This window comes from Microtus pennsylvanicus, chromosome 13 (assembly GCF_037038515.1).
Source record: "Microtus pennsylvanicus isolate mMicPen1 chromosome 13, mMicPen1.hap1, whole genome shotgun sequence".
Classification (NCBI taxonomy): domain Eukaryota; kingdom Metazoa; phylum Chordata; class Mammalia; order Rodentia; family Cricetidae; genus Microtus; species Microtus pennsylvanicus.
The window spans coordinates 70,869,310-71,006,569 of NC_134591.1; the positions used below are offsets into that span (position 1 = coordinate 70,869,310).

Sequence of the window (137,260 nt, forward strand, 5' to 3'; positions counted from 1 at the left end):
GGCCTTATGGGAGACAGATGCTGGAAGCTGTGATATGCTTACTTTTGGAAGATTTCTCTGGGAATCCTAGGCTTTTTGGTTTCATCTCTCTTCCTGTGATAAGATGCCCGATGAAGGCAGCTTAGGGGCGAAGGGGTTTGTTTCAGCTCCCAACCCCAGGCTTCAGTCCATCATTGCAGGAAGATCAAGGCAGCGAGAACCTGAAGATGCTGGTCACATCACAGCCACAGTCAGGAACAGAGGGAGAATGAATGCATGCAAGTGTGTGTTCCATTCACCTTCTCTCTCTTTTTTATACAGTCCAGGACCCACGCCTAGGGAATTGGTGTCACCCACTTTTAGATGCGGTCTTTCAACACCAACCGACATAATTAATGTAATATCCCATAGACATGGCCACAAATCAGCTTTGATAAGAGCAGGCAGGGGCTGTGGAATTCCAGGTAGGCTCCAGCTAAGGGCCAGGGGCTGGGCCTATTGTGTCTATTGAAAAGGGACCAAAAGGTGTTGAGCACAGATAGAGGGGAACTCTCCTTGTCAAATACAGGGGAAGTACACAGGGGTACGAATAAGGCCTCATTTGGGAATCAGAGCTATTGAATGCTGTACCCACAAGTCTAAGATCGTCCGTCCCTGAAGCCCCAGTGTGTATGTGACGCCGGCAGAGCCTGTGGTGACAGCAGAAGCAGCTTTGGTATCCGGAGCTCTAAACAAGATGGCTGAGCGTGTCTGAGCAGCCTCAGGGTGCCTGTTGGCCTCTGCTGAGCTCATCTTGATGGCTTGGTGACAATTCACAGCCGGTGCAGACCACTGCTGTCATTCCTACGGTCCTGCTCGGGGCTGGTTGTACTAACAGCCCTCTGGGGTCAACAGTGGGCAAGGGCTTGCTGTGTGCGAATGAGGACCTGAGTTCAGATGCCTAGAACCTACCTAAAGCCAGATGTGGGAGGACAGGCACATCTGTAATCGCAGCTCATTCCTACGACGAGACGGGAGGTGAAGACGGGAATCCGTGGAAGTGCATGGGCAGCTAGCCTGGCGTATGCAGCAGGGAAGAAGAGATCCTGTCTCAAACAAGGTGAAAGGTAAGGACTGACCTCTGACCTGCACACCTGCACTCATGCACATGTATGCATACACATACACAAAGATTTCTCTCTTTTTTTTCCAAGACAGGGTTTCTCTGTATAATAGCCCTGGCTGTCCTGGAACTCACAGAAATATATATATTCTAAAAAACATCATCATAATGATGGACAGAGCTACTGAGACCATAATGCCCTGAGGCTTCAGACGTCCTTTAACATCGACAAACTAATAATTAAGATCGCAGAGAGAGTGAGTCAAGGGCCTGGAAGGTTCCACAGGCCTGGTGGAGAAGGCTGACTCTGTGTGTCCCCAGCTGCCTCTTCCAGGTGACTTCATGAGGCTCATGACACCCAGACAGAAGAGTCAGATTGTTGGGAATTTTGGGTCCCGAGTGAGAGGATGCTCGCTGATGTTTGCAGAACCTATTCTGCCACATCCGAAAATGGGGACAACGACGCTTCATACACAGAAATATGACTGAGTCAGAAGATTCTCTTCTCTGATTCCAGTACCTCCCCTCTTACCAGTGGGTGTCTCAGATCTTGACCCCGACGGTGACAGTGACAGGTTATTCTCTACAACAAGAAAATTCCTGATGAAGGGATTATAGTTTGGCTGCAGGAGGCTACATCTGGTCCTTACACACATTTAACAAAAACTATTCTATGTGCTTTAGTGTTTTGCCTGTATGTATACATGTATGTATGTATGTATGTATGTATGTATGTATGTATGTATGTACACCACATGCTAGCCAGGTACCTGCTGAGGCCAGAGGAAGGTACTGGCTGCCCTGGAACTGGACTGGACGCTTGTGGGCCACCACGTGGGTGCTGGGAACTGAACCCGAGTTCTTTGTAAGCGTGGTAAGCTCTTTTAACTTCTGAACCATCTCTCCAGCTCCATTACATGTATTTTATTGAAAGCTACAGTAAAAAAAAAATTACAAAAAAGCTTGTGGAATTTTTGCGGGTAGGACTTTATCTTATTCCCACCCTGGTGTGGGAGATCTCTGTCTGTGTGTTGTTTTTTCTTGGTTAATGAATAAAGAAACCGCCTTGGCCTGTGGATAGGGCAGAACTTAGGTAGGTAGGGAGACAGAACTGAATTCTGGGAGGAAGAAAGCAGAGTCAGAGAAACTCCATGAAGCCACCAGAGACAGATGCTGGGAATTTTTCCCGGTAAGCCACTGCCACGTGGCAATATACAGATTAATAAAAATGGGTTAAATTAATATGAGTTAGCCAATAAGAAGCTAGAGCTAATGGTCCAAGCAGTGATTTAATTAATACAGTTTCTGTGTGATTATATCGGGGCTAAGTTAGCCGGGCAGCCGGGATGAACAAGCGATCTCCCCACTGCAACACCAGCCCTGAAAGCTGGGGCTTTGTCTGGCTTGAGCTTGCACGGTTCCTGAGCATGCTGCCGCAATCCCCATGAGTTGTTCCTGTGTGCAGCTGCCCTGCTGGCTTCAGAAAGCACTGTTTCCTGACAGTCGCTCACACCTTTTGGCTTGTCCAACCTCCCCCACCTCTCTCTTCAGAGAAGGTCCTCGAGTCTTGGAGCAAAGGGTGTGACACAGATGTCCCATTTGGGACTGAGCATCCCATGATTTCATATTCTTTACCCCTTGACCCATTGTGGGTCTCTGTGTTAATCACCATCCCCTGCATGAGGAGCTTCTCAGATGAGGGTTGACACATGCAGTGACCTACGGGCATAAATATAAACCACCAGCAGCTGGCTTCTTCCGGGACTTTGCTCCTTGCCACCGTGTCGACAGGTCGTCCTTCCAGACGTCCCGAGTCCTGCATTGTAGGGATGAACCGAGGCTTCCATTGTTACCTGCGGCTGGGCACTTGGTGGTTCGTCCCGTCTGTGTTGAGTCTGGCTGGTGGGTGGGAGCAGGTGTGGGCTGAGTTAGCCTCTGAAGTGTCTGCACTTACGAAACTGCCATCGGGAGGTTACTGGGCTGACTCAGTGACTTCTGGATGTGGACTGATTTCCAAGTTTGTGCTGAGGAGAGCAGGAGACCTACTGTCATTGAGGCCCCGGGTAAACTCAGGGCATTACTCTTCCTCATGGCTCTGGCAGGGTTGGCGCAGGAATAGGGCTTCTGATTCACCTTTCTTTTCTGGTCACCTCCCACCCAGAGGTCCTGTGGCTAAGACCATTGCCGCAGCAGTATTTGTACCACAAAGCTACTAGGACCTGCCTTGCGTTCCTCTGAGGGCTTTCCCTGAGGCATGACACCACTGGGGAGGCTAAATGTGCATGTATCCAGCTGCCTTCTACTGGGAGGAAAGGCAGCCTGTAGAGACGGCAGGAGGGGCCCAGCACACCGAGGACACCTTACTCTCCCATCCCTGTCGTTCCAGGACCCTTGGAGTTACAGCACTGTATTCATGCAGGACGTGCCTCCACATTTGGACCTTGGCTGTCTGGGTCCCCAAGTGCAGGAACTTCTGGCTGCCTAGCTTCTCCTCTCCCATCATCAGTTTCTCCATCTTTAAAAAGGGCACGAGGGTCCTGTGCTTAAATTCGTTAGTTGAGAATGGGGCCCTGCAGGCGCTGAGTGCTGCTCAACCCACTGCTGTTGAAGCTGATGTGAGCAGGGTGTGATGAGGAGGGATAAAGACGCTGCCCACGTGGCAGACAGAGGCGCTCGGTGCCTACCTTCTCCTTGGGCTGGGGTCCATCTCTGTGGACTGTGCTGTGTTCAAATGACAGTAATACCGGGGTAGGAAATGTTGCCTCTCCTGGCTTTCACGTGGGTGATGGAATTCTCATGCTGTGTGACAGGTCCTTTACCAATGGTATCACCCGCTTTTAATTGGTGGGCCCAGTATTCCTGCCTTTCCCCCACCAAGGGAAGAACCACCTCATTAAACACTGGGCTTCAGATGAGTTAGTATACAGCAAAGAGAGGGCCCTGTGTCATCCTCCAGACAGGACTTTAAGGGTGCTTGGAAGAATCTGGAAAAGGGAAGGCCAAGGCTGGGGTGACGGCCTGGCTTCATCTTCCCCAGGGAGCTGTGGGTCAGACGGAGGTGTGAGAAGCGAGGGGGCAGTATACTAATGGACGCATGTCACAGAGGTTTGGCTATGCCACAGAGCAGAGAGAGCAGCGGGGGCAGCTATGATGGCTCAGGACTTCTGTCTACACTCCCACTTCCTGCAGATTTGGTGAATTGAATGGTGGGCTTAGAAAGCTGTCTGCCCGTGTCTGTTAGCACTGAACTTGCTTGAGCTCATTGCTGCCATGATCCATCTCTGGGGCTGTACCCCAGATGGATAAGTACCTAAATTTTCCAAAGGCATCTTTGAGAGGGTCTGCAGCAGCGCCAGCACCTCCAAGCTAAGGGACCACCCAGGTGTCCACCTGCAGCAGGATGGAATGAATCTACCCTGATGTGTCTACACCATGTGACACCACACAGCAGAGGAGCTAACTGTTGCTGTGTGCACAATGTGGGGGCGAATCTCACATCCAGGCTGAGGGAAATAAGCCGAGCACATCCTACACCAGAACATGCAGTTCCAGAATGCACCAAAGAGGAATCGAGGGTGTGAGAAAAGCGCTCGCAACTTTGGGAGCGGGAGACTAAAGGGGAACAAGAGGGAGCTCCCCCATGTGTGGGATGTGCTCTGGTGAATAAACGCACATTTATAAGTTTATTGAGCTGTACACTTAGTACCTGTGCATTTACCAGACGTAAGTTATACCTCTGGGTAGAGTCAAAAGAAGAAGCAAGAAGGAGTCCCAATCTGGAGAGAGGGCCACATGGCAAAGGCCCAGCAGCAGGACCACACAATGGCTTTGCAGAATTCTGAGCTCTGGGTTCATTGATGTCACCACTATCCCTTGCTTTTATTGTTTATTTGCTTTTGTTTTTTGAGACAGGGTTTCTCTGTATAGCCCTGTCTTTCCTGGAACTCGCTCTGTAGACCAGGCTTGCCTCAAATTCAGAGATCCACCTGCTTCTGCCTCCGAGTGCTGGGATTAAAGGCATGTGCCACCACCTGGCTCACCCCCTGCTTCTATAGATCTCTTCCTGCTCATTTTATTGTTTCTGAAAACACAACTTTGTTCCTCACTCCCCTTTAAGATGCCAGGGGAGGCGCTATTGAAACAGCTTCAGCAGTAAAGGTGTCTGCCACCAAGGACCCAAGTTCCATCACTGGGACCTACACCAACTCCCACAGGTTGTCCTCTGACCTACACATACCCGCAGTGGCACGTGTGCCCACAATCCCTGCCCCTACACACACGAGATACAGATGGGTGAAAGGAAACAAAGGTGTTATGGGAGGAGATATAGGCAGAGCGGGAGGGCTCGGCAGAGAGGTTGGAACTGGATTCTTAGTTGCGCTGTGTTGTGCCCTGCGTCCTTGGCTGAGTCCTTTCCTCCCATGAGCTTCTACTTCTCCATCTGCAGGAGAAGTATTTGATAGATGGTGTCACGAGAGTAGGGGGTGGTGGGGAAAGGACACCTTCAAGAGATACCTGTCCTGTTTGGGGAGTGAGTGTACCACTGGATGAGTGAGCATTTGCAACAAGGGCATGGCCACGTTCAGGACACCAAGGCTCAAGACCCATAGCAACAGCAAGGCCTTCCTCTGGCTCACAGTTGAAAGTAAGACAGTGTCCACTACTTCCTCCTCAGGATGACTGCCATCCTGAGACTGCACTCAACAGAGAACCCCACTGACATCAGCTAACACCCCCCACCATCTATGTATATAATAAACACACACTGAATTTCCCAACTGATGCTGTCTCTCCATCGGAGCCCACGGCCTAGCCAATCTCAGCTTTCCTGCATATGTGTTTGTCATTTTTTCATTCCCTATGAGCTGAGTGAGGTCAGTCTGTGGGAGACAGGGATGGAGGTCGATGGCAAGGCTCTCTGGAGAGTGGTCCAGGCTGGCCTCCTGAGGGCCTGGCCCAGAGTCCATTGCCATCTAGGATGGGGTGGGAAGAATGCTGCTCATGACAGTTAGCATGTCACAGCAGCCTTATAAACCATCGCCACCCCATTTCCCAGAGAGAAAGCAGAGGCCTAGGGAGGTGGAATCACACAGGTGATCGCCTGGGGTGCCTGAGTCCGGGTCCCTTGTTCCCAACAACACTACAGAGACAGTGGCACCTAGGCTGGCATCCTCCATTGGGAAGGTGCCCGAAGCCACCAGGGGCTCCTTCAAGACTGCTGACCAAGACCAGCCCTTTCTGGGCAGCCAGCAGGACACTCTGGCGCCCTGAATTTAGTGAGATCCACACCCTTTTCAAGGAAGGTGAACACACCCAGAATAATCGTGGAGCCAACAGACAGCCAAAGCCGTGTGTAGCCTGGAGGTCCCACTAAAGATGAGCTTCTGCAACGTGCGGCTGAGCCCAAGTGAGCGCTAGTCACCATTTCTGCCAAGAATTTTTTTTTGTCGCTGTTGCCATTATGCCATTATTGTTTCTTTGGGGGAGGAACCATGGGACACCTCCAGAATGAAGCCTGTTTCAGGGATGCGTCTTCATCTGGCACTGTGAGGACTCATAGCCACTCCCTCCCCTGGGTGCCACGATGGCTCACTGCACGCTCTCATGTCACTGGAGAAGGAGCCTGATTGGAATGTTCTGAAACCCGAAGCTTGGAGGATGGCAGCAGGCTGAACTTAGGCACGGGAGCGGGTGCTGGGCAGAGTGGTAGATGCTGTTCTGCTCACGATGGGCACAGAGATCTTTCTGTTTGCTTGAGCAAAGCAACCCCAAACAAGTGCAGAATGATGATAATACCAGCTGACAGAGATGGCTAGGAACCATGGCTTCAGAAGCATCCAGCTCTATCTGGGCTGGAGGGCGGGGCAACTGATCTTAGGTTTGGGCACTGAATGTCTGCATCAAGGGAAACCCTCAACTACTGGGCAAGCCGGAAGGTGCTGGTGCCCCAGCTGGTGGGCTAGTTGGTATTTCTCCCTCTCACCTTAAGCACAAAGAGCAGGACACACGACTCACCGCTGGTACCACTCTGCAGCGAATGAGTGGCATCCCAGCTCTCTTGTTTGTAGGTAGCACAATGGTACAGCTCTGTTGGGGCCCTTCAATCCCAAGGATCTGCGGTCCTCTTCAGATCCGGCCTCTGTTCAGCACGTCCTCCTTCATGCCCTGCCGTTGATTCAGGAGGGTCTAGTGTCTCCAGGAGCTCTTTCCTCAGCTTCCACTGCAGGACATGGTTCAAGCAAGAGTCCATCCAGAGTCATGGGATGTCTGAGCCCCTCGGTGCTCAGGACAGGACTGTCCCTCCCCAAGAGGGCTTTATACCCAGCTAGGGCAACTTGGCATCAGGGAGCGCTCCTGGAAAAGCTTGTATGGCGCTTTTTCAGAAAGATGGCCCTTTAACCCTTTCCGTGCCATGGGCTTCTCAGACATCTGATGACGTCTTCAGCCCCTGCTCAGAATGCTTTATCAGAATGCACTATGAGGGCGCATATGGTGGTCTTTAATCCCAGCATCTATATGCAGAGCAGATGGATCTCTGGGAGTACAAGGCCAGCCTGGGCTACACAGAGATTCCTTACTATCTCAACAAACAAATAAAACAATGCATTATGATGTTGCTGTTGGAAGTGCAGCTTTTCCTAGACTGCACAAGGCCTTGGTGTATAACCATGCATGATGTCCTGTGCCTGTAATCTCAGCACTTGGGAGGTGGACATAGGACCATCAGAAATTCAAGGCCAGCCTGGGCTACGTGATACCCTGTCTTGAAAAAGAACAAACAAAAACCATATCATTTTTTTTTGCATTCTGACAATTCATGCAATGAAAAGAGTTCAAACTGCAAGTCACCAAAGTATTCAAAATGCAAACTTGCATGATGATCTATTTATTTCTTTTCTTTTTAAAATTTATTTTTATGTGCATTGGTGTTTTGCCTGCATGTATGTCTGTGTGAGGGAGTTACAGACCTTTGTGAGCTGCCCTGTGGGTGCTGGGAATTGAACCTGGGTCCTCTGGAAGGGCAGCCAGGGCCCTTAACTGCTGAGCCATATCTCCAGTCCCAACGTATTTATCTCTTTATTAGCACATTAAATAATGGGGTTTGAGAGATAGCTCAGTGGGTGAAGCCCTGCTGCACAAGTGTGAGGTCCTGAGTTCAGATCCCTGGGACTCATATAAGACTGGATGCAGTGGCAAGCATTTGTAATTCCAGTGCTCCTACAAGACAGGAGGAAACAGGAGAATCACCAGAACCTCCAGGGCCAGCAAGCCTGGCATACAGAGCATCTGACAGGAGATCTTATCTCAAGTAAGGTGGAAGGCAAGGACCAATATTTGAAGCTGTGGTATGTGTGTGCTTGCACACAACACAGAGAGACACACATAAGTGATTTTTTTTTTTTTTTGGTTTTTCGAGACAGGGTTTCTCTGTGGCTTTGGAGCCTGTCCTGGAACTAGCTCTGTAGACCAGGCTGGTCTCGAACTCACAGAGATCCGCCTACCTCTGCCTCCCGAGTGCTGGGATTAAAGGCGTGCGCCACCATCGCCCGGTGCATAAGTGATTTTTTAAAATGAAATTTAGGGCAAGAATGTGACTTGCCTAGCAACTGGAATGCTCCCATATACTAAAAAAACAAGCAAACAGATATAGCGGTAAGCCCAACTCTCAGAATGCTGGTAGCTTAGGATATTTAGAGCACCTATCATACAGGCACATCTGATTTCTATGGGTGAAAAATGACAAGGACGTCATTCAGAATCAAAGGAAACACTGACTAGCATTCAAAAGACCAGTGACTATAAAAGTGGTTCTCGGGACCATCCCAGTGTCACAGCCCCCTCAAGAGTTCTATGCTCAGTCCACGTGGGATCCCAAGAGCTCCCCACTTCCAGGCAAAGGGGGTAGATAAGGAAAGCACTAAAGGCCATGAGTTGAGAAGAGTGACCAGATAGGGCTGGGTTCAGAGGAGAAAGACTGCCGCATGGGAATTGTCAGAGCTTGGAGCTGAGGCCATTTGTCAGGGGGCAAGGAGCTGGGCAGTGAGGGGAGGAAACATGACCAAACCTTAAACACGGCAGTCACAGAGGCACAGGGCAAGCTGCTGTCTTCTCTGTCACTAAGGCATTGTCCCCATAAGACAGGGTACTTGCCCACTAGCTTACACAGACAACAAACACACAAGTTGGTAACAAGACACAATAGCAGTGAAAAGAAAAAAAATGTGGGCTGGAAGAATCTAGAACATACCACACATCTGGTTAAGAGCTGACGGTGTAAGCCACAGGCATTCAAGGGTGGTGTCCGTCCTCTGTGAAGTCTGTGGTGAGGATCAAAGGCCAGGAGCTTGGAAGGCTGGTTAGAGCATGCTTTGAGATGGCGGTGATGGCTCAGGTCTCACTGACCTCTGTAAAGTGTGGTTAATACTTAAGTAGGCACCTGCTGTATGCTGATGCTTGCAGTGGGGGGCAGAAGATGCTTGGAGATTGCAGGAGACACTGACTTTAGGGTGGTAGGTGTGAAGTAATCTGGATGAATTAATGAATGAAGAGTGAATGAATGAACAGATGGATGGATAGGTGCGTTCTCTAAATAGACGCTTCTCCACACTGCAGCAAGGCAACTGGGAGAAATGATGGATAGACACCCCCTCGCCCCCCGTTCTAGGCTCAGCGACATCATGGCAGCCTGTGAGAATGTGGTGCTGGGAGGTGGCTAGTCAGGACTGAGGACAGGCATGCTGGGAGGGTCATTGCTTGCTCTTCCCCCAGCCTAGCTCTCGTCCCTGAATCTCAGTTTGCCAGTGGCCCAGCGGGCTCAAAGACTGCCGGCAGAGGCGGGTGAGAAGCCCTGGATCTGCCTAAAGGGGAACGGGACGACGTCCTATGTTGCCGGAGACTGGAGTAAGGGTGTTGGCATGCATGTATCTTTGCACGCAATGACTGCCAGACCTTTGCAGGTCACAGTCATTCGCATGCGTGAGAATCTGGGACAGGGAAATTTGGGGCACCGAGGGAAGGCAGGCGGGAAGTCAAGCTTGCCTGGCAGACTTGGTGGGAGAGGGCTCCCCAGGAGGGGAAGTGAGCGGATCCAGACCGCCAGCCTCTTTAAGAGGCTGTAGCTCCCGGCTCTGCTGCGGTCCCCGCTGTAGTTTCGTGTGCAGACTGCGTTAATTAGATTACCTGAACCCCGCTAGGCCTGCAGCGCCGCACGCAGGCGAGGGCTTTCCGAGCCGTTGCTGGGCGGAGCCTGAACTGCAGCAAGCCGAATAGCGCCTCGCAGACAAGTGGCGCAGCTTGTGGGTGGGCGGAGTTCAAGGGACTGTGGGCGTGGCCCAGGCTGCAGGGCCTGGGAGTCGAGTCTCAGCGGGTGAAATCGCTGCATTGGGCGGAGGGGGCGTGGCCTATGCCCGCAGAGGGCGGTCCAGGCAAGGGGGCTTGGCCTTCGCCTATAGAAGGAGGGCCAGGAAGGGGCGTGGACTTTGTCTGCAGAGGAAGACCAGGCAGGGGGTGTGGTCTGTGTCTGCAGAGGACGGGCCCAGGGGGCGTGGTCTGTGCCTGCAGAGGGCGGGGCCCGTCGCAGAGGGGGCAGCCGGCCGAGAGTCCTCTACGCGCCGCTGCTGCGGCCGGTCCACAGCAGCTCTGACAGTCGCGGCACAGGCACCAAGCCCCTTGCCAACTCCACGCAGCCACAGCGACCTCCGGCTTGTCCCGCTCTCTCTTCCGGCGCTGCGGAGCTGCATCTGGCGCGCATCTGGCACCACCCCGGCCACGCTGGAGCCCGCGCCCGCCCTGGCCCGGCCACGCCGGGAGCCCGGCCCCGAGCTGGAACCCCATCTGGAACCGCGGGCCCGGGGCCCTGAGCCGCGCAGCCGGCGCATGGTTAACTCGCTGCTGTTCGGGGAGATGGCCTTGGCTTTTGGTTGCCCGCCGGGGGGCGGCGGCTGCGCAGGCGGTGGCGGTGGTGGGGGGGCCGGGCCGGGGCCCTCGCCCGTAACAGCGGCACTGCGGGACGATCTGGGCTCCAACATCCACCTCCTTAAGGGGCTCAACGTGCGCTTCCGCTGCTTCTTGGCCAAGGTGCACGAACTGGAGCGGCGTAACCGGCTCCTGGAAAAGCAGCTGGAGCAGCAGCAGAGTGAGCGCGAGCGGCGGCTCCGCTACAAGACCTTCTCCCGCGAGCAGGCCGTGCAGACCGGGCCCGAACTGCTGCGGCCGTCGGCTGCGGGAGGCGGACAGCCCCTCGGTGCGGCCACCGGCGTCAACGCCAACACGGTGGCCCTGGGCGGCCTGCCCCCCGGCGGCGGCTCTCACCCGCAGCACTACGGCCGCCTGCCCGGGACCATCTGGAGCTACACGCAGGTGCGGCGAACGGGCGGCGGCGGCGTGGAGACAGTGCAGGGCCCCGGCGTGTCGTGGGTGCACCCGGACGGCGTGGGCGTGCAGATTGACACCATCACGCCAGAAATCCGCGCACTCTACAACGTGCTGGCCAAGGTGAAGCGCGAGCGTGACGAGTACAAACGGAGGTGAGTGGATGCGCCCCTCCTCCGCCGCTCTCGGGACCGGGCAGCAGGGCCTGGCAGGTGGGCTGCAGGCTGCCGGGAGGACTCTGTCATCAGAACCCGCTAGAGTAGGGAGCGCGCAGGATACCTGGGCGCCGACCCCCGGGGCCAGGCACATTGTTTCCCAGGGACGTAATAACCAGCGGACTTGTGGTGATCTCATTCTGTCCACATGACAATGCGGTGTGAGGCAGTCTCGTCCCCATATTGCAGATGAGGAAACTGAGGCGAAGAGGTGCTAAGTGACTTGCCCAAGGCGGCTTGGCTAATCCATGGTGAAAGTCAAGTCCAGATTTGATCTATTGATGGGAGTCCTGGCTGGTGTGTCTCCCAGGCTAGGTATTTACCTAGAGATGTTGGTGGTAGATTCCCTTCCCATAGCAGGTGTAAAGAAAAACTCTCGACTAGTACATTGTCATTTTTTTTTGTCCTTGAATTTAATGAGCACATGTGAGAAGATGGTGGATCTGTCCCTAGGGCCCCAAGGTTGGCTGTCTTGTTCCAGGCCTGTAAAGAACCAGAACCTCAGCTTCTAGCCTTAAAAAAAAAGTCATCCTTTTCTTCACATTCTCCCAAGTCTCAAGGTTTATTGAGGTCCCCCAGGGGATAGATACTCATGGATTAGCATATTGGGTGCACTCAGATCATGGGTCCAGCTGGAGGTCAGGGGCAGACTGCCTGCAAGATGGCCAGTGTACTCCTTGAAGTCCAGATTCCCAGGCTGCAATACTGGCACTGCTCTCTGCCTGCAGCCTGGCTAACAATACTGTCTGCTCAGCTTTCTGATACAGGGAGGGAGGGAGAGAGAGAGAGAGAGAGAGAGAGAGAGAGAGAGAGAGAGAGAGAGAGAGACAGAGACACTATGTGTAGGTCTCAGGTCTGCATGGGGGAGGGGCCCTCTGGTCCTAGGCTCCTATCTCAGCCGTGCCTAACTTTGTTTTATTGTCCTGACTCTTAAAGGGAGTGGGGCCATTCCTTCCATTCCTCCAGTCTCCCTGGAAGCTGGGGCTGGGTTTGCTTTCTCACCCTCTGCTGAGGTCTTCTGACTGGGAAGAAGTCCGGGGCTAGCTCCCCATCCCCTGCAGGAGGGATTGTCAGCTACTTGGAGGCTTGTTTACTCATTAGGGAAATGGGAACAGAAAACTCCAGGGTAGAGTGGGGTGAGGCGCCTGTTGGATGGTGTAAAATAATCAAGTCGATGTTCTTACTTGCGATGAGGAAGGTATAGAGACGCCTGGAGTCTCTGCTGCACGTGCAGGGCCTGGCTCGCTGGAGATTGCTTTTCTCTCTGGCCTTGGGAATGCCCTGTGCCATTCACAGGGGGCCACCCTCTGCCCTTGGTGGTCATCCCCATCAGGGCAGGCTAGGGAAGGAGGCAGTTGCCTTGGATGGTAAAACTGGAGGAGGAAGCTTGGGCTGGCCCTCCTGTCTGCCACCCTTGGCAGTGTAGTCATGACACAGGCTTGCGCTACATTTGTTTAATTGTGTGTGTGCTTTTTGGCCCTGGCTACAAAGGTGATGGAAAGACTGTGCCCAGGCTTAGAGATGGGTTGGCATGCAGCAATGAGCTGTTCAGGTTGCACCCAGGGTGTGGGGCGTGATGTCAGCTTCTGGCACTGTCCTGGAATGAGCCGGCCCTGCTGAGACAGGTGGGGTGCGGGCATCTCTCTTCCCGCCTTTCTGGGAGGTTCATGTATACCTTCTTTCTTTTCTTCATTGTCTTATGAACTGGAAAGACATTTCTTCTCTGAAGTTGATTCAAAGCTTTGGATTTTTCCAAAGTGAGTGTTCTGCCTTGCCCAGGCCTCAGTTTCCCTACCTGTAAAAGCAAGGTGGTTGGACAATAGCTGTGCTCTTTTGACATCCTGGGCTTCCTCGATAATACTTTGGGGAAAACTCCTTGGGTAGTTAATAAAATTACAGCAAGAGCCTGTGAGATGGCTCAGCGGGTAAAGGCACTTGCTGTCAAGCCTGACGGCCATAGTTGTACCCCAAAGACCCACATGGTGGACAGAGAGAACCTACTCCAGCAAGTTGTTCTCTGACCTCTACACATTTGCAATGGCACGTATACACACACACACACACACACACACACACACACACACACACACACACATAAATAAATGTAACAAAAAACCAAATGCATCGAGCCGGGCAGTAGCGGCTCACACATTTATGCCCAGCACTCGGGAGGCAGAGGCAGGTGGATCTCTGTGAGTTCAAGACCAGCCTGGTCTACAGAGTGAGTTACAGGACAGCCAGGACTGTTACACAGAGAAACCCTATCTCAAAAAACCTAAGTGGGGGAAAAAGCCCAAGCCAAATACATGAAAATGTTAGTGCAATCAAGAAAGTGTTCTTGCTTTCACATAGATGTCAGTGTGTCTGATTCCATCAGCATGCAATTTTTTGACGATTGATTGATTGATTATGTGTATGAGTGTCTTTCTTGCATGTATATACAGGCAGCCTGTGCATGCCTGGTGCTGGCGAAAGGAGGAATAACTCCCTGGAAGTGGAGTTACGGGCAGTTGTGGGCTGCCATGTGGGTGCTGGGAACTGAATCCATGGTCCTCTACAAGAGCAGTAAGTCCTCTTAGCTGCTGAGCCACCTCTGCAGCCCAGCACACTCACTGTTTAATGTTTAATACTTTAAATTAAAGCCCCTTTCTTTGGAGACTGTCGCCTGCTGGCCAAGCAGGATGCTTACACAGTTTCTGGTGGTACCAGCTTACCTGTGAGTGACAAGATGCTTTTGGTTTTCTGCCGATTGCCCCATCAGGTGCATCCATTGAGCCTAGAACAGGTAATTTATTATATATTCATGTCTACAATATGAATACTTACAATTCTGTTCTCATCTACTGCTGTATTGCAGTTTCTCTTTCTGGAGGAAGGCAGGAAGACAGTTAACTTCAAAAAAGAAAAAAAGGTCTCAGGAGGGAGAGGCAGATGGGTCTCTGTGAGTTCGAGGCCAGTCTGGTCTACAGAGAGGACTCCAGGAGAGCCAGAGGTAGACAGAGAAACTGTTTTGAAAAACCAAAAGTCAAACGCAAAAACAATTGCCCCCCCCAAAAAAAACCCTCTGTACTACGTGACCTGAGAGGAGCTGCCTAGGCTTATCAGTATGAGACTGCCTTTGTGCTGGGGTTAAAACTCCATGACACATCACTTGCCCAGAGTGCAGGGGAATTTGGGTGGCAATAAGTGAATATATCAGAGCTGCTAGTCTTCCTCTAGTACTTTGACTATTAAGAGGTCACAGTCCAGGAGACGAGACCATGGTGCTGGCCTGTTTGGTTTGTAGACTGCCAAAGGCATCAAAGCTTCGTGAGACGTCTGGTGTGGAACCCCAGTGCTGAACACTGGAGAGGTCCTGGCTGGAGAGGGAAGGGCTCCAGGTTCTCTGTCATTGGTCAGGATGGACCTTCCGCTCCAGCCGCTGAATGATAAGCCAGAAGTATTTCCAGCTTTTTAAGCTGCAGGCCTTTGTGGTCCTGTCTCATGATTGGTTTCTCTCCACATGCACCTGTGGTTTTGCTGAGGTGGAACTGGTTCATCTTAAAGCCACCAGTTTAAGTACAGCAGTGATTTTTTTTTTAAAGGAAAATTTAGAGCAGTGTACCCATCTCCAGGGTGTAGTTTTAGAACCCTCGGATCCCCCACTCCCAATTTCTTCCTGTCTGTTTGCAAACAGCTATCGTCTGGAGCAGTCACCAACCTGCCCCGTGTCTACCTGTATGCTTTCTGTGGATGACTCAAAAATGAGATCCCACGATAGGTCGTCTTCTGAATCTGGCTTCTTCACATAGATGGTGTTTTGGGAGTTCTTCCTATTGTACTTGCATATATCTGAACATCCCTCATCATTGCTAAGTCACGTGTACGGATGGGTAGACCCGGTTTGTCTGTCCCTTCATCTTACTTACCAAGCGTTAAGTCACCCTAGTGCTGTGGCGGACATGGTCTACCATCAGCAATACCAGGCTGGTTCTTTGCAAACACCAACCCAAAGCAGAGCTTCTGGCCCCGGCTCCCCACCCCCTCACCCCTTCTCTGGTTTCCCTTCAGCCCAACTTGCTCTTCACCGGGTAGGAAGTGTGGTCACCGAGACTGTATAGATGGCAAAGTTGTAAAGCGTTGATCTGGAAACGAAAACAAACACTTCTTTCTGTCACCACCCAGTGCCACCAAGATCTCTTGTTCTGAGTTTGCAAGTTGGGGGCTTTCCCTGGGAGAATCCTGTCAAATTATCTGAACTTTAAATACATGGGTTTTCTGAATTGGCCTCCAAGACACCTGCACGCCCGTGGGTGACCCCTGGGTCTGCATCATGGCTGATCTTTTTGCTTTCTCAGATGACTTTGTGTTTCTTGTGCCTCCTGTGTTCTGGGCAGATTGTTTCCTGTCTCTGCTGTGGATGACCAGGGTCCATACCATGATTTTTCCCTCTTATTTACTGGAGGAGGAGGCTGGGTTACTTTGTGGCTGTCAAGCAGAAGTTTCGGTAGGTTCCACTGTCTGCATCAGGGAAGTTGTCACGGTTGTTCCAGGAAGTAGCAATGACTGGAAGAGGCGATCCAGCTGCCTGCAGGGCAGGGTGACTTTCTAGTGTCCCCCTTTGTCCTGTAGGCCCAGTGTGACCAAGGACTGACTGGTTTTCTCCCCTCACTGTGGGTAGACAGACAGGGTTTATGTGCTCCTGGCTGGCTTTGTCCTTGGTACCTGGGAGGAGTGGAGGCTGTTGGAGGGTCTGAGGGACCTGTGTTGTCTTTTGTCTTGGATTTCAAGTGGGTGCTTCAGATCCCTGGAGCCCATAGTAAGGTGCCTCATGGGCTCTGGGGACACTGGGAGGTTGAGCCCCTGGAATTTGACACATGCCAACCACAGGCTACTTTTCCATGATTCTAAAAGATAGTCTGTATGGAAACGGGCTTGCTATTGGCAAAAGCAAAAGAAACCACAAATTTAGCTGTGTATTTTTATTTCAGAGGTGGGGAAACTGAGGCCTGGGGAGGCTTGCCATCCACAGGTGGCTCTGGACAACTCTTCTGTCACTTAGTCTCTCATCCTAACTCTGAGGTGATGCCCACATCTGCCTCCAGCCTTCTCAACGGCTTCCTTGCCACCTTCTCATGTGGCCGCTTTCAAAATCTTTTTAAAAAGCGCCTTCCTAGGATAGGAGGGACTTTTGTCACAGCTGTTTCTGACTGTGACCGGAGCGGCTGGGCTGTTAGAATGGAGGGTTCCAAAAAGGGCTGTGCAGTGCAGCTGAGTGTCCCTCCCTTTCCCAGCATGCCCCAGGGAGGTCCTCCAGCAGGTGGGAGCTGGCCCCTGAATGCCCAAGGCCCCAAAGACTGCCTCAGAAGATTGTCCCCAAGCCACTGATACTTTTTTTAATTTTGGAAAATCACAACAATAGGGGTTTTTGATTCTGATTTCTGAGTGAGGTGGCCTGGGATGGTGGGGAAGGGTTCGAATTCTGACTTTGCCATTCGGTATGACCCTGGGCATGTCTCTTGGCCTCTCTGAACTTGCCCCTCTGTACAGAGGGATGCTGGGAAGGAGTAACTTAGTTCTGTGAAGGCCTCCACGCCTTGGGAAGCTCTGAGGATGTCCTGCACTGGAGCCCACACAGTCTGCTCCCTTAATTTATGGGGCTTCTGGGCACAGCCCTGGGCCGCTCAGCAAATCCATTTCAGGACACATTGCCTCTCTCTGTGTCCCGTGGAAGGCGCCAGAGATGGTGCTGGGTTGGAGGGAAGCCGGACTGCTTCTTTGTCCTGCCGAAGGGCAGTCTGGCCATTCGCAGTAGTGATTTGTGCCTCCGGAACTCTCAATGCCCCCACCAGCCCTTTGTCTTAAAGGAATCCACACCCACACCCCCTCCTTCTAGGACCTCAGTTCACTGGAGAACCGGGTTACTGAGTCTCTTGGCCAGTGAGGCACACTCCCTGGGGACAGATTTGGGAGCCCTGAGCTAGAAAGAGGGCGGGGGAGGAAGGTCCCAGAAAAGAAGGGAAACCAGGGGACAGCTGACTCTGAAGATTCCTTCCTTCCCAGAGGAATGCAGGCCAGGCTTTTGCTGCCTGCCCCACCGGATGCACGCCTACCCACCCCCACCCTCGGCCGCTATGCACAGTCCCATGCAGGCGTACACAAACGCGCTCACACATGCATGCAAGCACCTGGTTTCTTCTCTGGCTTTGGGTCTGCAGCTTGACCATGTCCTGTCATGTCGCTGTTGAAGGACACGGAAGGGTAGAGCAGAATCTAGCAGAATCGAGCACGTGTCCTTTGCTGCAACCAGACTCCGTGGCTCTCAGCAGAACTAATCTGAATCCCGCTGGATATCAGATCCTGGAGGGTGGGACTTGGCATTGGGGAGATGAAGCCAGGCTTGCATCCTGTGTAGTTCTGTGTCACAGATGGCTGGAGGCCTGAGATAGGACAACCCTCTCTCCCCCTGTGCTCAGGAGTGAAGGTGTGAAGAGCCCACAGTGTTCCTGAGACTTAAGTTCCTCCCTCCTACCTGATAGCCCCCACACTCTGAACCCAGATTGCCCAGTGTGTGTCTGCTCCCCAATGCACCCGAGCTCTGCTGCTCCCAGCTGCTTTCTTCTGGTGTTCACAGAGTTAGCTCAGCCAGACCGGCCAGAGTCCACACTGAGTAAATATTTGTGCAGCCTGGGAAGATTGCGAGTCTCGCTGCTGTGCGCTTCTAGGCATCCAGGAGACAGGGAGGTCAGATAGCGCAGACTTGGCATCTAGGGGTCTGGTATCCTGGGACGAAGGGTCAACATCTGGAATCAGAAGATCCGGCTTCAGTCTCAAAGCAGCAACTCCATGAGATGGCATGATGCCAGGGCCTCGAACAATAGTGAAAAGCTGTGTGAACCTGGGCTAGCTGCTGAGCCTCTTCCCTTCTCAGTTTTCCCGTCATTAGAATGGGAAGGATGCCCATTGTGGTGCCACACATCTGTCATTCAGGGGGGCTGAGGCAGGGGGATCTCTGAGTTTGAAGCCATTCTGGGCTACATAGTGGGTTCCAGAACAGCCAGGGCTACAATGTAAGCTTGTTTTAAAAAACCAGAATCAATCAGTTGGATTAATAGGAGAAGCTAAGCTCTGTGCCCAGGATATGGGAGGCGCCAGTGGGCTCACATGGCTCCAGGAGGTTATATACCTGAGACAGAGCTCCATGGGAAGAGCTTGTAGGGTGTTGCAGGAGCTGGATTGGACCCTGTGCAGGCAGGAACTCAGCACTGAGTGTCTACTTGGGGACTGGGTAGGAGTTTAGGGGTTGTGCACACTTCTGGGTACACGATCCTAGGAGGTTCAGGGAAGGTCTGGGGCCAGAGGGCTGGTGAGCAATGGCCAGCCATGTCAGGGAAGCACCCTCCCATCCATGTCAGGGGACCGGTGCTTGTTACCTGGATAGGATATGGTTGCTCACAGCCCCTGGTAAGAGAGGAGCTGTCACCCAGCATTAAACCAGCAAAAGCACCTGGTCCTCTAGAGAGCTGTAACCTGGCTGAGTCCTCTAGATGGTGGCGTGGGCTGCCTGAGCCCCGCTGAGTCCAGTCCTTGCACAGGGGTGGTGGGGGCATCACCTTGCCTACCTGGGAATGGGAGAGGTGGGCTTGCCCATACCCGTGAATGCTGGGCTCTCCTTGTGACCTTTCTGGAGCGTCTGGATTAGATGAGGCCCATTTTCTCTCTTACACCTCAGTCTGTCTCTCTATTAGCACTTGGGAGGCTGAGACAGGAGCCTTGCTGAGAGTTTGAGGGCAGTTTGGGCTACAGAGTTCATTAGTGAGTCCATGCCTATCCTGGGATTCATGGTGAGACTGTTTCAAAAGGAAGAGGGATGAGCCAGATGACTTCTCTAGGTGCAGGAACCTCCTCAGGTGTCCTAGGAGCTCTGCTAGTCCCTTGCTTCAGCCCTGCTGTGAACTCAGTCCACCAGGAAGCTGTCAAAGGTTGGCCCAGGTGAGGAGGCAGGAGCTAGCCTGGCCCGGAGCAAGATCTTCTCCAGTGCCTGTCACAATATTGCCATGGCGGGTGGCAGAACAGAAGGCGCAGACTGGGCTGTGGTGACTTCCCACTGTCGCTTTACAGCAGTGATTTCTCAGGTAGCAAATTAGTCACCATGGCTGCAGGCAGCTGAGACTCTGAGCCACCCTACAGGCCATCTAGCCCCCTACTCTTCAGAGAGGACCCTAGTGGGGGGACTCCTGACTGAGTTAGCAGGGCTTATGGTGGGGGCATCACGGCTGGGTGAGCAGGGTTGTCTTGGGTTGCCCTTGAGATGCTTGTTCAGTGTTCTTACCACATGGGCATACAGAAGTACACACCTGCTCATGGCTCCCCGAAAGATCTCAGCCTGCCCATTGCAGCCATTAGCGGGATAGGCACGGGGCCCCTCATTGCACACTGAAGTCAGGCTGACTGTGCAGCCAAAGCTCTCAGGGACGGTTCCTGTTGTCCCTAGAACAATGACTTGAAGGTCATGTTAACAATACAAGCAAGAAGAAGCAGGGAATGTTTTGGTGAGCAGCATGCGAGCTGGGGACCCCCTAACATGTTGCTTCTGGTCAGCACTGTGAACTTTGCCTGGGCATCAAGAACTGGTCACCGTCTTCTCTTGTCTCGTGCTGGGGATTGTGAGCCTGGTGAATGTGATTGAGAAGTCAGCCTCATGGCTGCCACTGAGTGTGCGCAACGTGCTTCACCTGAGAACCAGGGAGCAGACAGCCTCTGCTTCTGGAGCTCGGAGTCAGGTAGACAGACGTGTCATGGCGTGTGGTGGTGTCCTAGGACACCACCATGTACCAAGTGCCTGTCAAACAATGCCCATGCATAGGAACCCGATAAATACGTCGTAGTTAATCTCATAAACAAATATTTATACAGCGTTGCCAGGCTCCATTCAGAGAGGGTCCTACACATCTAATTCACAGACCCTCACTTTAACCCTGCAAGGTGGGTACCATCCTCAGCCATTTTTGAGATGCCGAAACTGAGTCATTGAGGGAACTGGACTAGGTGAGCTATAACCCTCCAGATCCAACTTGTATCCCTCGCTGTGCTCAGAGAAGGGAGCCCACAGCAAGGTGCTCTCCTGATCTAAGCCTCAGCTGTCCCTTCTGTGAATAGGTGAGCATCCGCTCTCAGGAGGCTGTGTGTGAAGAGCTGCGGATGCACCTTGTGAAAATGGTGGGTCCCACACAGGGCCTCTGATGTCTTATCTCCAAGCTCCGAGACACACTGCTTGCCCCTGCTCGCCATCATGCCTCCCCTGGACCCTGAGACCAGCTGGCACAGACTGTTGGGTAAAAAGCTGCTGAAGGAGGCTGAACCCCTCTGGAGAGTGAGAGCTTGCCCGTGCTCGCACTGCCTGCTGGCCGTGAGACCTCGGGAGAGTCTTTGCCTCTCAGAATCTCCTTTTCTTTACCTGGGAAATGTGGCTGGTCACAAACACAGGGTGAACTTCACGAGGAGCCATGAGATGATGGCGCCAAGCCTTCAGGCCCTCACAGCTGCTCTGGATCCTCAGTGGACACTGGGGCTGGAGAGAAGGCCAGGTGGGCCCAGCGTGGCAGTACGCATTGTTCCTCTGAGTGGCTCTGATTGGCAGGACTGAACCACCCGAGAAACATGTCTCTGTGTTTACTGTGTGTGCTCTGACTTTGAATGCGCAGGTTTGCCGAGGCTCCTGAGTGGACACATGGCCTTCCATCCTCTTCACTGCTCATTTTTTTTATTTTTTTTTATTTTTTTTATTGAGAAAAGGAGAAAAAAAAAACAAGTTTCCACCTCCTCCCAGCCTCCCATTTCCCTCCCCCTCCTCCCACCCTTATCCCCCTCCCCCCACTCCTTTCCCCCTCCCTCTCCAGTCCAAAGAGCAGTCAGGGTTTTCTGCCCTGTGGTAAGTCCTAGGTCCTCCCCCCTCCGTCCATATCTAGGAAGGTGAACATCCAAACTGGCTAGGCTCCCACAAAGCCAGCACATTAAGTAGGATCAAAACCCCGTGCCATTGTCCTTTGCGTCTCATCAGCCCTCATTGTTCGCCATGTTCAGAGAGTCCAGTTTTATCCCATGCTTTTTCAGTCACAGTCCAGCTGGCCTTGGTGAGCTCCCAGTAGATCAGCTCCACTGTCTCAGTGGGTGGGTGCACCCCTCGTGGTCCCGACTTCTTTGCTCATGTTCTCCCTCCTTCTGCTCCTCATTGAGACCTTGGGAGCTCAGTCCAGTGCTCCAGTGTGGGTCTCTGTCTCTTCACTGGTCATTTTTATTATTCAGTTTATTCAAGGCAGTTCTATTGGCTGCCCTAAGGAAGATAAAAAGCTGCTGGTCTAAGCGGACCTTGTGAAATCCCCTGTCGTTCAGGCTCCCCTCTAAGCAGGGACAGCACAGCTTCCCAGGGCCTACTGGGAATCCCCTGTCTGCCCTGGCCCACTGTGACACTGGGCCAAAGGCCATCCTGTCAGAGTCAGGGCCAAAGTGGAAGTTTTTCAAAGTCAAGAGCAAAAGGTCCTGGAACTCTGCCTTGGGCACTGGTGAGGCCCTGGGGTGCCTCCGGATCCAGGATCTCAGGAGTCACCCCAGCACAGTGTGGGGCCAGACAAGGAAGGTTCCCTGGAGGGGGCAGCACTTGAGTTACATTTCGAAGGGGCAGGGTGAGAAACCGCAGAGGAAGGGGGCTCTCACGGAGGAGAGTAGCACAGGCTGAGGCCTGGGAGGGAGGCTGCTGCCAGGGCCACACACTGGGGCTGCTCTTGGCCCAGTCTTCAGCGCTCTTCTCGGTTTCAGTCCCTCTCGTGGTCTGCTGTGCTCTTGGTTTCCAGGTCCCCATTCTCATCTTCTTGACGGCTCTTTCCAGTTCCAGTTCTGGTTATCCATTCTTCATGGGTTGTGTTCCTGCCCCTGTCTGAGGTGTTGCTGGGTGAGGATGGATTTTGTTCTGTACTCCTTAACTGGATGGCAGGCCTGAGAGGCAGCTCTTGCTGCTGAGGCTTGGGGAAGGAGTGTGTGTGTGTGTGTGTGTGTGAGTTTGTGAGAATGTCTGTGCGTGTGCATGCATGTGTGCCGCTCATGTGTCCAGAGCCTCTGTGTGTACCCTGAGCCCTTAAGGTTAACCTACTCCTCCTGGACTCCTTTGCAGTGGGCTGCGGTGTTTATATAGTGGTAGGTAGAGGACTTTGGCTGTCATCCTAGAGGTCATTGCTGACCTCGGGGGCCTAAGCTCGTATGCCGTGGAAGTAGGGACCACTTTACCTCTTATGATGCTTGTGTCTATTCCCATAGTCCACCCGGCTCCCAGCACTCTTCATGGACTTGTTACTTACCTCTTCCTTCCAGCAAAATCCTTTCCCTGACATCCCCAGATGGATACCTGCTGTCTCTCTATTCTATTTATTTTTGGGGGGGGTTCTCATGTAGCCCATGGTGGTGTCCAACTCTATGTAGCTGATCTCCTGCTGTCACCTCTCAGGAGTTCAAGGTCGGTCATCGTCAGCTACATAGAGTTGGACACCACCATGGGCTACATGAGACCCCAACTTAACATATACCATCACACCTGGTTTATATGGTGCTGGGGATCGAACCCAGGGCCTCATGCATGTTGGGCAAGTCCTCTACCAACTGAGCTATATCGCTAGTGGGCTGGGGCGCCTGCTGTCTTTTAAGAAAGAGCAGAGAGTTGTCTCTCAGTGTTTGATCTTTGCCCCACTCTGTCCCTATGGAGCAGCTACCTTGAGGCCACACAGGGAGGGGCTGGACCCAGGATCCCAGTGAAGCTCTTTGAGTTAAGGTCCCTGGGGAAGCTAATGTAAGGCTTGAAGGTGGAGTTTGGAAAATACATTGATGAGGATGAGTGGAGGATCAAGGATGCGGAGGGGAGAAGCGGCCTCCCTGGGCCCTTGAGCAGATTCTAGGTTGATGGTACTGCAGGTGGGGTTTTCCCTCTCAACCTGCAGAACATATGGGCGGTCACCCACAGGGCTCATTGGCTTATTCCCTGTCCTGATCTGTCTGTCACACGCATATAGTGGCGTTGTTTTTCTGTGCCTCCGGTTCCTCTTGAGTGAAGTGAGGTGGAGAGATTGACAGGGCCCTGGGCCTGAGTGCTGGACCTCTCCCCTTTCCTCTAAGATACACACCAGAATTGTAGCTTGCGATGTTGATGGAACTTCCTGATCCTACAAAACCGTGTCTTCAGAGACCGTCCCCCTTTCTCTGCCTGGAGGTGCATGTCTGGTGGGAGGTGCTTTTGTGTTTGTAGACTCTTCCTGTGAGCATCTTGCTGTTCTTGGCAGTGGGGCTACACCCGTCTTTAAAGACAACATACCAGGACTTAAATCTGACCGGGGGCAGCGGGGATCTGAGATCTGCAGGTTGTGACCGGCAGAGGCCACATTCACCTAGCGCCAAGTTCAAGGCCTTCCAAGCTGCAGGTGTTTCCTTCCTGAGCCTTCATGCATGATTAAACTGTGGGGACTTAGAGATACTGCTCTGGTCCATCTTCTTTGGGGTCACCTTTGGCCTATGAGTTAGCCTTTCATGAAGGGTGAGAACTCCGACTTAGGTTCACGTCACTGGGTTCACATCACCGCTCCTCACCCTGGCAGCCTCTGTCTTTCTGCCTGCTGAAGTGGGAACGACCCCCTTAGACATAGGTTGTCACAGGGTTCTGTGGCAGAGTATATGCCACATGCCAAGCAGTGCTGGCCCTTAGCAACACTCTGTCCTTGGCCTCTCCAGCCCCCACCCCCACACAGTGGGAACTGGCCCATTTCCTCATGCTGCCAAGGCAGACTAGCCTTTTGTGTTCTGATATTTTCTCTCCTCAGCACCCCAGCAGGGAGAAGAGGAGTCATGTCCTCTCTTCTCTCTAGCACTCTGTTCGTAGGGTGATCAGGAGAGGGCATGGCGTGGGCATTCAGGGCACAGACCATGGCTGCCAGGTGGCAGGAATGGGGGAGTATCGCTGTCCCTGCCTCCCTGGGGATCTTGGAATGTCATGTCCCCTTCATTCTGTGGTTGTAGAAGCAGCCCTGTTGGCTTGAGGGCTGGCTTTGAGGGGAGGTGAGCTGTTTACTCAGAGGGCTCTCCATTTTCAGCTCACTCTACCAGGCTGAAAAATGGGCTCACGTTCCTTCCCCTCTCTCCTGGGTTTGAGAAGCAGAAATCTGATTACACGGTTCCATCTGGGCTCCTGGGGGACAGGCAGGCGGCCTCCTGGAACCTCAAGGAAGGCCTTTCCCAGGCCTGGGCAAAAGGGTGACATTGAAGATCAGCTCGGTGTTGTTTTCCAGCGCTGACGTCAGGGCTATGGTTTAGAGTTTCTCCCCAGACAAAGGCTGCTTTGTATCTCTGGGTGAACTGAATCCAGGAATCTCACTCCAGGTAGGAGGCCAGGTAGAGGAGAGGCAGGGCTGGTCAGCGAAGCCCTCAGAGGCCTGCCTGTTCTCAGATCCATCACTCCATTTCCTCATCTTCCCAGGAGCGGCCATGTGCCCCTTCAGATGCCCGCTCTTTATCATCACCATGCTCCTAGGAGGTAGCTGGGCTCTCGCCTATTGCACAGATGCAAAAACTGAGTCTTGGAAACGAAACAACTGAGTACTTGTCTCAGCCAGAGAATAGCAGAGCTGGCAGTGGGCGCGTGGACTTGAGTATCTTTAGCTTCAAGGATTACCTCAGGCTCAACTCCCATCAAACCGCGTCTCACCTCCAGCTTTGGCAGAGTGTCTAAAAAGTCGGGGAGCCCGGGAGAAGAGTAGTGCAGGCAGCATTCAGCAAGCACAGATCTGACTTTCCTTTCCGAGGTTCTCAATTGGAGTGCGTGTGTGTGTACTCACGTGTGTACATGTCAGAGAAGGGGATTGGTCACCAGTGGGTCTGCAGTCACTAGAAATGATTCCAGGGAGGCCTTGTGGACAGGTGTAAGTAGTCGTCCCAGGGGACATGTAGGATCTTCTGCTCCTCTTTTTCAGGATCCATCCATCCACTCATCTTTCCACCTTTCTGTCTGTTCATCCATCTATCCATGCAATCACCCACTATCCATCCATCATCCACCCACCCATCCATCATCCACCCACCCATCCATCATCCACCCGTCCATCCATCCATCCATCCATCCATCCATCCATCATCCATCCACCCATCCATCATCCACCCACCCATCCATCATCCATCCATCCATCAATTCACCCACCCATCCATCATCCATCCACCCATCCATCCATCATCCATCATCTGTCTGTCCATCCATCCATCATCCATCATCTGTCTGTCCATCCATCCATCCGTCCCTCCATCATCCATTCATCAATCCATGCACTCACCCATCCATCATCTACCTACCACCCTCTGTCTGTCCATCCATTTATCCATCCATCCATCCATCTTCCACTCACCCGTCCTCCTTCCCTCCCTCCCACTCTCCTGACCCCCTCCTTCCCTCCCTTCTTCTGGATTCCTGTGCTTGTTCTTTGACTTGAGCTTTGAGGACAACTCTGTGTAGACTGGGGGCCTTTCCAATGTCTGTCAAGTCAGAGCAAGAAGAAACCTTGCAGGTTGTTGGGATCCCCATCTCTCCTTTTCCCAGGGAGGGGTCAGTGACTATACAGCTTGCCCAGTAAGTTCATGGCAGAGTCAGCATTCAAGCCAGTCTCCCTTTCTGCTGGGGTGACGGGCATCTTAATTGGCAGCTGCCTTAACTTGCCCCATTCCTTTGATGTTTGGCCTCTGTTTTGAGACACATCTAGAGACACCAGAATACAGCCCCTGGGCTGGAGCCCCCCCCCCCATTAGTTTATCAGCTCCAAGATGTCTTCCTAAACCTGAACTTCCAGTTAGTGGCGCTCCTGAGGGCCATCTTTTCCTTGCTGGATCAGTTTGGGGAATCAAGGGGTCATTTGATCCTTTTACCCAGAGGCTAGAGACACTGACAAGCCTGCTCACAGTTCACACTCAAACATGGATGGACCTACTGATGCTTTCCAACAGCCTCTCCTGCTGGGAAGTGCTTCCTGCCTATCTCTAGACGTGGTCCCGAATGCTTCTATCCTTTCCCTTGGTCATTTGAGCATCACTGCCTGTGTGGTACATGAAATGGGCAGCTCCTGCTCCTCTCACCCCCCCCCCCCACTCTTCCCTGCTGTTCCGAAGGCCTGCATTGACTCAGACACAAGTTAGGACGTGCTGTGTCGGATGATCTGCCTGGGCTTCAGGGTCCTGCTGGGTCCTGGGAGGGAGGCACACTTCTTCTCCTGGATGCAGGGATGGCTCTGAGATAGAACTGGCATATCGGCCTGGTCCAGGCCCACGCTTGTTGGCGTGGAAACTGAGGTCCAGAGAGGTTGAGCCACGTGGCTATGGCTGCTCAGCCAAACCCAGCAGAGTTCGATGCACGCATTCACTGGTGGCCGTGTTTCTGTTTAGACAGAACCTGGTGTTCCCTGCTTGGGGGTGGTGGCTGGGGGATGGAGTGGTCTGTTCTGAACTGGTATCCCAGAAAGGAAGACGCCAGTGTCTTAGCTCCACAGGTGCCTCCACAGATCCCTGATACTCCAGGACTACCCTCACCTCCTTTGTGTGTCGAGAGGGCCAAGGTTCCACCCTAGACCCTTAGTGGGTCAGGGGATGTGTCCTTGTGTCTGGGCAGGAAAGGGTTAAGCAGTTTTGCTTCCTAGGCCTAGGTTTCCAGCTGGTGTCCTGGCCCCTCAGGCCAGCCAGGCCATCTGGCAGACAGATGCCGTACTGTGTCCCATCTGTCCCAAGGCAAAGTCACCAGGAGAAGACCTGACTGCTGCCTTTGTGAACCTGTGGGCGAGTTGACTCCCCACTGTCTGTCCCTGTGAGTCTAGGCCTCTTGGGAAGGACTCATAGCCAGCAGGCTGGCCTCTGGCCACTCTCCCTGATGCCCGGGTTAGCTGCTGTGTGGTGTCCCCAAGGTGAGAGTCTGAGTTTCCTGTAAAGATGGGTCCAGAGAGGTACAGGGACAGGCCAGGGTCACACAGTGAGTCATGTAGACAAGGTGGGACATGCACCCCTGCTAGGCTCCTACTCAAAAGCTTATTCATCTATTGAGCAACCCTTGAGGGCTTACTATATACCTGATAACTGGAACTCAGGGTACCGGACAGTGCCCTGGTCCCAGAGTCGGGGAGCAGGAACTATGAGGAAGGACTCCTTGCACCCTGGCACACACCCAGGGCCTGGACTCAGTGACAGTTCTCCCAGAAGCCATCAGCTGTCCCTGACCACATCCTCACAAGCCAGTGTTATTACCCCCTTATTACAGATAGGGAAACAGGCTCAGAGAAATGAATTCCCTGTTGCTCGCTCACTGGCTGGGGGTTGACGAGTTGGGTCAGTCTTGCTGGTTTGTCTAATGTCAAAGCTTTTGGCGTAGAGATAGGGAACAAATACACACGGTCTCATCCCTGCCACAACACGGAATCCTTGTTTTTCTGTATCAGAACTTTCCCCTTTAGACACTTGGCTGACTCCAAAAGAGGGGCTGGGGGGAGGGGTCACGAAGCTGGAGGAGCCTCAGAGCAACTCTCAAGTGGAGCTAGCTCAATCAATGAAATACTTGCCTTTTGAGTATAGGGAGGTGAGTTCAAGCCCTGAACCCATATACAAATGCTGAACAGGGTGCCATGTGCTTGTAATTCCAGAGCTAGGGAAGAGGAGAGACAAGGGGATTCTTGGGCCTTGCTAGCCAGCCAGCCTACCCTAAATGGTCCACTCTGGATTCAGTGAGAGAGGCTGTCGCCCAAGATAAAGACAAAATAAAAGAAAAAGAGGCGAACAGTATCTAGAGAATGACATCTGGCTTCCACATGTGTGCACACATGTGCATGTATTCCTACATGTGGACATATACATACTCTTATAAACATATACATATATGTATGCACACACATACACACATGTGCACAGTGGGGTTGGTATCCTTGCTGGCCAGCCCTGGACAGCACTTGGGGGACTCTGTGTGCTGTGATGGGAGTCGCACAGGGCCACACAGGCCTGGCAGTCCAAAGTGGAGCCCTTCGCCCTCTAGATTTGAAATTATAGTTAGTGAGTAACCTGATGGTGGTTGCTGATCTTGGGGAAGCTGAGGCACACACTCTCTCTTCTGGTAAATCACCTGGCCCAAGAAAACCAGTCTGGGCTTTGATCCAGCCTTAGTTCTGTCACAGGGCAGACAGAAGCAGGGAAGTCTGCTGGCCACGGGCATGTGCCTCGGAGGAATCAGGAGTCCAGCCCTGCCTCTGCTCTGGGACGTGACCTCTGGCCGTCATCTTCTCAGCTTCAGAGTGAACACAGTGGTAATTCTGCCTCATAAGTGCCCATGAGGCCTCAGTGAGCCGCTAGTACCTCTGCGTGCTCTCACAAGTCACAGTGTGAACCAGTGTGATTGTGTGATCCTGTGAGCCTCAGTTTCCCCACCAGCCAGATGATGCTGTCCCAGGGATGTGGCAGAACATTCTCTGGGATTCTGCTTCAATTCATCCCCTCCGTCCTCAGGGGACTGACTGTGGCAAGGAGACCCGAGTCTCATAGAAAAATGGCAGTGACCCTGTGTGATTGGGGTGGGGTGCCCTTTACCTACTTCTCTCTTCTCCCTGGTTCACACTGAAGTGAGTGCCAGGGTTGCCATGGCAACCTAAGTTTGCTGCTAAGAAACAAAGTCTCCTCCATTGAGCCATGTTGAGTCACTCAACCCCACTCCTGGTTTGGGCTAACCCCATCTAATTACCCGTCCCAACACAGCCTGGAGCCTGCCTCTTCCAAGCCAATTAGGGTGATGATGGGAAAGGCACACGCAGACACTCCCTGCTGCAATCCCTCTGTGGTTGCATCAACCCCATGGGTAATTGGCGGGTCTCTCTCACTCTCCCGCCTTCCTCCTGGAGAAGGCTCAGAAATGTCTTCCTCTTGTCGGTGACACGGCCCAAAGCACACCTAGCCTGGCATAGCCTCCCTACCTCTGAGCTTCCCCTCGACACCGTGTCCCCTCTGACACTATGGCATCCTGTATTCCAGGCTTTTTTCCTGACCCTCCCAGAAAGCCACTTTGTGCTTGGTCATTCTCATTTAATCCAGGCGGGGTCTCTCCCACTTGATAGATCAGGAGACTGAGGCCTGGGCAGGTGGCCTGACTCATGGCTGCCGAGCCTGGAGCAAGCCTCGGATGATGCTAAACTCAGGACCTGAGGTAGTGACATAGCTCACTCGAGCCTCTGCCCCACACTGGCGCACACTCACCTGTGGCTACTCAGTCACTGGCAATAAACAGCGGAGAGACCCAGGGTGCTCATTAGCTTCCAGAATAGCCTGGGGAGCTGCTTTTCTCCAGGCTGTAAACAGATCCCTGGGTGGTGTCCTCACCCTGCTGGACACATCCTTGGAATCTCCTGCTTCTGGGCCTGGGTATCTAGAGACTTGGTGCCCAGACCCTCTGCTGGCTTCTGACACTGGGGGGAGGGAGGGGAAAAGTCACCAAGGGCTTAGCCAGGCCCAGGCACCAGAGGCAGCATCCTGCAGAGAGACAGCTATGGCCCCAGCCTTTCCAGAGCTGAGTAGGCTTGGGCTTCAAGGCGGACAGGAGAGAACCACAGAGCTGTCCTGGACTGTGGAGATTGGAACAACTGATGGGAGGTCACGCCCTTAGCCACAGGCAATCAGAACCTTGGGCTGGACCTCTCAGGAATAGGCCTAGAAGCCATAGCTCATAGGCCTTTTGTAGCAGGTGATCACTCATGGGATTGCTGTGTGTCAGGCCCTAGACTGGACACCGAATTGCAGCTATGACCATCAGATAGGCCTGATAGTGTAAATGCTGAATTATCTGAGACATGCAGGGGACAGAAGTCCTCTGGCCCCAGTGACTCAAAACCATGTCAAAAGGGGGTTTGACCCTGATCTAGGAGGCAGATGAAGTTCTCTAGAGGAGGTGGTATAGAAACTGAGTCCTGAGTTGGTATCAGATAAAAAGAAAGAGAAATAACAGGGTATATATATATGTGGAACCTTCTAGACAGAAGCCAATTCATATGTAAAGGCCAAAGGTGAGTGGGGTCAGGGATGATGGGATAGCAGAAACTGGGGACAGATCTGAGATCTCAATTTTTCTCAGCTCCCTGGGCAACTGGGAGCCTGAGGTGTGGAGTTGGCCTGCCAAGTGACCTCACTCAGCTACTTTGACCCACAAGCAAGAAGCCTTGTCACACGCAGCATTTTGGAGGATTACAAAGGCCTTTTCCGAGGTTTCCCTTGGCCATAGTAACTACTGCGGAGCTAACGGGGCCAGTGTGTGAATGTGAGTGTCCAGACATGTTCTGTACAGTGCGACCTTGATCTACCAGGACACGGGAATGGCATTGGGGGACCCTTAGTGCATGGTGCCGCACCCACTATCCCATCTGGTAAGACGAGCTGGTGGAGACGCGGGGCCTGGTAGCAGACACTTTAAGGTAGGAGGACCCCAGTGGGCTGTTATTGTTTTGTTTGATGCCCCCCCCCCATTATTTTTCTTCTCTCCGCTCTAAGTCATTGTAAAATACTCCTGCTGTTTCAAACAGTGGGGGAAACGAGCAGGTGGTTTTGTTGCCTTAAACCTGAAGTGGTTCTAACTAAATATGTGACATCATTCAAAAGTAAAAGTTTCAGAGGAGGAGTGTATTAGTCTGTTTTCTGTTGCTAAAACAAAACACCCGAGACCAGGTAACTTAAAGGAGTTTGGTTTAGCCTGCAGTTTTGGAGACTGGAAGATGGAGCAGTGTGGTCCTGGCTGTGTTACATCCTGGTGGATGGCATGGTGGCGGGGGTTGTGTTGATCGGGAATGATTGCCTGGAGAGAGAGGAGGACAGGAAGCAGGGAGGAGTCGGGTTTGTCCTTCTATAACAACCTCTTGAGAGAATCAACCCAGGCCCCATGAAAACCTTAATCCCTTTCCGGGGAGACCTGGGAATAGGAAGCCCAGCAACCAGGTGACCTGGATTGTTGAGGTTTAAATCTGTTCTGTCCACCTTGAAAGCTTGTGTTTGTTCCCTCACTGTCCCCTGCTGGTCGCTGTAGACGCTGGAACTAGCTGGTTGATTTAGGAAGGATCTGGGCCCCTGAGAAGTGAGTTCATAAGCAGGGAATATTCCCTGGCTATAGATCCCTTGTCCAAGTCAGCGACCTCAATTCTGTGTGCATGCCTGTATCCACCCCTAGCGCTGTGATTCTGGAGACTTTCCAAGCAGAGTGCTAGAACACTCAGGTATGAGTTTGTAGACCCTGGAGCAGCAGTCTTATCACAGAGGCTGAGGAGTTGCGTGGCCCGAGCTCAACTTCCAGCCAGTGCTTTGGTCTGAGCCTTATCTATAACCAGGGGGTTGTGATGCCTGGCTTAGAGGTGTGGGGAGGGCATGAGGTGGTGAAAGACTCACTAATGCATATTAAGCATTGTGTGGTCAACACAAGGCTTTCCCCACCTCCTGGGAGTGTGGTATCAGCCCACAGAGACGGGCAAGTAGAAATGTATGAGGCTTTGGTTGCCATAGTGAAATTAGGGCTCAGGACTGAAAACTCCAGTATGGGGAAGGCAAAAAGAGCTCCTCCCTGGAGGAGGTGATGGAAGTATCCTAGCCCTGGAAAGGGTTGGAAGTGATAGCCCAGAAGCATCACAGTGGCCTGCAACTTGGGACCCAGATTCCTTGCTAGAGGACATTCCTAGAGTCCTTTTTCTTTATGGAGTGGGGCAGCATGTACTTGGGCGTGGGTTCTGGTCAGAGGTGCTTGGAAGAAGGTTTCCCTAGCATTGGTCACCCAGCATTGGCTGACTAGCATTGACTGTCCAGCAGTAGCCACCCAGCATGCCACTCAGGGTTGTGGAATTGTGAGTATCCTGTAGCTGCCACCTCAAAGTGCTGTTGTTGTTATTGTTGTTTTTACAGACGGGTCCCAGGTGTCTCTGACAGACAGGGACACTGGGCAGTGGCTTGAAAAACAGTCAGAACCTCAGCTTGTCATGGAGACAGGCAGCCATTGCCCCTCTGGGGCCCACTTTGCCTGCTGGTCCAAGAGGACACTTTTTTATTTTATTTTTTATTTTTGGGGGACTGGGTCTGTTTATGTAGCCTTGACTGACCTGGAGCTTGCTATGTAGGCCAGGCTGGCCTCGAACTCATATAGATCTGCCTGCCTCTGCCTCGAGGGTGCTGAGACTAAAGGCGAGTGCCACCATGCCCAGCCATGAAGACACTCTTAAACACCTTGTGCCTGACGCCAGCAGCTTCTCCTCCTTCCATCTTACTTGCTGCCTTGTTGGCCTTGGTTGGAGCAGACCTCAAAGGACTGAGTAGAGCCCACTTATTCTTGGGGTGCACTGTGAGCGTGGTAGGTAGATGCAGATGTTCCTCGATAGAACATTGGGTGGCCTTAGTGTCTGGCTTCTTTTCCTTTGCTTCACATCTCTGTGTACTGCTGGTCCCCCACCCATGTGAGTGACACCTACTTCATTGTCATGGCTATCACCAATGGTTATGCAGCTAGGAACTTGGGGGCCACATAGCCTGGATGCCATCTGGCTGAAGTTTGCACCCAGTCCGAGTGACTGTCACAAGGGGGTCCTGAGGCAAAGGCTGAGGATTGGTCTGCATGCCCATGACATGCCAGGCCCTTTTCTGGACTCCTTTTGTACAATATGCCATGACATAGTTGCAAATAGCACCCATGTCCAGAGAGGGTAGGTAACTTGCTCAAGGCCGCACAGAAGCAATTAGATAGATGCAGGATGCTCAGACTCTAGGGTCCTCTTCCTCTTCTCTCCATAGATTTGTTGGTTTGACCTTCAGGGCTGAAGTCCCAGCTGACTCTGAGACTTTGGGGGTTCATTACATAACCATGTGGTTGTTGTAGGTGTTTGTCTGGGGACCACAGAAATTGTTTCTGCTTGCTCTGGTGGTCGATGAGAATTAGCCCAATTTGACCTCAAGTTGTCCCTGAGAGGTAAGAGATTTGGTCACCGAACTGAGCTGGCCGGTGGTGGCACGTAAATTTAATCCCAGCATTCAGGAGGTGGAGACAGGCAGATCTCTTGAGTTTGAGGGCCACCTGGTCTACAGAGTGAGTTCCAGGACAGTCAAGGCTAAACAGAGAAACCCTGTCTCAAAAAAACAAAACAAAACAAAAAAAGAAAGAAAAAAAATCACACAACTAGAGCATAGGTCAGCCAGACCCTGGACTTCCTATACATTGCTGACCACTCAGGGTTCAAAGGAATGGGGGGTCAGCTAGGGTTGTTGTACTTTGCCTCTGTCCCCCAAGACCCAATGGCTCTGCATAGACAGCCCAAATGCCACCAGCTGCCCTTCAGAAAGCTGTTATTGGTCACTGGCAGTCAGGTGATGGCCACAACATTTGGTTCTGTAAGACCTGAACATCGCTGGTCAATGGTGGTGCATGCCTTTAATCCCAACACTCAGCAGGCAAAGGCAGGCAGATCTCTTTGAGGCCAGCTTCATCTACAAAGTGAGTTCCCGGACAGCCAGAGCTGTTACACAGAGAAACCCTGTGTCAGAAACCAACCAACCAACCAACCAACCAACCAAACAAACAAACAAACAAACAAACAAAAAGCCCTGAGCAGCTTGTAGCAAGTGGCATGGGAACTGTTTCTGGGAAAATGAGGCATAGGAATGAGCCCATACATGCTGCCACCCCGTCCCTTGCTGGCAGCTAGGCAGAGGAGGCTCGGGGGCACCCTTTGAGGGCAGGCATCTGAACCAGGCACTATCCAGGCCAGAACTGCCTGTCACCTAGCGCCATGGCCAGAGTATGCAAAGAGCACTATCCAGAGATTCCCCCTCCTCTGCGACAGGGTCTTATGTGGCCTAGATCAGCTTTGCATTCCTTAGGTGGTCGAGGCTGATTTTGAGCTTCTGCTCTTCCCGCCTCCACCCTGGAGTGCACTGCCATGCCTGGTTTATGTGGCACTAGAGGAAAAAAACCCTGTTTCTCATGAGTGCTAGGTAAGCATTCTGCCAACTGAGCTACATCCCTGGATTCTTGATGATGCTGTTACAGATAAGTGGGACAAGGCCTGGCTGAGACGAGACTTGCCCAGATTATGCAGTGAATTGGCCACAGCCAGTACTCAGGGACCTCCTGACTCCTAGCTGGGTACCCTCGCCTGCAGAGAGAGCTTCCCAATGACTTGTGATACTGTCTACCCTCTCCTTGGCAGCCTTGTGGGATGGTTCAGGCTGTGAATGGGCCAGCTGTGTGCTGGTGGAAGGCTGTGCTGGGTGTGGAGGGTTCCTTAAAATCCAGCCCATTACCAGCCTGTTGTCTGGGCTCCAGCCCGCTCCAGCTATTACCGCCCGCCTGTAATGGGATCGGCTGCTGGGGTTAAGTGTTCACATTAAATTAATACCTCCTCCGCGGAGACAATCAGCTGGCATTTAATTTGTGTTTCCTTCTGGGCGGCGGAGTACAGCTGGGCAGCCCTAGTGGGCATGTCCGCGTGGCAGCGTCCTTTCTCAGGATCATCATTCCTTAGAGGTGGGGAGGTGGGGTGGTACCCAGAAGGCCAAGGCAGGCACGGGTGGATGGGAGCATGGGGGTGCAGGGCTCCCTGCTGGAGGGTAGCTTGAGGTCCCTGGCTGTCATCTTCAAGGAAGAATATGTGTTTATAGTCCAGGGAGGAAGAAGCCAGGAGAGGAAGGGGGAAGTGGCTCATGGGTTTGTGGCTCAGCCTTAACTTCCTGGGGCACGGGCTGGTGGTTGGTGGTACTGGGTTCTGTCATTGTGCCCCATTATTTCTGTATTCTGCTGCAAACACAGAAGGGCTGCGGTACAGAAGAGGGGTGGTCCCAGGAGTGAGGACCCAGACTCAGTCAAGTTTAGCGAGCTCCTTTAGAGGGCGCAGGGAAGCCGTTGAAGCTCTGGGTCTTTCCAGGAGAGCCTACCCTGGGTTGTGCAGCCCAAGGCTCCCCGGTTGGGCTCTACTGAAGCCCCTGTCTAGCCCAGAAGGCCATTTGGCTGGGCCTCCACTCTGCTGAGAGCCCCTTGTCTGTCTGTACCTGGCCCTGCCGTGAGGCAGTGGGGTGAACTCATCTACATGAGTAGGGTGGAGCAGAGATGGCAGAGGCAGACCATGGGGAAGGAAGCTGCTGTCCGCCCCCACCCCGGGGCCAGGCCCAGGCCCAGGCCCACGCTTGGCCCAGAATGAAGTTTTCCACTGATGGTCCCAGCCCAGCCTCACCTGCGCCTGTTTCCTATCACCTGAGTGAGTCGGCCTGGGTGTGCCTGCTTCCAGGCGGGACCATTCTTGCGGCTCCCTGTGGCACCCTGAGGCTCCCGCCTGCTGCCCTGCCTGCCTGATCTGCTCTTGGAGCCAGACTGAGCTGAGCTTGCTGCCCTTACTCAGGGTGGGACTTGGGGTCTTCGCCCTCTTCCTCTTCACGCAGACTGGTTTCCATAACTGTCCTCAGAGAGATGTTTTCTATCACACTGGAGGGAAACCAACACCCAGAGAGGGTGATGGCCTTGCCCAGGATCTCACAGCTGGGGAATGTAAGGACGGGAGTTGAAATGTTACCAAACTTGGAGCCACAGTCTGTACCTCAGGAAGCCAAGTTCAGTCACCCGTCCTCGAGAAGCTAATTAAAACAATCAAGTTAATAGCATGAAGAAGGGAGAGGTATTCATTGTGGCCACACTGGGAAGAGGGACAAAGAGATCCACTGACCCCCTCGGTCACCCTTGGGGTCCTGAAGTATGGCTAAATCTTTAAATAGGGGGCCATGGGTTTGAGTGTACACGCGCGCACGCACACACACACACACACACACACACACACACACACACACACACACGCAGAGTCCTGGACAGAGTGTGGTCCTGCCCACTCCGGCCCAGCATTGTTTGACTTCACCGTCACCCTGTAAGGTGCTCAGACAGTTGTTAGAACTGTGCGCAGATCTTTCCCAAGAGACAAGGCCCCCACTCTGGCAGTGGCCTTTTCCTTGTTCCAGTTTGAGATTCCTGGGGAAACTGCCGTTTCTCGGGGTCCATTGTTTCTGTATCCTGAAAGTCAGACTGAGGAACACAAATGTCTCATTTTCAGAGTATCTTAATTTTTGTCTTTACAGCCTGGGGGCTGCAAGACTGACCCCCCCCACGGGCCCCAGGTGCTCTAATTGTCTGCAGTGGCTGCGCCCACTTTCTTCCCCGGTGCTGCCGAGCCTTTCTCTAACTGCTCAGAATATGAAAGCCCCATGAGTCAGCCCCTCTGCCAGTGGCTTCAGCTTCGGTTTCCGCCTCTTCCTCTCCCTAGCCCAGCTTCATGGGCTCCTTCCTGCGTCTGTGTGTCATTTTGAGCCGATGGAGGAGGGGGAGCCACTGGCCCTGGTTCAGGCAGCCTGGACTGAGCCGGCTTTAAAGCTGCCTCTCCCTTCCCCCTCTGCCGCCCCCAGTGGCCAGCTGAGATTTCTCATCTGTCACGTGGTCCTAGCGCTGGCTCTTCAGGAATGCTGAGGGACCACATCTGGCAGTGACGGGGCTGCCACCTCCCCCTTCAGCTGCCGGTCTCCCACGTGTGCCTCTTCCGCTTAGGTGGTGGCGGGGCCTGCTCTCTCAGAGGCTGGCTGGGCCACTCTATGGAGTCATTTCCTCTCCTTGCATTGATTGTCCTGGCGTCCCAGCCTCCCCTCCCGGCCTTGAAGGGTTGTAAGCAGTGGGAGGAGGTTTCTCTTTCTCCTTCAGGCTTCCTGTCTGGGATGTGCTGCCCCTCCCCCAGGAGGGCTACGGGAGCCTAGAGGACACAGAGAGAGCCTGGCTGTATGGGAATTTGACTGTGGATTCCCCAGGCTGGGAAACAAAGATAAGATTGGGGGCAGGGCTTAGGCTGAAGGAAGGGGCGTGAGTGTGGATCAGTTCATTCATCCGCCCTCCCATTCATCTGCCCGCTCATTCATTCATCCTCCCATTCATCTTCCCACCCATCCATCCATCCACCTATTAATCTTCTCATCCACCCACCTAATCCATGCGTCCATCCCATTCCATCCAATAAGGGTCAGCAAGATGGTTCAGCAGGAAAAGGCGGCTGCCACCAAACCGAGTTCAATCCCCGGACCCTCATGGTGGAAGAAGAGGACTGGCTTCCTTTCCATTCAATGAATATCCCCCTCCTTACTGAGAAGCCTGCCCCCCAGCTTTAGACCCAGCTCTCCCTTTGCACTCCCACCCCCAGTCCGGACAACCCATTATTTTGATCCCTCCTTGCTTCATTTAGCCAGGGCCCAGGGTGCTCAGAGCAAGTGAGGTGGCCCTCAGCCCTTGGCATGGTGAAGAGGGCAGAGGTGGCCTCACTTCCCATCATTCTCCATAGCCTCACGGGCCTGGGCCTGTCAGGGAAGAGCTATGAGCCGTGCACATGATGTCCAGGCTACCTGGGAAAACCTCTCCTGGTCCCTGGGTCTGGCTGCCTAGAGTCTGTGGAGTCTTTTGAAGAGGATGCCTTGAAAAGAAGATGACACTTGGGACAGCGTGGGAGAAAGGAGAAAGTTCTAGGAGGCAGAGGAGGAGGGAAGGAACAGGCTAACACCCAGAGGCCAAGCCTGCTTCTTCATCTTCAACTTGGGGAGGGGGGCTAGTCCTTAGGGGATTAATAACCCTCCTCTCAAGTTCTTGCTTCCATCAGCCCGCACTTAAGAGATGTTGGAAGGACTGAGTGTTGGGATGGCGGGACAGTGTGGACACACACCCATCCTTCTGCCCCACAGGTGGTCTCTTGAAGGTGATCCCAGCCACTTTGTCCAGCTCTGAGCCACACCCTAACAGGAGGTCAGGGAACAAAGGCTTTCAGGAGAGCGTGTCCACCAAGCCTCTGACTTTTAAGTGTGTGTCCTCTCCTGGTGGCAAGGGGTCCTATGTTGTCCTGCTGCTCTGTTCCTGGCGTTTGTAGGTCCCTTCTCCGGCTAAGCCTCCCTCTGTAGGAAGCCCTGGACAGGGAAACAGGTGCTGAAACCTCAGCCAGCTACTCAGCTGACAAGATTCTGGTGAAGCCGGGTCCAGGGGAGACACAGCACCTGTCTGTCCAGGCAGCTAACGGCTGAAGGGCAGAGATTTTCTTTATTGTCAGCATGCTAGCCAGCTGTGCCAGATTTTCCCACTGTCACCCCTGGGAGGGGCGTCTCTTTGGGGCAGGGGCTCAGTCTGTGCAACCAGTTGCTGTCCACAGTCAGGGTCTGTTTTTCCTCCCTTGGGGGCAGAGAGGCAGCTGCATGCCTACCCCAGCTTTGGAAGTAAAAGGCCTATGAACTCATTTGCGCAAACCCATCCTTGGGGTGCAGCCTGGGAAACATGACGGAAGTGGGTGCAGGGAGGTCGAGGCACTGACAGCGCGGATACACAGAGTGCCGTCTGCAGGCTGGCATCACCGGGAGCTGTCTGCCTTGTGTAGACTTGCTGAGTTAGGGTTTTGTGTGGGAACAAGATGGCTGGGTGATCACCTGCAGGACCTAGGCTGAGTGAGGTTTGTGTCCCAGCTCCCTAGTGCTAACTGTGTGACTTTAGAAAAGTGACTTCATCTCTCTGAACCCCAGCTCCTTCATCTGCAAAGTAGTTTTGGATAAAACCCCGGGAAGATTAGTAATTCGTGTGAAAGCCAATGTGTGTATGAGGGAATAAGTCCCGTATGTGAGACCCAGACAACCTCTGTCAATAAGTAGCTGCCGTTCCTGTCTGGAGATCCAAAGGCATTACTTGGTTGATGACGGGTAGATCTGAGGTTAAGGGTATTCTTCTGCATTCCAGGGGTGTGGGGAGGACCAGTGCTGTGCCCGTCTCTCTCCTTCAAGTGCCTGGTTGCTCCAGTTGTTGGCATGAGAGGGCCTAACCCTAAAAGCTGGACTGCAGCCAGTACCACACACTCTCCCTTGTACCTTCTCTGCCCTCCCCATCAGAGCAGTGTGGCCAGGAGCGATGATTCAGCCCAGACTGGACCGTGTCCTGGGCCTTCACCTCCCCTGAGGGAAGCTCCAAATGCCCTGGACTGCTAGGAGTGGTGAGGAGAGCCTGGCACCCCTGCTCTTCTCGATAGCCCTACCCTCCTCAATGAGAGGTGGCCTGGTTCTGGATTTGGCCGCATCTGTGACATCCTGTGTAACCTTGAACAAATGCAGCCTAGCTCTCAGTTTCTCTCTGGGTTCAGGGGTTGGGGTGTGGGGGTGGGGGCATCTAGGGAGAGAGTTCCATTCACGTGAGGCCCTGAGATCCCTTCTATGTCCTCTGTCCTCTGGAGTTCTAGGGCTCAGGGCAAATATAGACCCTGCCATGCCACTGGTTAAGGCGGAAGTAGACCCATGTCTCCCGGGAGCCTGGCAGGGCCAGCTTGTGTGGAGAGAGGAGACATTTTCCTCAGTGTGTGCAAACAGTATCCATTTTCTCTTGTTTCCAAAAGCTGGTGATGTAACCAGCCCTTCATCCAGTCCTCCCCTCTGGCCTATTTTTAGCCTGGCCCCACAGCTTCTTAAGAGGCTCAGACCTCCTTGCTCAGCGACCATGTAGGGAGGGTAGTATGGAGTGAAGAAAGACAGAAGCCTGTCTGTTTGTCCCAAGGCGGAGGAGGACAGGTGCAGGCTGCCAGCTCCTCCGGGCAGGGAGGGGATCTTAATGAGGTGTTCATCCTTGGAGGCTGAGTCTTGGCTCCCCCTGTCCCAACCACACATTGGGAAGGGTCTCTCAGCCATGCTTTGTTTGTCGGCTGTGACGTGGGGATGATGGTGGCATCCATCCCACACACTGCTGGAGGCCTGAGTCGCATCATGTAAACCTCTCTCAAGATTAGTTGGTGCTGTTACTTTTGCTAGTGCCCAACACCCCCCCCCCATTGTCAGAGCCCCCTGGAGCTGCCTCTCCCCATTGCCTGGTTAGCCTGAGTGCTTGCCCGTCTTTGCTGCTTCAGCTTCTACCAATGCTGTGTACACGAAACATTATGCACAAAGTCCTCAGGGTCTGGCATGCAAGAAACACTGGAGCGGGGAGGGCTGGACCTACCCATGGATTAGGTGTGGGCCTTTGGGAAAGCTATTTAACCACTGAGCTTAGTCTCCACATCGGCAAGACTCTGAAACCTGCACGGGCAATTTCTGTGGCCTGTGAGGCGTGCAGCAGAGCACATAGCCCTGATTATAGTGTTTAGCATGGTAAGCTTGCTTCTTAGAGAGGAGTCCTAAAGCCTGGCTTTGGTTCTCTACCTTACAGCAGCAGCTGGACCAGCAGCATCTGTGTAGCCCTTTACAGTTTGCATGGGATAGGCAAACTTTCCCATCTCTGTCCCCATAGTACCATGCTTGTGCCTCAGAGGTGGTATTTGCCACCACTGGACCCTGTGATTAGCACCACTCCAAGGTCTTGTTGCTCCCCCTACCTCTGGGTAGGCTGGGAGCTTCCTGGAGGGCAGGCAGCTTTTCCTAGGCATCTTCCTTGCCCTGCGTGGACGATGAGGTGGGAACTGGGGGCTGGCAGGAGGAAGTCCTTTGACCATTTGTTCTTCTTGCTGTTCCAGATGGGAGGAAGAGCTATCCAAGCGTATGGACCTTCAGACCATGGTAGACACACTGCAGGAGGTAAGAGTCCCCAGAGTCCCCAGCCGGAGGGGTTGGCAAGTTAGCTATGAGGCCATGCTGGGGAAAGCTGGGTAGAGTCCGAGCTAGCATAGCCCCTGTCCTGATCACTCTCTGCCAACCCAGCCATTTACAGGGCAGAGCAGGACTTGGGAAGTCTAGGTCTTACTGGATGACTGGGGCCAGCTGCTTTTCTCTCCTGCCTCTCAACCTCCAGGTGCCACTTGGGATAGGTGGTCTTCAAGTCTCTTTCACTTTCCAATGGCAAGTTCTTCAGATTAGGACTGATGCCCTGGAGAGACCTGGGAACAGACATATCCTCTGGTAGCTTCCAGCCTCGAAGCAGGCTCGGGGCAGACTGATGACATTCACCTTGTTTCTGCCTCTGGCTGCTCTGCATTCGGGGCTGCGCCACTCATACTTACTGGGAACTCTGAGCAGCGCGTTTTATCCTCAGCCCGTTTTCCTTTCTTCTCTGTCACAACCAGACCGGCAACACCATGAGAAGGCAATGCAGAGTTAGTGGTCAGTTTTTTTTTTTTTTTGACAGCCCGGTGTGGTGGCTCGCACCTATAATTACTTGGGAGGCGGAGGCAGGAGGATGAGGAATTTAAGTTCAGCCTGGGTTGTATAGTGAGTTCCAGGTAGCTTGGGTTTCATGAGACCCTGATTCAACAAAGGAAAACAATGTGTTTTTAAAGATGGACCGGCGGTGTGTCTCAGCTCTTTGCCTATCTTATGCGTAGCTCCAAGTTTGATCTCTAGCACCAAGAAAAATATTAAAACTGAGAACTAGTTGTTTCTAGGATGAGTTAAAAATTCAGATCACTTTCTGACGTTTAAAGAATTTATTTTCTAAGAAAGTGAGAGACACAGCTCAGTTGGTAGAATGTTTGCTTAGTGTGCACGAAGCCCCCGGTTCCCAATGCAAACAGTGCGTGGTGCACAGCCGCAGCCCCAGCATTTGAGACGTGCATCCGGGTCGGTCGGTTCAAGGCTGAGCCGGGCATGTCATCAGGCGCCTTTGGTCCCAGCACTTGGGAGGCAGAAAAAGGTGGATCTCTGAGGTTAAGGCTAGCCTGGTCTACAGAGCAAGTTTCGAGAGAGCCAGAGACACCAGAAAAACCCATTTTTGAAAAACAAATGAACCACAACAAAAGAAGTTTAAGGTCATCCTCAGCTACAGAGGGAGTTTGGTCTAAAAAAACCCAGAAGTATAGGAAAGAAACAAATGTCTTTTTACTATTAAAAAAAATAGGCACCCGGTGGACTGGCAATTCGTTGACCTTGTATTTCTAAGTGCTGGGGAGCCTGCTGGCCCTAACCTACCCTTTGCTCCTGATGTTTTCCTTCGCCGTACCTGACCCGCAGGAAGCGCTGGGAGCAGACGGCACAGCTGGGCAGCCAGGCTGGGCTGAGGGACGCAGATGTTTAGCTTATGTAGACACTGAGTGGCCAGGCCTTGGACCCAGGTGTCCATCCTCTCCTGCTCTTAAAGCCTGCCTATCTCCGTCCGTCCGCAGGCAGCACAAGAAGCTGAGGCTATCCAGGAGGAGATGAACGAGAAGATTGAACGGCTCAAGGCTGAGCTGGTGGTGTTCAAAGGGCTCATGAGTGACGTAAGTGGTATGGCCGTCACCCTAGGCATCATGATCTCCCTTTACCCATCATGCCAAACGCTTCATTCACTCCGAGGCTCGAGCTCGGCTTATAGTTACAGTCGTGGCTGGCTGGTTTGTTCCGATGAGGGATGCACTGGGGACCAGGTGTCTCCCCGCCCGCCCCACATTGCTTCCCTGTCTGAATAGAGGTGCTTTAACCGCTGCTTAACCCATCGCCCTCCTCCTCGGGCCCCTGACATCTGTATGTGTTGCTCGATTCTCCCAACTTGCCACGTGGCGACCTCGGTGTCTGCAGAGCACAGGCGACCGAATGGACGTGGCTGTGCCAACCCAAGAGACTTCAGGCTCAGGGAGCCCGCTCCCCTGAAGGGTGTCCTTGTTAAGTTGGGAATGGTTGGTGTGTGCGTCTTCTTGGCCATCTGGGGCCCTTCTGAGTGACTGACCATGGGTAGAAACAGCTGTTAGCCACATAGGCCTCCCTGGCTCTTGGACCTGGGTTTCTTGCCGCTTTTAGGCAGTGGGCAGTCTGCCAGGAGAGTCCACCTGAAGGAGAAGGAGCCTGAATTTGATGACTCAGCCTGGCTCAGCTCCTGGCTTTCAGGGACATGCAGTTGAGTGTGGTTAGATGAAGCTGTGGGACCCAGGTGGAGGCCACATGTCTTCTTTCACTTGGGCGCAGAGGGAACCCTTCCTCTTTCGATGTGACCCCTGCTGTTGTCTGCGGCAGGAATCTCGAGAAAGAGCTGCTGAGACAGGCATGAGGATGGGAGCAGAAGGGGAGTCTGTGAATTTCTTGTGTGTGTGCTGGAGAATTAAACCAAAGGCCTTGACCAAGTGACACCCCGCCTTGGAAGGCTTCCTCTCAACAGTCTCAGTGTCCTTGTCCCATGCTGCAACCAAACCAACATTGCCGTGCCCTGCAGCCCTGAGGGGGACCAGCACACACCGCCTCATATCTTCCCTCCTGAAGTCCCCATGCCCCTTCCTACCCTGAATAGTGCTGACCAATCCTCCACTGTTAGGAAAGGCTCGACACCCGCTCCCCACACCACAACCGTCAACACCCGCTCCCCCCCCCCTGCAACGGACTCCAGGGGCTTCCCCACCCCTAGGGGTCTCCCTCCTCCTCTGATGGCCCCCTCATGCTTGCTCCATCCCTGGCTCACATAACCCCTGCTGTCCTCCCTGCAGCCCATGACAGACCTGGATACAAAGATCCAAGAAAAGGCTATGAAGGTGGACATGGACATCTGCCGCCGAATCGATATCACGGCTAAGCTGTGCGATGTCGCACAGCAGCGGAACTCGGAAGACGTGTCCAAGATCTTCCAGGTGACCAGGGCCTGCCCCGCTCACCAGTCCCCACCCCGACCTCATAGAGCAAGCCCTGACCTCTACCACACCCAGTCGATGCCTCTTTCCCTCCACATTTTGCTCATTACCCTCCCCCCCCCCCCCCCCCCCCGCCATCCTGAGGTAGTCAGTCACCTGACCCTCTGACCTCCCATAGGGAGACACAAACTTGGGGATCTGTAGTTCACAGCTGAGGAGACTGAGGCCCTGGAGCCCATAGGACTTACCAAGAAAGGGCATGGTAGAGCCAGCTGGAACTTCCTGTGCCCACCGTTCCTCACTAAGCCTCTTTCTCCGAGACTCTGATTTGTTCCCATGGTGGGGGAGCCCTGGCCAGGTGGTGGGGAGCCCTGAAAACTGGCCCTCAGGATTCCTGAAGAGAAGCTATTGGCACTTGCCTAGTTCCCATTCCCCTCCCCTGGTTTCCCACGCACTAGAGAAGGCAATCGGTTGGCACCAGTGCACGGTTTGGGAGAGGGCCTGGGTGTGGTCCTCCTGACAGTGGGCACGCGTCACTCTGAGAAGTTTCGGGTCATAGTCTGGCTTGTGCTTTAGCCCAGGGCAGTGCCGTGGTGTGTTGTTGCTTTCTGTGTGTGACTCTGGACATAGTGGTGGGAGGTCGGAGCCTCCCCCAGTCCTTTCTCCATCTCATGCCTCCTCGCTGCTCCCTGAGGGGAGCTATGCAGCCCTCGTTTGCTTGGGTCTTGTCGCTTGGAGCAGAAGTTTGGTGAACCACCCCCATGCCTCTGCATGCGAGAGGAAGATTCTGAAAGCATGCAGCTCTTTTGACCTTTGACGGGGTTTCTTTACTTCTCTGACTGGCTTTGAGACATCCCAGGTGATGATACCTTGGTCTGGCCTGCCATTGTTCCCAGTCACGAGACTGCTTTTCTGGTGATGGGTGAGCTGAGCTGGCCTGGTCACTAGCCCTTCCCCGGGCAGGACTTGGTCCCTGTGTCTGTGTCCTCCACCCTGCATGCCTCATACCTCACGCTTTCTGCTAATGCTGTGCGCTTGTTAGAGGACCTATGCAGCTCCCTGCGGTGGTGGCTGGCCCCAGCCATACTCCATCTACTCCTTGGGACAATGGTTCCTGTCCAGGCTCAACCCCGCTCTTCACCCCAGGCAAGCACCCCAGTTACCTTGGCTTCTTCCTTCCCTGTCCAGGTGGTCCCCAAGAAGAAAGATCGTAAGGTGGCTTCAGATGATGACATCGCAGAGCAGGATGGGGAGGTGAATCGGTTCTCAGATGAGGAGGTCGGCTCCATGAACATCACGGACGAGATGAAGCGCGTGTTCAACCAGCTGTGAGTACCCAGGTTGCCCAGCCAGGGGACATATCAGTGGCTGGCTGAGAAGATCCCCAGATGTGATGTGTCCCAGAAGAGTTTGGATTCTGTGTGTGTGTGTGTGTGTGTGTGTGTGTGTGAGAGAGAGAGAGAGAGAGAGAGAGAGAGAGAGAGAGAGAGAGAGAGAGAATGTGTGTGTGTGTGAGAGAGAGAGTGTGTGTGTGCACGAGTGTGTGTATGTGTGTGTGCCCGTATGCGAGTGTGGGTGCACAAAAGCCAGAGATCAGTCTTGAGTGTCATTTCTCAGGTGCTTGTTTCTGGGAGTCAGGGTCTGTCATTGGCGTGGGACTTAGGTTAGACTAAGCTAACTGGCCAGCGAGCCCCAGGGATCCACTTGGCTCCTTCTCTCTAGTACTGGGGTGGCAAGTGCACACAGTCAGACCAGGCTGGTCTCGAACTCAGACATCCGCCTACCTCTGCCTCCTGAGTGCTGGGATTAAAGGTGTGCACCAGCACCGCCTGGCTCCATCCTGGCGTTTTTACTTGCATTCTGGGGACTGAACTCAGGTCCTCAAGCACTTTACCTACTAAGCCATCTTTCTAGCCCCTGGATTCATTTTTTTAAAAATGTCTTTTTAAAAAATTTAAAATGTATTTATTTTTAAATTTTATATATTTATTTTTATTGCATGGATGTTTTGGCTCCATGTATATTTTTGTGGAGATCAGAAGAGGACATCAGATCCCCTGGAACAGGAGATCTTAGAGAAAGCTGTGAGCCACTGTGCAGGTCTAGGAATTGAACCCAGGTCCTCCACAAAAGCAGCCAGTGCACTTAACTGCAAGTCATCTTTCCTATTTTAATTTTTTTTATTTTATGTGTATGAGTGTTTTGCCTGCATGTATGTCTGTGCACCATGCATGTGCCTGGTGCCTACGGAGGGCAGAAGAGGGCATCACGTCCTCCAGGACTGGATTGTAGATAGTTATGAGCCACCATGTGGGTTCCCAATAGAACTTGGATCATATGGAAGACTAGCCAGTGCTCTTAACCACTGAGTCTTTTTTCCAACGGTTTAATTTTATGTGCATTGGTGTTTTGCCTGCATGTATGTCTGTGTGACGGGGTTGGAGCCCCTGGAACTGGAGTTACAGACAGTTGTGAGCTGCCATATGGGTGCTGGGAATTGAACCCAGGTCCTCTGGAAGAGCAACAGGTGCTCTTTGCTAGATTCTTGATTAAACAGAGAGTTTGGGAAGCTTCCTGTTTTAAGCCTCCCTTTGGAGTCTTGAGGCCAGATATCACATGACACCATCCATGGCTGGGTATCTAGTGCCTGCCATATTTGGGATGTGTGCCCATGAATTTATGTCACCTGCTACCCTCAGTTCTTTAGAGCACACCCTACCCAGAGAGGTGTAGGGAGACAATTGTTTCAACTAGGATTGGCCTTCCTTGCCCAAAGGGTGAGAAGGCAGGGCTGTCTTGTCTCCTTCCTCTTCATGTGCAATGCTGTCTGATGACATCATGTATCCAGGAAGGGCCAGGAGTGTGGCGTCCCCTCAGTGGGCTGTTCCCAACCATACATTACACAGGCCCTCTCTTCCAGTCTCTCTTGGTGGGCTGGTGAGTTGACCCGCACATGGTTCATGGGAAGACCTTTGATAGTCACCAAGTGTCCTTCACGAAATGACACTTGGCTTCCTCCAGACCTTCATCAAGTGGACAGGGTCATTATTAACCTTTTCAAAGGCTCCAAGGGGGCTCAGCAGGACATGGCAGAATTGGACTCGGACAGCAACCTGCCCCACTCATTAGCACTCCCTCCCCAGGAGATGCTGGCTGAGTGGCTGAGCGGCAGAGTCTGGCTTGAGCATTGAGCAGACAGCTGATAGCCAGAGCCACGTGGCACCAGTCTTTGGGAACGGTGTGTGTGTGTGTGTTGTGTGTGTGTGCGGCCTCAGTGATGTCACATTGGTAGCTTAGACTTTAATCGACACATGCCACCATTCAGGACTCCCCTGCAAAACCTTACAGAGAACTGCACCAGAACCCATTGAAAACATTGATTCGGGGCTGATGGCTCTGTGGCCTTGACCTATTTGGTGCTTTGTTCTGAACCCCTGATCCATTTTTAACTCTAATCTATACAGAACCCCAAGGTGGGATTGGGAGAGGGCACTGAGGGAGTCAAGAACAGAGCTGGGAGCCCCATGCTCTCGGGCACCTGGGCTCTGAAAGCTCAGCTCTGTCACAGCGGGCACCATCCAAAGACCAGGCCACCAGCTCTTTGAGTTCCATGTAAGGGAAACATTGCTGGAGCACAGTAGGGCAGAGCCAAGCCCACTTACATGGTTCGGTGCTGTGTCCCTTCGCCACCTTCCTGCGTGGAAGACATGTCCGTCTTCTGTCTGCTGCGTCACTGTTCCTGGCTGGTCCCTCTTTGGCTTAGATCGGTACTTAGAGAGGATGAGCAGGGTGGAGTTGGGAGTTCCTCACCTGATGTCTGATATTTGATACCTACATTCCAACAGAACCAAAATGGACATTTGTGATTGATAATGCCAAGGACACCCCTTGACTCTTGTTTCGTCTTTGAACTGGAGTCTCCCTCCAGATCAAGAAGGGATCCCCCAACCACCACTTTTTTTTTTTTTGAGATAGGGGCTCATGTAGCCCAGGCTAGCCTCAGGCTTGCGATATAGTCTAGCATGACCTTGAACTTCTGATCTTCCTACCCCCACCCCATGAACACTAGGACCCAGGCCTGGTTTCTGCAGTGCTGGGACTCAAACCCAGGACCTCCCTTGCATGATGGGCCAGCATTCTCAACTGGTTTTCTCCAGGTTGCTCTGGGAATTCCTGAGCCTATGTCACTATTGGATGCTCAGGCACCCCAAATCCCCTTCTGTATTTCATGAAGTCCCTAGGGAATCATTAAACTGGTCAGAAATGAGGTACCCATCCAGAGGGTTGAGTTGGGGGCGCGTTTGGAGAGGGCTCCTTCTTGTATGTGGAAAATGCATTCATCTGGAAACAGTGGAGAAGTGATCCCTCATGTGTTCGGCACTCGAGTGTTGACAGGGCTCAGCATCTAATTAGATCTGTCTGACTTTAAAGTTGCCTAAATTAAAAAAAAATTCTTTGATCGCCCCCTACTCCTATCCTGTTGCTCTAGCTGATGCTAATGGCTCATGCAACGGCTTTTCCTTCCTACCTGATAACTCCTGGAGCCCATGCCCCAGCCGGGTGGTTATGCCCCCCCTCCCCCCAGCCAGTTAGTTCTAGTGAGGCTTTTGATGACACACCCTTGTCAGAACCCTATTTTGTTTTGATACTGATCAGTGGCTTGGGCTTCCGACCAAGGCTGAGAGGAATTTCAACCGCCTTCCAAAGTCCCAGGGAGGGGTGGGGGCGCTTTCCGCCTCTGCTCTCGTCCATCTTCCTGTCCTGGCTAGCCATCCCTTAGCGGGGCTTTCCTTCAGATCTCAGACGCCGGAAAGGAAGTGAAGTCAGTAGTGGACTATGTGATGTGCTAATGGGTGGACCCCAGGGGCTCAGAATCGCCTCCTCCTCCTTTATCCAACCCCAAGCTTGTTTCCTGACTCACAGGTGCCACCTACAGGCTCCTACAAAAATTGCTTTTGGGCAGCCTGGCCTACCTCTAGGGAGCGCTTGAGGAAGCTTTTTTTGTTTTTTTTTTTTAATTTTAATTTTATTTTTTATCAGAACTCACTCTGTGTCACTGCCGGTTGGTCCCCAACTAATAACATTGTTGAACGAAGTAGAGCAGAGAGCAGAGCTCAGAAGAGTCAGGATAGAATAGAATAGAAAAAGGGGAAGCATAGACAGTGGGAGAACCCAGAACGGAAGTCTGCAGCTTCTTCTGTGCCACTGATGTAAACTCAGCCCGATATCGCGACACAAGCCTGTAATCCCAGGATTTACTTGTCTGTTTTGGTTTGGTTTTTGAGGCAGGGTTGCTCTATGTAGCCCTGGCTGGCCTAGAACTTACTACATAGAGCAGGCTGGCCTCGAACTCATAGAGCTTGCTACCACATCCAGTAGATGGAATGATTTTTTTCAAAGAGGCGGAGCAATCTATGCATCTCGGGAACCAGTCCTGGGCAAAACCGTGCAAAATTAGTCTCTTTCCTCCCCATTCTGGCCAACAGGAAAGACTCTAAAGTCACTTCAATTTTGAATTCAAACCCAATGTTAGCATCTATTCGTTTAGAAGGACACTCAGTAATCCTTGAGTCTTGGTTTGCTGAGCTGTAAAATGAAACTAATAATCTTGCAAACCTCCAGGTTGGAGGATGGCCTTAGTTGGTTTCAAAGCTGTAGAGAACCAGAAGGGTTGCAGCTGTGCCCCTGTTACATGCTGAATTTCCTTCTGAGCCGTGGTCCCTCAACTGCAAAACGTGCGGAGCATGGTTGGATTTGCCTTGCTCAATATGGTGGGGGTAGTCATTCTTCTTTTGACCAGAAGCATGTCTAAAGGAGAGAGAGAGAGAGGAGAGAGAGAGGAGAGAGAGGAGAGAGAGAGGGGAGATTTAAAAAGAAATTTATATTATGTATGTGTATGAATGTTTTGCCTGAGAACCATGAGCATGCACTGCCTGCAGACTCCAGAAGAGGGTGCCAGGGCCCCTGGGACCAGTAACACAGTTTTACACCACCATGTGGGTGCTGGGAACTGATTTCTAGTCCTTTGCAAGAGCAGTAAGTGTTCCTCACTGCCTAGCCTTCTCTCTAGCCCCAGCGGAAGAGGTGGATTTTTGACACAAGGTTTTATACCATAGCTGAAGCAGATTGGTGCTCACTATATAATGTAGCCTAGGTTGGCCTTGAGTTGGATCCTTCTGTCTCATCCTCCTGAATCCTGGGATTATAGACACTCACCACACCACTTTTGACTTAAAACCAGACTTCTAATTGTACAGAAACACTCTGCATTTTGAGAAACTAAAGCTCTTTTTGGATAAGACAGTTAATTGGCTTTGGCTACACGCCATCTTTTTTGAGACTGGGGAAGATGTCCCTGTCTGTCCTCTGTTCAGTCATGCCCTCTGATGTCACCCACAGGCGGGAGACCTTTGATTTTGATGACGACTGTGACAGCCTGACTTGGGAGGAGAATGAAGACACGCTGTTGTTATGGGAGGATTTTACCAACTGTAACCCGACCATTGACCTGCAGGGCGAGGTGAGCCTGGGACCTGCCTTCTCTGGGGCTTGCCTCTTTCCCATGATCCCTTGTTTTTACCCTTTTTATGCAGCCTGTGCTCCCCAGCTAAACTGTCTCCTCTGTCTCCCCAGCAAGAAGAAAACTTGGGCAACTTGATCCATGAAACTGAATCCTTCTTCAAGACGAGAGACAAGGAGTACCAGGAAACGATAGGCCAGATCGAGGTGAGATCTCCGCCATGGGGTCTGCTATTGAGTCTCCTGGGGGCTGCATAGTTGAGCTGGATGGTCAGTGTCCATGGAAATGCAGGTTTACAAAATGGGACAAGCAAGGGGGTCAAGAGCCAGGAGCCTGGCATTGCAAACCTGTCCTTATTAGGATGTTAGTTCCCTAATCTGTAAAGTCAGACAGTGATTCCTGCCTACCCTAAAGAGGCGGAGGCAGGAGAGTGCCAATAACAGCCTCACCCAGTGCCTAGTATCATTTGGCATCACTCCGAAGTCAGCTCTCGTTGTTCTGGGTTTTCTTTACCTCCTCCTCGGCTGTAGGAACTGGGTACCCATACAGAGGAGGAAATGATGTCAAAAGAGGCCACGTCACTTGCCCACTGTTTCCAAGTCAGGAAGCAGTAGTCAGGCCAGTGCTGGGCCACTGCTATACAAGAGTGAGTGCTCTTCCCGTGTTGGAGAAGAAGCCCAGAGTCCTCCTCTGCCCTGGAGAGGCAGGTGTCATGGTATAGGAGAAGGCTCAGAGACATGAAGAGTTTCCTGTTCGTGTCCACAACCAGTTCCCCAGAGATGCTGAGTACAGGGAAGTCCCCTGAATCAGAGACTTAGCCGGATAGACCTCTGGGGTTGCTAAGCAACCACCCTTCTTTTGTGTAAAGAGAATTGACCAGTGTGCAGAGAATAAGGAAGGTTGATACCCAAAGGCAGATATTTACGGTTACAGTGTCCAGGGATGGCCTGGATGGTGCCAGGGTTGGCCTGGGTGGAGGAGGGTGGTTTCTTTTACTGGTAACCTGAGGTCCAAAGGTCCCCCTCACCACCTTTATCCCTCATCGACTCCTTCCAGCTGGAGCTGGCCACAGCCAAAAGCGACATGAACCGACATCTACACGAGTACATGGAGATGTGCAGCATGAAGCGGGGCCTGGATGTGCAGATGGAGACCTGCCGCCGGCTCATCAAGGGCTCTGCAGACAGGTGCGGCCCGCGCTCCCCTACGCTTCCGTGGTGGGGCCCCTTCACCTCATTCTCATTTTCCTGACCATCTGTCTGCCCACCTAAGCCCCCAGGATAAGCACTGTTACTGTAGGCAAGTGGAACTACTTGCCAGGGACGCCCTCAGGCAAACGGAAACCCGGGCTGTTTCCTCCACTGTGTGCAGTCCCCATATGTTCTCAGTTGTCTGGGCTTTCCTGGGTACCACTTTGTGCTCAGACCAGGAATGATGGATGGCTACAACGTAAAGAACCAAGCTGGATCCGTGACTCCCGCTCCCAAAGGGAAGCCACACACTAGACTAAGCAGTGGCTGGGGCGGGGGCTCCCAAGGAGTCACAAGAGGCATAAACAGCTCATGGAACCCGCAGGACCCCTCGAGGGTAAATCCTGTTTGGTTCCTGTTAGGTTATTGCAGGAGATGGAACCCAGGGCCTCATGCACCTAGGCAAATGTTCTGCTCACTCCAGCCCCTTTGGGTACCTTTTGACAGGTGTGACTGCCCGGAGTTCCTGGCCCTAGGATGTCAGGGGACCCAGGCTGCTTGCTGAAAGTCTCCCCTTTCTCCCATGCTTTGCAGGAATTCACCGTCCCCCAGCTCTGTGGCCAGCAGCGACTCAGGAAGTACAGATGAGATCCAGGATGATTTGGAGCGGGAGGCGGACGTGGAGCCCATGGTCAGCTGATAACGGAGACCCTGTGCAACTGGTGGTCTCGGTGATGGGGCACAGCCTCCTCTCCTCACTGAGCCACGAGGGCTCCTCACCACAGAGACTTCTGTCCTCCCTTCTCCGGAGGCCCAGCGGGACCGCTGCTTCCTTCCTTCCTTGACCACCCACCCACCCACGGAATGGTGCTGTCGATTTTCTATCGTTCTCCACATCACAATTGCAGACTTCTGTGCGGCAGTGCAGTGCAATGTGCCTTCTCCCTTAAGCTGAGCCACTTTGAGCTCCAAAGAATTCTTCCTAGCAGGTGTTTTTTATACAAAACTCTAAGGTGAGGGTGGGGCCTGGGGTGTGGTATCTTTTGGTTTTTCTTCCTCTCACCTGCTCCCCTGATTGGCCATGAGCTTCGTCCTCCCTCCCCATGTCCTGGCCCTGACTAGAAGTCAAGTCGGTGGCCATTTGGAGGAGTCTGCCTTCCAGAGGAGGGAGGCTGTTTACCTGCAGACCTGGGTGAGGACTCCTTAATACTTTCTCACCCACTGAAAGAGAGAGGTGGATGGAATGGCGGGAGGGAAGACCAATATTTTTTTTTCCTTCTTTTGGATCTAGTGGCAATGTGTTGGGGCAAGGCACTGTGGGGGACGGTAGAGCCTCACTGTTTAAACTATGCAAAAAAACAAAAACAAAAACAAAAAGCAGCTTGCCTTATATCAGTGGGAAGGCAGGCCCTCTCTCAGACTCCTGGGAAACCCTCATAGCCTCTGAGGGTGAGCCGTGGATCTGGGGGTGGTCCCATTCAGGTCTCTGGTGAGGCCTGCATTCTGTAAGCTGGCCTACTGGACTGCTGGCTTTCTTGGGGACCTCTGTGGGGTGGGGAGGGTGGGGTGGTGGTCTTTTATTGTCCTGATGACTTGATGTTCCTTCCCGCCTCTCCAGCCACCTGCCAGGTTCCACGATTGTAATTTCTCTGTGAGAAAAGTATGAATGGGCCAGGCCACTGGTACCCACTCCGTCCGCCATGGCGCCATCTTGGTCCTCCATTGTTCCTCTGGCTGAAAAAAAAAAGCCTTGTGAGGGAGGAAGAGGGAGGTGGTGGGGCTCCTGGCAGGCTGGCAGTAGCCAGAGTAGAAGCCCCAAGTGAGGAGTGTCCATAGCCACTTGGTTGGACTCTTGGGGAGTCACTCTGAGCCAGTGTTTCCCCAAGGCTGCAATGGCCTGAGTTAAGGGGCCGTAAGACAGACCATCCATCTAGTCTCAGCTGGGAACTCGCCTAGCAGTCAGGTTTTATTTTTATTTTACTTGTTCTTATTTTTGTATCGACTCTAGTGGTTTTGATGGCCTATGTTGTTTTTTGTTGACCCAGCAGCTCCCTCTGGAGGTCAAAGGAACAAAATGTACCCAGGGACCAGAACTCATGGGCCCTCTGAGGCCTATGTGTTGAAGGACAGGGGACTGTGGGCTGGAGCCGTGGTGGTACCCTGATTGTCCCCTGCATCCTTGTATCTCTGTGTGTGAGTGACCCCATCTGTTTTGAATTTAGAACAAGTGTATATAATAGGCAAATGTATGTATAGAGAGGAGAGAGAATGTTATTTGTTGGCAACTTGTTTATCTAATTTATCAGAATTTGGTGGCCTTTCTCACGTGGTTGGATGGGGGGGGGGGCGCATCCTGTGCAGCCTGGCTGCAACATTCAGTTATCATCTCTTGATGACCAAACTGTCCTTCCCGGCAGGTACTTGGAGGGACAATGGTTTGGAAGAGACACAGCCCCTTCCCTCACCCCCTTTCCCACCTCCCATTCTTTTAAAGGTTACAGGGTTCATTAGCTTCTGGTTATTATTATTATTGTTATTATTGTTTTGTTTTTATTTTAACCAAAGGGTATCAGAGCCAGATGGGCCTGGACCTTAGCTGCTGTAAAAAAGATTTCCGTTTTTGTGAGGGCAGGAAGATGGCTGCCCCCATGGGTGTGTTCGGCTGAGGCTGGGGAAGGTGTCCATCCAGTGGTAGAGGCTGGGAGTCGGACAGGCAGAGTAGAAGTTGGCCCTTAGCTGTTCTTCAAGGTGGCGGTGTGGTGACACATATCTCTAGAGTTAAGACAGTAAGCTATAGTATAAACATTTGGGGTGACGAAGGTTACCCTGGAAACTGGTGTCCTGTGGTGTTATTTTTTGCTTTCCCAATTGTATACATAGGTCATTTGTCTAGGGCATTGAGAAAGGCAGACTCGGGAGTGTTCCTTCCTGTGGGCTTTCAAAGTCTGCTTTCTCCTGGAGAGAGAGGCTCCGAGTCAGGAGGATGATGGGAGAAGAGCGAGGGAATGGTGGGCATGCCTCCTGGGCTGGTTCTGGAGTCTGGGCCTGGCCTCCACTCTCTCTCTTTCTCTCTTTTTTTAGTTTGTTGCCAGTGGGCCCTGCTTGTCCCCTCACTGTGAGCCCACAGCTTGCCAAGAAAGACCCCACCGCTCACTGGGGCAGCGCCTGCCCATTCTGGACGGACTCGTCCATCCTTGTAAACATGCGCATACTTCCTTTTGAGTTTTCTGTCTCTGAGCTGGTGTCATATTGACACTGGCATTTCAGGGCTTCTCAGATGGGCTCTCCATGTCGCCCTTGGGCACGCTCCTATTTTGGGGGGGCCACATACACAGGCACAGCAGGGAGACAGCTGCATCCTTTCAGGTCCCTGGTTGGTTGTGAAACACACACACTCACACACACACACTCACAAACACACCCACTCACACTCCTCTAAGACTCCAAAGGAGAACGACTGGGTAGAAGTTTTGTCTCCCTGTGGCCTTGTGTCTGGAAGGCCTGTCCACTTTGGACTCTGCTCCAGGGGTGGAGCTCAGATGACCTGTGGCGCATCAGGCCACTTTGATGTGGGGCGGGAGGAGAGGGGGTGGGCTAAGGGATGTGATAAGGTGTAACTTAAGCTAAATGTATTCTATTTATAAAGCAAGAGACTCTATTTTTGTGAAAGGATCAGGTTTTTAATCTAGGGTAGGCAGTCATGGTGGCCCAGCACTCTGCTGTGGATGAGATGCCACCATGCTTGTTGACTCGGGGGACCTAACACTGAGTTCCCCTCTCCTCCCCTTGCCGTCCGTCGTCAAAGCACACAGCTGTGCAGAAATGGATTCTTCTTTCCTCAGCCCTCAGTGCTGTCCTTGGAAGTCTCGGAAGTGAGTTGGGGGTGGGGGGAGGTAGGAGGGAGGACGGGCAAGTGACTGCAGGAAACTGAGGTGGGGGAAGGGGTGCTTCAGAGGTAGGGTATAATGTTTCTGCAGCTCCCCTCTGTTCCCACTCAGCTGTGCAGGGGTAGAGCTTGTGGGCTTGGGGAATACGGGTGCCTGGGGCTTACTGTGTCTGAAGTTACCAGGCAGCTGGAGTAGGCACAGAAGGGACCCCCACGATGCTCAGAGCTCAGCCCTGGCCGTGTCTACTCCAGGCCAAGGTGGAGCTTGCAGTCTTTGTTCCCTGGATGAAGGACCAGGGCTCTGGAAGATTGCCTCAGACCTGGGTCCTCGCTCTGGGACCCCAAGTTTGGGTTTTGAAGGGTAACCACCTACCAGGAGTGGGGAGGGGTCTGAGCGAAGCCATACACTCTCTCTGGGAGGGGATTTTCCATTGTGTGAAGATCTCCAGGCTCAGTGTGGGCTCTGTGTGAGTCTTGGGTCAACCCCTTACCTTTCCTGTTCCCTCCCACGCTCTCAGAGAAACGTGGTGAACTCCCCACAAGGACCCCTTTATGCACATTGTAGCATCTACCTGGTTTTTAGTCCCACCCTACCCCACGGTTGCTGTGTCTGTCAGCTGGGTCTGAAAATCACTGGGAGGGGTTTGTACTCACTAAAAGACTACTGACCCTACCAGAAAAACCAACCTGTTTACTGTACTGTTGTAAATACCGTGCCCTTTATATCCTGTATATTGGCTTCTTTTAAATAAAATAAAAATGTCTTAGAACAGACCGTGTGTGCTGCTTTTTGTCATGGCGATTGTGGGAGGGGTCAGAAGACTAAAGCAAACACATTAGCCAATCAGTGATAAGATGGGGGACTCCTGTTTGCATCTCACACTGAGACCTTCCAGAAGGAGATAAGGCAGGACTTGACCAAAGAGCCCAGACTAATCGGCACTGTCCGGTTTGAAGTTGAGGTCTCACCAGCTCCAAAGCCCCCATTTCACAAACCTCCCCCGAGTATCTACAAGAAGCACCTGCTGGGCTCTGGATTCGATGCTGTCCACTGTTCCAGTGACTTTTATTTAGTGGCCACTTTCAAAAGTGTCATCCCTCTGACGTGCACCATCTTTCCCAGGGATGAAGAGAAGCTGCTGCTTGCTCATATTTATGTCGTGCCCTTTTCCTACTCAATGTTCTTGGCTCAGGTCTCCCAAGGTGTCTCCGATGGTGTAACTGAGCGGAAGAGAGAAGCTCAAGGTGGTGGGCGGGCGTTCGAGGTGGACACTATCATCCTAGCCTGCAGCAGAGGAAACAGGCCCAGAGGGGCTGGACTGGATCGTTTCTGTGACAACTTGACACAAGCAGGAGGCCTCTGAAAGGAGGGAACCAAGTCTGGGAAAAGGCTCCCCAAAGATCAAGCTGTCGTTAAGCCTGCATGGCATTCTCTTAATTGATGGGGGAGGGACCATCCCATTGTGGGCAGTGCCACCCCTGGGCTGGTGGGCTTGGGTCCTATAAGAAAGCCGAGAAAGCCAGTAAGCGGCATCCCTCCATGGGCCTCTGCATCCATTCCTGCCTTCAGGATTATACCCTGACTTCCTTCAATGATGAACCGCAATGTGGAAGTGTAAGCCAATAAACCCTTTCCTCTTCAGCTTGCTTTAGGCCATGGTGTTTCATCACAGCAATAGTAACCCTAAGACAGAGGCTAATTTGCCCAGTGTGGTATCAAATTAGAACTGGATAGAAGTGCCCAAGTCACACTGCCACAGACATAGAAATACATACTGGAATCTTGGGAATATAGTGGTTTCCTCAGGCATTATCCTAAGAGCAAGCTTCAGAAGCAGTTTTTTTTGGGGGGGGGGCGGGTGGAGGTGGTGGTGGTTCGAGACAGGGTTTCTTTGTGTGGCTTTGGCTGACCTGGAACTAGTTCTGTAGATCAGGCTGGCCATGAACACAGAGATCTGTCTGCCTCTGCCTCCCTAGTGCTGGGATTAAAGGTATGCTCCACCACCGCCTGGCTGAGAAGCAGTTTTAATATGTTCGAATATTCATCAAGTAACTTCTCATGCAGAAAACTGATTTTTTTTCCCTCGGGGGACAGAGGGACACAGAGGAAAATCTTTTTTTGTGGGTAGAGGCTGAAAAAAAGGAGAAAGAAAAAGACAGAAGGAAAGAAAAAAGAAAAAGAAAAATGCTAAGCACAGGCCCGCTGTGGTTTTATCTCATACTGATCCCAATCTGGAAGGAAGCAGGCCCTGGCAGTTGGCTTGGCCCTGTGCCAGGCTGAGAGGGCCGACCAGGCTCCATCCAGGGCGGTAGCCCTCGGGGTGGCGGCGGGGAGCTGGCCTTAGTGTGACCCCGAGGGCTCGTGCAGAATGATGATCCGCAGGTGGCCAGCCTTCTAGCAGCCAAGGTTCTGGGACCCCTGCTGCACCTGTCGCGTGGACCTGGTCCCTCTACCCCATCTACTACTGAGCACTTACGCCAATCAGGATCTGGCATTAGCTACTGCAACTCTCCGACCCGACCTAAGAAGTGGGCAACTTGGGAGTCCCGTTGATTGGCCCGGAGGCCTCCATGTGTGACTGTGATTGGTCAATGAGGCTCACGCCCTCTTGCCTTGGGTCATACCATAAGGAGAGGAGGAGAGGAGAAAGATCATCTATTTTAGCGCATTTCTGCCAGGTTCTCTTACCCCGCGGTTCACAGTGACATTTGTGATGCTAATTAAGGCTGCTGTTTATTGACAGGAGGGGGTATCGGCGCAGAGGGACCCCAAGGCAGGTGGACCGGATGATACTGCTCCTCCCGCAGAGGTGGTGCGCTCCAGGTTTGACTAGTCCAACCTCGCAGGGAGGACTCGGAGCTTCCCACAGACGCACGGGACCTTCAGACTCCGCTCGATGCTCTCCGTTCCAGTGTTGAGCCGAGCCATGCTTTCCCACGTCTGGAGGAGCGCAGGGTGAGTGAACCCTTTGCTACCAGAGCCCTGAGAACGGCGGGCGACTCCCTCCCTGCGGGTGCTCTGAGCTGCAGTCGCCCTCTCCCAAGTCCCCAAGACTCACCTAAGCTGGAGGGTCGCGTCTTGCAGAGTCACTCTCCCATGGAGACACGGCATCTTCCTGGGTCTCCTTAGATGGTCCCCTTTGCTTGGCCAAGTCCCCCTACCCGCCAGCGCTGACTCCTGCGGTGCCCGGGCAGTGTCGCACGTCCCGTTTCTTCACTCCTCTTCCTCCGAACGAGTAATATTCCAAATTTGTTGACTCTCCCAGCCTTAGGACATTCCTCAATTCACGTTCTGGAGCCTCCTGATAATCCCGGGGACTTCTCTACTCCACTCCCTTTGCAGTTCAATATTGGGCTTTTGTTTTTCAGTGGGTGCCATAATGACTTTTATAAGGTGTGATGCTGGGTTCTGAATGGTTTACGGCTTGAGGTTTAAATAAATTCATTAAGATAAATTATTGCCAGGCGGTGGTTGCACACACCTTTAATCCCAGCTCTGTGGAGACCTAGGCAGGTGAATCCCTGTGAGTTCAACGCCTGCGTGGTCTACAAAGCGAGTTCCAGGACAACCAGGACTACACAGAGAAACCCTGTCTCAGGGGGGAAAAGAAGTGTTTGGTTAGCACTTGGAAGGCAGAGGCAGGGTTCAAGGCCAGGGCTACTACACCTGTCTAAACTGCCGCTTTTGTTCAGATTTCTCATAAGATGTAGATACAGTCATTACAATAATGAAGAACCGGACAATCTCCAGGACAAGTGCTGCTCTTCAGATCCAATTGCACACTGCTTTTCAGCGGGAACCTTAGCACCCTCACCAAGATCCTGGTCCAGTGGGACTCACAGCCAGCTGGGTGTGGGTGTGATTCCATCCATTCTGTCTGCCTTTTAGAATTACACAGCACCTACACCCCCACTTTAGTTGCTGTTTGCTGGCTCTGTGGCCTGCGACCCATTGTGTCTTCCTCCACTGAGTTGTGATCTTTCTGAGTTAATTAGTGAGCCTTTCCCTGCCCCCCCCCCCCTGCCATGGGATGTCATGGGCCAGTTCCAACTCTTCTGTATGTTCTGGTGGGGAGCTGTCAGGAAGAGGAGATGGGATTGGAGTGTATGTGGTTCTCTTTCAGATTGAGACTCCAGTTCTTCACCTTCTGGACTGAGACCACCTACTGCTTAGTGGTGAGAAAGGCAGATAGACACAAAGACCCCCTGATGGGCTGTAGAAGGCAGTCCACATTGTAAAACAGTTCCGAAGAGCAGTATCATTTAGCAAGCTAACAAGGTCGAAGGATTCCAACACCCAGCCTAGGAACTTGCTTAGTCCCCGTTTGCAACTGGGGAACTTTTTCTGCCTGTTCGGGCAGATGTAACTGGAGTTGTAGTTTGATCTTGATCCAGATCTCCGCTCTTCAGTGTGCCGCCTCCTGAACCGCTCGCTGGTGGGAAGAGGATTTTGCAACCAGTTCTCTGGGCTCTGGCTGCCTGCTTTTTGTACAGCATGGCTGGCCTGGCAGGATGCCCAGATAGGTTTCTTAACAACAGCAGCGTTCGTTAGTTCGTTCGTTCGTTCATTCATTCATTCACCCACCTTTGGGGCAGGTACTTGGGGGCTGCTCTGCCCTGCAAATGCTTAGCCGCACTTCCGATCTGTGCCTCTCGTGCCAGTGGCTTCTTCAGTCATGACAATCTTCAGATGTCTTTTTGTTGTCGCCGGTTGAGAGGCACAGTCCTAGGACAGCTGTAGTTGTTTGGTTCCTCATTCTTGTTTGTTTGTTTGTTTTTTGTTTTTTAAGACAGAATTTCTCTGTGTAACAGCCCTGGCTGTCCTGGACTCACTCTGCAGATCAGGCTGGTTTTAAGCTCGCAGAGATCCGCCTGCCTCTGTCTCCTAAAAAAGATGTGCACCATTGCACCCAGTCTTCTCTTTTTCTGGTTTTTCTTTGTTTTGTTTTTTGTCCTTTTGTATTCTTAATGGATTGTGGACTCGCATCCGATCTCTGGTTCCATTCCCAGGGTTATGAGAATGAAAATATTTTAAAATCTGAAGAGATGATGAAATCCGAAACACTGGTGGTCCTACACATTGTGGGTAAAAGCCACATAACTTACCTTCTCTTTCATAGGCCTGTCATCTCCTACTGGATGTCCCCAGGACATGGAGCTGGGACTGACACCTGTTAATTAATCCCTGGGCAAACACCGAGTAAATGAATGAGCTTGCCAGTGAGTCCTTCCTTGCTAGCAGACATTTCATCACCTCACCATGTGGCCTTGGAGGATGGTGTGGTGACAGTGGCTTTCGTTTGTCTTTTTTTTTTTCCTTTTCTTTCTTTTCTTCGAGTCGCTCCAGTAGCCCAGGCTGGCCTTGATGTTACTCTATAGCTGAGGGTGGCATTGAACTTCTGATCCTTCAGAAGGCTTTCACATCTGAGGCGCTGGGACTGCGAGGGTGCACCACCATGCTGGGGTTATACAGTGCTGAGGACGGAACCCTGGGCTTTTGGTTTGTTGAGTTTTTCTGTAAGGGCTGCGAATGCAGCCCTGTGTTGAGTGCTTGCCTAGGACCCGAGTCCCATCCTCAGCAATACACTGTGCACACATGTGCACATCCACAGATGCAGAGGACTAGATGGTGGCTGAGGTCCTCGCCATGCTTCTGATGTTGTTCTGGTCGGATGGCACTGGCACCTGGCAACAGTGTGTGCCTGGCACACAGTGGTGTTGCGCTATTGCTGTCAGAATGGCCCGGAGCAGAGTGCAGCCTGGTCCCTGCTAAGCAGCTCTGTGGCCCTGGGCAGGAGGCGTGGCTTCTCTGTTGTCATGGGAACAATAGCAGGAGCTGACTCACAGGGCTGTCTTTTCTGTGGAGATTTTATTCCCCCCCCCCTCTCCCGTGCAGTACAGGAACCTTGTGCATATAACACAAGTACTTTCCCACAGGGCTGAATGTCCAGCCAATTTCTTTAACCGTTATTTTGAGGCAGAATCTTACTAAGTTGCACAGGCTGGCTTTGAACTTGGCAATCCTCCTGCCCCAGCCTCGGAGTAACTGGGAAACTGGGATTATAGTTAACTTCATCACTGGGTTTGTCTTGGGGGTTAATTGAGTTCATGGATGCTCAGTAGTTTGACCTATCTCTCAACCACAGTGGGCTACCTTGGGTGGTCAGCCTTGACAGAAATACGAAGGATAACAGGGCAACACTTGATCCCAGCACTTGAAGCAGAGGCAGGCGGATCTTTGTGAGGTCAAGGCCAGCCTGGTCTACCCAGTAGTGGCTGTGCTAGTGACTGTCTAACCAAGGAGGTCTCCTTCTCTAGATGGGAAGTGAGTGGTTCTGATATAATGTGTGTGGTCAGGGGATGGACCTGTCCTGTCACCCAGGCTGGGTCACTGAGCTGTTCTTTGACCAGAGATTATCTCTTAAGTAAGAAGAGCCATAAATTAAGCTGGGCTTGGTGGCACGTGCCTTTAATCCAGCTCTCGGGAGACTGAGGCAGGTAGATCTCTGAGTTCAAGGCCAGTCTAGTCTACAGAGCAAGTTCTAGGACAAAAAGAGCCGTAAGTATGTTCCATTATAGATGAGCTGTGACCATGAGCTGCAAAGGAGTAATCCGGTTTACTCCTCCATAAAAAGAGGCCGCAGTGCAGCCTGCTGCCTTGGGAGGGTGGATAAGTGAGATGGTACCTGGGTTAGCTTTGTCAATTTGACACAACCTGAGAACACCTGGGAAGAGTCTTAGTGAGAGATCGGCTACCTTGGTTTGGCCTGGGTGGGGAATGTTTGAATTAAGTTAATTGTGGAAAGAGCCATCCCGGTGTGGGCGGCCCAATTCCCTAGGCTCCTGAGCTGAGCATGTGACACAGAGCATATATGTGTTCCCTCTGCTCTTGACTGTGACTGTTAACGTCTCAAGCACCTGCCTCTGACTTCCCCACAGAGGCAGACCTGGATTGTGAGCCAGCATAAACCCTTTTCCCCCTAAGCTGCTTTTCGTCAGAGTGTTTTATCGTAGCAACAGAAACGACGTGAGGACGGTGTCTGCACCTCACTCGTCTCAGTGCGCAGCAGTGCCCTAAGAGCTCAGGAGATGATAAAGTGCTCACATAACCTGCCCTCCCTGAGCCCTGTACTTTCCCCTCCCCAGAAGCCTCCGCTGCTACCCTGATTACACCTAATTGCCTGATAAGGGGATTTGCCTTATCAGGCCCCAGATTACAGCTGGAAAACAGGAGGCCAAAGGAAGCAAGACAGCTCCTTTTGCTTTCTTCTTGGTGGGGTATTTAGCTGGCAGGAGAGTACGGGCCAAGTTCAGATCCAGGGGTCTGGTACTTTCCAAGTGTTTTCTCTGGCGGTGTTTATTATGTGCTGGAATGGGCACAGGCTGCTCCGAGGAGCCGGACGCTTTCTCAAGAGCAAGATGCTCAGGCTCCGTCGGGAACCCCTTCTTGGCTTGGAGATAATGGGAAAGGAACCCCCTTCAGACTGGGGGGGTTCACCTGTGAGGGGCATCCAAGCATGGGGGGGGGTCTGGGGAAAAGGTAGGGCAGCTGGGGGTCCTGCAAGGGATGTGGTGGTGGGGAACGAACCTGAGGACCCCTGAGGATCCAGAATCTTCATTTTAGAAAGAGAGGTTTTAGGTTGAGTCTCCCCTGATCCAGTTTTCATGTTAAGCGCCGGGTCGTGGGGCCGCATCTGGCATAGTGGGTAATGGCACTTGCTGCCAAGCCTGATTGATACCCTGCATTTGGTTCTCTGGACCCACCTGGTCTAAGGAGACAACCGACTCTTACAAGTCGTTTTCTGATCGTCACTTGTGGGCTGTGACACGCTGGAAAGAAATAAAATATAGTCCTCACTGTGCTGTGAAGACCATCATGGACCTCACTCCCTCATCCGGTAGTGGTCCCATATAATTCTCACGGAGGGCTGGGGGTTCATGGCGGAGCCCAAGGAGCCTAACATGTATGAAGCTCTGTGCTCCATCCCCAATGCTGCATAAACCCAGTACGGAGAATCACTCCTGTAATCCCAGCCTGTCTTTAGGAGGTTCAAGGTCTTTTTTTTTTTTTTTTTTTTTTTTTTTTGAGATAGGTTTCTCTGTAGCTTTGGTGCCTGTCCTGGAACTAGCTCCTGTAGATCATGGTGGCCTCAAACTCAGAGATCCTCCTGCCTCTGCCTCTTGAATGCTGGGACTAAAGCTGTGTGCTACCACCGCCTGGCTTCAAGATCTTTTACATAGCGAGTTTGGAGCTAGTCTGGGCTACATAGTGAGACCCTGTCTCAAAATAAAATACAATAAGCTTGCTGTCTGCAAAACAGGGCGCCATAGTGCATGTCCTGCATTCAGCATCGCCCGGTTGCCAAAGGCCCCCTCTAGAGTGGCTTCCATCTGTGAGGTTTCTGAATTGATGACCTATGGTGCGTCCACAATGACTAAGTTGCTTAGGTGTGTGTTTCTCAGAGCACGTCCCCAGTGCTGATGTGACGGGGTCACGTAGTTTTGGTTTTGGCACGAGCAGCCTGGAGGTGGAGGAGGGGATGCGACTGATGAATCATCTCTGAATCGAGCTGGTGGCACTTTGACCCTTGGACGGGGTAGAGCCTGTGCCCTCTACCTCCCCATCTCCTCCCCTAAAGAGTGCTGAGTTTGCTGGCCCAGGCTCTTCCTGGAAATCCTGACATCTCCTGCTTCTTGGGCGAAGGGGAGCATGGGCTGTGTTTTCCCAGATTGCTAGGGAAATCCAAGTTGAGTACAACCCCTACCCTGCACTTCCTCTCCACAGACAGAGAATTGAGAGCGGGGCCAAGTCTGCATCCAGAACCAGGCACCTTTGAGTCCTGGAAGTGTGCGGAGAATAAACAGCTGGGTGGGTGGATTAACTCTGTGTTTATGCCGTGGGTAGGTGTGCTGGCTGCATGCATGAATGAACAAATGAATGAATGAATGAAACCATCCTGCCTAGAAGGTCCTGGGGAGTCCTCCTAGAGCAGTGGTTCTCAACCTGTGGGTTGAAACCCCCTTTGACAAACCTCTATCTCCAAAAAAAAAAATTACATTATGATTCGTAACAGTAGCAACATTGCAGTTACAAAGCAGCAATGAAAGTGTTTTTATGGTTGGGGGTCACCACAACATGAGGAACTGTATTACAAGGTTGTGACATTAGGAAGGCTGAGAACCTTTGTCATAGTGGCCCTGAGTCTTGTGGACTGATCCAGCTCCATCTTCATCTGAGCTTGTGGAGGGGTGCCTGTCAAACAGGGACGGACCACAAGCCTAAGGGGGGAAGATTGCCTGTTGGAAGAGACACCTGTTATTTTTGACACCGCTTGACTCAGGTTCAACTTGATCTTTGAACTAGTCTCTCCCGGGCCTGGAGACTTTCCAGGACCAGAGAAAGTCCCTGTGAGCCTGAGGTCACAGTGGGCTGCTGCCCCAGGAAAGGTGGAGGGAGCTTTGTGGGGTTTCTGTTTCGGGCATCACGTTTGGGGGTGGCTGGGAGGAGAGGCCTGGTGTGGGTGGGGTACACGCTGACTTTTTCCTACCCGAATGCGGTCCTGGTTTGGGGGGCCTTTGGAAACTCCTGGGCCTGAATAAGTCTGTCCAGAGCCGGCGGGTGAGGGACGGCTGGCCTGTTCACACACAGCAGGAGGTGAGCTTGATTCTGGTTCCTCTGCTGAGGTGGTGAGGAATGTTGCTGACCAAGAGGGATCTTGATGGACAGGGGTGTTGGCTTTGGTTTATCTGTTTCCAGAAACGGCAGTGTCCAACCTGGTGGGTGGTAGGGTGAGGCCTGGAGCCCTGCTGGACTCAGTCCATGTCCAGCTAAGGAAGCACGGGCGAGGTTTTTACCATTCCACAGTCAGTCCCTAGAGATGCCTGCCTCTGCTCTCCCTGTTCCCGGGACTGCAGGAGGAGACACAGTGGATTTCTCAACTTTGCCTTCTTTTAGCTTTCCGGTCTCCATAGTAACCCTAGAAGCCGAGCCTCACTGTCCTATACTGGAACAAGAGGCTCATGGGAGGCAGGATTGGGTAGCCTTGGGGGCTGCAGCTGTCTTATCTTACCTATGCTTTCTTGGCCAGACAAGGGTGGGAGGAAGGAGGGTCACTTGGCCTGTGGTTGTTACTGTGGGGAGCATGGACGTTCTCCCTGCCTCCAGCTAGATGCTTACCCTCCCTCCTCTTCAAGATCTTGCCAGTGAATGTCTCTCTTCCTCAGCTTCAACCCTATAGGCCTCTCCTTGCCTGTATTTATCCCTCCTTTCTGCTCTTCCTTCCTTCTGGAATGTGGCCTAGGGCCACACCCACCCCATGGGTTTGTTTTCTCCCTCCAGGTGACCTCTGGGCCCTCACATTCCTTCCCATGATAAATGAAACACATGACCCCACTCCCTCAGCCTGGCCACTCTGTCCTGCTGAGCATGGTTGTGCTAATGGAGGCCCAGCCAACAGCATCGCTCTAACCCAGATAGATGAAGCCCAGACAGCTCCCATTTTGTCTAAGCACGGTCCAGGCCACTGCGCACCCACAGTTTTCAGAGGGGTGGCTTTTCTCCCAACTCTAGCATCCCTCTCGTTTCCCAGCAGCACCAACCCAGGGCACTCCCGATTACCCAGCCAGTTACAGGCTGTCTGAGATGCAGCAGGGTTTGGAGAGAAATGGAAGAGGGAGGGCGCTGGGGGTGGAACTTCCTCCTGAACATTCCTCATAAACTTTCCTTATAAAAATGCCTGGATGATTTGTTCTGTCAGGGGCAGCTGTTTGAGCAGCTGGTGAGGCCTGGCCTGGGGCCTTGTGCTCTGTGAATGTTGCCAGCATTAAGGTGTCCTCTGAGCTGTCCTCATTTACACAAGAAGCTGACGGCTGAGGGGACATCTCATGTCTGCGAAGTGGAAGAGCTGGGCCTTTAGCTCCGGAATGATGGACCCCGAGTGTTGGTTCTAATCCCCTCCATCTTCCCTCCTTTGCACCCCCATACAAGGAAGAAGGTGGAGGCCAATGATCAGCTAGGTTGTGGGAACCTGATGCTGGTTCCCCAGACCAGGGTTGCTGTGCCCAGCACTCGGGCCCATCATCCAAGTTCATGGTCTGCATCTGATGCTCTTGCTCACCTGAATGGTGGCTCTCTGCCGAGGGCATCTCCCTGGCTCATACCGAGAGACTCAGCTCTCACAGGCTTGCCTGTTCCGTGTCAGAGAAACCCTGATTCTGTGGGGTGATTTTTAGAAAAGAAGGGACAGTGGCCTCCAACTTATACAGAATTGACTTCAAGTAACCATGTGGGTTCTCATTCAGTCGCTTTCGAAACACTCAGAGCAGACAAGTCATGTGACGGAAGACACACAGTGGTAGAGTTATGACTTCTAAGTATTAGACTCGAACCAAAGCCGGCTGTCTCCCCAGACTCTGGATTTGCTTGGATTTCAGCCACGTGGGTCAGCCCAGGACCACCCGTGGAAACAGAGGGACTGGCATGGCGGCTGCTGACTTACCTGGTTTTTTTTTTCTCCATGCTTTGTTTCCAGGCTGCGTTGGAAGCACACCTCCTCTCTGAAGGTGGCCAATGAGCCCATCTTAGCGTTCACTCAGGGCAGCCCCGAGCGGGATGCACTGCAGAAGGTAACAGGGTGGGGTGTCCCCAGGGTGTGTGGGACATGGAACAAAGAGAGTTCCCATCCACATCTCTGTGCCTCTCACCAGGCTCTGAAGAACCTGAAAGGCCAGACGGAAGCCATCCCCTGTGTTGTCGGGGACGAGGAGGTGTGGACTTCTGATGTGCAGTACCAGTTGTCGGTAAGTCCTTGTCACCTCCCAGAATTTGAATTCCTAGGATGTCTAAAACTTTAGAACAAAAGGTACCATACCCAGCCCACTCGTGAGTCATGTCCACAGAAGGATCCTGGGAAGAGTGTGTCTGTCCCTGGCGGTTTCTTCTATGGGTCAGTTGTAAGCTAGGGACAGAGAACTGGGTTCAGCCCTGTAGAAACCAGGGTGAACCACAGTGAACCACAGTGAACCGGGAAACTCACAGAGCCTTCGGTTGCGGTGGGGAGGGGTGAAGGGCTCGACTTTTTTTTTTTTAATTTTTTAATTTTTATAATTTTATTTTATGTTCGTTGGTGTTTTGTATGTCTATGTGAGGGTGTCAGATCCCCTGGAACTTGAGTTACAGACAGTTGTGAGCTGCTATGTAGGTGCTGGGAATTGAACCCAGGTCTTCTGGAAGAGCAGCCAGTGCTCCTAACCTCTAAGCCATCTCTTCAGCCCCCTTGGGGCTGGCCTTTTTACCAATGAGTCTATTTAGCTAGAACTCCAAGAGCACCGTGTGCTGGATCCAGTTTGACAGAACTACCTTACCTCTCCCTGTGTGTTCCCATAGCTCTGTGACTGAGCACAGGGTACCTGCGGACATCAGAGGACAGCTTTGTGGGGTTGGTTCTCTCCTTTCGCCCTTAGGCGGGTACTGGGAACGGAATCAGATCACCAGATCACTAAGCCCGAGTAGCAAGCGCTTTTACCCGCCAAGCTGTCTCCCAGGCCTGTTGGAAGGACTTTTAACAGAGGCTGGTGTGCAGCTTCTAGGCATGAAGAAATGGGGAGGAGGAGGGAGCTGCCATGGCCTAGAGCCATAGGTGAATGAGCTGGGATCCAGGCATGTGTAACTGAACATGGAGGTTATGCTTCCCACAAAAGGCAGAGACGTCTGTGGTCTTAGCCTTACTTATGAACCATGATGCTCCCTGCTCTTTCTTCCAGCCCTTTAACCATGGACACAAAGTGGCCAAGTTCTGTTATGCGGACAAGGTGAGTCCCTGGTGACCATGACTGCCCTGCCCATTTTGGGTGCACCCCCCTACCTCTCTCCCTGGCCCTGGGAGTCTTTGGGTTGAGCCTGCAACCGCACCAGTCACATACAGGTTAACTTAAGCCAAGTTCTAGCTGTGTTGGTCAGAGTGGGGGCAGCACTGAACATTCCCTGTAATGGCCCTCTGCTTCAGGGAGATCTGGGGAGGGCTGTTGCGGAGGGAAGAGGTAGATCCTGTAAGTTTGCACCAGAGCAGTTAGGGACATAGATGGAAACCAGGCAGAGAGTGAGAGAGGGGGCCCATGGGAGGGGCTGATGGCTGGTACCACGTGGTCATGAGGGTCGGTGGGGTCTGGGTCACCTGCAGCTACTAGTGTGTCAAGCCGTGATTTTTAACAGCAAGGCTGGAACCTCTCGGATCCCAAGGATGCAGTACCCCCTTAGTTAGACCGTGGGCGGAAGTGGGGCAGGGGCTTTCTTTTGTAGCAGCTGAAAGGCCTCAGAATGACAGCAGGACAGGTCGCCTCTAGCGGTGTGGACAGGACTGGGGGCTTTCTGCTGGTAGCTAGTGTCCTTCCGGTCCCTCCTGTATGCCCTGGGACCCTTCCTGCAGTCCTTTACGTCTCTCTCCTCTCTCTCCAGGCCTTGCTCAACAAAGCCATTGAAGCTGCCTTGGCCGCCAGGAAAGAGTGGGACCTGAAGCCCGTGGCAGACCGGGCCCAGATCTTCCTGAAGGCGGCAGATATGCTGAGCGGGCCACGAAGGGCTGAGGTTCTCGCCAAGACCATGGTGGGACAGGTGAGGATTGACAGGCCCTGTGAGGCTGGCTTACTCCATTCCTGTCACTAGACATCAGCTGAAAAGCCTCCTCCGTGTGCCAGGAGCTGTTGGAGGCTTGGAGACATTCCCAGAATCTTTCCTTGGAGTCGGGGGTGTAACATAGGTTACCATGCTAGGCAGATTGTGCTGAGCCCATGTGTCCTGTCATGGCCCATGACCTCCCCTTTGTTCCTCTCCCCCTACTCTGGGCCAAGCCTTTGTCATTCAGGATCATCAGTTGCCCTGCTAGCCTTCCAACATCACTGTATGGCACTGCCATCTACAAATGTGTCAGGCTGTATGCGGAGCCATCCAGGGACTCACGAGGCTCATGAGCTGCAGGTCGGACCCTGCCTCTGGTCTCCCTGCAGCCATCAGAGGTAGCTTTTAAACATCCACGAAGTTGTTCCTGACTCAGGGACCACCTGGATCTCTCTCCCAGGTTCTCATCCCATAGCCGAGGCCCCTGCACGCATCCTCTGTCTGGTTCCTTAGTCACTGTGCCCTTCCTTGCCAGGCTGTTCTGCCTGTGATGGAGTCTGAACTCAGCAGGAGTCTGTGGGAAACCCAGGCCTCCTCTAGTTCTGCCCAGTTTCTCCTGCCTAGAAGGGACCCTGACCATGTGGTCTGGCCCCATCCTGTCCTCTGGCGCTTCCTGGTGTTCCAGGCCTAGAAGGGCCATTCTGTTCCGTTCAGGAGTGTTCTGTCCCTCGTCACTTACAATCACAGCTCAGGTAGCTGCCGGATGCTAAGCGTATATATTTATTGTCCCTGCGAGAAGTGTCTTGCTTGATCTTCATCTTTAAGTTGTCAAGGATGTCTCCTGAGAAATGGAATCTGAGAAATGGGCTTTTCAACTGAGCCAAATACTGCTAGGAAGGGGCTAGGGAGAAGGGTACGGTTTGGCCTACTCCAAGAGTTCCCCTAACAGAACCGCCCCAGGCAGCCCATGGAGTTCCACCGGCTCACCTGTCTCCATGGTGAGAGCGCCCTCTGCTGCATAGAAGCAGGATAACAGCTCCCTGCCTTTTCAGTGTTGAGCTTATGATGTGAGTGAAATTGTCCGGAGGACGGACATAGACGTGTGGGCTGTCACACTAGGGTCTCTTTTTATTTGGATTGAGACTCAAGGGATCCTAGGTAGCACTCTGAAGGTAAGTCTTAGCCTCCTAGGCAGCACCCTCCGACAGTATGCCAAGAATTATGAGCCGTGTAGCTCTCCACGATGGTCAGTGGGTATTTTTCTGGTCCAGCGTGAATTAGTCTGTCTGATAGAGGAGGTTTGGATGCTTGAGAACCAGATCGTTTCCCTCCTCAGTCCTGGGGCCAGGCCTGGTCAGTCCACTGAAGGTTTTTGTTCCCTTTGGGGGGCTGGCTCTGGCCTGTCTGCTGTCCTTGAACATAGGGTGCCCTCCTACCAGGGAAAAACCGTGATCCAAGCGGAGATCGACGCTGCAGCTGAGCTCATCGACTTCTTTCGATTCAACGCCAAGTTCGCCGTGGAGCTGGAGGGGGAGCAGCCCATCAGCGTGCCGCCCAGCACCAACCATGTGGTGTACCGGGGTCTGGAGGTACCACAGGGCAGATAGTGGGCCACAGGGGCTGCTGGGAGCCTCGGGCTGTGCCTCACCCTCACCCTCTGTCCTCAGGGCTTCGTGGCAGCTATCTCCCCCTTCAACTTCACCGCAATTGGAGGCAACCTGGCGGGTGCACCCGCCTTAATGGTGAGGAGCCGGGGACAAGGGTAGTTAGTTAGTCATGCCCCAGATCTCAAACCAACACAGACCCTGCCTTCAGGCATGGGAGAAACGCAGATGGTAGCAGCAAGGGCTGCGGATAAGCTCTGGGTTCCAGCATAGCCTTGTTTGTTTGGGGGAGACCCCAGGCTGAGGCACAGTGTTCACCTCTGTTGAACAGGAGCAGTTATGTGTGTTTGGTGGGGTGCATATCATTGGGTTTCAGAGATGGAGGGTCAGAGATGGAGGGAGATCTAGACACCAGGGAGGTCCAGGCGAGAGCGAGCCACGACGTCCAGCGACGGCTGATGGCGATGGTATGTGACAGCCATTGGCACTGGGCTGATGATGTCATTTAACTAAAAAAGCAATGAGAGAAGTGGTCGCCCCTATGCTCTGTGCCAGGTGACACTAGAGACATACAGTAGCGACCTCCTTGTTGAGACTAGTAAGCAGTGGAACAGATAGGAATTTGTTGAGGAAAGGTGTTTGTACCTGTGGGAGTTCCCAGTCTGATATGGGGAATACAGGCCAATCCTCCATAGACTGGGCAGGAGGAGGGCTGGTGTTGACCCAGCAGCCTGGACCCCAGGCAGGGCATTGTACCCGATGTGTGTCTTATGTCCAGGCACAGGGACAGCCTCTTGCATCCTCGGATGGGCCCCTCTGGTGCCTATGATGAATGCTGCACGTGCTCCGACCCAACACACGTGCAAAACATCTGTACTTGCTCAGCCACACCCAGGAGTGGCCCAGGACACCAAGAACAGCCCTCGCCTGCAGTGAGGGCAGGACTTCGCCCAGGCTTGCAGAGGAAGGGAACCCAGGCTCGAGTCAGAGGCGAAGCCTAGGGCCTCCATGCAGGATCCTCTGGAGACAGTGCAGATAGATATCACCTGGTGGGCTTAGGTGGGGGGACATGGGGTATCGTGGTTTCAGGTAGGGGTGTCCGTGCTATCAGGTGAGGTGCAGTGGGGTACATGGTTGGTGTGGTTGGCATCCCACTACCTTGTGAGCCACGTTCACACCTTTCCGGCAGGGCAACGTGGTCCTGTGGAAGCCCAGTGACACTGCCATGCTGGCTAGCTATGCCGTCTACCGCGTCCTCCGGGAGGCCGGCTTGCCCCCCAACATCATCCAGTTTGTGCCAGCGGATGGGCCAACGTTTGGGGACACGATCACCAGCTCAGAGCACCTCTGTGGCATCAACTTCACAGGCAGTGTGCCGTAAGTCCATACGGGGATGGGGTCGGGCACAGGTATAGGAAAATAGTGCTGCTATCTGGGGCTGTGAACCCAGAGGTCACACATTGGTAATACCTACTTTCTCTCTGTGACCATCCTCTCTCAATCTAGTTTTGTTTTGTTTTTTTATCAGTCAAAGAACAGTGGGCCCCTAGTTTTTTTTTTTTTTTTCAGGTTTTGGTTTTGTTTTTTTCATGACAGGCTTTCTCTGGCTGTCGTGGAACTAGTTTTGTAGACCAGGCTGGCCTCGAACTCACTGAGATTCGCCTGCCTCTGCCTCTCAAGTGCTATGATTAAAGGCGTGCGCCTCCACCTCCTGGCGGTGGTCCCTGTCTTGCTGAGTGTTTGAAAGGATAGGAAAGGAGAGTGCTGTGAGGCTGAGGGCAGCCTTTACCATAGAGGGCATGAGTGGGCGGGCTGAAGACAGGAAATATTGGCCTTGCTTCTTGGAAAAGGGTGAAGGATTTGCCAGGCATAGGTGAGGAGGTGCGGACAGGGTGATAGAAAGGGGAAGGACACCAAGGGGGCCTGCAGGCTAAGCCATGTCCCTTGGGCCTGGAGGGTGGAGTTTGGGGGAAGACTGGACTATCTGCCCCAGCCCTGCCTCCCTGGGCCCCACCTCTCAGGTTTAGCCCAGAGGCTCCTAGGAGCCTTTGGAATCTACAGAAGTGTCTGGCCTGCATGCTGAATGTGACAGGAGACACGGAAGGTGGTAGGGAAGCTGTAAGCACAGTTCTGTCTCAGGCTGGGGCTACCTATTGAACCTGGGGAGTGACTGGCTTTATTTTCTTGGATTTCCAATAGCGATGGCCCAGCCATGTCTAATTGGGACTGTTTTATTTTAGAAATCCATATTGTGTGTGCTCTGGTCCCCCTGGGCCTGTGTGTGTCATGGTGCCATTAGCTAGAGGTGGACAACACTTTGTAGGTTCCCCCAGTCCCACTTTAGGCCCTGGGTCTGTATATCTTGGGTCTGCCCATTGCTGGCCCTCCTGGCCGTTGCAACTGTACCCCATCCTAGGAACTGGCTGGGGCTGCTCCAGAGGTTGTGGGCTCCAGGGATTGGAATAATGGCCATGGACCAGGCAGAGATGTTAGAACCTAGGGCAGAGCAGCGTGGCAAGCCGCTGGCAGTCTGCAGGGCTGGGGTGTGGGTCCAAGACCTTCTGGCCTTGGCAGAGAGGACATTGTAGACCAGGATAGACCCTGTCAGACATACAGGCTTGGGGGAAGTGGAGTTCTGTGTATCATTGACCGAGGAGCCTTCTGGGCATCTGGGTAGAGGTGACAGGGACAGCCTGGTGTCCCGTTTTGCATCTGCAGCTAACTCTTGCTGTGGGGCACCTACAGTGGCTTCTTTGCACCTTCCCTGCCTGGATCACTGGTGTGGGTGGCAGCTTGAAGGTTGCTGAGGAGGCCTTTTCCCCAGAGGCCTTCTCTGCCAGTGCTCGGGTCTCTGCCTGTTAGCAGGCGGAGTGGGCCTGGCCCCTGTTTGCCACGCTCTGGCAAGCTGCTAGGCCGAAGGTAGGAAAGCTGTAAATTACCGTTAGCTACCGTGGCTGGGTGATTAGCATTTTTATTGTTTTGTGGTGTTGAGGTTGGTCACAGTGAAGCCTGGGGAGGAGGCGGAGTCTCTGGGGGCACACAGCCTGAGTTGTTGGGTTGGTTGGTCAGGCCAGGCGCTGGGCCAGGATGCCCCTCATAGCCACAGGTCTGTGTATTCCTTCTCAGGCACTGCAGTGGGCCCCGCGTGCCCAGAAGTTTCAACTCACGCTACAGTCTATGCACATGGACCGTTCTTGTTCTAGACGAGGTGCAGAATTGAAGGCTCAGGGATACTACATCATGAACCCAAGATCACATAGCCCTGTGTCAGAAAGAGCTAACCAGCACTTTCTGCTTTTGCATCTGGGCCTTCTTTGTGCCACCTTGCTCCCTAACCCCCATCCCAGCTGCCACCACCCACTTAGTTACATCCTGGTACTACGATGACCCCCTCCACACGGCTGGCTCTCCTCCCAAGGCCTTTTAGCCTCTTCTAGTGGGACGTCTTGACACTGATACCCTACTTTTTGGTTCTAGCACCTTCAAACATCTGTGGAGGCAGGTGGCCCAGAATCTGGACCGTTTCCGTACCTTCCCACGCCTGGCCGGAGGTAAGCCCCGTCCCTCACACGCTTTCAGGGACCCTCTTCCTGGGCCTTTACGAGAGAGCAGGAGATAGAGCGGAATGGCCAGGATTCTCTCGGGTTGCTGGGAACCCATATTGAAGAGTTCTCTATCTGCCTCTGCAGCGACCCCCTCCGGAGCCACATGTGGCTCCGGAGCATTTAAACATGCCTGTGTATGGAACTGAGGGCTGTGTTCCTGTTAGCTGTTAGCACACATATGTGGTGGGGGGTGGGGGATGCTGTGGCGGGTGGCATGGGTCTGAGCAGGGGAGGCAGGAGCCTGGTCTGTGCATGTGTGTATCTCTGTGGAGGGGGACAGGAGGAGGAAATTGCCTGAGAGGACAGCAGGGCCACCTCTCGTTGACAGTGATAACTCCTGAGAAACCATTCCTTGGTCACAAAAGCTTGACACATGTTGTGTGAAGCAAAGTCAGTGAGTCCTCTTCCACAGGGCTTTGCAGGGCCTTGAGTACTCCATTTATAGACTTGGAAAGCGTGACTGGCTATGCAATGTTTCCCAGACTCCCCGGGCCACAGAACCCCGTTTTGCAAAGCCCCTGTGGATGAAGAGGTTTGTAGAACATGGGAAGTTCTGTCTGGGGCACACTCGACAGCAGAAGCTGGGGCTAGCGGTTTAACCCTCTAACCGCTAGTGTGAGGTGGGCCCGTGGGAAGGCCCTTCCTGAGCTGGCTGACCTCTGACAGTGAGTCTGGGTAGGCTGTAGCATTTGAGTTTCCCAGCCCTAGGCTGGATGGTTGTGGCGCAGCCTTTAATTCCAGCACTCGGGAGACAGAGGCAGGCAGATCTCTGTGAGTTCGAGGCCAGCCTGGTCTGTAAGAATTAGTTCCAGGACTGGCTCCAAAGCAACACAGAAAAAAAAAGTTTTCCTAGCCCTCATGTCCTTGGTCCTTTCATTTGTGAGATGAATGGGGGACCCTGCAGGGGAGGGTGTGGGTGGCCCTTTCCTCTCAGGGCCTTGGCCCAACGTGGAGCCAATGACTTCGTTGCTTTGCCTCAGTTTACTCATCTTTGAGATGGGGGGGGCGACAATGGGGGTAGTCCTTGAGACACTGGGAGACAGCTCAGGGTGCTTCCTCCAGCACCTGGCAGGGGGTATGTGCCTTTGCCTGCTATTATCAGTTGTTACTGAGCAGGTAAACTGAGGCTGGACAGGGCTGTGACAGTCTGAAGGTCTTCTCTAAGGGAATAGGTGGGCTTCCCTGGGGGGTTTCAGGAAAGCCTGGGTGGGCTCTTGGTAGCTTGGCTTGCTATGCTTCTGCCTCATGTTGACCATTTGGTTTTCTCATCTGTGATGGGGAGCGGGTGCCGATGCTCTCTGCTCTTCCTGTTCCCTTTCTGGGGAGTGGGGCAGGCCTGGCTTGTGGCCCCCCTTCCTCCTCTCTGTTCTAATTGCTCTCTCTCACTGTCTGAATGCAGGGCTGTGGGTTGCTGTGGGTGGCGGCTTGGGCTGCAGCCGGCACCCTCCATTCACGTCCACACCCTGTGCCCTGTAGAGTGTGGCGGGAAGAATTTCCATTTCGTGCACAGCTCGGCCGATGTGGACAGCGTGGTGAGCGGGACAGTGCGCTCGGCCTTCGAATACGGTGGTCAGAAGTGCTCAGCCTGCTCGCGCCTCTACGTTCCCCAGTCTCTGTGGCCACAGATCAAAGGGCGGCTGCTGGAGGAGCACAGCAGGATCAAAGTGGGAGATGTGAGTGGTCCCTCTGCTGCACCCAGCAGGTGGCTGATGGGATTGGCTGCAGCTCTCTCTGGCTCTTTGAGGCAGGGTGCCTTCCTTGGGGCTCTGTGCATGTGGGGTGGGCTGTGGGGAAGGGACTCCCTTTGTCTCTGGCCTGCAGGGTCTCATGGCTCCTTCCCTTGTCCCCAGCCTGCAGAGGACTTTGGGACCTTCTTCTCCGCAGTGATTGATGCCAAGGTAGGGAGGGGTGCTGGGCACAGATATAGGACAGAGAGGGGCAGGCTGGTCAGTGTGGCTTCTAAACAGGCATGTCCCGTCCCCCCCGCCTTGAAGAGGACAGGATCACCCTTGGCCAGAAATAGCTCTTGCCTACACACCCTTGAGCCAGGCTCAGCAAGCCCCTAGAGCACATATGTGTGCACACACTCATGTATACACACAGAGACAGGCCCACATACGCGCACTTGAGATCACAGCTCTGAAACCATAGTGTATGACCATGAAAACACATCTCTAGCCACATGCACATATCATGTGCTTAAATGTAAACATGCAGCTATATATGCACCTTTCTGTATGTTTTTCTCAGAGTGTGTTTATATGTAAGGATACCTGTGGCTTTACCACACAGGAGCTTGCGTACACACTATGTAACACTCTTATATACATGCACACGGATCCCACATGCATAGCATGCATACTCACATACACACACCATATACATACACAACACACACATGCACTTATATACACACCACACACACACTACATAATCACACACACATACACACTACACATACAATCAGACACAGACGCATACTACAGATACACATAGGCCCTTTAGATAGAGGTGTTTGGGGGCGAGTGTGAGGGACAGCTGTCTTTGACACCCTCCTGCTCACCTGCCCTAGGCCTTCGCCCGCATCAAGAAGTGGCTGGAGCATGCACGCTCCTCCCCCAGCCTCAGTGTCCTGGCGGGAGGCCAGTGCAACGAGTCGGTGGGTTACTATGTGGAGCCGTGCATCATTGAGAGCAAGGACCCACAGGAGCCCATCATGAAGGAGGTGATTGCAATGGGCTGTCCTTGTCAGGGCGTCCTGCTGGGTTCTAATGCTGTCTGGTTTCATGGATGAGGAGGTATGAGGAGGGGTGGCCTGCCAGGAGTGGCTCACAGCTGGAGGGAACAGACCTGGGTCTTGCGCTCCGGAGCTCAGCCCTATCCAAGACTCTGTCCTTGTCACTGTCGGTTCTGGCTGTGGCCTGCCACTCCGTTGCCACAGCTACCACAGCCACTGTGGGATGATGGCAGCTTGGGCTCACTGGCTCACTATCTGGCTGTGGCGGATGCCTGAGATGGGGTGGTGGTGCAGGACCAGGGAAAACCCCCGCTTTACTGTCCAGGTGAGGGCATGGCAAGGAGGCTGAAAAGTTCTGGGTCTTTGGCCAAATGCCAGACATGCAGAGACCAGAGGGAACCTGGAGGAATCTGCCCGGCTCTGCCCGTGCTCAGGACTGTTGTGTGGTCTGAAGCCTGGGAGGGTGGAGAGAATGGCCAGAAGGGGACATCAGGCGACTAACCCTTCTCTCCTCTCCCAGGAGATCTTTGGTCCTGTGCTCACAGTGTATGTGTACCCCAATGAGAAGTACAGAGAGACGCTGCAGCTGGTCGACAGCACCACCAGCTATGGCCTCACGGGGGCAGTGTTCGCCCAGGATAAGTAAGCGCCTTGGCCGGAGAGCAGTGCTAGCTAGTGTGCTGTCTCCGCCAGCTCAACTCCATCCCCACCTCCTGGACGCAGTTCCTGCTAACCCCTCTGCTTTCCCTCTGCACGTTTAGACCGATTGGCAGGCGGCCCCACACAGGGCGCACAGCAGGCTGACTTGTTAGAAACAGATAGCGGGAGCCCCCTCCCCCCCTCGTGACCACTGTCTGAATCTCTAGATACAGACCTGGGAGCTCATGATTGGCCTATTGGGACCTCACTGAGCTAGGTGACTGCCCTGCCCCGTGCTGTGGAGACTTGCCACAGCAGAGGCAGATCTAATCTGGGACCTGCCACCCTAACCCTGACTCTGCATTTTCCTTCCTCCTTGGCCCTGCTAGCAACTGTGTCTGCCTCTGAGAGAGCAGTAGTGGGACTGGAGCCCAAGAGGAAGCATGGGGTGTGGCTGTTAGCTAAGTTTCTATGAATGGCCAGGTTAGACTGGGACTCCCATTCCCATTGTCCCCACAGCTATAGCCCGATCCCCTGTGCTCTCCACCCAGGCCTCCCATTGGCCCCAGGGGAGGAGCTGAGCCTGGGAGACTAACTTGCCCAGGGCCCAATCTAGTAGCTGGCAAGTGTCCTGTTCCTACCATGGCTGCTTTCTTAGCTGGGAGGCTAGACCTGAGGCTGGCGGCCCCTCTGATCACTGCCCTGTCTCTTAGGGCAATTGTCCAGGAGGCCACGAGGATGCTGAGGAATGCCGCTGGCAACTTCTACATCAATGACAAGTCTACTGGGTCCGTGGTGGGCCAGCAGCCCTTCGGGGGTGCCCGGGCCTCTGGTGAGTGAGTGAGAGGCAGGTCCTGGTCAGAGGCCATAGGAAGGCTGTGATTAGGAACAGAGCAGCCCACTGTGCGGTGCATGAATGTTCAAACACAATCATTTCAGGGGCTTCCAAAGCTAGGAGGCCATTCTTCTATTGTACAGGGGAGGAAGCTGAGGAATGGGGGAGGGCTGTAAATGTTTCTACCCATGTAACCAGGATGTAGCATTTAAGGCAGTCTGTCTCTTCAAATGTGTGTGTGTGTGTGTGTGTGTGTGTGTGTGTGTGTGTGAGAGAGAGAGAGAGAGAGAGAGAGAGAGAGAGAGAGAGAGAGACTAAAAACACTCAAAGGCTTTTCTTCTAGGTCTTTGAAATACATGGCTTAATTGTTACCCATATTCACCCTGTGGTACAGAATGTAGTTCCCCAAGAGTTATTCCTGACTTTAACTCCCCAAATTCCCAGCTTCTAGTAACTGCTGTTTTTGCCAGCTCTGTCAGGTCTTGCGAGAGCACGCCATTCTCATCTTTCTGAGCCTGGCTTATTTCATACAGGATAATGTTTCCCAGTTCCCTTTTCATGACTGAATAACATTCCATGATGTGTAGGTGCCATGTTTTTTCAACTGCCCATGTGTCAGTGGGTCCTTTGGTTGTTCCCTTTCCTTGGCAGTTGTGAGCAGAGAGGTGAAGGCTGTTGAACGGATGTCTCTTTAGCATGCTGCTTTAATTTCCTTTTCGGGATAAATACCCAGGAGGGATTGTTGTAGCGTTTTTTGAGGGGGCATGGTACACAGGTATAGTCTTAGCTATCTTGGAACCAGCTCTGTAGACCAGGTTGACCTTGAACTCACAGAAATCCACCTGCCTCTGCCTGCAGAGTGCTGGGAATAAAGGCATGCATCACTGCCCGGCTGATTGTTGTAGTTTTTAAAGAGTTTTTCTAAACCATTTCATAATCTTGTACTAACTTAATTTCCTATGTGTAAGGCTTCCCTTTTGAAACTCTACATCATCCTTAGCACGTGTGTGTGTGTGTGTGTGTGTGTGTGTGCGCGTGTGCATGCATGTATTGGTGTGTGCATGCATGCGTGTGTGCAGTGTGTGTGGTGCATGTGTGTGTGTGCGTGCGTGTGTGTGATTAATTTCTTTGTTGATTTCCTTTCTGGATGATCTTCCCTTTGCTGGAAGTAGAGTATTTAGTTTCTACCCTTGCATTGGAATCTCCTTCTCCCTTTGTGTCTATTACTATTTGCTTTCTGTGTTTCAGTGGCCCACATATTTACAGCTGCCCGTCTCTGTCCCAGGTTTTCTCGTTTATACCCCCTCCAGCTTTAGCTGTTTAGCATTTATCTGCGGCGAGCTACTTCTGTGTCTTTAGAACCCTTTATATCTTCTTCCTGTGTCCTCAGGGGCGAAGTGAGTTTTTTGTAAGCCACATATAATTGGGTCTTATTTATTTATTTACTTAAAAATAAATAAACTTTTTTGGCTGGGTAAGATGGAACATGCCTTTGATGCCAACTCTTGGAAGACAAAGGCAGGTGGATCTCCTTGAGTTCAAGGCTATCCTGGTCTATATAGAGAATTCCAGGCTAGCCAAGACTGCATAGTGAGACCCTGTTTCAAAAAACTTTGACCTGGAATGTGCTATGTAGATCAGACTGTCTTGAACTCACAGAGATCCACCTGCCTCTGCTTCCCAAATGCTTGGATTAAAGGTGTGTGCCACCAAACCTGGCCCAGCATCTTTTTTTTTAAAAAAAGATAACTAAAATATTCTATGTATGTGTATGAGTAACAGGCCGTGTATATGTAGGTACATAGAGATCCAGATAATGGTGTCAGATCCCCAGGAGCTGAAGTTACTAGGGGTTGTGAGCTGCTTTGTGTAGATGCTGGGAGCCAAACTTTGGTCCTCTAGAAGACCAGAAAGCGTTCTCTCCAGCTTTTGGTTCCTGTCCTGGAACTAGCTCTTGTAGACCAGGCTGGCCTTGAACTCACAGAGATCCGCCTGCCTCTGCCTCCCGAGTGCTGGGATTAAAGGCGTGCGCCACCACCACCCAGCTGGGCCTTTTTTTTAAAAAATCCATTCACTCACTATGACTTTTAATTGCAGAAATTAACCCATTTACATTTAAGGTAATTGCTGATAGGTAATGCTTACTTCATTCTTTCTTTCTCTCTTCCCAACTTCTTTTATGATCAAGTGATTCACTCAAATATTGTGTTTTAGTTCCTGTCTTGGACCGTCCACCTCTCTGTTTCTAAAGAGCAACTTGGCTGGGCAGTGTTGTTTTTGGTTGGCGTTCTATCTCTTTGGTACTGTAAGCCTCAGCCTCTCAGCTGCCCTCTGGCTGTGCACACTTGGCCTCTGGCCCTGCACGTTCGGCCCTGATGTGCTCAGCCAGCTCTGAGACTGTGCATGTGTTTAGTTTCTCCTTCTCTAAGCTTCTCAGCGGGGTGCGTTGTAAATGGAGCCGTTATTCACCCCTGTGCTGCCCCATTCACTCTGCCAGCCCGCGTGCCCACCACCTGCCAAGAACCAGTGTGTCTTCCCTTTTCAGGAACCAATGACAAACCGGGAGGCCCCCACTACATCCTGCGCTGGACATCGCCCCAGGTCATCAAGGAAACTCATAAGCCCCTGGGGGACTGGCGATACTCTTACATGCAGTGAGCTCTGCTCATCACCTGTGCCGTCCACCCGTCTGTCCATCCAGATGACTGACATCTCTGCACTGACCCCACGATCCCCACCAGCTCCTCCTGGACTCTGCAGTTGAACTTGACCCAGTCCTGGCCTTTAGGCTGCATCCTGACCCCTCCTTATTTGGTGTCAGGTGCCCAGGCTTTGGCTTTGGGTTATACTGGGGAGGAAGAACCAGTTCACCCAGAAATCTCATCTTCTACGGAACACCCTCGTGCCTGGCAGGCTCTCCACCTGTCTGCTTCTCTCCCCTCATCCCAGGCCTGGTGGCTCGGAGACTCTCGGGACAGAGAGACACTCTGGGGACTCTCTGGGGAAAGGAGATAGCTTTGGCGCCCTGCATTCTCGTCACTCAGACTCCTGACCTTGGCCTTGGCTCTTCCACATATCCAGTGGACCTCAGTCAGGAGGCTACAGGGGTGCCAGCTGGCTTCGCCCCTTGGTCTGCTAGATCTTCCTGCAGGCACTTGTGCCCAGCCATATGCCTTTGACCCACGTGCCTTCCTCTAGGTCGCCTGGGTGTCCCTGAGCCCTCTTCCCTCCTGGCCATCTGCTGGGAGTGTGGTCATCTGGGAAACCTTGAGGTGGGCCTCCATTTTACGCTCTTGTCAGAGCAGCCAGCCCAGGGGCGGCTAGGGTGAGTTCCTACTTGAGTCCTGGATGATGTTGTTGAGAGCGTTCCCCTTCAAGGGCTCCACATAGAGCTGGTGTGGCTGTCCCCAAGGGCCACTCCAGGTCACTACAGTCTACACTCAGGGACAGGTACCAGTACCAGGCCTGCTCTGAGCTCGGCTTCCTTTCAGGGTCTGTGCTGTCTCCCAGGGAGCAGGGCTGGGCTGCAGTGGTCCCAGTTCTGCTGGTTCTATATGGAGAGAGGGTGGAGCACACTTATTGCCACCCAGGAAAACACCAGCTACCAAGTCAAAGTTGTGGTGGCTGTGGAGGGAAGTGAGGGGCTGGCTAGCTTCTCTTTCCAGATCTAGTGTATTGCCAGTGTCTGGTCATACGGTGCATTTGATGACCTTGGTGGGATGGGTGGGCTCTGAGCCTGGGGAGTTCCTGCTAGAGGAAGTAGTGACTCTGGAGCCTGATCTGAACTCTGGGTTTAGAGCATGGCTTTCTCTCTCCCATCAATGTGATCGCCAAAACATTATGCAAATTCCCCAACCTTCCATCTCTCCAGCTCTAAATGGCGACGATTCCCCTTGTACACAGAGGATCAAGTGAGCTAATCCATGTGGATTCTGGACAGCGTAAGACAAGTGATCAGATATATCACCTGTTTGCACATTGTTCCACCACCACCACTATGTACTGTGGTGGTTCATTTTGTGTGTCAATTTTGCTGGGCCACAGTCCCCAGAGACCCGGTCAACCATTGTCAAAGTTTCTGTGAAAGTATCTTTTGGATGAGAGTAAGATTTAAATAAGTGGGCTTTTGAATTTTTTATTATGTGTGTTTGTGTGTTTGTATGTACACACGTGTGTACTGGTTGTCCACAGAGGCCAGAAGGGGAGGATTAAAACAGTTGGGGTTGCAGGCATTTGTGAGCTGTGCAGTATGGGTGCTCAGATCCAAACTCTAGGTGTCTGACAGGGTGGTGAACACTCTAACCAATGAGCCATCATCTTTCCAGCCCCAGCGTGTTTGTTTTGAGACATGGTCTTGCTGTGTAACCCAGATAGACCTCAAATCCAGACGCCTCAGCCTCCCTAGGGCTGGGTTTTGTATGTCTCTATGCCTGACTGTAGGAAACACAGTAGATTTTTTTTCATAGTGTGAAGGGACCTTGTACCAGTTGAATATTAAAATACAGCAGTGGATGAGCTTGCCCAGGTGGGGGATTTGCCAGCAGCTTCTCTCTGGAGACAGTTCTTCCCTGGCCTTCCTACCCTCCCTCCATCTGTCTCCTCATACCCATCTTCCTCCCTTTCCGCACCCCATGGAGTCTGTGTCCCTGCAGAACCTTGGCAAATACACACATCAAGGACTCCATGTGTTTCTGTACTCTCAATTCCACGAAAAAGTACCTATTTTACAGATGGGGAAACTGAGGCAGAGCTGACAGAGTACTTCTTGGCTGTCTTAGTTAGGGTTTCTATTGCCATGAAGAGACACCGTGACCACAGAAACTCTTACAAAAAGAACATTTAGTTGTGGTGGGTCGCTTACAGTTCCAGAGGTTCAGTCCATTATCATCATGGTGGGACATGGTGGTGTGCAGGCAGACATGGGGCTGGAGAAGGAGCTAAGAGGCCTACATCTTGCAGGCAACAGGAAGTGGTCTGTCTCACTGGGAGTAGCTTGAGCATAGGCTACCTCAAAGCCCACCCCACAGTGACACAATTCCTCTAATAAGGCCACACCTCCTAGTAGGGCGGCTCCCTTTGGGGACCATTTTCTTTCAAATCACCACACCAGGAGGGTGGTATTTCTGGGATATGAGCCTAGATATGTCTCTGCTGTACTCCTGCGTCCACACCTGGTGATGTGAGTCCACACGGGGTGATGTGCCTCCTTGGGGAGACCTGCTCCACTAGTCCTTGGAGCCACCACTGATTCCTGCTGGAGGAAGGAGCCAGTGATGGTCCCTGTCCATGTCCAAGGCTCTGGGCTCAAGCTAATTGGCCACAGTAGCTTCCTTCTAGGTGGTAGCAACATGGATGCCCTGGCTATGACTCGTAGAAGGGGAGGATGGCATCTATAGCTCCGTTTATGTTTTTATGAATGTGCCGATCACTCCAGGGCATACTGAGTAGCTTTTAGAGTTCTGAAGATGAACCCTGGACTCTGGCACCTGACAGGCAAGCATTCTACCACTGAGGTCACTGGCTTCTGGGCTCCTCTGTCACTATGTGACCTTCATGATGTCTCCTTTTTAACTGCAAGGACTCAAAGCCATCATGGTTCCCTTAGGCTTGCAGTGCTGGCTCTCAAGGCCATGCTCCCCATTTGCCTTTGCGTTCCTGAGGCTTTGCATGGTCGTCACTGTCAGTCCCCATGTCTGTGGTCACCCGCAGAGCCCCTTCATTTCCCTGCTGTGGCCAGGGCCCCAGCCACAGCCCTGAGTCTGAACAGGGACCATTTGACTGTGGCCGGACGTCCCCGCTGCCCCTGCTGCACGCACTCGCTCAAGCATGTGTTCTAAGGAAATGAGGGACCATCTGCTACCTCCTGGACGCTGACCCGGAGCTTCAGCAGGATGGGGCAGAGGAAACGGCAGGGTGCACACCTGCTCCCTGCGTCCAGTCCTGTCTTCATTCCCTTAGGTCCTGCAGCAGCCCAGTGTCACCGGCCTCCCAGTGTGTGGAGATTCAAGGCCAGGCTGGTCTAGAGCAGAGGCCATGTGTCTGGTGCTAGACTGAGGGCTTTAGAGAATTTAGCTTTGGGCTGGCAAGATGACTCAGGATGAAGGCACTGGCCTCCAGGCTTACTGACTTGAGCCTGATGATAGATGGCGAGAACCCCCTCTGACCTCCATCCACTCACCCTAGCGCGATGTGCACACAATAAATTAGAAAAAGCATTTTGATCTCACCCTTCATAGCAACGCATAAAGTGTACCCTATCCCACCCGTGTCCCTGATGGGGACGCTGAAGGACACGTAGGTGTTGGGACACCAGCACAAGAGGAAATGATGGCCCAAGCTTTAGTTTCCATCCCTGGATGTTAAGCCACGGGACACCACTACAGCTTCTTGTCCAGGCTGCCTGGTGGATTGCCAGCCCTGACCCTTCAGGTTCTCAGCTGGGGACCAGATGAGAAGGTTCTGGGGTGGCAGCCCACAGAGCGGGACACTTGGCGAATGAGGACCATTCAGCCTCAGTATCTGTCCTGGAGGCTGCACACCCAGAGGGGACGGGGACCTGTTGATGGGCCCCATGGTCGTGCCGGGTTAGTCTAGGCATGGCAGCCTGTGAGGACAGTGGCTTAGCTACCTTTCACGGATGAATAGGAGGGGGGCTCATCAGCATGGTGAGGCGAGAGTGACACTCTCATCCCCTTGCAGAGAGCACCTCACATCTACAGAACCTCTTTGATTTTTTTAGGCTCTCCCCCAGCCCCGGACTCTGGTAGCCCAGGCTAGCCTCAAACTCTCTGTCCTAGCTAGCTTTTGTTGCTGTGATAAAATATGGACCGAGAGCAACTTGCGGAGGAAATAGTTCTCCTCCGCGTATAGGCTATAGTGCACCATGGAGGGGAGTCGGGGCGGTAACCTTGGAGGCGGGAGCTGAAGCAGAGGCTGTGGAGGGGTGCTGCTTATGGGCTTGCTCCCCGGGGCTGGCTCACTTTGTTCTCTCATACCATGGGGTAGCACCTCCCACAGTGAGCTGAACCCTCCTACCTCTACCATGAATCAGGAAGCCCCCTCTAGAGGTCTGCCCCCAGGCCAATGTGATGGAGGCACCTCCATAGTCGAGGTCCCTCTTCCCAGATGACTTGAGCTGGTGTCAAGTTGACAAGTAACCAACCAGCACCCTGTAGAGCAAAGGCTCCAGTTCCTGAGTGTTAGACACTAGCCCTATAGCATCTAACCCTATATACCCAGCCACTCTTGATGTGTCTTCTAACAGCCTGTGATGCTGAATGAGGGGCTGTGGAGGCCCAGCCTGTGGGGACCCAATGCAGACCTTCCCAGCACTTGCCGCCCAGTGTCCCAACAAGGTAGACTGGCTTACGGACCCTGCCTTGAGGAAGGCCCACACCCCCTGCATCCTAAGCTAGCTCAGAGCCCAGTGTGTTCAGAAGGAGGGTAGGTGCAGAGACCAGAATTAAAGAGACAAGAAAAGGTATAAAAGTCATGAGGGCACAGAGTGGAAGGTGATGGGGAAAGGAGCTTGGGTGGCCAGGAGTCCCCACCCTGTTCCCTTCTATCCATTGGGTATGTGTGGTGGGGGCAGCTCTGGGTTGCGTTTCTACTGGTATGCCTATTCTTCTCTTTGTATGCCGAGGGGGACACAAAACCAATGGACCAGGTTGGGCTCGCTGTGCCCACGGCCATCCCCTCTGACTTTCCTATGTGCTTTGCATGTCCACCACGGCTGGCTGTCACCTTCACAGCCAGTGGCCACACAGGTATGAGCTCAGGCAGAAGGCTGGGTGTGGCCACATCGTGAAGATCCCTTGTCCTTCCAGGGCACGCAGGCCCCGCTGGGCCCCAGAACTACATCCTGCTCTAGCCTCTGTTCTTCCCCAGAGCCTTTAAGGCTGTCCACCTGTCCCCAGGCAGGATTGTCACTATGTAAATGTCTGTGCAAATGCCTCGCTGTGGAGTGACAGGCTCCTCAGTGAGGTAGTGGCATCTAAAGCTGTTACTTCGCTGTCATGGGGCCCCGAGCAAGGACACTCCACCTGCTGCTTCTCCTGCTCCACGCTCTGACAAAGCCAGGCGAGCTGATAGAGAACTCCGACTTCCACCTGGCTGGGGACTACCTCCTGGGTGGCCTCTTTTCCCTTCATGCCAACGTGAAGAGCATCTCCCACCTCAGCTACCTGCAGGTGCCGAGGTGCAACGAGTGAGTCCCCGTACAAAGCTACAAGTTGTGGTGGGACAAGGCATGGAGTCAGGGCCCGGGAAAGCACAGTCCTCAGAAGGCCGAGCTAGGGCCCCAGATGCTTCTCCTCATTCATTGCTAACCCCTCAATCCTGGAGCCAGCCTGCTGGTCTCCTGTGCCTCTGAAATTTGAAGCAGTTGTGTTTGTTACCCTGACCCCTTGATTGCCCCGGTGTTCCGTCCCTGGTAAGACAGGATGTTTAAGCTTACAGGGTCACCACCACCATCCTCAGCTCCATGTTGGAGCCCCAGGAAGACCATGTCAAAGCCTTGTCTAGACGCCAGGCAAGGCAGAGCCAGGCAGAACGTGGTGTTTGGGTATCCAGTTCCGACATTGGACACTGAGGAGAACTTTGCAGTTTTCAAGGTTGTGGCTGGGGAGACAGGGAGTGCTTGCAGGCCTGGAGAGGCCTCCTCCTCCCCTCTCTGTGAGCCCTTTGGGGTGACAGCACCACTTAGAGCCCGAGTGCACACTGGAGCCATCCTGACCTTGCCCAGGAGGTGGAAGATACTAGGAGATGGGGAAGAGGGAGGCAGAGAGGAAAGGCTGGCTAAGGGTTGCCCATGGGAATTCCTCAATTAGATGACAGTGAGGAAGATACTTTGTGGGCTTGAGGCTGGTGATGAGGTGGTCCAGGGATGGCACTGAGCGTGGTGCTAGGTTTTCTGATGCCTGTGGTGATGATGACGAGGTTTGTAATGATCAACATGGCAGAGACATGGCAATGACACTGTTGACTGCAGCCATAATGATGTAGTTAAATGGGTATAGGGACCATGGTGGTGATGGTGAAGGAGGTGGCGGTAGTAGTGGTAATGGTGGTGTTGATGTTAATGGTGGTGGTGATGGTTACTGTGTTGTTATGATGGTGTTGTTGATGGTATTGGTGGTGTTGATAGTGACTGTTTACAGTTACAATAATGGTGCTTATGCTGGTGATGATGGTACTGATGAGAGCCGTTGTGGTGATGATGCAATGGTAGTGATGGTGGTGAATGCGGTAATGATGGTAATATTGGTGGTGATAGTGGTGTAGTGATAGTAACGGCATATGGTAGCGATGGTAGTGGTGGTGCTGATGGTGGTGGTGGTAGAGACTGTTGATGTTAGGGATGGTGTAGTGGTAGAAATAGTGGTAGTAGTGTGGCAATGGTGTTATTGATGATGGTACTGCTGTTGATAGCGGCATAGCAGCAGTGACGGCATATGGTAGTGATAATAGCAGTGGTGGTGTCGGTGCCATTGTTGGTGATGATAATGGTGTGTGGTGGTATTGATGGTAGCAATGGTGCTGATGCTCTTGGTGGTGGTGGTAGTGATGTTGTTGGTGATGGTGATGTCGTTGTTATCAGTGATGCTCACAAAGATACAGTAGCAGTGAGGGCAGTGGTGGTGCTGGGATAGGGAGAGATGATGGTGACAGTGGGGATGGTAATCATGGAGGAGATCCTTGTGGGTGTGGGTGGACAATGATAGAGATCATAGGACTCACAGTGTGGTCACAGGGACAGTGGTGACAGGATATGGTAAATGCTAGAATCTGCTATAATGCTCTTTGTCAAGCTTTCCCATGTGGGGAGAATGGGGCAAAGGTTTGTCTTATCCCTTCCCCTCCCTATGTCTCTGCCCCTCCCTCACAGTGTGAGCCCTTCCCCTCCCTGTGTCCCTGCCCCTCCCTCACAGTGTGAGCTCCTCCCCTCCCTGCGGCCCCGCCCTCCCTCACAGTGTGAGCCCCTCCCTCACAGTGTGAGCTCCTCCCCTCCCTGCGGCCCCGCCCTCCCTCACAGTGTGAGCCCCTCCCCTCCCTGCGGCCCCGCCCTCCCTCACAGTGTGAGCCCCTCCCCTCCCTGCGGCCCCGCCTCTCCCTCACAGTGTGAGCCCCTCCCCTCCCTGCGGCCCCGCCTCTCCCTCACCGTTTGTGGCCCTGCAGGTTCGAACTGAAGGTGCTGGGCTACAACCTCATGCAGGCCATGCGCTTCGCCGTGGAGGAGATCAACAACTGCAGCAGTCTCCTGCCAGGCGTGCTGCTTGGCTACGAGATGGTGGACGTGTGCTACCTCTCCAACAACATCCACCCTGGGCTCTACTTCCTGGCGCAGGAGGACGACTTCTTCCCCATCCTCAAAGACTACAGCTCCTACATGCCCCACGTGGTGGCCGTCATTGGCCCAGACAACTCTGAGTCTGCCATCACCGTGTCCAACATCCTCTCCCATTTCCTCATGCCACAGGTGATTCTTGGGAGATGTGGCTGGGGAGGGTCAGAGGGCTACTGCCCAGAGGGTAAGAAGCTCATCCCTGTCAGCCATGGTAGGAACATGAGCAGGGGCAGGCTTAGAAGGCAGGCTGACATACTGGGAGTCTCTTCACCCCTCTGAGCCTCAGTTTTCCCATCTGTAAAGTGGGCTGATGAAGCTCCATTCAGGACTGTCTGTGGGTTGACATGATCAACCTGAAGGAGTTTTTAGCACACAGTAAGTGGTCTGCAATGTTGTCATTACCATAAACTGCATCTTTCTCAAGGATGAGAACTAAACAGCATGCTCAATTGCCTAGCACAAGACCTGACTCACAGTAGGCCCTCAAGGAGTGCTACCCAGACCTGGGGAGATGGCTCTTTTGGTAGAGTCTTTGTTGTACAAGATCCGGAGTTTGGATCTTGAACACCCGCATAAAAAGCCAGGACCAGCACTGGGGGCCGAGGATGGGTGGAGACAGGATTCCCTGAGCTCACTGGATGGAAGTCTTGCCAAACTGGTGAGTTCCAGGTTCACTGGCAGGCCTTATCTCCAAAGTAGAGTGGAGAGTGATTGAGGAAGATGTCTAACGTTAACTTCTGGCCTCCACACGTGGGCATATGAACCTATACACACATGCTCACACATACACATGTGTGTGCATAAACACATGTGCACACATTGTGCACACAAAAAAAGTGCTGATAGTCTGATTGCTATTACCTTTTAAATTTGGGGGGTGGGGCATGAGCTGGGGTCTCTCTACATAGCTGGGGATCTCTCTACATAGCTGGGGGTCTCTCTACATAGCCCTGACTGTCCTAGAACTCCCTCTGTAGATCAGCCTGGCCTCGAACTCAAAGAGATCTGCCTACCTCTGCCACCTCTGCTAGGATTAAAGGAATGCGCTGCCGTGCCTGGCTTCTTTTAAGTTGTTTTGAATTACATTTTTTTTTATTTATGGGAAGAGAACACACACACATGTCATGGCAAGTGTGGAGGGCAGAGAACATTCTGTGGAAGTTGGTTCTCCCCTTCTACCTAGCGGATCTTGGAAGAGTAAACTCATCCTTAGGCTGGGCGACAAATACCTTTTCCTTCTCAGTCACATCTTGCAAAGCTCTGATGCTGTTAATCCGTCACCAGCCACATGGGTGAAAGTGCCCAGTCCAGCAGAGCTGTAGAAGATTAACTGAAGATCAGATTGGTACACAGTAGGCGGGCACACGTATTGGAACTGCTGCTGCAGCCCTTACCTTGTAAAGTACCCAGAGCAAGCGCTAAGTATGTGCTAACATGTTGATGTGCAGTGTCTGGTCCAGGACTGAGCTCATCCCTTTATTCATGGAACAACTGTTTCTTGGTCACCTACTGTGTGCCAGGGATGGTTGCAGGTGCTGGGTAAACACCTGGCAACCAAGCACAATCCCTACCTGCATGCAGTCTGTCTCCTATGGGAGGACACAGCCAACACGTGTGGATAAGTGAGTGATAGAGTGTGTTAGAAATGCTGGGGTGGAGGTGGAGTAGCCGGGGGTGGAGGTAGAGTAGCTGGGGTGGAGTAGCCAGGGGTGGAGGTAGAGTAGCTGGAGGTAGAGTAGCTGGGGTGGAGGTGGAGTAGCCAGGGGTGAAGGTGGAGTAGCTGGAGGTGGAGTAGCTGGAGGTGGAGTAGCTGGGATGGAGGTGGAGTAGTGGGGGGGGATGGAGGTGGAATAGCCAGGGGTCAAGGTGGAGTAGCCGGGGGTAGAGGTGGAGGAGCCAGGGGTCAAGGTGGAGTAGCCAGGGGTGGAGGTAGAATGTTTTGGGTGAAGACTAAAGCAGGCTTGAGAGAACTGGACGTTTCAGCGCGTGGTGATCAGATGGGTTTGCTGACCACAGGACAAAGGCTCAAGGGCTCAGGGGAGTTGTGCAAGCATGGTGGGGGGTGGAGGGAGCGTTCCGGGAAGAAGGGTTGGCGGGTGCAATGGCAAGAGGCACCTGGTGGGCTTACAGAGCAGGGAGAGCCAAGCCAGGGCCTGGAAGAAAGGAGAGGAAGGCAAGAGGCCATGAGGATGGTGGCTGGGATGGAGTGGGGAGGTCGGCGATGGGTCTGGATGGGCACCCTGAAGGAACAGCTAAAAGGACTGGCTGATGAGCTTTTGGCCTGACAACTGGAAGGGACAGATTTGGGTCAAGTTTGAGATGGGAGGTGAACATTCTCAACTCCATACCTGAGGCTCAGGAGGGAGTCTGGGGCCAAAGCTGGATAACGGGGTCACTGACTTGAAACAGTGTTTGTACAAGAGTGAATGAGACTTGTGAGGAAGGAGGAGGGGGGGGAGAAATGAGGCTGGGAGCCCACACGTTCGGTGCACTGAGGCTGAGGTCACAGCAGAGGAGATGGAGTAACCGGGGGCCCGAGAACTAAGCCTCGTGTGGGGTCTAGGAGGACAGGTGGCCAATGGAAAGGCTGGGATGCTGCTGCCAGGAGGAAAACCATGCTCAGGACGTGTTGTTGGAGCTCAGTCAGGATTCCTAAGTGGTGGGAAGGAGACAGATGTGTGACACACAGTAGGTGCCCTGTCAGCAGCAGCAGGTGATGAGGAGACTGATGTGGGTCACCCAGACAAGTCATGATGTACGGTAGGGTCTCATATTTACCAAGAAGGCCATGGTGATGGCAATATAAACACAGCCCTGGGCACTTATGTGTCCCCATACGTCATCAGGGCGGCGATGTCAGCTCCTCTGACACCTCTCTGGCAGATCACGTACAGCGCCATCTCCGACAAGCTGCGGGACAAGCGGCGCTTCCCTGCTATGCTGCGCACGGTGCCCAGTGCCACCCATCACATCGAGGCCATGGTGCAGCTGATGGGCCTCTTCCGCTGGAACTGGATTGTTGTCCTGGTGAGCAACGATGAGTACGGCCGGGAGAACGGCCAGCTGTTGACCCAGCGTCTCATCACCACGGGGGAAATCTGCATTGCCTTCCAGGAGGTTATTCCTGTACCTGAACCCAGCCAGGTCTTGGGGCCTGAGGATCAGATCCAAGTGAACAACATCCTTGAGAAGCTGCGGTGGACCACAGCACGTGTTGTGGTGGTGTTCTCGCCAGAGCTGGCCCTGAACATCTTCTTCAAGGAGGTGCTGCGGTGGAACATCACCGACCTTGTGTGGATTGCTTCCGAGTCCTGGTCTATTGACCCAGTTCTGCACAACCACAAAGACCTGCGTCACACGGGCACTTTTCTGGGCATCACCATCCAGAAGGTGTCCATCCCTGGCTTCAGCAAATTCCGAGTGCGCTATACCAAGCCAGAACGTCCCATGCCCAACAAGACCAACCCACGGGCCACCTGCAACCAGGACTGTGATGCCTGCTTGAACACCACCGAGTTCTACAACGATGCTCTTATACTTTCGGGGGAGCGTGTGGTCTACGGTGTGTACTCGGCTGTCTATGCGGTGGCCCATGCCCTGCACAGATTCCTGCAGTGCAACCAGGTCCGCTGCACCAAGGAAACGGTCTACCCGTGGAAGGTGAGGGCCTAACTTTGCAGGCACTGGCTCCACCACTGCCATGCTGAGGGATTCAGGGTCTAGGCACAGGGCATTCCCCTACCTCCAGATGCCCAGCAAGCACAAAGGTCTGATTTCAAATCCCCAGAACACATGTGAAAAGCTGGGCTTGGCTGTATGTGCCCATAACCCAAGTGCTGGGGAGGTTAGAGATGGAAGGATTGCTGGGGTTGCTAGCTGCCAACTGAGCTCCAGGTTCAGTGAGAGACTCTGTCTCATGGGAGTAAAGTGGACACTTGGTGTCCTCCTCTGAACTCTGCGTAATACACTATACATATACACGCCCGCACAAGGGCACACCCACGCAGCTTTGCTCTGTTTTAGCCATGTGTCTCCACTGCATAGCCTCAGAACCTAGGTCCACTGCTCTAAGTACTTAAGGCTTGACCATGCAGTTCTTTGAAAGGCATTTGGCTGCCAGCTCAATTTGACTCTCAAGTGCTGAGACCTTGGTAGCCATGTCATTCATTGTTCGGAGGAGTGATGTACTGATTGCTGGGAGCCCACAATGGTGCATCCTTGTGGTTGATCTTTCACACTTAGGGAGACTGAGGCACAGGGATCCAAAGTCACCAAGCCAACTAAGGGCAGAGTTAGGACTGCGATTCAGCTCCGGACTGCTCTGCTCAGAGCACATTCTAGCTAGCACCGGTTTGGGGAGATGGACTCAGAAAGAGTTGACCTTACGGTGTGGGGCAGTGGGAAGGACTGAGTTCAGGGGAAATTCTAGCTGGTATTTGCTGTTGAGAGGACCCCTGAGGGACGCCCCCAGGTGACTTCTAGGGAGGGGAAGGGGAGAAAGTTAGTATTCCCTGTTACTGTTCTAAGTTTTTTTTTCTTAATATTTTTCTTTATATGAGTGCTTACCCATGTGTTAATCTGTGCACCACATATGTGCAGTGCCTGTGGAGGCCAGAAGAGGGCACTAGATCCACCCTGAACTGGAATTACAGGTGGTTGTAAGCAGCAATATGGGTGCTGGGAATTGAACCCAGGTCCTTGGAAGAACACTCAGTGCTCTTAACTGTTGATTGCCTTTGGGGGTTACTCAGTCTAGGGTTAGTAACCCGCCTGGCAGTCAGTTATTCCAGGGTCCCGGAGAGGCACTATCTGTAAGATATGGGCTGAGAGAGAGGAAGGAGGCTAAGCCGGGGTTCTTGTCAAAGCCTCCGTTTATTAGAGATGGGGTACAGCTTATATAGGATAAAGAGTTGGGGGATGGGCACGGGGGCCTGGGCTCTTGCCAAGTGGTTCACGTTGGTCACATGGTCCGAGTTGGTCACGTAGGCAGGAGGTTATCTTCGGTCAGGTCACTGTAGGCCAAGAAGTCACAAGTTGACACACCTAGTTTTTAGATAGTTTGGAATGTGGGGTGGGTTCCGCTAACAGATAGCTCTCCATAACAGCCAATTTGGGTGTGGGGTAGGCTCTGTCAACAGAATGATTCCTAACACAATTAGGGGCGTGGGGTTCTCTGCAGACTCCCCAGGGTGATGGTTCCTGTAATGATTTTAGGAGGAAATTGGCTCCTGACACTTAACTGCTGAGCCGTCTCTCTAGCCCCCATTCTAAGTTCCTATTGTGGCTCCAGGGCTCAGAAGAAGGGGCCCTTCTGCCTCCATTTTTTCAGAAAAGGAAATGGAGTCCAGAGAGCTTGAGCAACAGACCCAACTGCTGCTTTCCCAATGCTTGCTGCTCACATTTGGCAGGTGTGAAGGCTGATGCAGGGCTGGCAGACTCTCAAATGTCTGCTCCTGTCTCTGATGATCTTTCTTTTTTTTTTTTAAAAAAAAAAACTTTATTTAACCTTATTTCATGTACATTGGTGTAATGATGTCAGATTCTCTGAAACTGGAGTTACAGACAGCTGCGAGCTGCCATGTGGTTGCTGGGAATTGAACCCCGGTCCTCTGGAAGAGCAGTCAGTGCTCTTAACCATTGAGCCATCCCGCCAGCCCTCTGATGATCTTTCTGATCCTTCCAGCTACTCAGTGAGATCCGGAACGTCAGCTTCACCCTCTTGGGCAACCAGCTCTTCTTCGACGACCACGGGGACATGCCCATGCTCTTGGAAGTCATCCAGTGGCGGTGGGATGACGGCCAGAATCCCTTCGAAAGCGTTGCCTCCTACTCCCCCACCCATAAGAAACTGACCTACATCAACAATGTGTCCTGGCACACTCCCAACAACACGGTCAGCTTGGAGGGTAGCGCCTAGGGGGCTTGTCAAGAAGGGCCCTCAGAGATGCATCAACAATAGCCGGTGGGGCCTCCATTTGGGGAGCAGGGTCTGGGGTCACGTCCTTCTTTGCCAGCTGAGAAGTATAGCGTGTAAGGTGTGCTGGCTCCAGGAGATGGGGGACTGGGGGGGCTCTGCTCACAGCCCAGCGATGAAGTGCATGCGACCCCTATATTAGCCTGAGGTGATGGGATTAGGCATGTCCCTTGAGGCTGCCAGCAAATAACTGATAAGAAGCATCTTAAAGAATGAAATGTTTATTTCCGCTGGAGGTCTGAGGGTACCGTCCGTCATGGTGGGGAAGGAAAGGCAGCAGGAGCCCCGGGTGGCTGATCACACAGCATCCGCAGACAGGAGGAAGAGAGAGACAGATGCTGGTGCTCTGCTCACGTTCTTCTTCTTATTCAGTCCGGGACCCCAGCCCCTGGCACGGTAGTGCCCACACCCAGGGTGGATCTCCCCTCCTCTGCTAAAACTTTCTAGAGACGTCCTCTCAAACATACCCAGAGGTGTTTCCTGCGGAGTCTATACAGGGACTGAGGCCTCCGCTTTCCCCATGGTACGAACCAGAACACCAAAGGCACAGGGAGGTTGTGGAATATCCTGAAGTCCACACAGCTTGTCTGTGGTTGAGGCTTTCTCTGCATAGCCTTCCAACTATAGCCGGTCATTCAGTGTTGAGTTTGTGGAGTCAACCAGGTTGGCTTTGTCGGTTTACTTGACCTCAAACCCCCAGGAGTTCTTTGTCTCAGCTTCTGAAGGCAGAAGCAGAGGGAGAGGTGCCGGGAGAGGTGCCACTGGCCCCTGCAGAGGCCAGAAACCTTCTTGGCCTCTTTCCTGCTGTTTGGTAGCTTGCTGGCACTCCCTGGCTCTCCTCAGCTCCTTGATGCGCCACTCTGATCTTTGCCTTCTTCACCTGGTAGTGTCTTTGTGCTCTTGCCAGCGTCCAGATGTCCCCTCTGGGTAAACACACCAGTTGTCTTGGATGAGGGACTCTTCTTTTTCTTAATTACTTATGGGATGACCCTGTAATGAATCAGGTTACATATTTAAGTCATAGGCACTAAGATCGCACATGGGTCTTATTTATTTCGATCTGAGTTCCCACCGAAACGCAGAGCCCGAGGCAACTGTCTTGTGTGATAGATTATCATAGATATGCCCCCAAGTACCAGGATTGGGAGATGGGAAATCAAGCAGGAGGGAAGAGGAAAAACCAGTTCAAGGGAATGCCCTCAAGCCAGCTGCTGCTGTGAACCATTGAAGCACCATTTTCCTGTCACCTCCCAAGGACTCGAACTGTGCCCCAAGGGAGAAAAATGGGCAGCAGGATTGGCTGGATCCCATACCCTGGTGGCCACAGGTTGCTCTGTGGATCGTGAAGCCCTGTATTTGCAGGTCCCACATGACCTAGTGCCTAGAAGCTTCAGGTGGACCTCTTACACCACAACCCCATGGCAGAGAGTAAAAGGCATGGCCCAGTAGCTGAGGCGGGGTGCTGGCAACTGCTGGCTGCATGAGATTGTCCCGCTGGAGCCTGGAAGGTCCCAGAGCTGTTGGGATATTGGGCAGCCCTGTCTGTGCAAAGGGGGCATTTGATGGGCAAGTGACAGGTGGCAACCATATTTCTCTTCCACCTCTGGCTGACTACTTGGGAGTGATGGTAGGCCTTAATCCTACGGTCCCAGCCCTCAGCTGCCTGGCTGTAAATGGACCAAGACAGAGGCATAGCGCTGTTATCAGGTGCCCAGCAGTCTACCCTGCATGCCCCAGCTTCTTGTTAGAACCCAAGCCCCTCCTTCTGTGACCTTCTCGTTCATTGGTGGGAGGACCTCAGAGGAACCGAATGGTTTGCCATGGGTCTGTCTCCCCACTAGGTACCAGAATCCCACCCCTACCCCCCTAAAACCTCGACTCTTACAGTCTAGTGCAGCAGTTTTCAAACTGGGGGTACGATCGTCTGGGGGCCACCTAAGACCACCAGAAAACACAGATATCTACATTATGATTCATAACAGTAGCAAAATTGCAGTTATGAGGTAGCAATGAAATAATTTTATGGTTTGGGGGTTACCACGACATGAGGAACAGTATTAAAGGGTCACAGCGTTAGGAAGGTTGAGATCCACTGGTCTAGAGATTTGAATGCCAGTGATTTGAGGTGCTTTCTTATTTGTTTGTTTGCTTCTGTACTCTGTGGTGCCAGGGATCAAACCCAGGGTCTTTCACATGCTAAACAGGAGCTCTACCATCTAGCCATACCTTTCTCTCGCTCCTGCTTTTCCTCTCCCCTCTTTTCTTCTTCATTTCCCTTGCCTCACTCCCTTCCTTTCCTTCCTTCTTTTCTCTCTTCCTTGTTGACAGAGTCTCTAACACATTATGTAACCAAGAATGAAAGGGAATATCTGATCCTTCTGCCTCACCTTCTGAGTCCCTTGGGTGCTTTACCAGAGGTGGCGGCTTGGATTAGGCCACAGACAGATGAAACTACAGGAGTCCTGGGAAGACCCAGTCCTAACAGCTGCTCAGACGGGGCCAGGCTCCCCTCTCCTGAGGAGCATCCTGCTAGGTGGCTTTCCAGAGGAATGGGGAAAGAGGACTCAGTGTTTCTTGTCTTCCTCCTCCAGATCCCAGTGTCCATGTGTTCCAAGAGCTGCCAGCCTGGGCAGAGGAAAAAGCCCGTGGGTCTCCACCCTTGCTGCTTTGAGTGTATGGACTGCCCACCGGGCACCTACCTCAATCTCTCTGCAGGTACAGCTCCCACCGCCCCTGCTCGGCCCTTCTTCAGCAGACCTCAGGTTCTGTTCATGGCTCAGCACCTCTACCTGGAGTTTTCAGGGGTCCCTTCCCTTTTCCAGGGTCTCTGGGGCCTTCCCAGGGAATGTGAGTATCCAGTGGCCAGAAACCATGCCTGGGGCCTCTTGTGGTTTCCCATGAAACAAAAGCCCAGGGACAGGTTTCTGTGTGGTACTCTGGGATCAGTCCTCACACCGTGTGCCAATCACTTTACTCACTGAGCCATCTACCCAGTCCCATCAACTGAATTCTTGCTTGGAAGACTCTAGAACACCGACTCCTGTGTTTGACTTCACACTAGTGTAGCCCAGTTCAGGGCTGAGTGTGAAGCTTTCTCCTGACCTCATTGACTAAGAATTAATTGAGCATTTCACCTTTGTAAAGACACTTGCTGTGTGCCCAGCGGCACGTAGGATCCTGGCTAAGTGCTGATCAGGTTTGCTGAAGGCATCTGCTGGCCTGTCCGTCACAGTTGTCAGTGGCTCGAAGAGAGGGGCCAGGCTTTACTGGTCTCCAGAGCTCTCCACCTCTGGTACCTGCCACAATGTCTGCCGCTCAATGGGGCTGGGGACAGATGGTTGATAAAGGGCTTACCTTGTATATATAAGGACATGGGTTTGACCCCTGGAATCCACGTGAAACAGAGGCAGGCCTGATGCTTGTGGAACCAGTGTTGAGGAGGTTGAGACAAGTGGATCCCTGGGGCTCACTGGCCAGTCAGTTTAGCCGACTTACTGAGTTCCAGGCAAGTGGGAGACTGAGTCTCAATGAGAGAGAGAGAGAGAGAGAGAGAGAGAGAGAGAGAGAGAGAGAGAGAGAGAGAATGACATTTGAGGAATAATACCAATGTTTTTAGCCTGTATACTGATGTGTACATACACATACATACACACACATGCGTGCATGCACGCACACTCACATATCCAATGCAGGCACACACATGCACACAAAATGCTAACTGAATGAGGTCCTTGAGGACGTGGTTTTAGGCCTCTCCCACTAGGGGGTGATATCTTAACAGAGAGGCTGCAGGGGGTGGGGTGGGCCTTGCTCAGCCATTGCAATATGAGTCCATTTAACCTCTCTCTGGCTCAGAGCCCATGACCTCTCAGGTGGGGGTCTGGTTGACTGGAGATGCTGTGGGTTCTTGCAGATGAGTTTAACTGTTTGCCATGCCCGGGTTCCATGTGGTCCCACAAGAACAACATTGCTTGCTTCAAGCGGCGGCTGTCCTTCCTGGAGTGGAACGAGGTGCCCACCATCGTGGTGACCATACTAGCCGCCCTGGGCTTCTTCAGCACGCTGGCGATCCTGCTGGTATTTTGGAGACATTTCCAGACACCCATGGTGCGCTCTGCCGGGGGTGCCATGTGCTTCCTGATGCTGGTGCCGCTGCTGCTGGCGTTTGTGATGGTGCCTGTGTACGTGGGACCACCCACGGTCCTCACGTGTCTCTGCCGCCAGGCTTTCTTCACTGTCTGCTTTTCCATCTGCCTGTCCTGCATCGCAGTACGCTCCTTCCAGATCGTGTGTGTCTTCAAGATGGCCAGACGCCTGCCACGGGCCTATGGCTTCTGGGTGCGTTACCGTGGGCCTTATGTCTTTGTGGCCTCCATCACGGCCATCAAGGTGGCCCTGGTGGCGAGCAACATGCTGACCACCACCATCAGCCCCATTGGTCGGACCGACCCCGAAGACCCTAACATCATGATCCTCTCCTGCCACCCTAATTACCGCAACGGGCTGCTGTTCAACACCAGCATGGACCTGCTGCTGTCGGTGATGGGATTCAGTTTTGCTTACATGGGCAAGGAATTGCCCACCAACTACAATGAGGCTAAGTTCATCACTCTTAGCATGACCTTCTCCTTCACCTCCTCCATCTCCCTCTGCACTTTCATGTCCGTCCATGATGGCGTGCTGGTCACCATCATGGACCTCCTGGTCACTGTGCTCAACTTCCTGGCCATCAGCTTGGGATACTTCGGCCCCAAGTGTTACATGATCCTTTTCTACCCAGAGCGCAACACTCCAGCCTACTTTAATAGCATGATCCAGGGCTACACCATGAGGAAGAACTAGCCTTGCCCACCGCCCTCAAGTGGCAGAGACCCCAGCCTGCTGCTGCTGTTCCTATGCCATTCCTGTCGTTTGGACATTTTTACCCACCTAGTGCTTGTAAATACCCATACTGCGCTCTTCCCTCCTGCGTTGTTTCACCAGCCAGGAGCTGCCACTCATCTATGGAAGAAGCCACCCAAGGTGTCCATGGGGCGCCATGGGCAGTCTGATTTATAAGCCCACCGCTGCCATCTGGTGGTCACAGTGAGCACCTGCAGGCTGTGGCCCGTGCCTTCCAGGGGCTCAAGGCTGGCAGTGGGGTCCAGCATATTCTCTGGCTGTCTAGTGCTTCTGCCTTTCACTTCCAGTTCCCCAGGAAGCACAGATCTGGTCTTCTATGTTCTAATGGAAAGCTGGGCATTGTGGGTCCTTCTTTGTTGCTTACGAATAAACTTTCCTTGGGTGAAATCAATGTCCCTTCTTGATTCCAGAGGTTTGCTGAGGGAAGGGCCCATGAACTCAGTCAGGGGAATTCATTGTCTCGTCATGCTCTTGTTCTTGAGCCTACAGTTGTCCACCTCTGAAGTGGGAGCCATAGTTGCAAATGTTGGCGTTTGAGGGCCGAAGAAATGGAAGATGTTACAGGCTTGGTAGGAAGGAAACTGCAAAGAACTCCCCTTCAGGAAGAGGTGTGGGGACAGTCCCAGCATGGTTTTCATAGACAGCCATGATGGGGCCCTGGAGGGGGCCCATGGATCCTAGGAGGAGCTTCCTTAAGAGAGACAGCCACCACAGATAGCAAACACACCAGGGCTGCCAGAGAATACGCCTTCACTTCTTCGGAACAAGAGAGCTCCTTGTTCTCTGGGGTGTTCAGAGGGGGGCACACTCTCCACTGTGCTACCTAGGTGATGTGCCAGGAGTCCAGGGCAGAAGGGCATTAGACAAAAGCGAAGTTATAATTCACGGTTGTTTTAGGGCTGAATATCAGGGGACCTGGGCCTCCAACTGTAGGAAGAGGGAGTCTTCTAGGTTATAACAGCTTTGCTGACCAATGCTCTGTGCAAAGAGTGCTGTGGGGAGGCGTGGCCTGATTTCTGAGTGGGCGGGGGGAGGCTAGACAGAAGGTTCATAGCTTAATAAGAGTCTGTGTTGTAAGAGAGTACGGTAAAAACACACATAGCAGCCGCTCAATAAGTGCCAATCGTTATGAATTCACACGCCTCTGAAACCATCAGGGGCAATGTAAAGCTGTACCTGTGTGTGTATGTTCTTTTACATATGAGTCACATGTATGTGCAACTGTACCTACACGCATGTGTATATGCATGTGGAGGCCAGAGAACAGCATTAGGTGCCGTTCCTCAGAAACAGTAGTGAGATGTAGTCTCTTATGGGCCTAGAGTCCAGAGCCCCAAGGATCTGCCTGTCCTTGTCTACAAGCACATGCCACCGTGCCCAGTGTGGAGGTCTGAATGAGAACGGGGCCCCCATAGACTCGTATATCTGATTGGCTGATTGCCACTTGGTGGAACTGTTTGGGAAGGATTAGGAGGTGTGGCCTTGTTGGAGGAGGCGTGTCACTGGGAGCAGGCTTTGAGGTTTCAGGAGCCCATGATATTCCCAGTTAGCACTCTCTGCATTGTGGTTATTATCTCAGCTAACTGCTCCAGGGTCATGTCTGCCTCCCTGATGCCATAATCCCCACCATGATGGCCATGGACTCCACTACCCCCTGGCGCAAATTAAGTGCTTTGTCTTCACAAATTAAGTTGCCTTGGTCACGGTATCTTTAGTGCAGCAATAGAAAAGTAACGAAGACACTTGGCTTTTTCTTTTTCATGTAGGTTCTTGGGGTCTCATCCTTGTGTGCAAGCATTTAGCAACTGAGCCACCTCCCAGCCCATACTTTTCAATGTTCACATTTCAAGGACCGTCTTACCCTGGAGCCCACAGTGCCAGCCCCTGGGGGAACTGTCCCTGTGGGAAACTCAGCTTTCCTAAAACTGCTCCTCAGCTCTTCCCATGGCAGCAAACAAGGCTCACAGGCCTCAGCGCTCTCAAGCCAGTGTGCTGTGACCACCTTTGCACTGCCACACTTGGGGGACCTCGTGCTGCCGAGCATAGCTCTGCCTAGTGTACCCTATCCTGTGGTGAGTCCCAGGTAGGGGCCTTTGACACCCTTGTCCATGTCCAGTGCTCAGGCCTGAGCCCTCAATGCTCACCGAGGATCAGTTTCAATGTGAGGTTCCAAACCGCTCTCCAGAAAACCCAAGTGGCAAGCTCCGAGGCACCCAGATCTCAGGCAAGGGTGCAAGCATCGGAGTGGTGGTGCCGGGGCAGGACAGAGGGCCAAGCCTCCTGAAGGTTTGCCGCTGAAGGACGGATCTTAGGGAGTGGTCAGTTTTCTAGCAGTTGGGAAGACAGGGCTATTTCCTTTTGTGTTAAAGGACAGAAGTGTGGGGGTGGGGCCAGATGTGGATGGCATGAAGAAAGATGGGAACCTAGATTAGAAGGACAGACAGACAGCTGGGGCCCCGGGCTCAGCTCTGGGTCTCTGGGCCTTGTCCTCTCTAAGTGTCCCTGCCAGTGTTCTGGGCACAGTGTGCACCTGTCTCTCTTCTCTGTGGTCTGAGAAGCCATCCTGGCACTGTTTGCCCCATGTCCAGCTGTGTCTTCCACAGTCCTCAGCATGGGTCTGGTGTAGGGCTGGAGATAGTGAGGGGAAGACCCTGGACTGGGCACCATTTCCCAGGGGACCCAAACAGCTGTAGAATATGTGTACAGAGGGGCTGGAGAGATGGCTCAGAGGTTAAAAGCACTGCCTGCTCTTCCAAAGGTCCTGAGTTCAATTCCCAGCAACCACATGGTGGCTCACAACCATCTGTAATGGGGTCTGGTGCCCTCTGATGGCCTGCAGGCATACACACAGACAGAATATTGTATACATAATAAATAAATAAATATTAAAAAAAGAATATGTGTACAGAATGATAAGAGGTCACTAATTAGATGAGTCTTCTGGGCCTGAGGTTGAATAGTCCTGCTATAGTGGTCTTCAGGAGAGCTGGGGACCCCACAGCTTCTCAGACAGAGAAGGACCAGTCTGAGGACAGAGGCCTGGGCACCCCACATCCAAGAGTCTGCTGCTGTCTGCTGCAGCAGAAGCGTTCCCTCAAGGATGACAGAATGCCCACTAGCTCCTCTCTTCTGTGCTTCATCCTGCCAGACCCTCAGGGAGAGTCATGCCACTCATCCCAGAAAGTGACCAGGAGTGTGCTTTCCCAACCTTCTAGGTGGTTCTTAATGCAACAATGGAAGCTCTCAGTAGACGCTAAGGATGTGCGTTATTTTTTCAGAAGTGAGGTCTTTGTAGAAGGTTCCTTCTCCATCCTGTCCACATTTCCCAGGGGAGCTTGGCGCCTAGACAGAGAAGCCTGGCTCAGTCATGAGGTTTTGAGGAACAATTTGTAGGGTCTGGTCCTGACTGTGTCCCATCTGTCCCCTTTGCCTGAGGGACCAGATTGTAGGAGCACAGGGAGTTTTAATCTCTTAATTCCTCCTCTTTACATCCTTCCGTGCCTTGGCTTAATTTTTTCTTTTTCTTTTTTGTTGAAAAAGAGCTAATGGCCTCATTTCTGGGTTCCGCTGGAGGACCACCGTTAGCGGAGAAAATCCCAGAACCTCACCGACCTCAGCGGGTATCTGGTGTACACTTCCTGCCCGGTTGCTGTAATGGATGGGGCTTAATCCTTTCTTCCCCTCCAGTAACTGAGGACACTCTTCCCTGTGAGCCAACTATTGTGTTGTGTGTGTGTATGTGTGCGTGTGTATACGTGTGGTATATGTGCATGTGTTGTGTTGTGTGTAAGTGTGGGGCATGTGTGTGATGTGTGTGGTAGGTTGTGTGTATGTGTGTTGTATGTAGGTGTATGTGTGTGGTGTGTTTGGGGTATGTGCACGGTGTATGTAGGTACATATACGTGTGCATGCTTGTCCATGTGCCTGTGGTAGCCAGAGGACAACCTCCTGTGTTGTTCTGTCTTTTTTTTCTTTGGAGTCATGGTCTCTCACTGCCCTTACCCAGTAGTCCAGGCTGTACTGCAAACTCCAGGTACCCGCTGTCTTGCTTTCCCAGTGTGGGGATTACAAGGGAATGTGGCTTTTTTTCCCCACATGGGCTCAGGTCCTCATGCCTGCAAGGTAAGCCTGTTTCTGACTGATCTCCCCAGCCCTGACAACTCTTGGTTGGTCAAGTAAGACCCTGATTCTCTGGATTGCTATTGAGGGGCACTAGCTGTGCTTTCGAGACCATGCCTTAAGTTTTCTCATGGTCGCCCTTCCTCTGTGACAGCAGAAGCAATCTTTTTTGACGATGTGCCCACTCCAGTACCTTCCATGATTTCCGTTGTCTTCCCATCACCCCTGTATCTCCCTAGACACCCAGAAGTCCCTGTTCTCAGAGCCAGAGCTCTGTGGGGCCATCTTCTGGGGTGACAGTGGGGGAAAGGTGACCTTTTCTTCATCTACAGTGGTTGACTCAGGTGAGCATGTGGCCTGGATTGACCTAAATCAGAGGAACTTGCGGACTTGTGCCAGGACAGAGATAGAAACTAGTAAAGCCACAGGAATGATTGGGGCAGATTTCAGGATGGGTCCGGCTCATATCTCCTGCCCCTCTCTGTGGTCACACTGTGCACTGACCTCCTGCCCCTCTCTGTGGTCACACTGTGCACTTGAACACTGACCTCCTGCCCTCTCTGTGGTCACACTGTGCACTGACTTCCTGCCCTCTCTGTGGTCACACTGTGCACTCACCTCCTGCCCCTCTCTGTGGTCACACTGTGCACTGACCTCCTGCCCTCTCTGTGGTCACACTGTGCACTCACCTCCTGCCCCTCTCTGTGGTCACACTGTGCACTGACCTCCTGCCCTCTCTGTGGTCACACTGTGCACCGACCTCCTGCCCTCTCTGTGGTCACACTGTGCACTGACCTCCTGCCCTCTCTGTGGTCACACTGTGCACTCACCTCCTGCCCCTCTCTGTGGTCACACTGTGCACTCACCTCCTGCCCTCTCTGTGGTCACACTGTGCACCGACCTCCTGCCCCTCTCTGTGGTCACACTGTGCACCGACCTCCTGCCCTCTCTGTGGTCACACTGTGCACTGACCTCCTGCCCCTCTCTGTGGTCACACTGTGCACTCACCTCCTGCCCCTCTCTGTGGTCACACTGTGCACTGACTTCCTGCCCTCTCTGTGGTCACACTGTGCACTCACCTCCTGTACTCTCTGTGGTCACACTGTGCACTCACCTCCTGCCCCTCTCTGTGGTCACACTGTGCACTGACCTCCTGCCCCTCTCTGTGGTCACACCTACTCCTCTCCAGTTCCTAAATCCACCACACTATCTCAGGGTCTTTGCACTGACTGTTTTCTTCTCTCATGTTGTAGGAGGCTGCTTGTTCGTTTCCTGGCTGCCCAGACTCCCAAAGTAATCACACAGAAGCTATAGTAATTAAATCAATGCTTGGCCCATTAGCTCTAGCTTCCTATTGGGCTAACTCTTACATCTTAATTTAACCCATTTCTATTAACCTCTGTATCACCACGTGGGTGTGGCTTACCAGCAAGTTTCCATCCTGCATCTGTCTCTGGCGGGGCTACATGGCTGCTCACTGACTCTGCCTTCTCTTTCTCAGCATTCAGTTTAGTTTTCTTCACCTAGCTAAGTTCTGCCTTGCTGTAGGCCAAAGCAGTTCTTTTTTATTCATTAACCAATAAAAGCAACACATGGGCAGAAGGACCTCCCACACTACTCTCAGAATGCTCCTTCCCTCTGATAGCCCCATGGCTTGGGTCCTTGTTTATTTTGTCCCTCCTGATTGACAAGTGTCCTCACACCCATCACAGGGAGAATGCCGATTTCACTATCTTATTGTGTTCACTGGCCCCAGGACACAATAACCACCAGTACCCGGGGGACCTTGACTCTCTATCTGTTGACCATCGGGCACCTAGAACACCCTGCCCAGAGAAAATGCTTGTGAGTATTGTTGGAGGTGAAAAATGATTCATGTGGGACTGGGTCAGGAACGGCCAACCCAGTAGCTGCTCTGGAAGTCTGGCAGGAATGGCCAGGAGGTGAGTTCAGCTATGAGAGGGGGTTGGATATCAACGTACATGCATGCATCTATCCATCATTCCACTCAACCATCCATCCATTCACCCACCCACCCCCCACTCATCCATCCATCCATCCACCCATCTACCCCCTACCCATCCATCCACCCATCCATCCATCATTCCATCCATCCATCATTCCATCCATCCATCTCTCCCTTTTTCCCTCCCTCCATCATTCCATCCAGCCATCTACCCATCCATCCAATCAACAAGTGCCAATTAAGGACTACCAAAGAGTCAGGTCCTGTGCAGCATCAAGGACAGCAGTGTCACCTCAGAAGGCAATCCCTGCTTCCAGCAGTCTTTATTCATCCTGGCACCAGCCACTAGTGTAGTGAGGTGGCACTTGAGGAGTATTGGGAACATGAGAAGGGATCCATTGGCAGGCCATGGAAAGCTCCTGATGTGTTAACAGTTTGTGTCAAGGTGAGGGCTGAAGAATGAGATGGCTTGAGGTTGATCCCCAAGAACCCAAGTAGTGGATGAATTGAGCTGCCTCTACACACATGCACACACAAGGCAGACGGGTATGCCTCTACACACATGCACACACAAGGCAGACGGATATGCCTCTACATACATGCACACACAAGGCAGACAGATATGCCTCTACATACATGCACACACAAGGCAGACGGATATGCCTCTACACACATGCACACACAAGGCAGACGGGTATGCCTCTACATACATGCACACACAAGGCAGACGGGTATGCCTCTACACACATGCACACACAAGGCAGATAGATATGTGTTGGGAATATTATTTTCAGGTGTGTGACTTTTGTTTATGCTGCATTTGTTTAACTCTGTGAAGCTGTGTTACTGTGCTTGTCTAAAATACCCGATGGTCCTAACAAAGAGACGAACAGCCAATAGTGAGGCAGGAGCAAGGATAGGCAGAGCTGGCAGACAGAGAGGATAAATAGAAGGAGAAGAGAGGAAGAGGAGGAACGACAAGAAAACAGGAGAGGAGGACACCAGGGCTCAGCCACCCAGCCCCACATGGAGAAAGAAGTAAAGAAAGGTATACAGAAGTAGAGAAAGATAAAAGCCGAGAGGCCAAAGGTAGTCAGGATAATGTAAGTTGAGAAAAGCTGGCAAGAAACAAGACAAGCTAAGGCTGGGCATTCATAAGTAATAATAGACCTCCATGTGGGTGATTTATTTAGAAGCTGGGTGTTGGGCTTCCCTCAAAAAGTCAAAAGAGTAAGATATCCCACAACAGGTATGTTTTCAAAAAGGGTGAGAGGTGGGTAGCAAAGGAAAGAGGAATGCCGTGGAATGTTCCAGGAAGAGACCCAGCCTGAGCAAAGGCCCGATGGCAGGGAGACCCAGCAGCCAGAGAGCAGAGAGTTAGGGAGCTGCACCTGAGAGTAAGAGAGGAGGGACAAAGGGGAGAGAGGGACAGAGAGGTGAGATGGGTTGAGGGGGAGAACAGGAGAGAAAAGCAGGGGTGGGAGGGGATGTGTGGAGAGGCGAGGCAGAGGCAGGCAGCTATGTGGACAATGGGGTAAGGACTGCACATGCCCTGTAGGATAGACGTGGGTCATTGGTAGGATACCTGTCCCTGGGAGTCCCTGACAAGTTGTAGACTTTGTCCTGAGACAGGGCCCAGGGGGTTTGGGGAGAAAGCAGGAGGCTTGTGGAACTGAACAAGGCTAGGAGACCCGTGAGGAGTGTGCTACTAGGTCTGATGGAGCCAGTGATGGTCATGGGTTTGGGACCACATCAGCTGACTGGCTGTGGCAGGGGTGGGGGAGGGGAGCGGGGGGAAGAGGAAGGGAGCTGAGGAAGAGGGAGGGAGCTGGGGAGGGGGAGAAGACTGGGGTTCTGTCTAGGACCATTGTTGGGTGTTTTGGGCTACACCAAGCCTCAAGGCATGCTTGACACCTTGTCTACCACGCTGGTGTCTGCTCACTGATTTCTGTAGGCCTCCCAGTGCGGTGCACTGATGTCAAGAGAAGTCTAGCAGATGCCAGAGTCCCGTGGAGAACTTGGGACCCCACAGGCCAACAGGCATCCAGGACCAACACATTTCTGGTGCAGTCCAGTTCTTGGGGTACAAGCAACAGGGCCAGAGCCTTCCTTGCCTAGGGTCTCCAATCCTAGGATGGGGTTACCCCACTGGAATGTCTAGGGTGGCAGGCAAAGGCAGGTCTACCTCTACCGGGGAAGTGACTGGCTGTCCTTCCATGGATGATGTATAGGCCACCTGCTTCCAGTTAGCAGCTCCAGGCGCCTAATTGGCAGATCAAACAATCTGATGTTCCACGTTAGATAAGTTGTTAATGCACTCTATGGACGCTGACACTTTCTGGATGGATTCCAAGGCCCGTCTGACCACCGCAGGAGAGGGGTGCTAATAAGAACCAGGTCCTTGTACACAGAGTGAGAGGGAGGGTTTGTGAGTGTGAGCGGCTTTGAAGAGGCTTGGCAGATGCACCAATGGCTGCCAGGGAGCTCGCAGGAGCTGCCAAGACTAAGCCCACTCAGGACCGTGGTCTTGAACACAGAGGAGAGAGGAGCTCTCTGAAGGGACTGCTGATATAGACCCCAATGGCCTCTGAGGACTTGAAAGAATCCCCAGGTCCTGCCATGATGGAATCACGAATGAAAGGCTACAGATTTGACAGAAGGGACATCGGTTCTTAGAGTTTCCTTGACTTGAAGGGTTCCCGGTAAGTGACTGCAGCTTCATTACCGGGAAACCAGGAAACGATGTGAGGGGTCAATGAGAGGGGACACTTTGTCTACACCTGAGGGGACAAATTGTCTCAGGTCACTACGCCTGAGACAATGGGCCTGGGTGTGTTTTTTATCTCTCTGGAATTATGTCTAAAGACACTGTCAAGGAAGACAATAGAGAGTCACAGTGTCCCCTCAGGAGGTCACAGTGTCCCCCCACAGAGTCCCATTGTCCTCTCACAGGGTCATAGTGTCCCCTCACGAGGTCACACTGTCCCCTCACGGAGTCACAGTGTCCCCTCATAGAGTCACAGTGTCCCCTCACAGGGTCACAGTGACCCCTTGTGGTAAACTGGATGCCTTTTGCATTATGATATGGTTATAAGCCTATGGGAGCCAGGAAGTAGAATGTGGTGGTGTGAATAGGAATGATCCCTATAGGCTCATATATTGTCTCTAGGGAGTGCCACTGTTTGAAAGGATTAGAAGGGTTAGGATGTGTTGCCTTATTAGAGGAAGTGTGTCACTGGTTTCAAAGTCCATGCCAAGCCCAGTCCTTCTGTCTCTGCCTTTGGATCAGAATGCAGCTCTCAGCTACTACTCCAGTGTGGTGCCATGCTTCCTGACATGACGAGAAAGGAGCAAACCTATGAAACTGTAAACCAGCCCCCAACTAAATATTTTCTGTTGTAAGAGTTGCCATGGTCGTGTGTCTCTTTGCAGTAATAGAGCAATGACTAAGTTGGTACCAGATATGGGGCATTGCTGTACCAGGCCTGATCATGCTGCTTGTTGGAGGAGCCAGAAAGACAGTGCTGAGGGGAGCCCAGCACAAGACGTTTCAGAGGGTAAGAATATTAGCAAGTGGCTAGGAGACCTTTCCTGTGATGTTTTGGCAAAGAATGCGGCTGCTTTTGGCCCTTGTCCTAAAGATCTGCCTGAGGTTAAAATAAAGAGTTTTGGATTCATGGGGTTGGCAGAGGAGATTTCAAGACAGCCTAGCATTGACTCTGTCTTGTGGTCATTAGTGTCACTCTCCTGCAAGATCTATAATGAAAAGGAGGCAGCTGACCACAGAAACACAAAGTGTACAGTTCAAAGAGAAGAGGAAATGTAACAGAGCTAAGTCCAGTGCCCAAGAAGATAAAACGTTTAGTAAAAGTCTGTTGCTGAATGAAATCAAGAGTGGTGACCTAAGGGCCAGACCCCACCCAGCTAAGCTTCCTACCTGTGAAAAGGAATTAAAGAAAAGCTTAGGCGGTCAAGGAACTCGTGAGCGATAGAAATCTGATGAGCGTGTAATTGAATGAGGGGGCCAAGAACTTGGCAGTTTTGGCCACAGGGTTCTGACTTTGGAGTCAAGGACAGAAGAATGGGGTTATGGAATCTCCCTCTGCGGCTAAGGAAACCTGCTGAGGTCACATGTGTGTGTGTCAAGGGTGTCCCCGCATGGAGGCCTAGAAAGGACATTGAATGAGGCTGTTAAGGTGAAGCCTAAGATTGCCTTGGAGAATCAAACGTGCTGGGGATGCCAGAGCTGTGGGACACCTGCCTAGTCAGGCTGTAGATTGGTTGTATAACCAGCCCAAGAGAGAGAAGTATGTTGCAGCCAACAAAGCTGAAAGGAGCTGGAGATCTGAAGAGTGATTTGATATCAGACATCAATATGTAGAATGTGAAATTCACCTTGCTTGTTTTTGGTCTTGCTGTGGTCCAGTATTTCCTCACTATGCTCCCTTTCCTCCCTTTGGGAATGATAATGTATTTCCTGTACCATTATATGTTAGAAATGTCTGCTTTATGATTTCAATTTTATAGGGGATTACAGCTAGGAAATGACTTGAGTCTCAGTAGAAACTTGAACTTTGGACTTTTAAATAGTATTCGATTGTGAGAGACTATGGGGACTTTTGAAGTTGGACTGAATACATTTTGCATTATGACATGGTTATAAGCCTATGGGAGCCTGGGAGTGGAATTTGGTAGTTTAAATAGGAACGACTCCATAGACTTACATATTTGAGTGCGTAGTTACCAGGGAATGACACTATTTGAAAGGATTAGAAGGATTAAAAGGTGTGGTCTTGTTGGAAGAAGTGTGTCACTGGGAGTGGGGATTTGAGGTTTCAAAAGCCCAAGCCAATCCCAGTGTCTCTCCCTCTGTCTTTGGATCAGGATGAGCTCTCAGCTGCTGCTAGTGCCATGCCTGACACATGCCACTATGCTCCCCACCGTGATGATCACTAACGGATTAAGACTCTGGAACTGTAAGCAAGGCACACTTAAATGATTTCCTTTAGAAGTGTTGCCTTGTGGTGTCTCTTTATAGTAACAGAACAATGACAACCCCTCCCCCTTACAGAATCCAGGTATATACTAGAAGAGTTAGTGTCCCCTCTCAGGGTCAAATGTTCCCAAAGAGAGCCACAATGTTTTCCTCTTTGAGTCACAATCTCCCGTGTGACAGAGTTACAGTGTTCCTGTGACAGAGTTACAAGGTGGCCCTTGCAGAGTAACTGTGTTGCCTCCACGAGTCACAGTGCCTCATCACAGGGTCACAGTGTTCCCCCAGAGAGTCACACTGTCCCCTCACAGGGCCACACTGTTTGTTTACAGAGTCCCAATGTCCTCTTAAGAGTGTCTCTTTTCAGAGAGTCATAGTGGGCCCTTCTTCCCCAAGTTTTGTTTTCCTGTGAGGTTAGCTCTGTTCTAGAACTATTATTTTTATTTTTAAAATTTTAGTTCATTAATTTTGTGTGTGCACATGTACATGTGTGCAGCATGCATGTATGGATGTTATTTGTGCACGTGTGTATATGTATCTGTGTGTGTTCAGTTGTACCTGCATGTTAGTATGTATGCATGCATTTGTGTATGTGCTCCTGCCAAGGTGTCACGTGCATTGTGAATGTGGTATTCAGAAAGCAACTCTTGGCTTTGGCTTTTCCTCTTGAGGCCTCACCTGACCTCAGGATCAAATTCAGGCATTCAGGTCTCCTCCATGCAGACTTCTCTCTTGCCGAGCCATCTAGCTAGCCACCTCTTCCCCAACAAAAACCACACACAATAATTTTAAAGCTGCAGAACTGAACAGCTGATAAGGTGCACACCCTGTGAGATCTTACATGTTCCACTGTGTCTGGCCTGTATCTATGCCCAGTTTATCCATGCCATGGCAACTCTTGTCTCTCAGTCATCTTCATCATCCGATCAGCTGTCGTGGTGTCCCGGTCCTGACTTCCCAGCCTGGCTGACTTAAGTATACTGAGTACGATGCTAGGGATGTCTAAGATGAAGGTGGCATTGTGAGGACCTTTGTCATGATACTGTAGTGACATAGGGGTTATTTTCATCCATGAGGGGATCTCTGAGCACAGATGACAGGGTACATGTGTTAGCATGTGCTCACATGTTTGTGTCTGTCATACCATCCTTAACTTTAAACCTTCAACACCCATGCAAAGTACACTCCTATATTGTGAAATTTTATTTTGTGTGTGCTTGTATGTGTGCACCTGTGTAACTCTGTGTACAATGTGGAAGTTAGAGGATAAACTCGGGTGTTGTTTTCTCATGTGTCCCCCATCTCTTCTGTGAGGCAAGATCTCTCACTGGCCTGTATAGGCACTTTCTGTTGCTGAGATAGAACATCATACCCAAAGCGACCAAAGAAAGAGTTCCTCTGGCTTACGTTTCCGAAGGGGGAGTCCATATGACAGGGAGGTGTGGCAGCAGGTGGTGCAAACAGGCACCTGAGAGATCACATCTGCGGCTGCAAACACAAAGCAGAGACTGAACTAGTAGAAGCAGGGCAAGCCTCCCTCCAGTGCTGTGTGTCCTCCAGCAAGGCTGTGCCACCTCCCCTAAACAGCGTCACCTACTGGAGACCAAGTGTTCAAACGCCTGAGCCTATGGGAGACTTCTCCCACTCAACTCACCCCATCCTGGGGCTTGGCCCAAGAGCTTCCACCACCTCATCCCAGGATTACAGGGGCTGGACAGAGCACTGGGCTCCTGGTACTCATACTACACCACCTGAGCCATCTTCCCAGTCCCAATTGCTTACTTTCTGGAGAAGAACTTAAAGCCCAGAAAGAGCTGGTCACTTGTCCAAGGTCATAGAGCAGGTAAGTGGCTTTGCTGAGACTGGAATCTCTGGCGACCCCTTGTGTTGGTGATAACGCAGAGTGGCCATGGTTGATAAGGTGGCCACTCTGTGCCTTATCACCAACACAGGGGGTCATATTGTATCTGCAGTCAGAACCCAGGGAGAGATGGATGCTGGTACTCAGCTCGCTTTCTCCATTTTCCTCAATCTGAGATCCCATAGGCTGGTGCCACCGACATCCAGGGCGGGTCTTCCCAGGTCACTTAGGAACACATCCAGAGAGGTGTTTTCATGATGGTTCCAAATCTATCACAATGGCAATTTGGATAAACCCTTCCAGGCCTTTTGGGCCAGGCTGCCTCTGAGGTGTTCAGTGGGAGTCTTGAACATGGATTATCTGCCTGGACTGGCTCTCATCGTCCCTCACCCCAAAGCATCCCCACTTCCACCTCACTTCCCTCTTGAGCCACATGAGCCTGCCAGTCAGCCCTTGCCTGTAGAAAGAGTAGGACTCAGCCTGAGAACGTGGAACAGAATTAGAACTTGAGAAATGTGTCTTGAGTCAAATCCCATGACCTCCTTCCCTTGGCGGCTGCTGGACTCTAGGCCTCCGTTTCCCCAGCCTCGGTCGTCCCCAACTTCTGTAGAGTTCTAATGACAAAGCTCATTAAAAACCACAGAACTGGGATGTCCTCACAGCCCCGCTGATTCTCTGTGTCAAATCTACGGATCCCACCTGACCCCGTGTGTTCTCTGCGGGGCAGTCCCAGAAGCTGACAGCAGATGGCGATGTTGGTCTCATTCTTGGACCTTTCGGGGTCCCTTCCTGAGGGAGCTGGAAGGGTTCTGCAGAGCTGGGACAGACAGACGGATTGACAGATGGATACACACACACACACACACACACACACACACACACACACACACACGATTTGGAGACACATGGAAGAGCACACAAGCTGTGGTCTTTTAAAGTGTCAAGTGGTGTGTAAATGCTCAGCCTAGTTAGGTTCATGTAACACATGTGTATTTATATGTCACTGTGGTGTTGTGGCATCCGCCAGACCTGCTGTGTGTATGAAAGAGAAAACAAGAGTAGGGGTAAACGCAGGGCAGTTGTGTTGGTTTTTGGTGGGACGTGTGAACACACGGGTGCCTACCTCCGTGCCTGCCTGTATGTGTGTGCAGGGGGCTGCAAGAGCGTGAGGGCATGGGTGTGTAAGGACCCTCGTGCCACAGCCCACTGTGCGGATGATTTAGGTGTGTGGAGAGATGATCTACCGGTGGCTGCCTCTGTGTGCACGTGCGTGCAGTTTATGTGTGTATCTGTATTTATGGCTATGTGTTTCCTGTTGTGTGTGTGTGTGTGTGTATTTATGTATTCTCTCCCTCTCTTCTCTATGGATGACACTAGTGGCTTTGTGTGCTGTGTACACCTAACGCCCTTGCTGCACAGTTAGGGAAACTGAGGTTTTGGGTGGAGAGGAATTTGCTGGTGTCACAGTGAGGAGGGTGGGTCACCCGGAGACTCATCCTTAAATCCCCTCTACCTCACTCAGGCCAGTGAGGGTGCAGTGCTGGGGATCATCCTACCCAAGGATGGGTGAGCAGCAGCCGGCATGTGTGAGAGACAGAAAGACACAGGGAAATTGACTCTTGACTAAGGGATGGTGTTAATGCGGAAGTCTGTGGGATGAGGTGGACTGGAGACACAGTTCCAGGGAGAGCACCTGCCCAGGACCCACTATAAGGGATTTGATATCAAGATAGCAGGAAATCTCTCTCTCTCTCTCTCTCTCTCTCTCTCTCTCTCTCTCTCTCTCTCTCTCTCTCTCTGTGTGTGTGTGTGTGTGTGTGTGTGTGTGTGTGTTGGCTGCAGGGAGGTGGGAAATACCAACAAGAATGGTCCAGATCTGATTTGAGTTATGAAGCCCAGCATGGTGGCACATCCTCTCAACCCACCAATCAGAAGACTCAGGCAAGAGGGTCTTGAGTTTAGGGTTAACCAGTTGGACTATGTAGGGAGACTCTATCGCAAAAGAAGCAAATAGACAAAGCTCCTGGATGCAATTAAGAGAATGTTAATTGGGATCTGATGGTTCTGTAGGTGATGTCTATTGTGCGGCAGGGATTCGGAAAAAAACAACAGCCCTTTGGGGCCTCCACAGCTTGGCTACGTGGAGAAGATGAGTTGAACTCTGGGTCCCTGTACGAGATCCTTTCGCTCTGTCCCTTCTGCGTAGTCCTGCCCCCAGGCTCCTTCTGTGACCTCTCTGCCACCGCAGTGCTTGGCAGTGGGAGTCTCCAGTCTAGATCCTCTGTCCAGGCTGAAGGCTGAAAGCCAGTCTCCTCTTAAGTGACAGATGACATCAATCAAAATGTTTCTGCCAGCCTCCGTTTCCCTTTTGGTGCAGTAGAAGGATGCTTCTCAGAGCGTGACCGGTGATGGGGAGGCAGTGGGGATGCACGGATTGTGCACACACAGGGTGGGTCATGAGGGCCACGAACACTGGCCACCGCTTTCATACCAATCTCCAGTTACTCATCTGGCCCCACACGATCTCTTGCCTCTCTGAACTGTGGTGTCTCCCTCTCTAGAGTTCCCAGGATGGCGAGCTCTTGACTTGTAGGAAGTACCTGAAGAGGGTGGGTAAGGCATCACTGCAGTTGCTTCGTAGAGAAGTGGCTTCTTCAGACAGCAGCCAGCGACAAGGCAAGTTGGGTGTCAGGGTTAGCCTACGACCTCCTCTGCTATCTACCTCCCTCGCCACGGGTTCTCTCTTCAGCCCCCCCCCCCTTTACTGTATTTCAAGGAGCAGCACTGGAAGGCTCCCAGAATTCTTTGCTGTCTTCTCTGCATGTTATGAGTTGAAGCAGCTTTGCATCTCTGATACAGCCTCCCTCTCTTCCTGCTCTCCTGTCCTCTGAGGGACACATGAGCAGGAGCCCAGGGACACCCATGGCTGCTACCTGTCGCCCCACTCCTAACCCTGCTCACAAACCCACTTGTCCCCCAGCTTTTAGCTCTGCTCCTAGCTCTGCTACCCTAGCCCTGCACGGACAAGCGCTCCTGGGGTAGGCCATTAGATTTTTTTCATCTGCCACCCCTACCTCTGCCTGCTCACCCCACCCCCCAACTGTGCTCACAGAGAGCTTGGTGGCTGCTGGGAGAGACCTGCAGAAGACAGGGTTGACATCTCAGCGTCTGTGTGTCTCTGTATGAGGCATGCACTGGTCCAAGCCATCGATCCTCCCTGCTTGGTCACCAACCACCACGCTGCTTCCTGGAGGCCTCACATGAGGCTGCTGGCACCCTGATTTCTAGAACAGGGATAGGCCCCACTTCTCATTGCCGTCTCCCACGGGGCTCAGAGGTCTGCCTTGGCTTCTGGCCACTTCCGTCTTCCCTGGGTCCTCTTGTCCTCTCACAACATGTTGCTTCCAGATCCTCAGGACCTTTGCCTGTGCTTTGCCCTTGACCAACACTTCCCAGTAGCCCTGGCATGTTCCTCCCCTGCCCTAGCTCACCTCCACCTTGTGTCTAGGTCTCAGCCCAACTCTTTCTTGTTGCCTCTTGAAAGTCCCACTGGGAGTATGATGCGAGGGGGCACAAGAAGCCACAGTACATCATTCCATCTATCGATGTCTTGGAGACCCATGGGGGTCTGCCAATCAACAGCATACGGTGATGACCTTGGGACTGTGGCCGTTGCTGATGGTGGCACATGGCAGCCTTGGTGACACGGATGCAGGAGACAGCAGTGTTCGTGGGTGCTTTTCTGACTGCAGGACGAGTTGACTATGGCCAAGGGGTGTTGATGACAAACATCGACAAGGTTTAGGAATTCAACTTACCAGGCAACGCCCAGCCGCCATGAGCCTTTTCCTTTTTCCCTTCCCTGTCTCCCACCCTTGATCTTTCTTTCTTCTTTTCTTTCTGAGTTGGGGGGGTCTCTCATATGCCAGGCTGGCCCCAAACTTACTATGTGATCTTGAAATTTGCTCCTTTGAGATTATATGTATTTGCCACCACTTCCTATGCAGTGCTGGCAGCCGAACCCAGGGCTCCGTGTATGCTAGGCAAGCGCTCTACCAACTAAGCTATGCCCAACCCTCAGTCTGTGCCTAGCGTCACCAAATTTTGAGCAAATGTGGGTATAGTAGGGATCATGAATGAAGAATTCACACCCATAGAACTAAACGAAGGGGCACATGGTCAGATGCGGCCTGCATTTATATAAGAACAATGTCATGGGGATGTGGGAGGAGACGTGGGGCAGAGTACCCAGGACGATGCCAAGGGTGGGGCCTCTGGGGGACCCTGTTTCCAGTGCTGGATAGACCCAGGAGGACTTCCTGCAGAAGAGCTGAGCTGACTTCACAGGGAGATAAAACTGTCTTAAGGCAGCCCTGCATCTGACCTGATCACCAAGTCCTCTGTGTGTCCCTGGGCTGGTTCCACCCCAAGAAACAGCTGAGGGCTCCCCAGGCCTCTAAGGCTCTTGGTTCCCTTCTTCTTTACAGATGAACCCAAGGAGTCCACCTGGAGGGTTCTCTTAGCAAGCTGGTGGCAGCCTCACAGGGGGCTGGTGTGAGGCACACAATGCTGGTGTGAGCCGCGAGGCTGATGTGCGTCACAGAGGGCTGAGGTGTATTTCAGGGCACTTCCTGAACACCTGCTGTCCTCCCCACCTTCCCAGCTGCAATGCTGCAGCGGGCCTGCTTCCCACCTTGGGCCTGTGTCTCTGGGAGCATAGCTGTACGAGGGCTCAGCGCCCCAATAAGACATAGCCACTTGCAGCCTCGGCACCAGCGTCTCCCATTCTGATATCCGTAGATAGGAAGTGAGTGACAAACAGAGAGGGCATGGCCTTCCCCAAAAGCCACACAGCTAGAAGAGGCAGAGAAGTAGGTCTGGAAAAAATAAGGATGGAAGGCTATCTGATCCAACCCTGGCTAGGGGTGACCTCCATGGAATGTCCATAATCTGAGCAGGTGAGGGCAGGGCAATTGGGAGGAAATGACCCACTGCAAGCAAACATGCCAGTGGAATTAAGCCCGTTGACATTGGAGTCAGAAGACCTGGGTTTGAATCCTAGCCATGCCATATGGTAGCTGTGTGATCTTAGGCTACCCGCTTACCCTCTCTGAGCCTCAGTTTCCTGTCTGTGGAATGGAATTGGTAATGGAGACTTCTTGTGAGGTTTGAGAGAGTGTGCGCAAGGGTGGCTACTGTGCCCAGTACCCCTTACTTCAGTCCACTGTAGTGGGAGTGACCCTGTTTTGCACACAAAGGAAGTGAGAGAGGAGGGGCGGTTGATCCAGCCTGGGGGTTTGTGCCCAGCCTGGCTGGCTCCATGCCCGCCCAGCCGCCTTGGCAGGGGCATGAGGAAGGGATTGGAGGGCTCTGTGTGTTGGGGGGAAGCAGCCAGCCTGACATAAGGCCCTCAAGAATGCGATCTGCTTCCTCCTGGACCCCTGGGAGCTTGGAAATCCTGGATGTGGGGAGACAGCTGCTTGGCCAGCCATGGGGCTGCTCAGGGGATGCACCCCCCTCTTCTTGCCTTTTCCTGCAGGGCGGGGCAGTGTCTGTTAACCCTGGCTGGGCCAGAGCTGGGAGGTGGAAGACAGGGAGGCAGGGAACACAGGCAGGATGGCAGGGAGTTGGCTGGGTCCTGCTTCTGCGCTTGCCTATTTAGGACGCTGGTCTCACTGTTTCCTGGGCTGACCGTACACCCTGGGGCTACACAACCCGCTGCTCCTGTGGACTGGAACTCTATAGGTGCCCACGAAAGCAGCCGTGTCATGGCTGCATCCATTCAAATGTGGGCTCCTTGCTAGACGTCAGAGAAATGCTAGGCCTGGAGCAATACAGGCACAGAGCAGGGCTGGGAAGATGGCTGAGTTGGAGAAGGCTCACTGTGCAAAAGCATGAGGACCTGGGTTTGAATTCTGGCATCCACGTAAAAGTCAGGGGAGGAAGTACTCCTCTGTAACCCCAGCACTGGGCAGTGGCAGCAGGTGGAGCTCTGTGGCAAGCCAGATAAGCCAGTCACTGAGCTCGGGTTTCATGAGAGACTCTACCTTAAAAAAAAAAATCAGAATCATAGAGAGCCATGGATGTCAATTCTGGCTGCCACAGCACATGCGCACACACATGCATACAGACGCCACGGCACGCACACATGCATACATGCAGGCGTACACATGCTCTGAGGTACTTAAAACCCAAGTGTGGGGGCTGGTGAGATGGTCCAGTGAGGAAAAGTGCTGCCTGCACATGTCTGATGATGAGCTCAGTTCCTGGGTCCCACATACAGGTGGAAGAAGAGAACCCACGGCAGGACGTGGTGGTGGAGGTGCACACCTTTAATTCCAGTACTCGGGAGGCAGAGGCAGGCGGATCTCTGTGAGTTCAAGGTCAACCTGGTCTACAAAGTGAGTTCCAGGACAGTTGGGGTTGCTACATAGAGAAACCCTGTTTTGAAAAACCAAGAGAGAAGGGGGAGGGAGGAGAAAGATGGAGAGAGAGAGAGAGAGAGAGAGAGAGAGAGAGAGAGAGAGAGAGAGAGAGAGAGAGAGAGAGCGCATTCCACAAAGCTGTCCCTGTCCTCCACATATGCACTCTGGTACTTGCTTAGCCTGAATCATACACTCATACAATAAAAAAACAGAGCAAAAGCTGGGCGGTGGTGGCACATGACTTTAATCCCAGCACTCAGAAGGCAGAGGCAGGCATATCTCTGAGTTCGATGCCAGTCTGGTCTACAGAGTGATTTTCAGGACAGACAAGGATACACAGAGAAACCCTGTCTTGAAAACCAAAAAAAAAAAAAAAAAAACCCAAAACAAAAAACCCAACAATAAAAACAAACAAAACAAAACAAAAACAGGAGCCTGTGGCTCTGTAGCCCTTGCCTCCAACTAAAGCACCCCTCTTCTGGAAGATAAAGAAGATTCCTAAGGTTCCCGAAGACCGGAAAGTTCTGCGATCCCAGCCCTTCCCCAGGCTGTGTAAGCAGCAGCAGATAGGGAGGAAGAGGCTCTCTGGTGAGCTCCCTGGAAGGTGTGCAGGAAGCTAGCTACCCATTGCAGTCTTCAGGCCTTCTCAGTGCAGCTGTCTGTGGGGGCATCCTCACTCCTGTAAGTCACCCCAGTAAACCCATCAGTTTACTAAACTAGATTTGGGTGGGTTTGTTTCTTTCGTCTGTCGGGGGCCTGATGTGGGGTGAGTTGATGTTTGTCTCCAGGAAGAGTCACGGCACATCCGTGACGAGGGAGTTAAGCGGTGGACACTAATGTCAACTCTTTGGCCATTGCTGCATGTGACAGGACTTTGCCCATGGTGTCGTGTTCACCCCTTATGAAGCAGTGGTTTGTTGGAAATTGGGGTGAGTTTTCAGAAACACCCATTTCACAGATGAAGAAGAGGAGAGGAGGCTGGTGTGAGCTGGATTCAGATCCCAGGTGAGCTGGATTCAGATCCAGGTCTGGATGGGTTCAGACTCGATGTCTGAAAGATCGCTGTGGTGGAGATAAGGGCTTGGAACCCCACTGAGCTTAACAGGAGGACAACTGTGGGTTCATGAAGGGGCCTTGTTTTGCAGGGGACACTGAGTGATGGGGAGAAAGGGAGGGCAATGGAAGAGGAAGGTGGGTGGTTTAGACCACGGAGGACCCAGATTGTCAGACCTGCCAGACCCAGTATCATGGTGACAATGAGTCAGTAGGGAGAAGCAGTGGGGTGAGGGTGACCCCAGCAGGCATCAGGGTAAGAGAGTGTACAGGGAGAGACATGGTAATTGTTGACTAGACAAAGGGTCAGCTAAGGCAGGGGCTTGCCCTGGTCGTATAGCAGTCTTGCCCTGGGCTTGCTGCACAGCCTCCTTGCCTTTTAAGCACAGTGTCTCCTCAGGGAGTTTCTCCCCCTCCTCTCACCCCCTCCCCCGCAAAGGGCAAGGCCTTCTCTAAGTCCAGCCCCAAACTCCAGGAGCTTAGGGTTGAATGCTGGGAAAATGGAGAGACCAGGACTGAGGGAGTTTCTGAGTGGCCATACAAACTCTGCCATTTCTGAGCAGAAATAAGAATTTAGTGTGACCCCTATCCATCCCCACAGCTGTGTATGACACCCCCAGGTCCCAGGTCATTTAAAGCGTCAGGGGAACCCCAAACTACAGAGCACAAGGGTTGGAAATGCTAGAAGGCATGTGGGGGGATGAGGCCATCCAGGCTGTTTAAGGCTCTGCAGTGTTAGCCACAAGTAATAAAGAAGAAAAGCTGAGCTGGTCAAGGTCACGGCCAGGGTAAATCCCTGGAGAGAGACTGGGAGGCTGCACAGGAAGCCCAGAAGCCCTGGATCTGACCTTGATAATGGCAAGACTGCTGTGTGGCCTTGGGCCAGCCCCTCAGCCTCTCAGAACCTCTGACCAGAGGAGCTTGGTCAACAATCGTGGTTTTCCAGACTTTAGAGGGCAGGAGGCAAATCCCTCGCCCCAGCCGAAGGCAGTATGGGTCAGGGAGTTCCAGCTCACCCTTCTCAGATCCTGGGAACAGTGAGGTCTAATCTGCGGATGACATTCCGTGGGGGGCTTGGGTTTCGCCTGGTTCCTGTGATCCTCTAGCCCCTGGCAGCACTTGGTCCACGTCACTCTGGGGGGGATTAAGGACCCAGGGCTGAGGATTGGGGGAGCTGAGGAGAGAGAGCAGCGGGGAGGGGCTGAGGGCCAGCTGCAGGGTGAGGCTTCTCCGCCCTCAAGGTCCCTTTGTGTGGGGTGTGGGGGCACATACAGGGCCTTGACAGTGACAATCGTGTAAGCAGTCCACAACGAACACTTGTGGCGTGTGGGGATGGAAGGAGGAGGTCTCTTCCCAGGTCAGTGGACAAGAAATCAGCCTCCCTCTGAGAGTACGGCTGGAGCCCCAGCAGTGTGGTGCTGGCCCCGCCTCACAGTGCACATTCAGCTCCCAAGTCCAAAGGGCACAAGGCAAAGGGTGGGAGTGGTCAGGGTGGCACAAGGCAGGGAGGGAGGGCTTCTGGGAGCTGGAACTCAAGCCCTGACTAGCTTCAGGCCCATCCTGGGTCAGGACTTCCAAGCCACCAGCATCTGGCTCTCCTCTGTGTGCCTTGCTTTTCCAGACATAGGTTGAGAGGTGGCAACCTGGGCCAAAGGAAGAATCTGGATTGGTTCTTCTCTTCTCCTTGCCCCTCCTCTCCGGGTCAAAACCAAGGGCTAGAGGCCTCAGTGGGAAAGAAAGGATTCCTGAGGTCCAGTTTCCCCAGAACATATCATCAAGATGAGAGTTAAATGAAATATTACATAAAAACCCCTAACACAGGCTGGTAGACCAGCACCATTCATTCACTTATTCATTCATGTGAAGGTCCAAGGTAGTCTTTCAAAATCCAACTGGTTTCTTTTTTTTTTTTAAAGATTATATATATATATAGCATTCCTCCATGTATACCTGCAGGCCAGAAGGGGGCACCAGATCTCATTATAGATGGCTCTGAGCAACCATGTGGTTGCTGGGAGTTGAATGCAGGACCTCTGGAAGAGCAGCCAGTGCTCTTAACCACTGAGCCATCTCTCCAGCCCCCAACTGATTTCTTGGGACTAAATCCAGCAGGAAAGGTTCTAGACTCATGCCTCATTGGGTTGTGCTGGAACACGCCTGAAGTGCCGATGCCCATTTTGGAGGTGAGGCCTGGACTGGAGACGGGGTACGGTTAGAAGCCTGCTTGGCCCAGCCAGTGCTTTGCTGATGTTCTGGCCTCCAGTCCTGCATACCCCGAGAGGGCTTAGGGATCTCTGAGTTGTACTGTTCTAGAAGCCCCATGTGGATGGAGCCTGGCACACGATAAACACTCATGAAATGAATAATTAAGTTAGAAGCTACCCGGTCAGTCCCCTGATAGCTCTAAAGGAAACTGAACTGAACTGGGCAGTCTCAGTCTATCCTTGGCCTTGGAGGGCCAACTGCCTGGCCTGCCCACCACCCAACCTCCTCCAGGGCTTGCAGCAAGATGGGCCCATAGAGAGTTCCAGAAGGTCCCAGATAGAATATCATGACTGAGACTTGAAAACCTGATCTCACCCCAGCCCTTCTTCCCAACGTCCCCTCAGCCATCAATCAGCAGAGAGACATGATCGTATTTTATAGCCCGGCCAGGCTGGGGTGGCAGGAAACCCAAGCCCATCCCCGCCTGGGGTCCTGCCTGCTTAGAGGGATCAAGGTGACTGGCAGAGCCTTAACTCTTTGTAGTCTCACTCCACCAGATGTGGGCACAACCCTCCTCCTGCAGCCCTGCCTTGCTGAGAGTCTTGGGGGTAATAGAATGATACACACAGAAGAGGTGGTAGGTCTCTGTCCCCCAAGAGCTCAGCGAAGGCCCAGAGCTCAGAGGAAGTTCTGGTCCAAACCTTAGAAGTTATGCTCTGAATCAAGATCAGTCTGTTTGTGGCTGGGTGTCCCCTGGCAGGTGTCTTTCTGTCTCTGGGCTCCTGACCTCTCCCTGGGAATCCTGGAAGCTTTCCACTTATCTTTCTATGCTTGTCATGCCTTCGCAGTGTGGCTGTGGCCCACAGTCTTTCCCCTAGAGTCCTGGGTTAGCTAACACATAGTAAGAGACTCCTGCTTCTGTTAGGGATTGTTACTCAGTGCCCAGATAGGACTTTCTGTGGCTCAAGATGCTTTGAGACTTAGACTAAGGTTCACTTCCTGCTGTCATCCCTAGAAGAGAGCATGCTTCCTGGCTTTGGACAGGGATCTGTGGACCTCCCTGGGGCTCAGATTCTTTTGAAGTCTAATATGAGTGAGGAGGGGGTTGCTCTGCCTCCCTGTGGGTAAGGCTGGGGGCTCAGGCTGAAGGGCAGAGAAGCCCAGAGTCAGCTTGAAGCCATGGCTTGAAGCTATCCTAGCATTCTGCAGGAATGTCTTCCAGAAGATGCTGAGGCCAGAGGGAGCAGCCACCGTGTAAAGGGCTCATTTAGTACCAGGAAGGGGCAGGGAGCTGCAGCGCTGGTTCCCTTGGCTGTGGGGTGAACCAGTTCTCTGGTAGAAGGCAGCCATTCAGCAGCTGAGTGACTTTGGAGCCTCAATTTGACCATCTCTCTTGACTGAGAAGACAAATATCAATATGCCCAAATTATCTCGAGGCTTAAAATTCAATAATGACCATAATCAACGGATTATCAGGGCAGCCCAGGAGATTGAGCTCCCCACGACTGAGGGTCTCTTGTAAGGGGATTGGAGCCCCGTCTTGGTGCCTGTGGGGGTGAAGGCTTTAACAGGAACTATGCTCCATCCCCAGGGTGGCAGGGGTCAGTTAGGGGATGGATGGGAACTCTTGAAATAGCTTCCTTGGGTAGAGGAGACTCTGGGGACACAGGTGTCACACCAGCAGCTGGGTGTGTTGGGTTGACAGACAGCTGTAGAAGATCAACTTCCTGAGACCCCAGCAGTGTGGCGGGTGTGTAGATCTGGACGCCTCAGGTTGACATAGAACTCTCTACCCAGTGGGTGGAGCATGGCTCCTCCTTATCCCAGAGGTCTAGTCACCGCTCCAACCCCTTCCAAGGGTGTCCCTTGGACTAAGACCATTGCCTGCTGTATGTCTGGGCTCCTGGGGCAGCGGGAGGGAAGATCCAAGCTCTGGAGGGAAAGAGGTCAAGTCTCTATGTGGACTATCTATGCCTCAGTTTCTCTCTGGGTAAGAAGGAGTTGTCCTAAATATCTCAGGGAACAGGCCAGTAGGCATCTCTTGGTCAAATTTAAGGACTCAGTTTCAACATTACTCTAGAGAAGTTGGCCAGTCCTACTGTGTGCTAACCCTCCTCCATTCCTACTGTGTGCTAACCCTCCTCCATTCCTACTGTGTGCTAACCCTCCGCGTTTACCCCCCCCGCAGAGAACATCACAGTCCTACTGTGTGCTAGTCCTCCTCCATTCCTACTGTGTGCTAACCCTCCTCCAGTCCTACTGTGTGCTAGTCCTTCTACAGTCCTACATGTGCTAACCCTCCATGTTTACCCCCGGCAGAGCACATCACAGTCCTACTGTGTGCTAGTCCTCCTCCAGTCCTACTGTGTGCTAACCCTCTGCGCTTCTCCGTTGCAGAGCACATCACACGCTACCCCGACACTTCTACCTCTGCTGTCCCTCCAGCATGAGGTCGAGCCTACTGGCTCATAGCTGTGCTACCTAGTGTCTGTACCGAGCGGGGCTGTGGTGGGACTGGTGGCAGGCTCTGGACTCAGTGCTGTGAAACAGTTCCTGTTCACTAGAGCAGCGGCTCTCATACCATGGGTCGCAGCCTCTTCGGAACGAAACAACCCTTTCCCAGGCGTCGCCTAAGACCGTTGGAAAGCACAGATATTTACATGACGATTCATAGCAGTCGCAAAAATCATGGTTATGAAACGCAACGAACATAATTTTATGGTTGGGGGGTCACCACAACATGAGGAGCTGTATTAAAGGGTTGCAGTGTTAGGAAGGTTGAGGATCAATGCTCTAGAGAGCGCTGTACCCGTGTCCCTGTGTGGGGGGGGAGTAGGTCCTGTGCTGATTGAATATTGAGCAAGGTGCTGGCTAAGCTGCCCCTGAGTTGGGGAGAAGCCTGACCCCTGACGGCAGCGTTTGCTCCCCTCTGCTTCAGAGGTCTTGCTTGGGGTCTTGCTTCTAGCAAATGGAGCTGAAATGCCCCATTGATCCACTTGGCCGATGCTCAGCTGAAGCCTGGGGAGCTGCTTTTGGCTCCAGCCCAGAGTGCTGGGGGTCAGGAGTAGGTGGAGGATGAGACCCACCTGGCCTGTGCACAAAGCCTGGGGACAGCCTTTCTCTCCTGTTTTCTCATTCTTTCCCCCCACCAAGAACCAAACCCCCAAACAACAATCTCCCACGATTTGGAAAAATGGCCCTCGTCCCATGTCTGTCTCTGGAACATTTTTATGGCCTTTTACAGGCAGGGATCTGATGCCCGGGAACAAGAGCTGGGTTCCCAGCTTCAGCCTGGAGGATGGGAGGAGGCCATCCATCTTCCCAGCTGTGGGAAAGGCCTCTGGAATAGGGTGGGGGCTGGGGACACCTGTTGTGGTCACTCTTCCTAAGCCAGGCTCTGGGCTTCCAGGCTCTCAGCAGAAACAGTGGGGACCAGCTGGGGGCAGACCGGGACCCTCTGCCACAGGCACACACTCTGCTCCTGCCTGACATCACCCAGAATGCTGAAGCTGAGATTAAAGCTGGAGTCTGCCGAAGGCCACACGGGCTCCCCACCCCCATTCCCAGGGGAGGCAGAGCATCCCCAGGGAGTCCCAAAGAGGGAGGAGCCATCCCTGACCTCAGAGGGCTTTCATACTGAAGGCATGCAGCTAACATCAGTGACAGTGCAGATTGTAGCCCCAATAGTGAGAGGAAGAGCACCCCAATAGCGAGAGGAAGAGCACCCCAATAGTGAGGGGAAGAGCAAGGGACCCAAGGGAAAACATGGATGAAGGCTCAGAGGCTTGGTGGGACAATATCTACTTAGGAAAACTTGTAGGGTGCAGGGTAAAAGGATGCCTGGGAGCCTGCATCACTAGGATGGAGCCTTGCATGGGAGCAGCAAGGGACAGCTATTGCAGCAGAGGGACACAGTCAGATCCACAAGCTATGAAGAGCATCTTTGTCTCAGGGGAGGAGAAATGAGGGCAGATGATGAGGCCAAGATTATACCTGAGGCTGCATTGCAGTCTGAGGGGTCCCAGCCTTACCCAGCCCTGATTCTCCCGGAGGTGTCCTTTGTGAAGATGTCTTCCCTCTCTGAGCCTCAGTTTCCCTGCCTTTGTAAGCTACAGAGGGATAAAATGTGGTTCATTTCATAGCATTCTGTCTTACTGGGCAGCTCTGTTCCGAGACTCGGTTTCTCTTATATGTAAAATGCCGAACTCCCCAGGCTGTGGTAATCCCAGTTCACCTAGTGTTTGCTGCCCAGGGCCTGGCACGCACTGGTCAGGGATGGAGGCTGTCCATCTGGAGCCCCCCCTTATTTCTGCTACCCTTTTTCAGGGATCTGTCTGGCAGGCTTGGTGCTGCGGGATGAGAGAGCCTTCGTTGGCTGGGCAGATGGAGGGAGCCACTCAGGTTTCAGGATCGAAGAACCTGCAGAGCTCTGAGGAATTTTCCCAGGCTGGGTGTGGGCAGCTGGAAGCCATCCGTCCCAGGGAAGGCAGAGGATTGGGGGTCCTGCCAAGGTCTTTTGCTGGGAACAAATACTCAGGAGGGGGGCAGAATTCTCCCATCCAGTCTGGAAAGATGAAACCCTGCTGCCAGGGCAGCTGTTGGTGGTGGTACCAAAACACCAAGCAGCCTGGTCCCTGGGGCTGTGAGGGCTGGGGGGACATCTGGGGCTCCGAGAGGGAAGAGGGCCCTGCTTAGCTTCAGCCACCCTCTAACCTGGGTGGGAGCCTGAGTATACTGCCCCAGGGTCCTGATGTTTCTCCTGGTATCAGGGTTCCAGCCTCCAGGAGACAGAGAGCTGAAGGGTCTATGGCCTACAGCAGGGCATAGGGTAGCCCTGCTTTGGAGTCTGAAAGAAGGTAAGTTTAAATCAGTTTCAAGGCCCCCAAATCAGTTTCAAGGCCCATGTTACCTGCTCTGCGAGGTGACTCAGAAGGTTCCAGTTAAAAATATGAGAAGTGCCTGCACATCTCATAAATGCTAGTTGTGTTTCTGGAGAAGGCACAGACTGATAATCAAGATTCTAATCAGGATCCTGTAAATGGTGGCGCCTACCTGTGACCCCAGCTAAGGACATGTGGGGAGTCGGGTGGCTGTTGCTGCAGCTGACCGTGCTTCTGTTAGGCTATAGAGGTCAAAAGCACAGCCGATTGATAGGGCGGAGCCTAAGGCAGGTCCTCACTCTTCACTCTCTCTTCTGTAAGGTTGTTGCAGGTGATGAGGAGCCTATGGGCAGAGGCCCTGCCTCACTGCCTCCTCAAGGTGTGTGTGAGGTATGAGGAAACGGGTGTCAGCCATGGTGCTGCTCGGAGGAGTTCTAGAATTCTCATGGATGCCCTTAGAGGGCGTCCTCCCTGGCAGTTCTCAAAACTGGGTCCTTAAGGGCCATGAGTTCCACCAAAGCAGCTGGTAGGGGCAGGGGACTGGGGGCCTCAGCCTGGCTACACAGTCCTGGTTGGGTCTCCACTGGGAAAAGCTTCGTAAGCATCGTGGTCTAGAACTGACTTCACCCTCAGCTTCTACTGCTGTTAAAGATCCAAACACTGGCTTGCCATGGCTCAGGAGATGATGTGGTCGGCCCTGCTAACCCTAGGTCTGTGATCCTTGGTCAATGGACTCCTCCTCTTTGCTCCATGTGACTGGTTCCTGGGCCTCGGGGTGTCTCCTCTCAGCTGCTTTCCAGGGGAGCCTCTCACAGAGACCCTGCTTTGCCCTTTAGCCCCTGGCCCTCCTCAGGCTCTTTTTCAGCCCTGGCCCATTTCTTACTATAGCCGTCTATCTCCGCCACCCATAGACATCAACTCTGGGGGACAGCGAGACGATGGCTCAGAAGACGCTGCGGCAACTGTCAGGCAAACAAGGGATGTGACTGTCCCAGGGTCACACAGCAAATCAGCAACAGAGGCAGCCCAGGTGTCCCCTGCCTAGGTGGCGTTCCCTGTGACCCCTCTCATTTCCCCCAGGCACATTTTCTCTGCCTCTTGCCCATGCTCTACTCCCTGCCGTGATCATGTGCTTCCCGGGTCCACAGGCAGTGGGATGGCATGGGAAGCTGGCAGCAACCTCACACCCTGGGGGCAGGAAGTCACTCCCAGATCTGACCACTTGGCTGGGATGCCACTCCTCTAAACCCAAGCCTGGGAAAGGCTCCTTTGGCCCTAGTTGTGGCACTCCCCTGTCGTAGCACTGCCAAGGGCTTCAGCTGGTGCAGGGGTGCTATGTCAACACTCAGTTGCTGGAAATCCCTGCCTGCCCCAGCTCCCCCCTTCCCCCAGTTGTGGTAGGACCCAGCTGCAAGAGGTGGGAGGTAGCAAGCTTGGGCAAGGAGGTGGCCTCCGGCCAGGGTGGGATGAGTAACAGTCTGCTTCAGGGAAACATCCTTGAAAATTGATTCTCTCTGTGGAAAGCCGGTGGGCTGGGCAGGGTCTGTTGGGGTCTTTTGAACTCATGAGCTACGGCATGTTCCCTTGGGTCCTCTGTGGCTGCCTTTTCCAGAGAGGGGCATGGTTATGATTCCACTGGGGTCCACCAGGTTCTCAAGATTTTGCTGCTATCCCTCAGCCAAGAATCAGGGCCAGAGACATTGTCTCAATGTGCTTCATGATAAACACCGTGACCAAAAGCAACTTGGGGAGAAAGGGTTTATTTGAGATGTGTCCCAGGTCACATGGTCCATTGCTGAGGAAAGTCAGGGCCGGAATTCCAGGCAGGAACTGATAGAGGGGTCTTGGAGGAACGCTGCTTACTGACTTGTTCCTCATGGCTTGCTCAGCCTGCTTCCTTATACATGCCAGGACCCCCTGCCTAGGGATGGCTCCTCCCACAGCGGGCTGGACCCTCCTACATCAGTCATCAATCAAGAAGACACCCTACAGCCTTTCCTACAGGCTAATCTGATGGAGATATTTTCTCACTTGAGGTCCCTCTTCCCAGATAACTTGAGCTTGTGTCAAGTCGACAAAAAAACAAAAGCAAATAAACACAAAAGACCAAGGGAGCAGACACCAAGGGCATTCCATGAGTGGTTCGATGTGGTTCATAATGTCACAGATGTGTTCCTGCTAACACCAGTTCCCAATTGTGTGTGTGTGAGTGTGCGTATGGGTGTGTGTGTGTGTACGTGTGTGCATGTGTGTGTGTGTGTGTGTGTGTGTATATGTGTGTGTGAGTGTAGGCAGACAGTCAGTATCAAGTACCTTCTCTGGTTGTTCTCCACTTTATTGTTTGAGGCAGGGTCTCTCACTGACCCTGAAGCTTGCTATTTCAGTTAGATCAACTGGCCAGTGAGGTTCTGGGATCTGATCTGCCTGTCTCCACTTGTCCCCCCATAGGTACTGGGGTACAAGTGCACATAGCCCGCATGTAAAGGCAACTGATGTGTGGGCTTTCTGCGTTTTCCTCTTTTCTTTCCTTCAGCACAGTTCTCTTGCTGTTCACCCTGTCTTTTCTCTCATGGTGCTGTCGCTTGCACCACCATGTCTTTTCTCTCATGGCTATTGGGGAGGTGATTTTTGTGGTGTGGATGGGCCCCTGGATATTAGTCCATTTATCATTGAAGGATCTTGGGGTGGCCCCAGTGTTTGATTCTTGCACATGACGCTCCTACAAACATTTGTGCACCGGCATCTGCAGGGACATCCTGCCTCCAGGATAAATGTCCTGCCTGGGCTGCATCATAGAAGCTGCCCAGAAGCCAGGTGTGGTACTTTGAATGTAATCAGCCCCCATAATCTCATAAGGATTGGCACTCTTAGGAGGGGGTGAACTGTTTGTGGGCCAGTATTGGGAGCAGTGAGACCCCAGATCCTGAAATTCTTGTAATCCCCTGATCTGAGTGCCTACAGCTGCTCTGAGCACGAGACCTTCAGGAGTTCTTGATGGCAGGAGTGTGGTTTCTGGTGGGCTTGACTGGGGCATGGCTATCTCTATATAAGCTGCCCCTGAACACAATAAAGGGGGCATTCTTGGGAAATTCAAGGATGACCCGTGTCGCTGTCTCTCTGTCTGTGTGTGTCTGTGTATTTTAACCTCCAGCCCCCTTGCCCGAAGCTCACGAACTGGGTGCCAGTGCACATAGCGCAGACATGGGGGCGCGGAGCGCAGCAGGCCAGCAAGACGGCTCAGTAGGGTAAAGGTGACATGCTGAACACTGCAGGCCTGGGCCAACCCTCACCTGCATCGCTCTGCTAGACCAGAGTCCTAAGGGTGACTCTCCTGTATCAGAGGGTTGAGCCACGATACCATGGAGACTTTCATCATGCTGCCATGCTTCCTGATTTTCTGCAGCCTCTTTAGTGCTGATCAACTCTTTGGACTCACAGGAAGGCATATGGTATTATTAAAATGAGATCCTGGGTATAGGCTTTTTGAGTTCAAATTCTGGTCCCGCTATCTACTTGCTGTGTAGCCTCGGTAAACTTGCTTGAGTTTCTAAGTCCTGCTTGCCTCTTATACATGAAAGGTAAAATAGAGACCCTGTTGGGAGGGTTGTTGAAAGCCCAAATAACACATTTGCATAAGGAATACAGTGTAGGGCTAGAGATGGTTCAGCAGGTAGGAGCGCTTATTGCTCTTCCAGAGGACCTGGTTTCAGTTCCTAGCACCTATATTAGGCAGCTCACAATAGTCTGTAACTCTAGTTCCTGCACTCATGTGGTGGATATAAACTCACTCAGGCAAGCACATATCTTTACAGTGAAAATAAATAAACGGAATACACAGAAGAGAAATTCAGTAGTAAGTAGTGACTCATCCTTTTAATCACCACCACCACTGTCTCCATCATGATCATCATCACTGTCATTACCTTAACTACCATCATCAACATCACCACCATCATCACCATTAGCACCATTACCACCAGCACCATCATTACCACTATCCTCATCACCACCATCATCATCACCACCATCTTCATCACTACCATTATCTACACCACCATCATTACCACCATCACTACCACCATCATCACCATCTTTATCATTACCATTATCTACACAACCATCACCATTATCACCGTCATCAGCATCATCACCATCTTCATCATTACCATTATCTACACCACCATCATCACCACCACCATCATCATCACCACCATCTTCATCACTACTATTATCTACACCACCATCATTATCACCATCACTGCCATCAGCATCACCACCATCTTCATCACTACCATTATCTACACCACCATCATTACCACCATCACTACCACCAAAATCACCATCTTCATCATTACTATTATCTACACCACCATCACCATTATCACCACCATCAGCATCATCACCATCTTCAACATTACCATTATCTACACCACCATCATTATCACCATCACCGCCATCAGCATCAGCATCCACATTACCATCATCCTCAATGCTAAGCAGCACCATTTTCCTGGCACCAGTGATCTAGAGATGACTAACTGCTTCAGAGGGGTGCTCAAAGTCTCTCTTCAGGGACACAGGCATAGATGGGTCACTCAGGAGCCATGTGACAAGTGTCTATGAATGGTGGAAAAGCACAGTGAAAGCCCCAGGGCAAGAGGAGGAATACTTGCTTGCCTGGATCTGGGGATGGGAAGGATGACTGAACTTCGAATCCTCCCGCCTCCATGAGTGCTGGGATTGCAGGTATGTGCCACCATCTCTTGTTCATGCTTTGCTGGGGATCTAACCCAGGCCTTCCTGACTGCTGGGCAGGTTCCCTATTCACTGAGCTGCAGCCGAACCCCTACCCCCAAACTTGTTGAGATGCAGACACCTCAGGAGCTGATGGTACAGCTGGATGGGCTTCTAAGAGCCTCGCAAATCAGATTCCGAGTCCCGCCCCCTGGGCTTCCTGGGTTTGGGCTTAGGCCGGTGGTGGTCTGGCTGGGTGGTGGGTGTTTGGAAAGGGGTGGGAGCTTCCAGAGAGAGTACAGATTTGCACTTGAGACCGTGTGATAAGGGGGGAGTAAGAAAGAGAGTACCACACAGTCCTGGGGGAAAGGTGTTCCAGGTAGAATGGGAAGCAGATACGAAAGCTGAACTTGGAGCCAAGAGGCAGAAGCCATGGTCACCATCGAGCGTCTTCTTTCTCTGTCTCCACATAGCCCATCATGACTTGCTCATGCCTGCAGCCTTAAGCTTTGGAGGAAGGGAGTCACTCTGAGGAGGAGAGAAATCTGGCAGGAAGCCTGCTTGGGCAGGATGTGGCACCTGCTTCTGGCTCCGTTGCTGGCAGAGTCAACTCACCCCTTCTGCACCTATGCCAGCCAGTGACCATGGCAACTTAGGAAGGACTATCCACCACGTCACCTCTCCAGGAGATTGAAGCATCACCCTCCAGATGGTGCCCGGGGAAGGAGAGGTGTTTAGGAAGGACAGCTGGAAATTGGTGAGATTAAGAACGGGGCAGTGCAACCCTGTAATGAACCCCGATGCTCACTTCAGGAGCTCCCCCAGCTGCTCGGGTGGTCTCTGCTGTGCAAAACTTGACAGAAATGGCATAGCGATGATCTCTTACTTAACATCCAAACCAATATTCACAGCACTTCCCAAGTCAGGCACCGTGGCTCACACCTATCATCCTGGCATCAGGAGCCTGAGGCTGGAGGTTCATGAGTTCGAGGCCAGCCTGGCATGTCCAGGGAGAGTTTAATTGGAAGAAAAACAAATCTGGGGCCGAGGATGGAGCTCAGTGGAAGGGGAATTGCCTGGCTTATTCAAGGTGCTGTGTCTAAACTCCTGCAAATGCAAGCACCTGCAAAGCCAAAGGAGCAAAATCTGTCAGAAATGTTTGAAGGAACCCAAACAGGTGGCGGAGACTGGAGCCACCACAGTGGACTTCGCTTTGGGTGAACTTTGTGGCAAGTGAGGGGGTTGCATTATCTGAGCCTAGGTGCTGGTAGCTGGCATGGTGACCGTTGGCTCCTGTCTGGTTTTGTGCCCAGCTGTAGCACCTGCTGCTGTGTGACCTTGGGCATGTCCTTCGACCTCCACTGTCTGAGTTCTTTTCACCTGCAGTGTGGGTGGATGGCCATGAGGGACTTACCATCTCTGGTCACAATAAATATGAAGGGTGTGGTGGCACACACCTGTGATCCCAGCACTCCAGAGGCAGAGGCAAGAAGATGAGGCATTCAAGGTCACCCTCAGCTACTTAGTAATTTCCTTCTGCGGAGTTGCTTACAAGAGTTTTGTGCGCTTCTGCTCACATTCCACTGATGGGTACTTAGTCATATGACCACATCTGGCCCAAGAAGAGTCGAAGCCAAGTAGTAGTAGGTAAGTTACTAAGGGCTTTGGAACTCGTGGTCTGGAGCGCCAGCCCCTTTCACCCCGGGTGAGTCAGCCCCACCGTGGGATGTCTTAGACATTCACAAAGCTCAGACTGGCAAATTCAGCAGCTACAAAGAACATCTGATTGGCCTGGTAAGACTGACTTTGGGGCCATATTTAGACTGAAAAATTACCATTGAAACATGGTAGAGGCAGCTAAGGAGGCCACGGGGAGGGCCCTGGCCTGCGCCTGTTACCATACCTCACCCAGGCTAGGAAGACCTCAGATCACTGCAGGTCTAGGTCAAGTCCGGTTCTGCAGGTGGCCTTGGGCAGGTCTCTCCAATCCTGAGTCTTTCCCTCCGCAGAAGGAGTTTTCTGGGTCAACCTGCTAGTGAGGTAGGAGCATGCTTTTAAATGTACCTGCATGCACTCGGGCTCGCAAACGAAGACAGGCAGGTGTTGCTCCTTATAGAGTTCCCAACAATCCCACTGAGCTTTGCAGGGAACAAAGGGCCCAAATTGTTCCTCAGGAGGGAGGATGCTCCTGCAGGAGGAAGGATGGACTTGGCGAAGCAGGTGACCTAACTCAGGGTGGACTGGGGATAACAGTAGCCCTCCTCCTCTGGTCCCCATTCTCATCCTTTGCCTGCACTTGTGTATCCCTGGGTTCCCGCGCCCCACGGTGTTCCCGGCCCTCCGTGGCCACAGCCACGCTGTAGAATTTCCAATTTTCAGCTAATATGCAGGTCGTGACAGAGGCTCAGAGGCCCTGGTCGGACATAATGGTAGGAGAATTGTAAATGTCGCCCCGGTGAATGGCAATGAGCAGGGCAGGGAGGGGACTGTGCAGTGGCGGTGCGCCTGGGCAGGAATGCATTTTCTTTCGGACTGTGTCGTATTGGATTTCCAGAGGTGCGAGGGCTCCAGGTACATGTCATTAGTAACAGTTTGGGCGGTAATGAATCCTTTTATTTCTTTTCCTCACAGCTCATGAATACATAATGAGGCCCTGCTCAGGCGCATCTGGCCTGGGCCCTGCGCCTCTGCCACCTAATCTAGGTCCTGCTCCAATATCCAGGCAGCCCAGCTGGGGCCTGCCTTAAAGGAGCCGCTGCCCTTTCCTGCCCTGCGGCTGCTGGGCTGGCCAAGGGCTGGGCACTCTTGATGCCCAGGATGGTGAGGAAATGGTAACGTCAGGGAAAGACAGAGTCACCAGTTCCTGCCCTGGCATATGGAGTAAGCACTGAGCAGTACATTCAGCAGGCACTCAACAGTGTATCCAGTAAGTCTTTAGCTTGCATCCAGCAGGTACTCAACAGTGTACCCAGCACAAATTGCACAATGTGTCCAGTAGGCACTTACAATGTATCTAGCACTTGACAATGTATCCAGCAGGTATATCCAGGCCAGCCCTGTATACAGCAGGAGGTCAACCAAGTGGATCTGTGCAAGACTATACTAAACATCTCCTTGAACTTGGCCAGCCACTCCATGTGGAACTTGGGACCGACTTTACAGCAAGAAACTGAGTCTTGGAAAGGGCAGGGTTGGTTACATGCTCATGCTTACACATATGCATACAAGTGCATGTACACACACACATGCATGCTCCTGTCCCTTCCCAGCTGGCAGCTATTTGTGGAAGGCTCTTGGGAGTGGCATGTGCCCAGTTACAAGCTCTACATCCTTCCAGCCCACAGATTCCTTCTCTGCCTCCTCAACTCTCTACAGTTCTGTTGCATGATGAGCCATGCTTTCTGGAAGGCCACAGAGTTCAGTTTTTATCATTGTCTCCTCCCACTTCTCCGGGTGTCTATAATGTTTTAGGACTTTTTGTGGCCTTCGCCATGTCCCCTCACTGTGTTGGGACATCTCTCGTCTCATCCCTCAGTGTCATTTCTCACTGGTCCCGGCCTTGGGTTGTGGTACCTTGAGCAGAGACTTTTCAGGTGAATCTCCATGGTTGTCGGCAATGCCTGGTTTGTAGCAGGTGCTCAACAAACACCCAGAGGATACCCATGCTTGATCACAGACACACAATGGGAGTAAAGGTGCCTGGAAAGTCACAACGATGTCTGGAGCTGGAGTGAGCCCGCAGCCTGGCTCCTGGGCTCACTAGGCTGTTTGGTGGTCTCTGGGCCTGAGGGTGCTCGCTGGTGGGACATATGAAACTCCTAGAAGGACCACAAGGCCCTGACTTGGGCCTGTGTTGTGGGACTCTGACATTGCTACCCTAGCTGGAAGCCTTCACTTATCAGAACCTTATGGCCCTCAGCATGGAAGTCCACTCTGAGGCCAGGTGGCAGCCAGGGACACTCAGATCGAATGCATAGGACAAATGCTAAGTGACACTGAAGAACTTGACCCTGAGCTCTAGGAGGTGGCCCAGTCATGAGTCTCCCTCCTAGGTGAAGAACCAGAGACAGAGAAACTGACCCACCTGCCCAGAGACACACAGCAACAAAAGCAGGCTTTGAACTCAGTCTGTAGGGTTTTGGAGGCAGGTTTTCAAAGTTCAGACCTCTGTCTCCTGGACTATACTGAGACAGAGATGTCCTGGGGTCCTCTGCCCAAAACATACCAGCCTGTCTTTCTAGAAATCCACAGAATACAGGGAATTTACCCCAGTTGGTACACCACTGAATCAGCAGAGGGATCCGGGAGGTAGCTTTACGGGGTAGGCAGGTGGCCCAGAGTCAGGCGGGACCTGCCTAGTGTTGGGTGTGCTTCTGATAGCTATGGGTTCTCAGTGAAGCCACTGGGTATCTCTGGGCCTCATTGCCCTTGTCTGTCATCCGGGGGCACGTGGTAGGAAACAGAGCAACTCCCATGAGATTTAGAACAGTATACAGCAGGGTGTGAGAAAGGACTTTTCATGGCACAGGTCGTGGGTACAGAGGACACAAGTTGTCCTCAACATTTTTTTTTTCAGTTTCTTGTAGCTCAGGCTGGCCTCCAACTCACTATTTAGCCGAGGATGGCCTTGGGTTTCTGCTCCACCCTCACGCGTGCACTACCATGCGTGGTTAGCTTATCTTCTGTTCTGACTGGCCACCCCCGTGGCTCCCATCTCCACCCGCCTCCTGGCCGCTGTCCCAGGACGGTCACTATCATTTTGATGCTCATCTCAGCCTGAAGGGCACTGGTTGAGAGTCAGGCATGAGGACCTGGAGCATCAGGAGCCATCGGGAGAAGAGAAGAAGCACAGACAAGGGCCTACTCCGCCTTGGGAGGGTGTTACTGACACCACCCCAATCCGCAGGAACACTTCTTCCAGGGAGCTCA

At 52.6% G+C, this 137,260-nt stretch overlaps 3 protein-coding genes and 1 long non-coding RNA gene across 5 annotated transcripts; 3 read left to right on the top strand and 1 right to left on the bottom strand.

Moving 5' to 3' along the window:
• The first annotated feature begins 10,541 nt into the window (after positions 1-10,541).
• Positions 10,542-56,616, top strand: Iffo2 (intermediate filament family orphan 2). 2 transcript variants are annotated; one of them, XM_075945121.1, is made up of 9 exons: positions 10,542-11,607; positions 41,235-41,295; positions 42,816-42,911; positions 44,106-44,246; positions 45,435-45,574; positions 50,646-50,766; positions 50,880-50,972; positions 51,823-51,953; positions 52,551-56,616. In XM_075945121.1, exons 1-9 carry the CDS (start codon positions 10,958-10,960, stop codon positions 52,654-52,656), a joined length of 1,539 nt encoding a protein of 512 aa, XP_075801236.1. In that variant the 5' UTR covers positions 10,542-10,957; the 3' UTR covers positions 52,657-56,616. The 2 variants fall into 2 exon arrangements, with proteins under 2 accessions (XP_075801236.1, XP_075801235.1); XM_075945120.1 differs by lacking the exon at positions 44,106-44,246 and having other exon boundaries at positions 10,809-11,607.
• LOC142833808 (uncharacterized) lies at positions 12,097-18,236 on the bottom strand. Its single transcript, XR_012907448.1, has 3 exons — positions 17,835-18,236; positions 14,382-14,443; positions 12,097-13,462 (listed from the first exon to the last, which is right to left on the bottom strand). It is a non-coding gene; the product is annotated as an uncharacterized LOC142833808 (long non-coding RNA).
• Positions 56,617-58,448: 1,832 nt separating the features above from the next.
• On the top strand, positions 58,449-83,554 carry Aldh4a1 (aldehyde dehydrogenase 4 family member A1). Its single transcript, XM_075945458.1, has 15 exons — positions 58,449-58,798; positions 67,374-67,467; positions 67,549-67,641; positions 68,605-68,652; positions 69,296-69,451; positions 70,894-71,043; positions 71,122-71,196; positions 72,248-72,435; positions 74,536-74,609; positions 76,140-76,336; positions 76,514-76,561; positions 77,236-77,388; positions 77,921-78,042; positions 78,753-78,871; positions 81,420-83,554. Exons 1-15 carry the CDS (start codon positions 58,740-58,742, stop codon positions 81,530-81,532), a joined length of 1,689 nt encoding a protein of 562 aa, XP_075801573.1. The 5' UTR covers positions 58,449-58,739; the 3' UTR covers positions 81,533-83,554.
• A 3,335-nt stretch (positions 83,555-86,889) lies between these two features.
• Positions 86,890-100,087, top strand: Tas1r2 (taste 1 receptor member 2). The gene is made up of 6 exons (XM_075945789.1): positions 86,890-87,080; positions 89,051-89,351; positions 92,103-92,879; positions 94,903-95,112; positions 97,785-97,908; positions 99,107-100,087. Exons 1-6 carry the CDS (start codon positions 86,890-86,892, stop codon positions 100,033-100,035), a joined length of 2,532 nt encoding a protein of 843 aa, XP_075801904.1. The 3' UTR covers positions 100,036-100,087.
• Positions 100,088-137,260: the final 37,173 nt, after the last annotated feature.

Bases quoted from the DNA above. Each gene is read 5' to 3' on its own strand.
- Iffo2 (XM_075945121.1), top strand. From the start codon at position 10,958: ATGGTTAACTCGCTGCTGTTCGGGGAGATGGCCTTGGCTTTTGGTTGC. The intron at 11,608-41,234 runs GTGAGTGGATGC...TTGCTGTTCCAG, and splicing joins CGTGACGAGTACAAACGGAG to ATGGGAGGAAGAGCTATCCA. The intron at 50,767-50,879 runs GTGAGCCTGGGA...CTGTCTCCCCAG, and splicing joins CCATTGACCTGCAGGGCGAG to CAAGAAGAAAACTTGGGCAA.
- Aldh4a1 (XM_075945458.1), top strand. From the start codon at position 58,740: ATGCTCTCCGTTCCAGTGTTGAGCCGAGCCATGCTTTCCCACGTCTGG. The intron at 68,653-69,295 runs GTGAGTCCCTGG...CTCTCTCTCCAG, and splicing joins AGTTCTGTTATGCGGACAAG to GCCTTGCTCAACAAAGCCAT. The intron at 76,337-76,513 runs GTGAGTGGTCCC...CCTTGTCCCCAG, and splicing joins GCAGGATCAAAGTGGGAGAT to CCTGCAGAGGACTTTGGGAC.
- Tas1r2 (XM_075945789.1), top strand. From the start codon at position 86,890: ATGGGGCCCCGAGCAAGGACACTCCACCTGCTGCTTCTCCTGCTCCAC. The intron at 89,352-92,102 runs GTGATTCTTGGG...CCTCTCTGGCAG, and splicing joins CCCATTTCCTCATGCCACAG to ATCACGTACAGCGCCATCTC. The intron at 97,909-99,106 runs GTACAGCTCCCA...GGGTTCTTGCAG, and splicing joins CTACCTCAATCTCTCTGCAG to ATGAGTTTAACTGTTTGCCA.